This window comes from Martes martes (assembly GCF_963455335.1).
Source record: "Martes martes genome assembly, chromosome: 10".
Taxonomy (NCBI): Eukaryota; Metazoa; Chordata; class Mammalia; order Carnivora; family Mustelidae; genus Martes; species Martes martes.
The window spans coordinates 4,287,738-4,404,051 of record NC_137898.1 but is presented as its reverse complement, the minus strand read 5'-3'; the positions used below and the strand labels follow the sequence as shown (position 1 = coordinate 4,404,051).

At 53.1% G+C, this 116,314-nt stretch overlaps 2 protein-coding genes across 5 annotated transcripts; both read right to left on the bottom strand.

The window, feature by feature from the left end:
• Window positions 1-593: 593 nt before the first annotated feature.
• On the bottom strand, window positions 594-41,155 carry TESMIN (testis expressed metallothionein like protein; the record flags this gene model as incomplete). Its single annotated transcript, XM_080816415.1, has 9 exons — window positions 594-786; window positions 2,303-2,478; window positions 4,197-4,334; window positions 5,085-5,187; window positions 24,671-24,762; window positions 33,172-33,248; window positions 35,318-35,438; window positions 37,437-37,595; window positions 40,676-41,155. The coding sequence occupies 9 exons, from the start codon at window positions 41,153-41,155 to the stop codon at window positions 594-596; spliced, it is 1,539 nt and encodes a 512-aa protein (XP_080672541.1).
• Window positions 41,156-43,155: 2,000 nt separating this feature from the next.
• Window positions 43,156-92,511, bottom strand: CPT1A (carnitine palmitoyltransferase 1A). 4 transcript variants are annotated; one of them, XM_080816463.1, is made up of 20 exons: window positions 88,057-88,092; window positions 87,516-87,579; window positions 76,709-76,862; window positions 73,978-74,117; window positions 70,497-70,668; window positions 69,492-69,593; window positions 66,898-67,035; window positions 66,438-66,515; window positions 65,650-65,757; window positions 64,830-64,917; window positions 62,027-62,222; window positions 60,358-60,546; window positions 59,596-59,701; window positions 56,047-56,163; window positions 54,475-54,639; window positions 48,389-48,523; window positions 47,729-47,881; window positions 46,960-47,073; window positions 46,616-46,708; window positions 43,156-45,431 (listed from the first exon to the last, which is right to left on the bottom strand). In XM_080816463.1, exons 3-20 carry the CDS (start codon window positions 76,847-76,849, stop codon window positions 45,345-45,347), a joined length of 2,322 nt encoding a protein of 773 aa, XP_080672589.1. In that variant the 5' UTR covers window positions 76,850-76,862; window positions 87,516-87,579; window positions 88,057-88,092; the 3' UTR covers window positions 43,156-45,344. The 4 variants fall into 4 exon arrangements, with proteins under 4 accessions (XP_080672589.1, XP_080672588.1, XP_080672591.1 ...); XM_080816462.1 differs by lacking the exons at window positions 87,516-87,579; window positions 88,057-88,092 and adding an exon at window positions 92,388-92,511; XM_080816465.1 differs by lacking the exons at window positions 87,516-87,579; window positions 88,057-88,092 and adding an exon at window positions 92,388-92,499 and having other exon boundaries at window positions 70,497-70,665.
• Between the last annotated feature and the right edge of the window lie 23,803 nt (window positions 92,512-116,314).

Genomic DNA, 116,314 nt, shown 5'->3' with positions numbered 1-116,314 from the left:
CAAGCATGAGCCCGCTGCCTGGGTTTCAGGGTGGCCCGAGGGGAGTGGAGAATTTGTGGGACTCTGGGAAAACGTCCGCACTTGGGAATTCCTCAAGGTTTTCTGTACTTTTCTGGAGATTTTAAGTTGTATCTTAGCAGCCCATCTGGAGAATTTATTTCAAAATACTTTTAGTGAAAAATCATTACGGGTTTTTAGGTGGAGAAGCCTCCAGAGGAAAATTTGCAAGACAGGGTGAAGGCATGGGGACAGGCCGTGGCTTCCCCAGAGCCTGCCGGCACCCCCACTGCGGTGCGCGCGGACGGGGCTCCCAGAGTCGCGGGGAGCCACTCTGTCCCCGGGGCCAGATGGCCACCGTGAGCTGCGTCCCGCACTTCCTCCAAAAGGGGGTCTGTGATCACTGAGACCCTCACCGAGACCCTCACCAAGAACTCTGAGTAGATTCCCCCGGCCCCCGGATGCAGAGGGAAAGCCTGACCTTAGTGACACGGCCGCTGACCGGGCCCGGCCTCGTGTCCCTCCAACAACCTTTCTAAACTACGCATTCGTTTTGAAACAAAACCTACGCGCATTCCGCCGTCACCACACTAACTCTACTCGAGCTTCAGGCCTTTGGACTTGAACTCAATGCGGAGAATCTGCGACAGGCACCTCCCGAACTCCTCCAGGATCATCTGCTCCGCCAGGCCGTCGGGGCAGCGCGCCTTCTCGGCCTCTTCGCCCTGGGCCAGCAGGCAGGCGCACGCCGCCTCCACCACCTCCCAGGAGATGCACGAGGGCGAGCGCCTGGCGGAAACAGAGCGGTTACAGGCCCGTCCCCCGCGCCACGCTTTAAGTTCCTTATGGGTAAGGGGACATCCTGGTCACGGGATTTAAAGCGGGGCACCGGTAGAGTCTAACGCTAGCCTCCTCGTACCGGAAACCGTGACGGGACGCAGCATTTTGCTTTTAGGGGTAACCCGTCCACTTCTCGACTCCTCTGTCACGGCGGGGTCTAAGGACGGTCCGGAGGAGATCCCCTGCGACGTGCAGGGGCTCTGGGGTGACAGCATCCAGCCCGGGGCCCGGGCAGGGGTAGAGGCAGGCCTCTCGGGTAAGACAAGGCCCTAGAGAAGCGCCGGGCAGCCTGCTCCCAGCTCCGGACCCGGGGGGCACCTGAGCTCCCGCCCTGAGGACTCGCCCCCGTGGAGGGGCGCTGTCGGCGCAGCCCCCCCCCAATGGCCCCCCGGGAGCCCTGAACAGCAGGAGTCTGTCGTGCAGGACCGGCCAAGCCCCCTCTGAGCTCGAGGGGCAACTGTGGCTTCGCTCCACGGCTGCCCACGTCGCGCTCAGACTGCAGGAACTCAGGAAAACTTCCCGAAGTGCTGGCAAGTGTTGGAGGACGAGAACAGACACAGGGGGGTGGGATGGGTTAGAAGCTCTCGGTGCAGACAACACGCAATGACTTGTTCAAGATGAATGACCAGGCCGACCGGGAAGAGCCCTAACGCCTAGAAGCCAGACTCCGACCTCCGGAGCCTTCATCACATTGGGTGGGACACACAGGGTCCCGAGCCACGAGAGAACGTCTCCGCTCCCCCGTTCACAGACAATGAGGCCGTGTTCGGTGGATTTTTACTGGTGAAGACCCCTGCATGCCCAGGGACGAGGACCTCTGGTGTCTCTGACCAAATAAGCACGAATTCGGCTTTGCAAAATGATATGAATTCGTGACATCTGGTACTTTATCATGATAGCACTCAAGGCATTGAATTGAAAGGTACTTTTTTAAGTGGATAAACCTAGTCTAATACATAGTAAAATTATCACCCAACCTTTGAGATCTGCTGGGGTTATAATATGGCCTCAGCCCAGCTCAGTGGGGCGCTACCCATCTAGTGTGAGGTGCTTCACCGCCCCCGGAGGAAGGAGCGCGGCCGACAGGCTGTCTCCCCACACGGCCAGCAGCCGGTCAGGTGCCTGCGGTCCGGAGATCGTGCCCTCGCTGCCCGGGAGCGCTGGCCCATCGGCGATCCCCACGGGGCCCCTCTGCTTGTCCACAACGTGGGTAGCTCCGTCCGTGAGGACAGACAGCACAGAGTGGTCTCGGTGGTGGGGGCCCCCGCAGAAGCAGCGGGTGGGATCTCAGGCTGGTCCAGCAGGGGAGCTGTCACCTCGTGCCCACCCCTCCCCCCCTCACAGACACACACACACACACACACACACACACACACACACACACACACTCTTTCCAGTATATAGACTGACTTCCTCAAATTAACCTCTGTTTCCGCTCTTTGGAGGGCGGGTTCACAGTACCTACCTATCTTGTCTGAATTTTGGTGGTCCTGAGAATTTAGTTGGTGACAACTGATGGCTGCCTTCAAACCCTCCAATTTCCATATAGTTGGGCATGTTCATTAGGGTTTTCCTTTCTGGGCTTTCTTCATAATTTTTGCAACCAATGCATTTGCAAATAGAAGAACACATAATTTTGGCCTGGTAACACAAAATGCTTCAATAAAATTAGACTGCCCTATAATTCACCAAAAAACAACATATTCTATTTGGACCTTAAATAACTCTGTGTGTGTGTGTGTGTGTGTGTGTGTGTGTGTTTAATCTGCAGTTTTCATACAGACACAGGGAGGGGTTTGGAAGGCTGGCGTGTGAGTGCGGGCATGAGTCCCGAGCAGAGAGAGGGGGTCGGAGCGCTGCCTGGACTAGAACACGGGTCCTAGGATCCCAGGCCACAGCTTTCAGCTCACCCCCCTTTGCTGCGCTTCGCAGATACTGCGTTTTCACACATGGGGGGTTTGTGGCTTCCCCCGCGTCCAATAAGCCTGTCGGCACAGGTTTCCCAATGGTCTTTGCTCACTTCGTGTCTCTGTCTCATTTTGGTAATGCTCTCAATATTTCAAACTTTTCATTACTCTTACGTTTGTTCTGCTGATCTGCGCCCAGCGATGGCTCATCAGAGGGGCTCAGTATTTCTAGCGAAGGTGTGTGCCTTGTCTTTTAGACGTCGTGCCACTGCACACCTAGCGGAATCCAGAGTCCGCACACCTTCCCTGGACCGGCTTGAATGCAGTGTTTGTTTTCTTGCGGTGCCCTGGAGCCGAGCCCATGGCATGTCCCAGGGGGGCCTGTGTCCTGCCGGCTCCGCTGTTGCAGGGAACGTGGAGCTGGGGAGAGTCTGAGACCCACCGAGGGCCGGCCTTGCGTGGCTGTCCTAAGGGAGGCCCTGGCCACTTGCTTGTGGGGGGAACTTGGCTTCTGGGCACAAGGCAGCGTGCCTGGCAAGCCAGGGACTCCCCCTGGCTCAGGCTCGCCTCCCTCTTTGTCTCAGCTGCTGGGGGGGGGGGTCCCTCAGAGATGCACATCAAAGGGTATCTCTTGTGTTTTACTCTGCCCCCCTGGATGTTTTGAGCAAAAGGCCCTTTGAGGATTTCTAGTCTACTCTCGAGAGCACAGGACACCCGCCCCTCATGTGGGCTGCGGCCTGGCAGAGGCTCAGCCTCCGGAAAGTGGGTGAGGATCAGGCAGAGGTGCTGTAAGACCATCCGAAACCTGCTCTGCGGTAGGGGGTGTGTGTGTGGCGCTCACAGCTTGAATCCCGTATCTCGGCATGACTTATGACTGCATAAGGGGGGTGGCTGGGCCTGCTCGCTCAGAGCTTCCGGCACATGTCCCCAGAATCACGAGGACTCTTCTCAAGCCCGACCGTCTGGGACAACATTGTCCAAATAAAATTCACAGATCCCCTCGAAGACCGCAAGCGCACCAAGGAAGAGCCTTTCCAGGAAGGGCCCTCCCGGCTCCTTCCCTGCTGGGGCCCGCGGGCTCCTTCCTCTGTCCCTCCCTTTCCTCCAACACCAGGAACGGAGGGGGAAGCTGAAGGGAGAGAGCGAGCCCCTCCACGGCCAGTGAGTCCCCAAGGAACTCCGGCCCGGGAACCGCTCCGCCCCGCTGTGTGCTCAGCCCGGCAGCCCCGCGGTCCGCTGTGGCCTCCGAGCTCCGGCCTGGGGACGAGACTCCACACGGAGGAGGCAAGACCCACCTCCGGGAGCCCCCGACCTGCTGCCACGGAGCAAGTCGGGCCGCGCGGCAGGAGCCTCTGCTGGGCGCCCACGGTGGGCTCGAGGCAGGCGACGGGCTCCCGGAGGGGCCCTGGGGTCATCAGCGGGTCCCCCTGCACCCGGGCCAGGGCGGCTCACCTCGTAGCACTCGCAGTAGTTCTTGAGGCAGCCGGAGCGCCGGCAGTTACAGCCCTTGTTGTGCCGAGGCTTCACGTCTCCCAACCTCCCTTTCCCGATTTTTGGTTGGAAAGCTTCTGGATTCCTATCAAGACATGCCTACAAGACAGAAAACACAAAACTCCATCAAAATGTACTTTATTATGTAAAACTCATGTTCAGCGAAAGGTATCTCGGTTGTCCGCTACGTTCATCCATCTGTTGCTTTAGGACAAGTCACAGGACACGCAGGACTATTACGCAGCCATCAAAAAGGATGACATCATTTGCAACCATTTGGATGGAACTAGAGGGTGTTATGCTAAGTGAAATAAGTCAAAGGCAATGATCATATGATCTCACTCTTATGTGGAATTTAAGAAACAGAACAGAGGAGCATAGGGGAAGAGAGGGAAAAATAAAATGAAATAAAATCAGAGGAGGAGGCAAACCGTAAGAGACACTGAGCCCTAGGAGAGAGACCGAGCGCTGCTGGAGGGGAGGCGGGTGGGGGCTGGGCTCACTGGGTGACAGGCATGAGGGAGGGCAGGAGACGTGATGAGCGTCAGCTACTATATGCAACTGGCGAATCCCTGACCTCCACCTCTGAAACTAGTAATACGTTATTTGTTAATTAAAATAACAGAGGGAAAGCAAAGAGAGAGAGAGAAAGCATGAGCGGGGAGAACCTCTAGCAGACTCCCCACTGAGCACAGAGCCTGATGCAGGGCTCGATCTCACGACCCTCAGATTGTGACCTGAGCCAAAACCAAGAGTTGGACGCTTAGCTAACTGAGCCCCCCAGGCACCCCATATCTCAAGCACTTTTAGACACTTTTAGAATGCATGTATTTGGTGGAAAAATATTACCTTAATGGCCTTGAACCGCTGGATTTCGTGACGTAGGTTGTTGCAACAATTGTTGCAGTTGCAGTTGTTGCAGAAGTCCCCGCTGGCGAAGCAGTCGCAGTACCTGGGAAGCAAAAGCACAGCGCGTCAGAGGCGCGGCACACGGGGACAGCAGCGCGCGTGGGGACTCAGCTGGCCGGCGCGCTGGAGGCCACCGCAACTCTTATTTAGAGACTCTGACTCCTTGTGTGTGAAAACTAGAGCACCTGGGAGGATGCTGTCCTGGGACTGACCGGGAGAACGAGAAACCAGTTCAAGTCCCGGCTGCGGCTGTCCACCGTCCCCTGCGCCTCGTGCCCCCGCTGGCCCCGGCCACCCACACGTGCCAAGCCGAGCCCTCTTCTTGGCCAGACCGTGACTGTGAGTGGAAACGAATGCGGCCTGGAGGCTGAGCCTGGCTTGGGTTTGATCTTCCTTTCACTCCCTGGCAGTGTGTGGAGGAGGAGACGAATGGGGGAAGAAACCCGCGTGTGAGGCCACCACTATCAGACTCTCTTATCGTGAAAGGGTTGTTTGTGAATTCGGAGTCTACAGAACAGCTTTTAGCCCAATCTCTCCCCAGACGTGTCCACTGTGCCCTGGGATTCCGGAGGTCCTAAAGGCACAGAATGGGTTTTCCTGAAAGACCTGTCAGAGTTTATGGCTACGACACCTGCCCTCGGCCTGTCCAGGAGGGGTGCGCAGAGGCCTGTGGCTTACGCGGGTTCAGCATGGGGGAGGATAAGACACTTTCCTCAACTCACGTGAAACGTCAACGTTGAGACAAGGACTCCCAGTTTCTTCCCTATAACCTGCACCCCAGAGAGGTTTCGGGAGTTCATCGGCCACTCCGCACTCCCGCTTGTGACTGGACAAGACCCACGCCGCTCTCTTGTGAGAGGACGAGTCACTGAAGAGAGCTTCAAACCAGGCCCCCTTGTTACCTGACAGAGGTGATGTGTCAGCGTCCTGAGCTGTAACATGGAAGTCGTGGCATCTAACCTGCCCATCTCAAGGGGCCATCCAGGGGAGCTCGGGACATCACATGGATGTATCTCCTATACAAGTGTCGTGTGACGCCAGGAGGGCTCATGGCTGGCAACACGGTAGACTGGATGTTTGTAGAAACCTCACTGTTACAGAATTCCTGAACACTTTTCTTTTAACATTTATTCTTTGAATTCTTTTAAATAATATAGTAAAATACACGTCAAGCCAAGAGGAAAGCAAAGGAGATTATCAGAGATGAAATAAAGAAGAAACTGTGAATCCAAAGGGGAGAGTTCTGCAGCTGCCAAACGTCATCCTGGGGCGTCCGCCGGTCCTGGTGACCCAGAGTCTGCTCCTGCGGGAGCCAGAAGACAAAGTCTGGGCTACCAAAGGTGGGGGTCGCACCATATAAAGCAAGGATCCTTGAAAGGCAACTTCCCCACAAATCCCCTTTGTAGAAGCAGTGGGGATACATGCCCCTCCCAGGCACAGGGGGAAATAGGAGAGCATCTTCTAGGGCTTCGGAGCACTGGGATGGACAGTGGGATGGGCAGGAGCGGGAAGAGACGACAGAGGTTTGGAGGCTGGAAAGCAGAGGGAGGGTCATGGACACCAGACTGAAGGACCCTGAGCCCTGGGCCAGCGGGAGAGCAAGGAGGCGGCTCGGAAGGCTCTGGACTCGGTGGTTCCAGGCTGCTCTGGAGTGGGGTGGGGGAGGGTGGGATGAGAAGAGAATTGGTTGAAATTCTAATGAGGCGGGAGTAAGCCCCCAGGTCCTCCCCTTTCCAGCACCCTCCTCCTCTCCACCAGCCGCTGTGGCAAGAGACTGAAATGACTCTCTGGGGCAAAATGATTGAGGGCGGGACTATCACAACGCACCAAAGGCAGAAAGGTGACTGTTGAGACCCACAGCTTTCTTCCACTTGGCGCCTGGAATCCTAACACCACATTGCAAAAGGCTTCTCTGGGGATGCCGACCAGCCCAGGAGCAAATACAGAGAGTCCCACAGTGAGGCTTCCCAGTAGATGGCTCAGTCTTACCACCAAGAGTCTGTAGGAAGCTCAAGTCTCATTCTTAAACGTGAGCGGAGCGACAGCCAGAGATCCGCAGACATTTCGGGAAACCTGACATGAAAGACAGAGGCCTGAAGAAACAGCCTGTCCAGAGAAAGGAAACTGCTGGACAGATTAAGAAATGAGAAAATGATACTTTACAAAACAGAGTATAAAAATGATGTTCTGGAAAATAAAGTAATCACAGATAGGATTATCTTAACAGAGGATGTGAAAACGAGGAGAAGAGAAGGAGGTCCAGAAAGATAGAATTTTGAGAAGGAAGGGCAGAAGATGATTTAAGAACATTTCTCAGAACTAAAGGGCATGAGTTTGCAGAGAAAAAGGACGGCCAAGCGGTGAGAGAGTCCCAAAGCAAGACTTCACCATCCAGTTTCAGAGCGCGGGGAGCCAAGAGAGGTTCCCACGAGGCTCCAGATAGGGTAAAACAGGCTTCGCACAAGGAGCAAGAACAAGAATTATGTCAAATTTTCCACAGCAGCACTGGAAACGAGAAGGAAATGCGGCAAAACCTTCAAATTTCTGAAGAAAAATTCAGCATTCGAAGCTGAACTGAAATTGGAAATCCAACTATGTGACCCAAAATAAATGGGATCCAGGCACCAGGCACTCGGACTTGGGAAGGAAGCAAAGGGCGCCCTTGGTGTGGGGGCAGAGGGAGAGTCCGCGGTCGCGGCTGGTGCGACACCGTCTAGACGGGGACAGGCGTGCGGCTCTGAGAAAGGCTTCCTCCATCAGTACAACCGAGCATGCAGCAGGTCTGAGCGTGATGGGAAGACAGCTGTCCAGAGGGCAGTTTAGGGTTAAATTAGTGTTGTGCACGTAGGAAGCGCAGTATCAACTATGACCTCCAGGGAAACGATGAAGAAGTGCAGGAAAGGAAATTAATCTCGGTCCAGCAGGGATGGTCCAGCAGGGAGTAGCGTTTTCCCAGTTGTGAAACAGAAGCACTTACTAGTGATCTAACCACATGCGTCTGATGTCTGGGGTGGGAGATGTGTGGGGAACAGACAGCAAAGCCCACATCGCCCATGGTACGAAAACAAGAGCAGATGCCCCAACTGAAAAGCCAAGAAGATAGCAAAGCAGGCATGTTATTTACATATGTGGAGACAAATATTAAAAGAGTCTGTTTAAAGAGTTGAAAATTCCTGGAGATCAGAAAATAATGGACAGTTGTCAGGGAGCTACCATTCTTTGTGACAAGTCTTATATAATTCCTTGGCTTTTAAAACTGTGTGAGAAGGTGTGTGGCTGGCTCGGTTGGTGACACATGTGACTCTTGACCTTGGGATTGAAATTTGAGCCCCACGTTGGGTGTAGAGATTATTTAAAACTAAATTCTTTAAAAAAGATTTAAAAAAACCTCTTTGGGTGTATTATCTGGATAAGAATAACTAAATTAAAAGTGAGAAAGGGTAAACTGAAAGATAAAGAAATCAGATCAAGGCACATCATAAAAATATGAAGAGATTAAAAACACAGAAAAGAGGTTAAGAGGAGCAGTGCACAGTTAGAGGGGTTAGCACATGGCAGATCGGCATTACAGGACAGAAGAGAGACAAGGGAAGAGGCTATGGAATGAAGATACCTCTGAGTGTTGAAAGTCGTGTGGACCCTCTGACTTCAGAAACATAATGAACCCCCCAAAAGGTAAATACAAGGAAAAAAGACAGAAGGAAAATCTTAAAAGCCCCAGAGAGGAAAGACAGCTTATCTAGACTGACAGCTTACTTCTTGCTAGAAATAATGGGAGGGATGTCTGGTTGGCTCAGTTGTTAAGTGTCTGCTTTCGGCTTGTATCATGATCCCAGAGTCCTGGGATCGAGCCCCGCATCGGACTACTTGTTCAGTGGGGAGTCTGCTTTTAACCCTGCCTGCCTCTCTTTCTGCTTGTGCTCTTTCTCTCCCTCTCTCTCTGACAAATAAATAAATAAGATCTTTAAAAAAAAAAAAAAAGAAAGGAAGAAAGGAAAAAAGAAAGAAAGAAAAAGAGAAAGAAAGAAAGGGAAATAGTAAAAACAGAATCTTCAAAGCTCTGAGAGGAAAACCAACAATCTAGAATTTTATACCCAAACTATGCTTATTTACCGAGGTCCAGTTCAGGCACATCTCTTCTCTTGTTCTACATACTTTGGTGATTGGTTTGATTGATTCACACTTGCCCCTCTGATTTTTTAAATTTTATGTTGAGGGGTGCCTGGGTGGCTCAGTGGGTTAAGCCTCTGCCTTTGGCTCAGGTCATGATCTCAGGGTCCTGGGATTGAGCCCCGCATCGGGCTCTCTGCTCAGCGGGGAGCCTGCTTCCCCCCGTCTCTCTCTGCCTGCCTCTCTGCCTACTTGTGATTTCTGTCTGTCAAATAAATAAATAAAATCTTTAAAAAATAATAATAAATTTTACGTTGAAAATTTTTAAAATCTTGATTGCCAAACCTAGTCTGTCTTCTACCTTAAAATGCTTGTTTTCTTCTTCCACCAATACCGGGAAAGGATGATCTACATTGGCTGCTTATCCTTCCTCGTCACTCGTCACCCTTCGTCCTACGGCACCCCGACCTTCTTCTCTGCCCTACTGGCTCTCAGAGGCAACCAACGACCTCCTTGCTGGAGGTGCAAGGGCCTCTTCACTGCACATTTGTCTCAGTAGCTGTGACTCTTCTGTTCCAGAACCACATTCCCAGCTTCCTGTCGGACATTTCTACCTCCGACTCAGTGTGTCTGGCCTTAACTTGCGATCTTCTCCCACTCCACTCTGCTCAAGCCGTGCTCTCTCTCTGCATCCGTGGTGCCGTCCACCGCTAACAGAATCCCAAGTCCCTTCTGACCGTTACCGTTCTCTCTTCCCCCACACCTGAGGAGTTATCAAGTTTACCAATTCTGGCTCAGAAATATCTTTTTTTTTTTTCAATTTTAGCTTTATACAAGTAAATCACATTTGTTGAATAAAAGTTTTAGATATAAATTAGCAAAAAGAAAAAAAAATTACAATCACTCAGAATTCCACTCTCTGGAAATGATCATTTGGTGAACAGATTTCAGATTTTTTCTCTAAAACTATACATACTGAAATAAACATGTTGTTTGATTATATATTATATACAAACAAAAACAAGATCCTATTCTAAACATTGTTTCAACGTGTTTTTATTACTTATCAGTATCAGTAATCACTCTAACAACTGGTTTTTATTACTTATTGCTATTATGAGCGTTTCCCATGTACACAGATTTAGACAGTTTCAGTGACTGCACAGTGTCCCCTTTTACAGAAGCAGCGCAATTGAGTTAATAATTCTCTTCACACTGAACATTTAGATTATTTTATATTTTTTGGAATGTAAACAATATTACACCAGTGACACTGGCCTCCTTTCTGTTCCTAGAAGCCTGTTCCTTCCCTCTCTTGCCACAGGGCCTTTTCATGGGCTGTTTCCTCTGCCTAGAACGTTGCAGCCACCCACTGTCAACCCAGCTCCACCTGATGAACTCTCCTCATGCAAACACCCTCCTCAGGGAAGTCTTCCCTGGCTTTCACACTTGGTCATCTACCCCCCCCCCAACACCCGCTATCACTCCTTTGCCACATTTTCCACATCTCCACTCTGACCTTTACCTATACGATTATTTTATTCATGCCCATCTCCCACTTAGACTGTGACTGCCAAGAAGGCAGAGACCGTGACTATCTTGTTCATCTCAGTCTTTCCCATTCCTGAAATCTCAGAAATTAAAAAATATTTGTGGCATGAATGAGTAAATGTATATCTGAAATATCTCTTAAGTCTCCGTTTTGTTCTACCATCCCTGCCTCAGTTCAGGTCTTTCTCGCCTCTTCTATACTCTCGTGATAGCCTCCTAGCTCATCTCACTTTCAGCTTCCTCTACCTTGCCACCATTGCGGAAACATATACTAGGCAAAAAGAAGCAAAGAAAAAACTAGAAACAGAAAACACAAAATAGCGGTTCCTGGGTGGCTCAGTGGGTTAAGCCTCTGCCTTCGGCTCAGGTCATGGTCTCAGGGTCCTGGGATCGAGCCCCGCATCGGGCTCTCTGCTCAGCAGGGAGCCTGCTTCCCCTTTTCTCTCTCTGCCTGCCTCTCTGCCTACTTGTGATCTCTGTCAAATAAATAAATAAATAAATCTTAAAAAAAAAAAGGGGGCGCCTGGGTGGCTCAGTGGGTTGAAGCCTCTGCCTTCGGCTCAGGTCATGATCTCAGGGTCCTGGGATCGAGCCCCGTATCGGGTCTCTGCTCAGCGGGGAGCCTGCTTCCCACTCCTCCCCCCACCTGCCTCTCTGTCTACTTGTGATCTCTTTCTCTGTCAAATAAATAAATAAATAATCTTTCAAAAATAAAAAAAAAACAAATACAAAATAAGGTGGTATGGTGCATTCCCGGTGAGAATGTAAGATGGTGTAGCTGCTGTGGGAAGCAGAATGGCAGTTCCTCTAAAAGTTAAAACACGGACTTACTGTATGACCAGGGGTTCCATTTCTGGGCGTCTCTCCCCTAAAGGATTGAAAGCAGGGACTCAAAGAGGTGCTCGTCCACCAGTGCTCACAGCAGCATTATTCATGGGAGCCAAAAGGTGGAAGCAACCCATATGTCCATTACCAGAGAAAGGGCTAAACGAAATGTGGCCTACATGTACAACGGCGTATCTCCAGCCTTGAAAAGGGATGAAATTTTGACACATTTTGCTACAGCACGGAGAAACCGGGAAACGGCGGATGCTGGGTGAAAGATGCCAGACAGGAAAGGACACATAGTGTATGGTTTTTCTTACATCAGGTCCCTAGAGTAGGTAAATTCAGAGACACAAAGTAGGACAGAGGTTGCCAGGGATTGGAGAGAGGGGACAAGAGCTACTTTCCGGGTATAGAGTTTCCAACTGGGATGATGAGGAAGTCCTGGAAATGGATGGTGGTGGTGGCTGTGCAGCCTGGTGGGTGTAATTAATGCCACTGAATTGTACATAAAAACAGTTACAATGGTAAATTTTTTGTTAGGTACAAAAAAAAAAAACAAAACCAAAAAAAACAAAAACCAAAAAAAAAAAAACAAAACCAACCAAACACGAGGTATACAAAGTGTGTATGGAATGCCACCATTTGACTGAAAAAAAAAAGAACTTAAATAAATAAATTTAATATAATAAAATAATAAATAAATAAATAAATAATATATTATATATAATATTTAATCTATTATATATGATATATGTAATACATTTAATATAATAAAAATTTATTTTTAAGTAGATTTTAAAACCTCAAAAAAATAAGGTGGTACAAATAAGTCCACATATATCAATAATAACAAAAGGAATGCAAATGGATAGAAGCCTATTAAAAGACTTGGATTATTAGATTTGCTTTTATAAAATCCACCCACAGTCAGCTTACAGAGGACACACTGGAACTAAAAGCACCACCCACAACGTGTGTGCAGAAAGGGGCGAGAGGGAGCGCGCCCGCTAACACCAACCTGAGAAAACACGGCGGCAACGTGAGTATCAGCAAGGGAAGAACTCAAGGCCAAAAGCAACGGGAGACACAGGTGTACGTCACGGCTGATGGAAGTGTTCACCACCAAGACACAACAAGCGTGGGTTTGCGCGCCCTGCACCACAGACCCGATACATGTGAACCAAAATGGAAGTATAGGAAGACACAGGCAAATCCCAGCGAGTGGGCGGTCTTAACATACTTTTATCAAAAACAGGTAAATCACACAACATCTAAAGAGCATTTACGAGATTTAAGAAACAAAATGAACAAATCTGACCTAATACACAGTAAATACATCCAACACATAGAGAATATACATGCTTAAGTTAATATATCTTAAAAATCAATTGAACATTAAGTCATAAAAAAGAAGTCTTCATTAATTTCAAAGCATCAATATCCTATAGACCATATTGTCTAATCACGGTGTACTCAAAGTAAAAAATTAACCATTAAAATGTCGTTTCAAACACATATCTACATACATAGCTGATACTGGGAAGTGTGACCTGAGCAACCCATGGGTGAAGAGAACATTATGATGGCGATTTAAAAAGCTTTCAAGTGAGTGACAGCAAAAGCGTCTCATACCAACTCTTGTAGGTACATTAAAGCAGTGCAGGGGGCTAATCTAAACCTTTACAGGCATTTCCTAAAAAATAAAAAAGATAGAGAATAAATAAGCATTAGCACAAAAAGCTAGCAAGACAAGAGAGTAAAATAAAACAGGTGTGCTGGGGAAATAATAAAGGGCGAAACTTACTGTACCTCTGAAATAGGAACCAGAAATCTTAAGCAAGAAATCCAGAAAACCAAAAGCCTTGAAAAGGCTGGCAAAATAGACAGATCAAGAAAGAGAAAAGAAACAAGCAATGACAGCAGAAACTTAGAAAATGTACAAGGCCGTAACCACTGATACAGAGACAATTTTTAAAAACAACATAAGACTATATAAATAGGAATATACAAGTAGATTTAAAAGCTTAAGAGAATTCAGCAATTTTCAAGAGAAATGCAAAATATCAACATGGGGGGCACCTGGGTGGCTTAGCCAGTTAAGCGTGTGCCTTTGGCTCACGTCATGATCTCAGGGTCCCAGGATCGAGCCCTGCATTGGGCTCCCTGCTCAGCGGTTCGTTTCTCCCTCTCCCTTTGCCTCTCACCCTGCTCAAGTCTGCTTCTCCCTCTGCCCCTAACCCTGCTTGTGCTCTCTCTCTCAAATAAATAAGGAAAATCTAAAAAAAAATACCAACATGGACTCCAGAATAAATAAAAACCTAGAAAAAGCAGTAGCAAAGAGAGAAAGTGATTGGGTAGCCCATCCCCTTCTCCAGCCCACCAAGACACCCAGCCCTGATGGTTTTACGGGCAGTGGGCGCTCACCCTTCAAGGAACAAACACGGGCCACCCTACCCAGACTTTCTCGGAAGCGTCGCAGAAGAGGCTGGGGTGGGAGGAGGGAAGCCTGACAGCGCACTGGATTAGGCAACACAAAATGCTGGTTTCGATACCACAACCACATTCCAGACACGTGAGAAAGGGAAATCTTAGCTCTACCCCACTCCAGAAAGGACGCAAAGTCCTAGGTGGAATATTAGAAAACCAGAACCAGATCTTGCAGTGTTTACAACAAGGTAAATAGGTACATCATGATCAATTTGGGTTCAATCCCTAGCCTACGGGGTGGATTAACATTAGAAAATTTATTGTACTAGAACATATTATAGGATTAAAAGGAAAAAAAAAACAGTGATCATTTCCATAAATGCAGGACAAAGACTTTGATAAAATTCACCACTCATTTATAATACAAATAAAGCAGAACGCCTGTGTAGGAAGAGAAGGACGTGGAAGGAAGCCTCCTTAGCGGGCCCCGGTGTGCGGGGGAGAAGCAGCCCTTCGGCAGGAGCCACTCTCCCCAGATTCCGGCCGCAGCAATTTCAGCTGAGCACGTGGGAGGCTCCACTTGGGAGACATTTCCCAGCCTCCCACCCAGCCTGGTCTGAGCACAGGATGAGGCACTGGCCCGGGCAGTGTGAGTGGAAGTGATTTGGGCAATTTCTGGTTATGCCAGAAAGGAAGGGGAGACGTGGGCCTGCCTCCTCTTTTCTCTTCCTCAGTGGATGGAACGAAGGCGAGGGCGGGAACTGGGGGAGCATCCGTCTCCCCGGCGGGGGAGGGGGATGGCAGAGCAGCTGACGGGACCGACACACTAAGGAGATGACTGTAGGTCACGGTCTTGGTCCAACAGCTTCTAACAGCATTACGCACGGAGGGTCTCTCAAAAACCTACCGCGAAGATCTCACTTCGGGCAGGGCAAGGGAGGGTTAGAAGTATTACCAGGAAACCCAGGAGCAGACTAGCGAGTGCCCAGCACGGCGGAGGCTACGGGAGGGGCCCTCACTAACACGACCTGGAAAAGAGGACGGAGATGCGGAAAGAAGTCGCGGTCCCACTCGCAGTCAGGTCGTTAAATACGGTGGTGAAGGACGTCCCCAGACGAACCACTGAGCGGTGGGATCCACCGTGGAACAGCGTCAAGAACCCAGGACCAGACCCACGCACAGACGTCAAACCCTGGCAGCCGACAGGAGACGCGCTGCACATCGCTGGGACGATACTGGCGTTCTGCGATAAACGGTGCCGGACAATTAGTTGTGTGTACGGGGGAAAAAATGAAATTAGATCCCTACCTAACGCGATTCATAGAAATCAATCCCAGGTGCATTGATGCCGCAAAGGACAAAAGCAAACTCTAAGACTTCAGAACAAACTCGAACAGCACGACCATTTGGACTTGGGCGAAGGCTGGATTTCCCCAACAAGAAGGCAGTAATAGTAAAGACGAGTGACCATTCTGACGGCATTACATTTAAAACTTCTGTCCACCAAGAGTCATGCTTCCCGTCAGCCGTGTGCACCGGGTGCCCGGCAGACATCAGAACTTGGGCGCGGTCCTCAGCTTCGTGACAGTTCCAGCCGTCCGTGCCCTTTCCTCGGGGGCAGAGCGCTGTCTGGGTTGAAAACCCCTGTGTCGGGGCAGGACATACACCTTGGTCCCTGAGCGAACTCCCACTCCCTTTCTTACCACTTAGGTGGACTTGCCCCTCTCTGTAAAATTGCCTTCCTCTCCGATAAGGCCTGAACTGCTCTGTTCATGTTGGCAGCAGTAAGAGAGCTCGCAGAGCACCGTCCTCTGTGGTCTCGGGCTCCCATACTCCACGGACTCGGTGGACACAGACCTCAGGGTTCCAGGTCTCTCGTGGCAGAGAGTCTGACTGCCGGCGGGCTGAGGGATCGGCGTGGACGGTGACGTCTGGGAGTGTCCACAGTCCACGCTTTGTTAGCTCCACTGTACGCAGTCTATGTGTTCTTGCTCTGGGGACGTGCACTGTCCCCTTCCACAGTCCACTCCCACCGTTGCCTAGGAAACCCCTGCCACTGCCACCGTGGGAGGTCCGGTGGCCCCTCTTTTGTCTGGGAAACGCACTGAAGGAGCATCACTCTGTTAAAGGCGCTGGCCTCGAGGTAGAGAGTGTGTCAGGGCTGGCAAACTAGCGGCATTTCAACACTTCTGGGTAATCCTACTCTGGGGCTCAGCAAGAAGGTGGACATACTGTCCACTGTCCACGCATACACCTTGGACCCAGGCACGCTGTGTCCTACGATTTTTAGAGTCTCAATGTGTTTGAAAAGACCTACGATGACGTGTGTTCTAATCTCAGTCTTAACTCATTGGCCATCCTGACAAATTCTTTAAAACATGGCTATTAAATATTTAAAACCTTTCCAGATGCATATTTGAGCCTGTAAAATATTTAAGGAAATCCCTTCAAGGCCAAGAAATAAAAGAGAAACAGAAGTGAGCCATATCAACGCTGAGGCCGACAGCCCTCTTCGGCATCTACTGACCCCAGCGACCGACGGCTTTGATTTTAATGGCTGCGCGGGGGGCGGCGGAGGGAGCGACGCCCACAGGGATGGCAAACCCTTCTAACAACAAGTAGATATGCCGGCCATTGCTCTAAGAGCTTTCCGTGTATCCACCCGAAACCTGGGGCCCACCCAGGCAAGGGCTCGACTCCAAGAGCTGTACATCAGGCAGAACAGTGGAAGGTCCCCACCCGATGGCAAGCGCTCTCGGAAAACCCGTCCGAGGCAAGCAAATGCATCCGTCTGGGCACTGGCTGGGGAGGAGGGGGCCCATTTGGGTTTGAGAGGTCTGAATTCACGCTGTGGGTCCTAAAAAAATACCTTAGGAAAACTTTTGAGTTGTCTAGATTGGAAGTGTCATCAAGGCCAAGCATCGGCAAACACAGTTTCTCTGCAGGAACGCGCCCTCCGGTCAGCCTTGGAATTCCCGCATAGCAAGTCCCAGGGACTATAACTTAAAATTTTTAAAGATTCACAAACTACATGAGGTAACAAACAAACATAATGATTGAAAAATCAAGAGAAGAAAACACCAGAATCAGACAAGAAAGACTTTAAATATTAGAATTATATGCTACTGGGTATGAATTAAATATTTAATATTTTTAAATATCAAAGAAGGAATCGAAAGCAGAAGTAAGAAACAAGAGACTAGACAAAATGATCACCCAGCTTTGACCTTCTAGCCCCAGGATTCTGGTTAATTAATTATAACTAATTAACCTGTCTAATCAGAGACTAAAGGCCATTTGAAAAACCAATATTAGAGCCTGCCCGGTCTATGATTAAAATCTTGATTTAGATTTGATTCGGGTAAAAACACTGTGGGTAATATAACGCTCCCGACAAGTCCCACCCAGTATCTCAGCAAAAATGGAATTGGAATGGATACTTAAAGAACTTTGCTTGGATTTGCTAACATATTTCAGAACTAATTAAAACTGTCCTGGAAAATATCCCACTCGTAGAGCTGGTGCCTCCTCCCAGAGTGTGCTCATGGCACGGGAAGAGACCTCCCTCTGGCCCCGAGAGCACTCCTCCGCACTCGGCACAGTTATGCCCAGAGGTCTGGCATACCATACCTATGTCACCGCCTATACAAAAAAATCCTGTTACGAAAGTGGCTTTCACAATCAGAGCTTTTATAAACTAATTATGAAGCAAATCCATGTTTAAAATGCATAAAAAATGTTAAGAAAGTCCTATGTAGTGGCAGCAGAAAAATAGAAGAGAACTGCTTGAAAAATCTTTAAAAACTTAAATACTAAGTTTTCAATAAACTAATAACTAATGCTTATCTACTTTTTTTTAAGTTTACATCAATACCTTTTTCATTATACAGACTAATTTCATCACTTCAAAATAATACCCAGCTTTTGCTGGCTCATGACACCACCAGAAAATGCTGAAGTCCATTATCTGATGCTTTAAGTGGGACTGGGAGAGGAACTAGCAAGGGTGGCTCCAGCCCTGTCTGGAGAGGGAGGGAGGGACGCCGGTCAGAGTGAGCACTCTCTCTACGGCAGTGACAAGGTGTAGATGATCCCCCGAAAGCCTGAAGACAGAAGTCATGAAAACAGTCGCTTTGAGGGAGGAGTCCAGAGAATGGGAGGCAGGGGCCAGCGCTAGGACTTCCCACTCAATGTGGCTACAGTCATTGGTGTTACCCGTGTGCACGTGTCACAATAATGTGTTTCTCTCTTCGTCGATGGTCAATGAATAGTCATCCCCCTTGACCTTAATCCTATAGATACTCTCAATAAAGCAGGACAATTGACCCAAAGAAAACTATATTCCATCACTTCAAGAACACAGCTTAGTTGTGCGGAGAAGAAGAGTAAAGAAACCCGAAGGCTCTTCCTGGTCATCACGGCACGTGCTCACGGAGCAAGCGATGGACAGTCCACTCCCGACACCTGCTCCCTGCCGAAGCTCCCCGCACTCACGCACAGACGGCTGTGTCGTCGCCAGCACGCTCTGCACCGAGAGGCCTCGCGGCCGGCTCTGCGTGGGCGGGGGTGGGGTGGGGTGAAATCACCCACTCCTTAGCTTTCCCGCAAACAACTTTCCGGAGATCATTGGTTTCTCAGTGGTTGGCTGATGCCAACAAACCATGATAGGCTGATCGGGATGCCACGGGTGACTTTCCGGTGGCACTCACATCCTTCCAGTGCCCACAGTGCCCCAGGCCCCTGGCTTCCCAGCACGGAGCCACCGAGGAAGCTAGAGTTCTGGCCCGATGCTGCCGTGTTGAGCGTGCAATCGGAGGTGCGGCTCCCCAGGTACGCCGTGAGGGCACGAAGCCTCTATGGACGGCGCACACGCTTCTCTTGAGGAGGCGGAGCCCGTGGCCCACAGAGACGGCGCCTCCTTCCTCTGGACAGCACGGGACACACTCTGCACCTCTTTTCCTTTGTTCCGATGCTGACCAAGCCCCCCTGGGACGACTGAGGAGTGCATCGGGCACCTGTTCATCTGGAAAATGGCTTCTAGGCAAGTAGCTATCTCCGTGGCCTTCCATTGCGGGGTCATCAATAAGTGAGACCCTTCTTGGAACCCCACCTTACTCCTGAGTCCATGGGGTACCTCCCTCCACCCCCAGTGATTGTCTCTACCCTGCTCTCGGCCTCACGGGTCTTCTGGTCTCCCCAGTCCCGAAACACAGCTGCAGCTTGGCAGCCCCGTTGGACAGGACCTGCTCCCCTCCTGACTCCGTCCTCCCTACACGCTACCACCTTGTCCTCTGCCGCATTGGTCGTCTTCACCTGGGTGGGCCACTCTGGCTCGGCAAGGTCATGCGGTCCAGGCTTCACCCTCTGCCCTCCTTCCTCCTCACCCAGAGCCGCGTGTTAGTGGTCTCAGGCGTGCCCGGCGTTCAGAGGGGCGTACGGCTCGCACTCACAGACTAAGCCAGCGACCGCTCAAATGCTTTCACGTAGCCAACCCTAGTTTTCAGCATTGCTTTTTAAAAAATGAACGTGTCTTTACAGTGAACCAAGTTTCTCAGACTTCTGGATTTGGGCCCACTTGTGCACCCCCAAGTCCCTGTCCCATCAGTGGAGCCCTCAGTGACTTCAGCAGGAGCTCTGCAAGGGAAAAACCACGTGGAGACAGTGTGAGCCATCAGGACGAGGATGTGTGCCCCCTCCAACTGGTCACTCTAAAGCTAGGCAGGCCTTTGGGGCAGACACCTGGCAGAGCCGAGAGCTGGGCAGACGACATGAACAGCGTCCCCGTGTGGCAGGCCCGGAGGGGATGCTGGGGCCACCTCCTGCGTCAGCCACACCACCCACACCCCCGCCCACAGCTCTGCTGCACGGCCAGCCCCACCATCCCCCCACCGAGCCTCCTGCGAGCTGGCATCCCCGGGGGAGGATTTTTCTGAGAAAATTCACTACTGAGTGAACCAGTCTACCGAACCAGTAAAAACTAGGATGCGGCAATGTCCCAGTGAACGCCCCGGAAGGGTGCCACGGTTAGCACCCATCCCAGGGGCGGAGATGCAAACCCAAACCCAAGAAAGTCACACCACGCAAGGGGCAGGCGGGGTCCTTTGCTAAGTTAGTCGGTCAAGAGAATCCCAGGAGACCCGAACCAGGCTTGGGCAGAGGGTGCGGCGACTCGCTGCTCTGGCCGGCGGGTCTCAGCTGCGGCCACGCGCTGCTAGTCGCTGACGCTCGTCTGGACTGTGCGCCACTACTGACTTCTAAACAACCTTATTTCTATTTAATAATGAAGGATTTGTGATTACTTACAATTTCAGACACTGGGATTTGGTACAGTTACATGGCTTTTTAGACTTTGTGTCCCATGAACTAAGAGTTACTCTATAAAGATTAAAAAAGAAAATATTCAGATCGTTACTCTTTAAAAGGAGAATTAGCTAAGCATCTGGTGTTTTGAACAAATACTGAAAATCTCAGCACCAGGCGCTCATAGGTACTATTTATCGGCGCCCGATCATGAAACGGAGTTGCTGTGCGTATTACCACACGATGGGAGGAGCCTAGCCGATCCCAGCTTGCACGCCCACAGTCCCCACGGGGTGCACAACAGGACCTAACTGCTGTCCCCTTCCCAGGAAGCCTTCTGGACGCTCTTCCCTTGATCTGTTTAAACCCCTATTACATGGGGACCCTCACGCCAAATAGCTCCTTTAGTTCAACCTTTTTGCGTTTTCCCCAATCTGAACACTAACGGATAATATAACTTAAATCGGCCAATCATCGTCTTAAATCGTTCGGGCACTGGCAGAGCTGTCCACGCTGCAGAGCTACCAGCAATGTCAAAGCAAGTTTCCAGTGGAGACCTAACTGCTCTTGGGATTAGCCCAGGAGCCATCATGGGGGCATCAGAGGGGGACAGACGAGCGAGTCGTGGAGGCTAACCATGAGGGGCAGCGGGGGATTAAAATCGGGGAAGGCTCCCAAGCGCTGCTTTCCAGTACCGCTCGCGGAGGGAACTCCGCGTCCTCGTTTTGTGAGACGTCTACTACGCTAAGGTGAAAGGAGGGGCAAGTGCCCAAAGACAATGACGGGATGGTGACAGGACTCTGCTGGGTCACAGGGATGCCGCTTGGCCTGGGGGTCCCTACAGAAACCGCAGGGGAACTTGGCACACAGGTAACACTTGCCAACAGTCTCCTGCCACCGCACAGAGCGCGGAAGCACTGCGTGCCACCTGTCCCGTGGTTCTGATACAAATGCCCCGAAGACGGTGTGCCAGGCGAGCCCCTTTGCCTGTGCGCTGCACACTCACACACTCAGCTCCCTGGAGTCTGGACTGGGGGCACCTAAGTCCCAGCTCAGCCCGCCATTCTCTGTGCCCTGCGGTGGATTCCTCCTGCGTGGGCGCGCTTGCCTTAGCAGCCTCCAGCACAGCCCCACTGTCTGGGCTTCTGTTTAGCGACATCCCCACCCCCTCAAACACACTTGGCACCTGACCCCTGGACGAGCTGCTGACTCTTCCTTTTGGAGATTCTCCCATTTTAAGATAATGTCCCCAAACTATGTCACTGAATGCTATATTAACTTATTATTTGTCTAGTCTACTTTTCCCCTTTGTACCTAGCAGAGTGACAGCTTTTTTGTCCCCACAGGTGCCCAGAGGTGCGCCTTGGAGCAGACGTGGGCTTTCAGAGGAGGGCGCGTGCACACCTACTTCACTGCTCTCTCTTGTTCTCGGCCTCTCAGACCTCCCCCTACAGTGGGACACAGGGTGGCCTGGCACTGACTATCCACAGGAACCAAAATTCTTTCCTCTAAAAAGGGGTGGGGTGCATGGAGACATTCCAGGCGTGACCTGCCACGACTGGGGGAGGACAGAGCACAGTTCAACGAATGTCCTGTATCAGGAAGATACCAACAGGCATTTCCCGAGAGATCAGCAAGTGGTCAGCATGGTGATAAGAGCTTCAGGGGCAAATAAAAAAATATACGTGTAAAAATTTATAGTCAGTCCAGGAGGAATCCCGCAAAGAACTTGGGAATGAGATATATACGTATATATAAATATATAAATATAAATGAGATTGTAAAATTGGAGGACAAAAGATATAGTAAAATCAGATTATTTGATACTGATTGGCAATGATATAAAATCCAGAAATGGTAGTTTAATCTGGATGGAAGAAGTTAAACTACTTTCGAAGGAGCTAGAACTCGCCACCACCGGTTAGGGCTGTGAGACTCGCTATCCACCCCAAGGGGGTTCCAGCTGAGGTAGCAGCATGAGCAAAGGCGCCGTAGGGGCGAGCACAGGGCACCAGGGCGGGAAGGGACGGGAACCGAACCGGGGAAAGTTCCACGGCTCTGTGGACACTGTCCACCCTCTCATGCCAGTCTGAATACTAAGGAGTCGGGAGCGATCCTCACAATTCTGCCTCAGGAAAGCACGAGAAATAAACTCCACCGCACGAGATATGACCTCATCTTTATGAAAAAAAATTTTCAGAGAAGGAGACTCGTGACTGTTCTTTATTATGACATTCATTACGTTACCAAAAGTAATAGCATCAACGAAGTGTCAGAATTCACATTAACATCCGACTGATGACAAGATGACAAAAGCCATACGGAGTGACAGGACATGAATTTTTACTGAAAGGGCATCTTCATGAATCTGATAAGCTAGTTAATAAGTTAGCCAGTTCCCCACCCAGCTCTGAAGAGCGATGACAGGGTGGGTGACACCTGAGGACCACGCCCCGAGGCTCCACCGACGGTCACTCGGCGTCTATGTCACCCCCGCGGTTAGAAACCTCTGAGCCATCCTGGGCCGACAGAGCTTCCTTTCTGAGGTCATCAGACCTAGTCTGACCTTGTTATCTTGTGGCAGTCAACAAGACGGGGCGGAGCACCCAGAGAGGCGAGGGGGTACGGCAAATCAGTCGCAGTGGGAAGTCACACAGGACGACGCACGAGGGAACGGGCTTCTGCGTGCGCCCTTACCACGAGTCACACGCTGCTAGATTCAGTTCACCATCTGTGCTGCGGGGGCTGAGATCAAAGTCATGCGGCTGATTCAAGGGAGTGACATCGACTCAAGTAATTCTTTGGAGCAAAACCCCACAAACACAAGGCTCATGTTGTTCCTGGCACTTCACTTATAAGAGAAAAATGTTTTACGACCCGCGTAATTATGCCAAAATAAAGAAAACTATGTGACCGAGAAAACCGAGGAGAGCCTGGGGACAAGGCGGAGTGACACCGCATGGCAGCTCCCTCCTACTGCTCGCCCGCGAGAACGTGGGTCAGCCGTGCCACAGAGAAGCCGCAGGTCGCGCCGGGGCTCGAGAGCGCACGCTTGGAATGAAGCATTCGAAGTGCCAGATTCCCTCGGATGCTCCGGACACTAACACACACGGCGATCCTGCACTGCTCGCCGATGCGCCCAGATTCCACGGGAGAAAAAGGGGTGTCTTCTGGATGGTGACATCGTAGGTCACGCAGTGTAACCAAAGATGGGGGGGGGGACCTGCCAGCAGGATCTAGCAGTGACTTATGGGGCTTCTGTTTGGTCCAGAAGCGGGAAAAGCCATGATGGTAGGACTGAGTACAATACCAGCAACGACACACCCTCCCTGATGCGCGCCCAAGAGAGTGGGCAAGGAGGATGCCCGATCCCATTAAATGAACCGAAAGTCACCTGCCGAGGCTCCGGGCGACAACCACCGAAAGACGGACTGCTAAAACCGCAGCAGCCGCGACCCACGCGAGCCCCCGACACACTCCCGCGGCAACACAGGGGGGAAGGCATCGATACCCGCCAAGTGGTTCGCGGGGCCTTTCCCGCGGGCCCCGGCCAGCCCTCCTCCCCCTCACTGATGCCACAACCAGCACCGCAGGGGCCCGGAGAGCCCCAGAGCCCGCAGTGGACGCTTCACAGACTGCTTGACCCGAGGGGGACGTCGGACCACTGCGCGCCGCAAACGCACGGAGGCGGGAGCGGACCGATCTCCATAACCACAAGGATCCACGAGCGGAAGGGGCTGCCCCGTCCACCGTTCGCACGTGAAGGTTAACTCAACAAGGAGTTCCAACCAGCTTGGTTAGTTTAATTAGTTACATTTATAGATATGGACTTTCAAATGGCAAGACAAGGCCCCAGCTAAGGGCAGCCCATGTCCTCGTGGAGACCGTGAGCCTCAGCACCTGCCTCTGAATGCGGGCTGACCCAGCAGGGGTGCAGCGGCCGGTAAAGGCACACTCAGACCACGGTCAAGGTTAAGTGGTTGCCACACCACGACTCATGTTACGATTGCGAGAAAGACACAGAGCATCTGTTTAAACTGATGTGAGACCAAGACAGAGCTCCGGATGGCAGTGGGCCCTGAAACACCGGCGCGGACAGCGGACAGCGTGGAAGCCCTTCCAGCAACAAACCAGACACACACGGCGACACGGTGGGTACCACGACTTCATATAAAATACAGTTTTTAGAGGTCACGAAGGTTTACTGGTAAAGCTGACTTTAGAAGTTAGAAAAAAACCACCACAGCACCCAAAAACCTCTTAAACTCTTCTATTAAAGTAAGTGACAACTGATTGTTGTTAATCCTTACCCAGCCAAGGTTAGTTTTGGTGGTCCCGGAAGAGCAGATCCCGAAGGGAAAGCAGACCCGTTGACGAGGGATGGTAGGGCTCCGTTTTCAAGCTGTAGAAAGTCAAAGACAAACATATTTCTAATTAGAACATGTTTTGTAAGTTCTATCCAGTCCACATCTAGGTCCAGACAAAAATGACTCATTTTCTCCTGGAGGTTTATATCACAATGGCCTGACGTCAGGCTCTGCCACCATGACGGTTCCCCTCACCCTGGAGTGGGCTCCGGCCCAGGCTTCTCTGCAGCAGTGGGCGAGCCCAGCCCAGTGTGTCCCAGAACCACCTGGCCACTCCGGCCCGGGGAGGGGAGAGCCCTGCCTGTGTGGACCGGGGGTAAGGGGGTAAGGACGCGGGGCCCAGCCAGCCACACACAGCTGTTGGGCACTGGCCGTGGACACTGGAATGGACAGTTTTTTTTTTTTCATTTTTATGACTACAAATTGTGAGTTAAATTAAATCACAAACTTCTGTACACTGAAACTGTCCTTTAATTATAATGACATTCCTGGTATAATGTAAGAGCCCTGACATCTAAGGTCTTGTCAACCACTAGTGTCTCATCTAGTCAAAAAAAAAAGAAAAAAATGTGTAGCCGGTTCCAACAAATCCAAAAGCCGTGTCACAACCTCTGTCCCTTCTGTGTCCTTTGCTTTCCCGGCTCTCATTTATCTTTCTTTCTGTTACTCGTTAGCATGGCTCACAGATGATCGTCCCGAGGAAAGGAAAGTGTAGCAAAGTCATCAGTGACCCACTGCTCTTCCTATGGGAAGGCTGAAGACATGTAAAGAATTGCATAAATTCAGGTTTTGAGATGACTTGCATATATCACACTTCAATACCCTATCCTTGTCCCTTCATCCCCCGAACACTTGAAATTTCAAAGTCAGTTTTATATAAAAAGTATAGTCTTAACCAGCGTTCATGTACTAGAGGCAGAACGGTCTCCCCCCAAGATTATAGATTCTAAAAAAACATCAAGGCACCTGATAGTAAAATTGAGAAATCATAATTGGAGATACAATCTCTTGAAAGCCGCTAAGACAAAGAGGCTCCTTATGTACAGAGGAAAGCCCATCAGAATAACGTCAGACCTGTCCACAGAGACCTGGCAAGCCAGAAAGGGCTGGCAAGATATATTCAGGGTACTAAGTGAGAACAACATGCAGCCAAGAATACTTTATCCAGCAAGACTGACATTCAAAATGGATGGAGAGATAAAGAGTTTCCAAGACCGGCAAGGCTTAAAAGACTATGCGACCACCAAGCCGACACTGCAGGAAATATTAAGGGGGGTTCTATAAAAGAGGGAAAATCCTAAGAATAGCATTGAACAGAAATAGAGAGACAATCGACAGAAAGAAAGACTTCAAAGGTAACACGATGTCAACAAAAACGTATCTCTCAATAATCACTCTCAATGTGAATGGCCTAAATGTGCCCATCAAATGACACAGGGTTGCAGATTGGATAAAAGGACAGGACCCATCCGTATGTTGTCTACAAGAGACCCATTTCGAACCTAAGGATACACCCAAACTGAAAGTGAAGGGATGGAGAAGCATCTTTCATGCCAATGGGCCTCAAAAGAAGGCCGGGGTAGTGATTCTCATATCAGATAAATTAGATTTTAAACTAAAGACTGTAGTCAGAGATACAGAAGGATACTACATAATTCTTAAAGGGACTATCCACCAAGATGATCTAACAATTGTAAATATCTATGCCCCCAATATGGGAGCAGCCAATTACATAAGAAAACTATTCATCAAGATAAAGAGTCATTTTGATATGAATACATTAATAGTAGGAGATCTTAACACACCTCTCTCAGTAATAGACAGATCACCCAAGCAGAAAATCAATAAAGAAACAAGAGAATTGAATGACACATTGGACCAGATGGGCCTCATAGATATATACAGGACATTCCACCCTAAAACAACAGAATACTCACTCTTCTCAAGTGCACATGTAACCTTCTCCAGAATAGACCACATACTGGGTCACACATCAGGGCTCCACCAATACCAAAAGACTGAGATTATTCCCTGCATATTCTCAGATCACAATGCTTCGAAACTGGAGCTCAATCACAAGGAAAAGTTTGGAAGGAACTCAAACACCTGGAAGCTAAAGAGCACCTTGCTTAAGAATGCTTGGATCAACCAGGAGATCAAAGAACTTAAACAATTCATGGAAACCAATGAGAATGAAGACACTTCGGTCCAAAACCTATGGGATACAGCAAAAGCGGTCCTAAGGGGGAAATACATAGCCATCCAAGCCTCCCTCAAAAAAATTGAAAAATCCAGAATACACCAGCTGTCTCTACACCTTAAAGAACTGGACAATCAACAACAAATGAAACCAACTCCACGCGTAAGAAGGGAAATAATCAAGATTAGAGCAGAGATCAATGAGGTAGAAACTAGAGATACAGTAGAACGTATCAATGAAACTAGAAGCTGGTTTTTTGAAAGAATCAATAAGATCGATAAACCATTGGCCACACTAATCCAAAAGAAAAGAGAGAAAGTTCAAATTCATAAAATTATGAATGAAAAGGGAGAGATCACAACTAACACCAAGGAAGTAGAAACAATCATCAGAAGTTATTATCAACAGTTATATGCCAATAAGCTAAGCAACCTAGATGAAATGGATGCATTCCTAGAAAACTATAAACTCCCAAAATTGAACCAGGAAGAAATTGACAACCTGAATAGACCGATATCTAGTAACGAGATTGAAGCAGTGATCAAAAACCTCCCGAAAAACAAGAGCCCAGGACCTGACGGATTCCCTGGGGAATTCTACCAAACTTTCAAAGAAGAAATAACACCTATTCTCCTGAAGCTGTTTCAAAAAATTGAAGCAGAAGGAAAACTTCCAGACTCTTTTTATGAAGCCAGCATTACCCTGATCCCCAAACCAGGCAAAGAGAATTTCAGACCAATATCACTGATGAATATGGATGCCAAGATTCTCAACAAGATCCTAGCAAGCAGGATCCAACAGCACATTAAAAAGATTATCCACCATGACCAGGTGGGATTCATCCCTGGGTTACAAGGATGGTTCAACATTCGCAAATCAATCAATGTGATAGAACAAATCAATAAGAGAAGAGAGAAGAATCACATGGTCCTCTCAATTGATGCAGAAAAAGCATTTGACAAAATCCAGCATCCGTTCCTGATTAAAACGCTTCAAAGTATAGGGATAGAGGGAACATTGCTGAACTTCATAAAATCTATCTATGAAAGACCCACAGCAAATATCATCCTCAATGGGAAAAAGCTCACAGCCTTCCCGTTGAGATCAGGAACACGGCAAGGATGCCCACTCTCACCACTCTTGTTCAACATTGTATTAGAAGTCCTAGCAACAGCAATCAGACAACAAAGAGAAATAAAAGGTATCCAAATTGGCAATGAAGAAGTCAAACTCTCTCTCTTCGCAGATGACATGATTCTTTATATGGAAAACCCAAAAGACTCCACCCCCAAACTACTAGAACTCATACAGCAATTCAGTAACGTAGCAGGATACAAAGTCAATGTACAGAAATCAGTGGCTTTCTTATACACTAACAATGAAAATACAGAAAGGCAAATTAGAGAATCTATTCCATTTACTATAGCACCAAGAACCATAAGATACCTAGGAATAAACCTAACCAAAGAGGTAAAGGATCTGTACTCGAGGAACTACAGAACACTCATGAAAGAAATTGAAGAAGACACAAAAAGATGGAAGACCACTCCATGCTCTTGGATCGGAAGAATAAACATCGTTAAAATGTCTATACTGCCTAGAGCAATCTATACTTTTAATGCCATTCTGATCAAAATTCCACCGGTATTTTTCAAAGAGCTGGAGCAAATAATCCTAAAATTTGTATGGAATCAGAAGAGACCCCAAATTGCTAAGGAAATGCTGAAAAACAAAAATAAAACTGGTGGCATCACGTTACCTGATTTCAAGCTTTACTACAAAGCTGTGATCACCAAGACAGCATGGTACCGGCATAAAAACAGACACATAGACCAGTGGAACAGAGTAGAGAGCCCAGATATGGACCCTCAACTCTATGGTCAAATAATCTTCGACAAAGCAGGAAGAAATATACAGTGGAAAAAAGACAGTCTCTTCAATAAATGGTGCTGGGAAAATTGGACAGCTATATGTAGAAGAATGAAGCTCGACCACTCTCTTACACTGTCCACAAAGATAAAATCGAAATGGATAAAAGACCTCAACATGAGACAGGAATCCATCAGAATCCTCGAGGAGAACATAGGCAGTAACTTCTTCGATATCAGCCACAGCAACTTCTTTCAAGATATGTCTCCAAAGACAAAGGAAACAAAAGCAAAAATGAACTTTTGGGACTTCATCAAGATCAAAAGCTTCTGCACAGCAAAGGAAACAGTCAACGAAACAAAGAGGCAACCCACGGAATGGGAGAAGATATTTGCAAATGACAGTACGGACAAAAGATTGATATCCAGGATCTATAAAGAACTTCTCAAACTCAACACACACAAAACAGTTAACCATGTCAAAAAATGGGCAGAAGACATGAACATTCACTTCTCCAATGAAGACACACAAATGGCTATCAGACACATGAAAAAATGTTCATCATCACTAGCCATCAGGGAGATTCAAATTAAAACCACATTGAGATACCACCTTACACCAGTTAGAATGGCCAAAATTAGCAAGACAGGAAACAACGTGTGTTGGAGAGGATGTGGAGAAAGGGGAACCCTCTTACACTGTTGGTGGGAATGCAAGGTGGTGCAGCCACTTTGGAGAACAGTGTGGAGATTCCTTAAGAAATTAAAAATAGAGCTTCCCTATGGCCCTGTAATTGCACTACTGGGTATTCACCTCAAAAATACAGATGTAGTGAAAAGAAGGGCCATCTGTACCCCAATATTCATAGCAGTAATGGCCACGGTTGCCAAACTATGGAGAGAACCAAGATGCCCTTCAATGGACGAACGGATAAGGAAGACGTGGTCCATATATACTATGGAGTATGATGCCTCCATCAGAAAGGATGAACACCCAACTTTTGTAGCAACACGGATGGGACTAGAGGAGATTATGCTGAGTGAAATAAGTCAAGCAGAGAGAGTCAATTATCATATGGTTTCACTTATTTGTGGAGCATAAGGAATAACATGGAGGACATGGGGAGATGGAGAGGAGAAGTGAGTTGAGGGAAATTGGAAGGGGAGGAGAACCATGAGAGACTGGGGACTCTGAAAAACAACCTGAGGGTTTTGAAGGGGTGGGGGGTGGGAGGTTGGGGGAACCAGGTGGTGGGTATTATGGAGGGCACGTATTGCATGGAGCACTGGGTATGGTGCATAAACAATGAATTCTGTTATGCTGAAAAGAAATAACAAAAAAATCACACACACACAAAAATCTCCATTTGTTTAAAAAAAAAAAGTATAGTCTTGGGGGATGCCTGGCCTGCTGAGCTAGAAGGGCACGTAACTCTTGATCTCAGGGTCATGAGTTTGAGCCCCACGTTGGGTGTAGAGATTACTTAAATAAGTAAAACTTAAAAAAAAAAACACCACAGTTTTGGGGAAACAAACATTTTATTCATTCTATTTCTTTTCTCTCTTCTGCCTCTTATTGTGCATCATCACCGCCTGTGGGACTTGAAGACCCTGAGTAGCCACCCCGGGTCCACGTCCTTGAGCACAAAGCCCCACCCCTCTGGGGAGCCTCACCCAGGAGCCCCTTTCTCCTGCTGGGGGCTCTGTCCTCCCCACACAATTGACAGGAGGGCAGCGTCCACAAGTTACTTGAAACCATCTCTTTCCCGTCACCCAGACTCCGGTGGGGCCCATGTCCCCAGAGGTGGTCGGAAGTTTGGGATTCCTTTTGAGAAAGGATTTCACAGTTCTCAGGTTTGAGTTAATCCTTCGCTAAACCAGGGTACAATTTCTCCTTTTCCTTTTGCTTATTTAGTCCCAAAGAAAAGCAGAGAAAAAGGGGTGACTTCAGGACGGCATAGGTAGTTAATCTAGAGTGACTTTATGCTGGAACCCATGACCCTCTTCAGCAAGGCTGGCCACCTAGGAGCAGAGGCTGAAACTCTCGGGCAGTCTTCCCAGTCACATCACCTGGGCTCTTGCTAAAACTCAGGTTCTGGGTCAGCGAGTCTGGGGCAGGGCCTGAGATCCTGCATTTCTGTCAAGTTCCCAGATAATGCCCAGGCCCCTAGTCCATGCACCACACTGTGAGTAGCAAAGTGCTTAAAAACTATACAGAATTTGGGGGAGCGTGCGACTCTTGATCTCATGGCTGTGAGTTCAAGCCCCACGTTGGGCGTAAGAGATTACTTAAAAATAAAATCTTTAAAAATATACAGAATTGGGAGTTTGGCAAGGAAGCAGCAAACGCATGGCTAAAGGGATTGCCTCAAGGTTGCACCGGGCAGAGGTCAGAGGCAGCCAACACCGGGATAAGAATAACACAGCCAAGAAAAGATGGGGAGGAGGTGGAAAGCAAGGAGGCTGCGGTCCGAGGGAGCACGTCTACGGCACAACCTTCGCGGTAGAGCAAGTCCGGTGAGAGCCTGCCCGGTTGGGGCTGACACAGTGGGGAAAGGAGGGCGGGAGGAGTGGAGGCGGCCAGGAGGCCGGAGGCTTGTGTGCAGGAACCCCAAGAGTCTGCCTCGGGCGCTCCCGGGGTCACAGCTCGGGATCTCCTGCACTGACAATACAATATTGAGAAATACTTATTTACCCACTCGACAGACATCCAACTCTGCTTATACCCGCTGCCTCACGGGTCTCCTCTGGTCTCAAGGCCTTAAATGCCATCTACGCCCTGGTGACTTCTACCCTGCAGCCCAGACCTTCCTCACACTGATCTCCAGGCCCACGTGTCCCACTCCTGCCCGCCACTGTCACTCAGATGTCTCAAACGTAACACATCAAGGCCAGGGAACTGCTAGTCTCCCTCATAAGACGTGCACTACCCCCAGCTCTCCTGATGAAACACCATCTTTCTGTTTGTTCGGGCTGAAACCGTGGGGGCATCCGTGCTTCCTCTCTCTCTCTCGCATCCCACATCCAGCCCATCATAAGCCCTGCCAGCCTGCAGGGGACCCGGACAAGCCGCTTCTGCTCCACTGGCCCCACCTGGTCTGAGCTGCTGTCATCTCTGCCCCGCCCCCCACCCCCCCCCCCACTATGGGACTCTCCCAGTGGCAGGTTCCCCTACACCCACTGGCCCCCACCCTTCCCCCAGCCCTATGCTTCCTCCTCCTCCTCTTCCTCCTCTTCCCTCTACCTTCCTCCTGCCCACTCCATTCCCTCCCCGCCGGCCGCCTCCTCACTGTCTCTACAGCAGGTCGGCCCTGTGTTGGGCTCTTCTGCTTGCCTGGAATGTTCTCCCACATAATGGTCACGCAGCTCACCCTCTCCTCTCACGATTTTCCTCAACTGTCACCTTCTCGATGGCGCCACCCGTGGCGGGCATCCTGCCTTGCCCCCGAGGAAGCTCTGTATCCGATGCCTGTCCTCTGCTCTCCTGGCACACAACATAGTTTACTACATTTGCTCATCTTGTCTGTCTCCCGCACTAAAATGTAGGCTGCAGGGGGCAGAGTCACATGTTTTTTTTGTTTGTTTGTTTTGTTTGGGGACATCACTTAGCATTGGCTTGCTGATGTGGTCCGAGTGCTCAGATCAGCACCGGCCCTGCTGAAAGTCACTCTATGGGACCGCCCTGTATGTGCCAGTCTTCGTTCCAGGTCTCAGTTTACAGAGACAAACTAGGCTCACAAGATCTCTACTCCTGCGGACCCGGCATACCCATGGGGAGATGCAGACAAACAGACAAACCGGAAAAACACAAGACCGTGACAGTGCTGGGCAGAGAAGCAGACAGGTGCAGTGACAGTGACTGGTTGTCGACACTGGGGAGTCACGAAAGGCTCTTCTGGGGTGGTGACATTTTATATCAAGACTTAGGGAAGAGACCACATTTGTCTTATATTTAGTATATGCATATTGTGGTACAATCATAAAAGCATTTTAAACTCTAAAAAAGCATTTCCATTCTACCGAGGAAGGGGAGGAATGTTCTACACCAAATGGGCGGTGTGTCCTGGTGGATGGACAGCAGCACTGCAAAAAAATGAGTTCAACAAATAGGGTGGAAGGTTGGTCTGACGGCTGTAGGAAAGTGCAAGAAAGCCCACAGGGTTGGCCCAGAATTGCCTTGAACCTGTGCCATTGCCTCCCAACCCCCAGTGTCTGACCCAGCAGCGAGGGTATTGGAACACTTGGTAAAGGTTTCACTGTCGATTTTAAAGACAGAGTTTAAATTATATTTCCTGACTAATTCCAACTTCAACAATTGAAATTTTAAGAGAAAATAGTGCCCAATTGTATTTTTTTTTATTAAAACAATGACTCACTTGTTGTGTAATGAGATTTAATTTTGCTGGTACTGGCAAAAATCTTCCTACTAAAGTAGTCATTGGTTTAGGGACATCTGTAAGGAAGACAATTAAAATTAATCGATAACATATATTGTTCCTTTTCTACCTGCACATGGAAGAAAGTACAAAAATGATCATGTATCATGGATTTATCATGTGCAAAACCATTTAAACTTATCTTGATCCTATTTGTTTTTGTATTCTGTAAAAACTTTTGAGTCAATATTATTATTTTTACGTATCACACCTTTTTCTTGGTCCTAAAGCTGCTTAACTTAGGCTTCCAGGGAGAGTCTACTACGCTAAAAACAAAACGAACAAAACAAAACTGTGGCTAGTGCCCAGGTTCCCACGCCGTGGCTCTGGCCAGGGGCCCTCGGGAGCGGCCGCAAACTGGCCAGGGAGGCCCTGGATCCGTCCCACTTTCAAGGACGGCACAGCGACATCTGTTGGACGTCGCGTGAACTACTTTCAATTTGTGTGCATTCTTTTTTTCAAATGGTTACTAACTTGCTAGGATGTAAATACTTATTAGGCTCTTTGGACCAAACTATTTAACTAATGGAACGGATTCGTGTATCTTTGGTGTACATGTGCCGTGGGAAACACTCCCGACACACCGAAGGCCCTGCAAACCTCAGTGCTTGCTCGTGAGCAGAGGCGGAGGGAGAAACGTGTCAGCGCCTTCAGTCACTGGCCAGCTGCACACGTTCCCTGCTCCGGGCTCACGCATCCCTTGAGTGATGCTACCTTGACACTTCGGTAACCGGGGTGCGTTTATCTTATGCTGGTATTTCATATGTCCATGGTGACATATGAAATGATTCTATGACAAGGAAGTAGGTTTGGAGAACACCATGTAAAGCCTTTCCTTTTGTGGATCTAAAGGCATTAGGATTGGGTCACGTTCCAGAAGGAGGGGAATTAGGAAAGAAGCCTTCCCTGCCGGTGCAGAGGATCAGAGGTCGCTCTGACCCACAGGAGATGAAGCCAGAAGGCCGTGGTGGGCGTGGACAAAGGGCTTCTGGAAGACTAAACTCCACCCCTGATTCCGTATCACAGGAAAGCAAATGTCTTGAAGGCATTTTATCTGTCCCTAAATAAAGAGACTATCAGGATGGAACAGGAGTTACAGTATTTCTTCTAGCCCTGAACTCTGTAGTGCCACTGAAATGACATCTGTATTTAATATTGATTTAAATTACCAGCAAGTACGACATGGGGGACCCAGTCAGTAATATCGCATCAACTTGGTGTAGCAGCAGACGGTAACTAGACTTACTGTGCTGATCGGCTCCCGTGTACATAAACTTCAGATCACTATGTTGTACAAACGAAACTAATATAATGTGGTAGGTTGATTATACTTCAACAACAACAACAACAAAAACAAAAATAAATAAACCATTGGCTAGATCAGCAAAACATCTGATAATTAAAATATTCTGATTAACTCAAGATTTAGACTAACATGATTATGTATACAATCCACACAGAGATACCTAGTTTTCAAGCATTAGGGTCTAACTTTTGTAAATACAATCCTAAGACTCTGTTATTTATTCTTTCTTTAATCACTTAAAAGTAATTTGAGGATAATTAAGGACTTCTAGGTCGTATATTATTATTACATCAGTTTAAAGATGTTTCTGAGAGAATGGCAGAGAAAAATCAGCATTTGATATATTTTAAAACTCAGTGGTGATTAAAGCGTAGTCACAGTTCTCACTGATTACACGAAAATGTTTCCATTAAACTGTATACAGTGTAACCACACCTGAACCGTCAACCGCCTGCCCAACCTAGGAAAGGCTGACATCCCAACCCAGTCCCTTCTCGACACACGTACATGTCGTAACAGCAGTCACCTGTTAGGGTCAAACGCTCTCTGCAGCTAGCCGAGTGGAGGATAACTATCCAACAACACAATGTGCATAAATGAGTCTATAAAGATTTTAGTTTCTATTCTTAGTTCACTCATAAGGGCAGATAGATTCGCCAAGTTGCCTAGTTAACCACCTAAGCGCCTACTTTACTTTTACTCTATATACAAAGCCAAACATTATCACTTATCAACTTACATATGATATGCGACGTAAGTTTTTATTAAAGTACTCTGTACCTGACTGTAGATAATTACTTTGGTCTTGATACTGAGGAACCAAATGAAGTGCTTTTAGTTCTCTTGTGCCAGAATTGTCTATACACAGCATTTGTGTACCCCCTTTCAACTGACATATCACCTAAAATGAAAAATAATGATCAGGTTTCATTTTTAAAAGATATCCAGGAATATGCATCTAAATGAACTTAAATCTGAGAAAATAACTTTAATCCAGAATTTCGGTTTTAATGGAAAACGGCAAGCTATATAATCTGTTCTTGATTTCTTACTCTACAGTAATACGTTCTCTGGAGGAACCACAGAGCAAACCTCCCCCCTCCGGAATTGTTTTGTGAGACGTGTTCTGTGTGTGCATGCAAGTTCCTGCTCATGCCTTCCTCTACAGGTGTCTGCCCGTGGAGGTTTAGGTCTCGGTGACTATGCACCGAGCTGCCTTCCCCATCCTTACACTCCACTGTCTGCCTCAGCGAAGACTGTGGTGATCTGCCCCACCCCAGCCCCATTAGATCCAGTGAACTGGAGGAAAAGACTTTGTCCCCGACTCCAGCTCTGGAGCTGGTCACATCCTTAGAATAATCTTATATTTTATGAGGTATCTTTCCTGCTACACACACACATTATTATTTGACACATGGGGTTTTTATTAAACGTCCATTTATTATATTTCCTACAAGTACAGGTTCTAAGGAGCCTAGTCTTCCTGGGCCTGACCGGCACTCTCAGATCCCCTCGTTGGATTCTGACCATAAATGATTCCTCAGTGAGCCAGGTGGGTCCATGAGTCAAAGAAACAAGTCAAGCAACGCACGGATGGAACTTTCCCTGGGTGCAGTCCCGTCCCAGGCAACACAGCATGCATGTGAAGGCAAGAGAAATCAGAGTTTCTGCCCAGACAGCTTCTAATTCTGACGGTAAAGCCACGGATACCCAGAGAAACTGCGGTTTCCAACTCTAAGTTGCCTTTGGGTTTCCCAGACAGGAAACCCCAAGTAAGCACCCAGGATCGATGTTAGCAGAATGACACCTGTAGAACCTGTGTTAACAAAGGGCTGGTCAGTGGCTCAAACCTTCGCATCACCCTGATGTTGGATAAGAGGCTAGGATTCATGTTTGGTTGGCATTTTATTTGTAGTCAGAGGATAAAGTTATAGCCACACACACACAGAGGTACACAAAACTGGGAGAAAGAATGGGTTCTCCTGGGCTCGGCCATGCCCTCCCCAACCAGGAGCGTGTGCACGCTACCCAGTAGCCTGATGTAACTAGAAGAATTATCCTGCTCACTTGGTCCAGGCGTCACAGACAAGCTCTGCTCTCAGAACCCACAAGCCCGAGCAGAAGCACAGACAGACAGGCGGTACTGGTACATGCCACCGCTAAGCCAAAGTTGGTGATGAGCTCATTTTCAAGTTAACTCCTAGTTAAAGGATGTGCCTTAGAGATTAGGTCTCCCTTCTTGGGATAAAGAGCTGACAGGGAAAAGGCGGCCTCTGGTTCTTTGGACTGTTCGCTAGAGGAAGAGTCAGGGCCTGATTCTCTGGCTCTCCTCCTTCCTAGTCCTCACTCACCACACTCAGACCTGGGGTCCCAGATGCACCACCTACAAGCAGACCATGTAACATCTCTCTCTTCTTATCCATGAAATGTAGACAAAAATAATGGCTAGCCTACAGCATTGACAGGAGGATTAAATGAACCACACAGGTTACGGACTATGTCATGCGAGTGTCACTTGGTATTATTAGGAATTTGGAGGCAGGCAGGAAGGGAAACAGCCACAGAACCCCAGTTCCCTCTACCCGCACCCCTGCCAAACCACGCAGTTCTAAAGGCAGCCCGATTTGGGGCTACCCTCCTTAGCAAGGACCGCAATGTCCTAATCTTTGTTTGGTTTGCGAAGACCCAGGAACTGGGAATTCCAGAGGTGAACGGAGCATTACATGTTTTTAATTATGTTCCTCTTTTGATAGATGAGGCGATCAGAACTGCGGACTCAACAAGGAAACGGAATGGAAAACCAGTGACTGAAATCAACGATTCCTATTGAATAAGCAATGATCAGAATCAAACATTTAAGATAATGTCAGTTAAGACACATTTTCTTTGGCATCATTACCATTGGGTTAGAGTCTTTCTTGTGAGAGCAGCCAGAGGCGTCCTCGGCTTCTTGCGACGGGGGGAACTTGCAACAGGATTCTGGACCAAGAGGGTTCTGAAAAGTTGCTTCCTCGGGATTGTTACTTATAATTGTACCACCTGCTTCCTTTATTTCCACCTAAAAAAAAAGCAATTGTTATTTTAGAAACCACACTGTGGACACCGGTTTTCACGGTTGCATACTGTTTGTAAAGGAAAGAGCACCCTTAGCTTTACTTCTCTCCCTGTCATTCTCCCTATGGGGGGGCGGGCAGCGAGGAGGAGTGATAAGTTATCTGATCAGCCTCACAGGGGAGGAAGGACCCTGAGGACCAAACCATCTGCCCACGAAATATGTGGGTGAACTTTCAACGCGGTGCTCATACTGCTTCCAGCCCACGGCATAAGGAACTGAGAAGATGCCCCAGCTGGCCGCGCACCCCTCGAGGGGCCCAACAGCCCTCCCTTCTCTAGGACCTGGCAGACTCGAGGGACCTTCCTTAACCTGGCCTCCAAGCTGGCCCTTTCTCACCGTTCTTAGAGTGTGCTCATTAAGTTGTATGAAATGCTCCAGTTGATTTGTTTTCTTCTCAAGAAGCCTCCGATCCTTGCCGACATATCAGATTTAACATTGATCGTGTATTTACAGCAGAGCTCACAATTACATAACCGCGGTGTCCCGACTGGGCGGCAGGACTGTAACGAATGCTAAGGGCACGGGGAACAGCCTGCTTTGTCTCTAAGCCGTCTTCTGCAACTCACCGACACACGGCAAGGTCACCAGCAAGAGGGCAAAATGCCAGTGATACTGCCGAGAACTGGTGAAATTTAAAAACTAAAGACTCAATGGTTAAAAAAATACCATCAGATTTGAGGGTTCCAAAATTGTGAGGATTCTTTCAAAATTTGCTAAGAATGCAAGGAGGATTGGGATGGCATTGGCCAACCCCTCCTGAACCTCCATTGGCCCAAGAGTGCCCATTGCAGAGTGCAGGGGAGCTCCCCAGAGGCCAGGAGGCAGGTCCTTCCAAGAAGACGGTGATTCCAGGGTAACATTCTGAAGACCTCATTTAAAATCACAGCACGGGGGCGCCTGGGTGGCTCAGTGGGTTAAGCCTCTGCCTTCAGCTCTGGTCATGATCTCAGGGTCCTGGGATCGAGCCCCGAGTCGGGCTCTCTGCTCAGTGGGGGTCCTGCTTCCTCCCCTCTCTCTCTGCCTGCCTCTCTGCCTACTTGTGATCTCTGTCAAATCAATAAATAAAATCTTCAAAAAATAATAAAAACAATAAAATCACAGCACAGATCATGATCTTTCTAGGTGTGGCTGTGGACACAAATGTGGAGACGTCCAACAAATAGTGAAATCAGCGACCCACACAGATAATAATTACTGGCAGTTTCCTTAGCACAGCAGACTGGCATGAAGGTATAAATCTTTAAAAAGAAGAAGGTTTAGCTGTGTTTCAAGTTATGGCTTTATTTTGATAATTCACATTTTATAGAAAGAGAAAATTTTAAATTTTCTTCTGCTTTCTGCTTTGAGGAACTTGCCAGGCAGGTGCCCTCAGAGTTTAGATTTAATTTACCACCCTATAATTAACAAGTACTTGTACAGCAAATGTATCAGCTCCTCTGCTGCAGGCGACTATGATCTGAACTACTTATACTCCGCGAAGTCCCATTTTTACAGAAGAGATGTGAACAAAGGTCAATGTGGGAATGAATTTCTAGAAAAAGGAAATTAGCAATTCATCCTCAATATTTACTTTAAAACAATCCCATTCTGTTTAAACGATAAACATGTCCATGCTGTATCTTTTTCATTTTACTAGTTAACTAGGAAATAGGCAATATCATTTTCTAAAAGCAAAGAAATATCATCCAAATAGCCTCTCCTTTATTTTGTCCAACCTACATTTTGTTAAAATTGGATTACATTAGAAGAGAATGTTGGGCGCCTGGGTGGCTCAGTCGGTTAAGTGACTGCCTTCAGCTCAGGTCATGATCCCGGAGTCCTGGGATCGAGCCCCCGCATCAGGCTCTCTGCTCAGTGGGGAGTCTGCTCCTCCCTCTGACCTCCTACCTTCTCATGTTCTTACTTGCTCTCTCAAATAAATAAATAAAATCTTAAAAAAAAAAAAAAGGAGAGAATGTTATGATTTTTGAGATGAGCCAGTTCTGTTCCTGTTCTGGTGAATTCTCACCGAGTCCACTTTGTAAAGTAGTCGTCCTAGACGCCCAAAGGGCAAAAGGTGCCAGGAACCCCAGTCTGGCCCGGAAGCCAAATGGAGTGGCTGACACTGCAAACCATCCGAAGAAGAGTCAAGGAAGACCTCTACGGTGGGTGATGGCTGGTAGGACCGGGGGAGCTCTAGGGCTCCCGTGTGTAAGCCGAGAGGGTGGTGGAGCCCCAGCCTCTCCTCCCCATCTTTCCTTTACACTAAGGAGCAGCAGCTGCACCAAAGGGAAACCAGAAAGGCAGAAATCCAAGCTCTGGAGCTATGACTCCTGATACATGAAGTCAGGCCACCCTCATCCCAACACCAGCTCCAAAGTGCGCCTCCGACGCTTAACAACTTACTACAGTGATTTAAGGGCTGAGTGATCTAGCTTTTCAAACTCGATCCTCTTAGGGGGCCAGTACCCATTTCCTTGGGATCCTGTTTCCTTTAAAAACTGATGTGTTTCATTCCGGCAAGAACAAAGCAGAAAAATCACCAGTGGTGACAGCAGAAGAGGGCCGTTAGCCCAGAATTAGCAGGAATTTATGTAGACTCTGATTTATGTTACTTATGCTTGAGGAACACGCCCTTACTAGCAGAGAGAAGCTCTGATGTCTTGATTTTAGGACTACGTGAAAACAATCACACTGCATTTCCCCAGACATTAGCGACTCTAACATAAAGTGGGGGGGGGGGGACTCTCCTAAAGCCAGTGATAGCAACAGGCGAGGGCCACACACTTCCTCTATGTTTCCCTCTTCCGCTGTCAGCACCCCCAGGACCTAATTCTCCTGCAGGGAGAACGGCCTGGCTGGGTCCGCTCGGTCGGGGCCTTACAAAGGGAGGTGCTCAGTTGGAATGAGTGACTCCAGCTCAGGATGCTACTGACCCCGGGAAAAGCCTTGTGAGGGAAATCTTGGCCCGGGCCAGCGGTCTCACTTCTCTGTTCCAGACCGGGTGACCGGGGTCCGGCGCCCGTCTCCCACATGGATCTTATTGGAATCACCCGGACCCCAGGGTGGGCACCTCCTTCCCTGGCCCAGGCGCCCAGGGGCACGACAGCAGGGCTCCTGTTCGGGGCCAGCAGGGAGGACAGGAAGTGCACGTTGTAGGCCTGCGGCTGCGGGGCCACCACCGGCAGCGCGGCGTCCTCCAGGGGGCTGAGCTCCGGGAGACTCGGGTACTCCGGGATCATCTCCTCGTCGTCGCCGCCGTCCACCGCGAGCTCCACTTTGACTTGGCTGTCACAGTCCACGTGAAGCGGGGGGTTGAGCGCGTGCAGGAGGGGCTCCTTGGGGTCCGCGGAGCTCAGATACGCGTCTTTAAACACGTGGAACTCGTCCTCCTCGTGCTTCACCACCACCGGGGTTTTCAGGGTGAGGTTCTCCGAAACGAACGGACTCTCTGCCCTGAAAAGGTCGGTCACGATCTCCTCCTCGGGACCCGACATCCCTCCGAGCAGAGGGGCCTCTTCCATGTCCACTGAGGGGACCTCGGGCCGGGCATCGCCAGGCACCCCTCGCCACGCGGATTCCGGCCCAGAGCCGAGCACCTGCAAGGACGCGGCCAGGTGAGGCGGGCACGGCCCCGCCCCGGCCCCGCCCCGGCCCCGCCCCGCGCTCCCCGGGGGATCCCCCCGCGCCCGAGGAGGCTGGAGGCTGGCTGGGGGCGGGGGGAGGGGGTCCCTCCACTCCGGAGGGTCTTCCCGGGGCCGGGGTCCCTCCATTCCCGAGGGGCTGACCGGGGCCGTGGTCCCTCCACTCCCAAGGGGCTGACCGCGGAGGGACGGGGGGTCCCGCTGTCCCCGAGGGGCTGACCGGGGCCGGGGTCCCTCCATTCCCGAGGGGCTGACCGCGGAGGGACGGGGGGTCCCGCTGTCCCCGAGGGGCTGACCGGGGCCGGGGTCCCTCCATTCCCGAGGGGCTGACCGGGGAGGGACGGGGGGTCCCGCTGTCCCCGAGGGCCTGACCGGGGCGGAGGTCCCTCCACTCCCGAGGGTCCGACCGGGGGACCCACTGTCCCCCTCCCCGCCTGCAGATCCCTAGGCCGCGCCCGGGAACCGCGGGCAGACCCGACGGGGGCCGGACGGGCGCGGGGTCAGGCCTCCTCAGGGGCACACACCTGGGGCCGCCGCGGCTGCCGGAGCGCAGAGCGAGGATGCGGGGCAGGGGGCGGAGCGAGCCGGCCCCTCACGTGCCCGCGGCCGTTGGCGGTTAGGGGCGGAGCCCGCGGGGGCGGGGCGGGGTCGGGGCGGGGCCGAGGGGGGCGGGCGGGGGCGGGGCTGGCGGGGAGCCAGGTGACCCGGGCGGGGGCGGGACGGGCTGCTGCGGGGAGAAGGGCCGGCGAGGGCGCTCGCAGCGTCTTCAGCTCCAGCCTCACATGTGGCAACTGGGGCCCCCAGACCGGCCTGACTTCTTCAGATCAAAACTAGAGCAGATTTTTTTCTCTCACTGGGTCATAAACTCTACCGAAATATGTAAACATTACAGATAGAGCCAAAGTTCCCTTAAGAAACGGGCCGTCCCCCGTCGCGCTGCGGCCGAGGGGACACTGCAGTCCGCTGTGTGTCCTTCCAGCCCTCGCAGGGCCCCACGGACGGATGCGTGCACGGACGGCCTTTAGGTTTAGGGCGGAAACAATCTCATCACGGTTGAAGTCCGTTGAGTTCGGGGCAGGGCTGAGCGAGCAGTGTGGGCTTCCCAAACTGTAGGGACGGTGCGGGCAGCGGACACACGCTGAAGGGCCCTCGTGAACAAAGTCTGGCCAGCTTGAGCGGCCGGAGCAAGAGCACCAACCCGCAAGGCTCCTACCATTCCCACATTTTCACAGAGCAGCTCCCATGCCATCGGACACGCACAGCCACCTGGGCGAGTCACAACCTAGCCAGACTCGAAGGCTCAGGACCTCCGGGACACTCCGAAATGCTCTTCCAGCCGGGATCAGCCGAAGCCAGCGGTGTCACGACTCAGGCCTCCCTCAAATCAGCCGCCTCTCGCCGCCAGCTCCCTCTGCCCACACGTGATCCTCTCATCTGCCTTGGGACACCGGAGAGCCTTGGAACGGCTGTCTTGGTTCTGTCCTCCTCCCGCCAGATTTGAGCTCCACCACAGCCGGAACCTTGTGGGGTCCCCGCTGTACCTAGCAGAGCTTAGCACACAGTAGGTGCTCGAGAAAGACTACCAAGAAAACTGAATTCACGCACCCACTTAGCAGATACTTGAGAACCTACTACGTGTCAGACACTGTTCCGGGCGTGGGAGCAGGGAGAGAAGGCATAAACACAGAGTGGAAACCCACAGCCCATCCCGGCAGCTGCCCTTCTCAGCCAGGTCAGTGAGTCTTGTGAGGTCCGCCCTGCCCAGGCTGGGCCTCCTGCAAGCCGCCTGCGGTCTCTCTCCAAAGGTCTCCAGCTCCTGGGCTTCCGTCCCTGACTTATAACCTCCTTGTTCATATCACAAAAGAGCCAGGAACAAAGGCTGGGATTAATGTTTTATTAATGATAACATTCATACTGCAGTTCTCAGATTTACATCCAAAAGAGCATCTGTATTTACATGCAATGGACAGTCCGAGATAACAAATTCAAACCACAGCTCCTTTAAGACTATGGCTTACTCCAAATTAAATTAAATACATAATACTCTTCCCTCCTCCTTTCAACATGTACAATAAAAACCACTCTTCCTTCTTTTAGGAAATATAAAATTGCATTGATAACTGCACTGGTTAACAACAATTAATTACATTTGAAATAGTTAAACCTGAGAGACGAGCCCAAATGTGTTTGAGTGCTACACGGCGACACTGGAATTCACATGAGAACGCTAAGGTCAGTGGTCAGTATTGCAGGGTTGGGGTGGCTCTGATGGCGACTGATGCCAGCTTTGACTGGAGCCACGCCTGCCTACCCTGCGGGGCAGAGTGGGCGAGTCCCCCCAACACCTCCTTCACTATGAACCATGAAGGGGGGGGGTAGGGCTTGTAACTGTAGATGTTGGTTTTCATTTTAACTTTTTGTGTGTGTGTTTTCATTTTTGCTTTTAAGAGGAAAAAAAAAATCTTTGGCCCATTTAGGTGGGACTCTGACATTATCACATGTACATAAACAAAACATGCATACGCCCTGTAGCGAGCGCCCGTCTCCTCCGACAGTCCGGCCTGGTCATCGTATCCCGGCAGTGCCCCGCTCTTACAGAGGCGAGCCCCACCAGAACAAAGTGGTCAGAACAATAAATACAGTTTTAAAAATGGACAGCTAAGCTGGTCGTTATGGCCGTGGAGGCCGTGGGGCTTTCCCATTCCGTGATCCTTTATTTTTTACATTAAATCCTGGAGACGACTCAGTGCATAATTGCTTTTTGGTCCATCGGACGCTTCCAGATGAAGGCACGCCGCCCTGAGGGCAGGCTGTGTCACACCTAGCACCTGTGACACTTGGGTCCGTCACTGAGATGACGTGGCCTACGGTCTCTGTCGCCCTCCCATCTCCTCTGGAAAGGACAGTGGTTCTGTCTCTTGCCAGCTGGAACTGGAAAGCACTCCCGGGGCCTACTGGCCCTGCGCTCTCCTGACCATTTTGGGGTTATTCTTCCCGTTTCTCAAGCTTTGTTCCTTTGTCAGTGGTAAATGTCACGCCCCGCCTTTGCTGTCAGCGGGGGTGAGCAGCTACCCGGACGCCCAGCTCATGCTTTCTTCTCCAGACACATCACACTTGACTGTGACATCTCTTGCTCCCCATTTCTCTCTCCCTCTCTCTCTCTCACACACACACACACACACCCCCTTTCTTTCATTGCTTAATGATGTAAGGAGGGCCGTCTGACGCAGGGGCATCCAGCCCAGCTGCCCTCAGGAGGGAACTGGTCTTTCTAGGGGCAGGGAAACTGCAGGAAACACTTACTTAGGGTTTAAGTTGAGGAGAGAGTAAGACACGATTCCACCTGAAGACCCGACCCAGGAAACCTCTCCCACGGTCTCCCTCTCGAGAGGCTCTGGGTTTCCACGTTTAAGGCACTGGGTATTGAAGACTTGCACGGTCAGTAAAAGTAGAGATGAGGCGGACGGCACGCTTCCAACACGGAGAGGCAAATACGGGCTACCAGATGACGGACGGTGACAGAGCGACCCACAGTGACAAGAACTGTTTCCAGAAGCACAGTGTTTCCGTTAGTGCGTTACACGCGCGTCAGCTACGGACGGTGAACGTCTCCAAAACTCGAACGCGTTCCTCTCTGAACAAAACGAGCTCCGGTAGGAGTAAACGCCCGTGAGTACCAGGTGTCCGGTCGCCCCCCCTCCCCCCGAGGAAACGTGCCACTTGCGCTCCCAATGCGTGAAGTCACAACCCCACCAGTCCCTTCGATAGCTCAACCACAGTCTCGTCCCTCAGTCAGCACAGGCAGATGCAAACACTTTTGGGGGCGGGCGGGGGGGGCACTTGATGAAAAGATTCCCGAAGTCGGGACCTGCCAGGAAGTAGTGGAGTCGGACTTCACGTGGTGGAGACCTGCTGTTCTCGAAAAAGGAAAACACCAAACCCTTGACGGAAGGAAAACTGAGTTTCGTGGGGCAATTCTGCATCCTGACCTACACTCGGGATCGGACAGCTACTCTTCATTTGGTTTTGGCAGATGAGCTCGTTCTGCTTCGCGGCGGCTCTAGTGGAGTTACTTTTTGGAGTTGGCGCCGAACCCAAACAAACCGATGATGTCCGTCATCGCCCGTCGCAGGTGCTTCCCAAAGCGATGCGAGTCCTTCCGCGCAAAGACAAAAAACAAAAACGCACGTTACAACGTCAAAATCCCTACGCTGGAGCCTTGAACCTGACTCAGAGGACAAACGTTCCTTTTGGCCAGTTCTCTGGGCTTTGGGTGAGTGGCTGAATCAGGAAGTGACATGTTCCGGAGAAACGCCGCAGGTTCAAAGAGGTAACTGTTTCTAGGTTCTCGCGGACGCGGCCCTGATGTAAGGCTTCCCCGAATATCAACGCGTTACACAAAGCGCGATAAATAAACGAATTCCAATCCTCTCTGCTAACGGCGAACTTGGCCGTGCTTTCAGGTGATACACAATGTGGAAAGGCAGAAAAGAAACCAGGATTCAGTGTGCCACACTTGGAAGGAGGCCACACGTCCCACTCCCACAGAACACCGCAGACACTGCATCATCTCATTATTATTATTATTTTTTAAAGATTTCATTTATTTATTTGAGAGAGAGAGACAGCAAGTGAGAGCGAGCTCAAGCAGGGGGATGGACAGAGGGAGAAACAGGTTCCGCATGGAGCAGGGAGCCCGGTGTGGGACCCGATCCCGGGACCCCAGCATCATGACCTGAGCTGAAGGCAGCCGCTTCACCAACTGAGCCGCCCAGGTGCCCCCCATCATCTTGTGCTCGTCCTCCCTCACACATGCACGCTGACCTCCATCTACCCTCTGATATTAGGGTCTGAGAGTTACACGAGCACTCCCACATTAGGATTTAAAGCCAGCGCTATAGGCCAAGACAAATATTTGCAACCAAAGATCATTTCTTTAAAATTACTTTAAAGAGGGGCGCCTGGGTGTCTCGGTGGTTAAGTGCCAGCCTTCAGCTCAGGTCATGATCTCAGGGTCCTGGGATCAAGCCCCATGTCTGGCTCTCTGCTCAGTGGGGAGCCTGCTTCTCCCTCTCCCTCTGTCTGTCCACTGCTTCCATTCATGCATGCACATGGCCTCGCTCGTTCTCTCTCAAATAAAATCTTGAAAAATAATAACAATAAAATAAAATTAGGTAAGAGAGTTCAAAAATTCTTTTATCTCAAAATGTCCAAACCGAGTAAAAAAGCATGTCGTTAAACTGCTACTTCCTGTCAAATTAAGGAAGAACATGTCTGTCAAGTTAAAAAGAAAACGGCAAAAATATGCCTTTAGGAAAGGCGACTTGGTTTTGTACTTACGGTCTCGGGGCTGGAGAACTTGGAAGATATGTGGAAATTGATGAGGTTCTCTCCCACGAGGATGTAGGACACGCCATAACCATCGTCCGCAACCTACAGAACCAGGTAAGCCGACGTTTAACCTCGGGGAAGGAGACGACGGGGAAACGGGACTGTCTCACATTCTACATACAAGACAGCATCAGCGCCTGCACTAATCATCTGCAGAATTTCTGGTGGGGCGGGGAGGGACCCGCAAGGTACCAAGGAGTGCTCAGGGTCCAGGAAGACCCCAAGCGGAGGCAGGCGGGCACAGCCGGTCCCTGGGCACGCAGCTCCGTGCCCACCTACCCTCGGACACTTACCGGCCCGAAGCCCCCTCCGCTGGACACGTACTCCGGGTTCCTCTCCAAATCAAACAGCTCTACCTGCTGCTGCGGAGTCTGGCTGGTCGATAACCTCCACGGCTCAGATAAGACCTGCGGCGTCGAACAAGGACGTTCTCTAACGACACCTTTCCCAGTGCCGTCCTCCTCTGTCCCTGCGCAGCAGCCCCGGCGGGAGACGGGAAAAGGCTCGCTGGGACCCCGGGCGGTCTCAGACACGGGAGGTCTGCGCCCCGGCAGGCCTCTTGCTGGCTCGGGCCACTCCATGTGCAGAGAGGGCGTCTGGACCAGGGGGGCCGACACCCCCAAAAAAGGGGGCGGACAAACGAACTAAGACTCGGGAAGGGGGACGTGCTGGGCTGAAGCTAATTTTCAGGAATTTTTTCAAGCTGCCTGTTCAACACAGCTTATTACAAGTTAAATTTCACACCTTTAAAAGTAAACGGTATTCAAAGCAAGACTGATAAATACTCGGCTCCTCACGTCCTAGCCACCTGTGTGCACCTTACTATGGTCCGAGCTCAAGGTCGCTGGCATCGAGGAGGTCGGGAGGGCATGTGTGACGCACGGTGTTCCGGGGGGCTGAAGGGACACAGCACTAAAATCACAGCTCGGATGGGACACTGTGATGACAGCGGAGCCCCAGGACCCATTTGGGGGAGGCCACTTCTCACTGGCGAGGTGGCCCTGACTTCGTCCCAGCTTAGCCAGTGAGCCGGGAGAGCTACCGCTGGCCGTGGCAACTGACCTCCTTCAGGAAAGGGGACTCCACGGCCAGGTATTTGGACACCACGTAAAGACAGAAGAGGTGGCGGTCGATCCCGGAGCCGGTCATCGCCAGGCGGTACAGGTGCTGGTGCTTCTCGGAGGCGATCTTGAACAACTTGAGCCTCTGCTCAACCTGAGCATCAAGGGGCGGGACAGTCACACCGTGTGGGATGGACCCCACAAGCTCCGAGACACACGTGAGGGGCCCTATGGCACCATTAAAGCAGGCGAGAGAGACGTGCCAGAGCGGAAGCCCCCCTGAGGGGCTGCCCCCTCCTCAGATTCATGCTGCTGATGGGGCCACCCTAGGGAAAGCCGGAGCCCCGAGCCTGTGCGGGGATCTTGGGTATGGGCAGCGGGCTCCGCTGACCCCAAGTAGAAGGTTCTATGGCACGGTTCCAGGCTTCTCACCCACACCCCAGCTCCTTGGATTGTCCCACTGCACCAACTCCCGTGCCTCCCCGTGCTCTGTGAGGTTCTAGACTCCTAGGGAGTCCAAGCGCCAAGCGGATTAACGTTAACCTCTCTGTGCGTGTCCCGACCACGTTCAGCTCCCCTGAAAGGTAGCGGGGAGAGAAGCTGAATACGACACCCCAGGAGAAGGCGTGCACGGGGTCTCCGCGGCCTGGCGCCACCTTACCGTCTGGGTGGGGTCCACCATGGCTAGCACGAAGTCGCATGACTCCATGGTACAGGAACGCACGGTCTCCGTCCTCCCCTCTCGGAAGAGCCGGGTCATGGAGGCCTCGTACGTGAGGCAGAATTTGCCCATGTCCTGGGAGAGGAAAAGTATTTTAATACAAGGCAGAGCCCGCTGATGGACTCTAACGCACAAGAAGGGATGGGTTACGGTCAGCTTGAGCTTTTAGTCATTATCAGTCTTCACACGGGGTTGTGCAACAGGCAGATGGAGACGTCATTAGCTTTGGAAAGGCCCGGGGGTGGGGGGTCAGTTTCTGGGTAGCCCAGGGTCCGTTTCCAGGTGCAACAGATGCCACGGCACAATTTCCTGAGCTTCACACACCTATCCGAGTGCAGACACACTTATGGAAGGAAGACATGACAAGGAGACGGCCATGCAACAGTTGGAAATTATTAAAAGACACAAGGTGTTGGCAGGGAATGTTCCACCGTGTTTGGATGACAATGAGGATGACCCGGGAGAGAAGAGACAGGTCAGGAGCCGTGTCCCCCAGCAGGAGGGCAGGTGGCCAGCTGCCCCACTGGACAGGAAGGGAAATGAAACAGAAGGGGTAGCCGTCGGGGGAGCCATCAGGAGGTCTCTTTGGAATGCTCTCGTGTTCCTGCTGAACCAAGAAGGCAGCTCGGCCTGCTGAGGCTGGAGAAGCAGGGAGGGGCCGGGAGCCGGAGAGAAGGCGTGGGGAACAGGCACGGAGGGGCACAGAGGGGGCTGCCCAGGGGGCTGCCCGAGCCAGAACTCGGGATTTTGAAGTGGAGAAATCAGTCTGAATCCAGCCACACCAGCGTCTTGGGTGCGAGGCAGAGCAGTCCATGCCCAGTGAGGGGTGGGGAACCAGGCAGGCAGAGGCCCCGTAGGGTCTAGGGACTAGAAGGGGGACAGGAGGACAGAAGAGGCAGCACCTGAAGCTGAGACCCTGCAGGTGACGGGAGGACAAGTCAGCGGGGGCTCCAGGGAGAAGCAGCAGGAGGGGCAGGACAGGGTCCGAGAAGCACACAGCGCCCTGTGCATGCGCTGCGGGAGGGAAACACCTGCAGACGCCCCTGGCCGCCGGGCCCGCCCCGAGACGCCAGGTTCCCCGTCTGGACGGGCAAGTGGCCACGGCAGTCTGTGGACCCCAGTCGTTCCTGCGGACAACGCCTCTCGGCGTCTGGGCCCCACTGACCCCAAGGAGACAGAGGACACCCTGCCACCAGCGGACACCGTGAAGCAAAACCCAGTGCCAGAGTCAAGGCTGAAGTCCCTGGCGAGCGGGCCATGCCTGTGAGTGGCCTTCGGGGCTCTGTCCCTCCCCCAGTCCTGCCTGTGAAGTGACGAGGCGAGCAGGCCACGGGGTGAGGAACACAGGCCAGGAGGTCTGCGACCAGCCACCGCTCACTGCCGTCCACCTGCGGCGCCCCCCACGGGAGCCTCCGCGCTGCCCCCGACGCCCGGCGCGGGAGCCGCCGACTCATCACACTTCTTCCACACACCAGTCGTTACTTTTGCCTGGGGTGGGCTCCGAGAGGGGCTCCACCTCATTCTACTCTGAGCAGAGTAAGAATAAGAACAGAGCAGGTAAGCAGGGGGCCCAGGTCGTTCATCAAATATGCCTGGGAGGATTCAAAGGGGCACGTGACAAAGCGGGAGGGAAGGGAGAGGAGGAGGTTGAGGAAAAAGGACGAATCTGGCATTTAGGCATTCAGTAAACGTTAGCTGGGGATCTCGGGTGCACTGGTTTATGCGAGGTCCACTCTCCAACACCAAACTTTAACTGTGTCAGCGGTCAGCACGGTCATGCAGGATACCCACGGTTTTGTAAACGATCGTCTGGAAACCTCTCGGCAAACGCACTGGATGTTAGTGTGCTCGGGCCCCCCGAGAGCCAAGCAGCCCCACTCCACCTGCCGCAACCAGCCACCATCCGGAGATCACCTCCAGTTTCTAACGAGCTGGATCAAAAGACATGGTCGGTGGGGATACGGACATGCACGGTGTGAGAACACAAACCTGTCGCACCCTGGGATGGCTGCCCCGGGGCTCAGGGTTCAGGCTGGTGGCACCTGGGGGAATTTTTCACCTCTAGGTTCTAAATGAAAAAAAACATGACCCAAAAGCAGGAAGCGAATGGCTGTGGACTAAAATTAAGATCTCCGCGAAGTGTCTTCACTCAATCGGTCGTGACTTATTTACCGATGCCTATCTACTCCTCTGTGGCTAGCACATTCCTGGCACTGGGGACCAATCATGTTTCTGCCCTCAAGGGGCAAAGGTTCTAACAGAAGAAGTGGGGATACAGGATATTACACAGTGACAGGGCATCAAACAGGAACGAGGCAGGGTGACAGAAGAGCGAGGGGTCAGGAGCCATCTTAAATAGGAGACGGGGGACTTGAGCAGAGACCTAACCAACCACACCTCAATCTGAGACACAGCAACCACTGATGGAGAGCAAGTGCAAAGGCCCTGAGGTAGAAAAGAGCTGGACATATCTGAGCACAGCAAAAAGGCCAGTGCGGTGAGCGAATGACACCAGGTGTGTTATGAGAGGAGGTTGGAAGGGCAGACAGGGATCAGACCAATGGTCACTAACCTTTGGAACATGTTAACTCGGAAGGGAAAAATAGACACATTTTAATTTCTACTAACCTCAAACTGAAATACAGCACGTAGAAGCACAGCCAACAAACCACAGTAATTACCAACAGCGCGGTGACTTTGAAGAGAAAATCATAGCTATTTGCACAACAAATTATGGTTGCTGCAGATGTCCCAAAATACCATCTATGCTTATCACAACTTCAAAATTACAGTAGTCATTAGCTCTGCCACCCCAAATTTAGTGCATAATTACACTCACTGTGCTACAAATTTACATTTAATATTTTGATGTGCATTTTTATTAACTGATTATCTCCGTAACCCTACGTAGTTCCTTTCATGCTTTATACACATTATGCTGAGATGGGATCCCCAAGGCTTCCCCAAACTTCCTGCAGGGTCCAGGGCACAGAGAAGGGTCAGAAGCCTGGAACAGAGACCCCCCAGGACACACAGGACATCTGCATTTACACAGAGCCAAGGGAAGGCCCTGCAGCTCTGAGCTGAGCCAGGAAGGGTCAGAACCACAGCTCCACAGAGTCATGTCCCTAACACAGCTGGTCCTCAACTGGGCCTGCACATGAGAACTTCTGCATGGAAAGATCTGCCTTATATTTTTCATGGGTCGTACGTGGCACCTGCTCAGTCCACTCGAAACCCCCGTAGACCATTCGTCCGACTGAACGCTAAGCAAACGTCCTCTGTGAACGCAGAAATGACATGTGATATACAGTCGTCCGAGACAGCATTCTTCTGTTTTTTGGTTTTTGGTTTTTTTTTTTCAATTATTAACAATACAACACCATCCTTAACTCAAGGGCCATGTGAAAACAGGTGAAGGGCGGGAAGTGGGCCGTGGGCCAGAGTTTGCAGATCACCATAGTAAAGAAATAAAACTTTCACATGGTGCCGATGGCCAAGTGTGTTCACAGAACACACCACAGACACATTTAACGGACACACAATTGTCCGTTGTACAAAAATACGATAATCTAACATTTCACACTGATAATCTTCTTGACGGATTCAAACTTTTACTGAGAGGCCTGTTTCAGCTCATCTTTGCGATCCGGGCCTAGAGAGTACAGTTCTCGAGGAAGAATTTGCCAGGTTAGGGTCACGCACATTTCCCACTGGAAGAGCCTCGCTGCCGCACGCGCGCTTCCCTCTCTAAACTGCCCCTGTACAAGCACGGACTTGAAAGGCCTTTGCAAATCGCAGAGGCAAACATGCAGTCTTACTTACGCTGCATTCATGGGCTTCCTAGCAAGATTAAATTTTCCACGCACATTCCCTGACAATGTGTAGTTTTCTGCTCTCATGAACTACCACCCTCTGCTGTCTCCGTTTGCCTACCGGGCTGTGTATTTGCTTCCCAAAAGGAACCACTTGGCCCATTTTTCCAAGCCCATTCACTCACCAACTCATGCCCTCCCCATGATGTTAAATCCTGCCTTTATCCCAGAAGTGCCCAGGACTGCACCTTGCTCATTACTAAACTCTTCTAATTCCTACATTTTAGGCTTTGAAAGAAACGATGTCCACCTTGTTACTTTTATTTTTCAGAATGTTACTGGTTATTCTCAGACGTCACATCTTCTAAATGAACTCGAAAATCAATCGCTTGAGCTCCCTTTGGAAAATCACCTCCAGACCTCGGACTGTGTCCACACTGGACGTGTGAACTGGGCACACTCGCCTCTGTGGGGTCGAGATTTTCCAGCCAAAACCACAGCCTCGTCTTCCTTTTGGAGACTGTCTCTGCCTTCCTCCCCAAAAGTCCCAGCTGCTTTACCAACGTGTGCCTGGACCCCAGACTCCTGTCCCTGGTTCCCATTCCCCTTGCCTGTTGTACTTTCTACTTGGCCAAGTGCTGGACAAGGGAGATTCCGGTCTTCATAGAATTCTGCGCCGGGCTCCTTCCTGAGCACACTCCTTCATCACGAAAGCTTTTCTGTCGCCTCCATTCCCATCAGAAGACGTACTGATCGCCCTCCTGCCCAGTTATCCCATCAGCTGTGCTCACTGTACTTACGGAAAGGCCTTCGAGAGTGCTGGACCTGCTGGGGTGGAGGTAGCCTCATCCTTTCCTTAACAGGGCTACTCATCCGTTCACCCTTCAAACCACACGCTGGCTACGGATCCGTGACGCTACTTATCATGTTAGGGAAACAGCTTCCGTTACTTAGAGCCGTTATCGGGAATGCACGCCAAGTTTTTTAATGTCTTCCCAGCATTTGTCGAGAGGACTGTCCTTTTTCTTCTCTGATCGAAATAATAATTTAATCTGTCTCTGGGTTTATTAATACCAAACCATGCCCCTGGCCACGGGCCCCATAAGCTGCTGCTTTTACACGTTGCCTACACTGCTGGATTCTCGTTGCTAATATCTTATTTAGGTTTTCTGCACGTTCGTTCATGAGCAAAACTGGTCTATGGCCCTTTCTCGCCATCCCTCCAATTAAGACACGAGCTCCAGAAGCAGCCTGCTTGGATCCAAGTCCAGCCATGCCACTGCGAGCGGCGGGTCTCGGGCAAGGAGTTCTCCTGCTCGTGCGAGAGGCAGAGATCAGCAAGGCCTTCCCCAGCGGCTCTGAGGACTAACGAGCCCCCGCGAGGCACTCCGCACCCGCTGGGCCGCTCTATCCAGCTCCGGATCACGCCCAGGGTGAAGCTGGTTCTGGACATCACGCGGGCGGCCCCTCACTTTCAGGAGCCTCTGGAACCCTACGCTCGTCCAAGCAACGAAGCCACTTCTGAGCAGGGTCCCGCTGCCGGGCAGGCCTCCGACTTCTGACTTTCATCGTGGGGACTGACCTCCTCCTGGCTTTTTACCTCGTCTCGGGCCAGCTTCACTAACTTCTATCGCTGCAGAAAATCATTTCGAGATCCGCAAACGTATTACCGTGGAGCCTGGCATCCCCTTATGAAACTCTGTGTCTGAAGTAGCGCCTCCTTTTATGGCCCGAACGCGGTGCATCTCCGTGCTCAGCAGTCTTTAAGGTCAAACTTGCTAATTGCAAGATCCAACTCCTCTATCTAGCTACTGGGTCTGTAAGTCCCTCGCTCCTTCGGACAAAGCGCCCCTTCGACGATGGCCCTTTCTGCTAATGGCTCCGCATGCACACACTTCAGTGAGTATGTTCCTCGGGGAAAGGAAGCTTCGTGACTTGATTGTCTCTGTGAACAACTACCGCAGAGTCAGCTGGAAGTCTGACTCTGGCCTAACTTCTCCCGGTGTCTCTGATTTCGAGACCTGATTTCTAGACCTGCCCCACACCCACCGAGAGGGTTTCCGCTCACCGCATCCCACCCCGCCTGTGGCAGACGGCCTGAGCCAGTGGCCGGCCCCCGGGACAGGCGTCCGGCCTTCCCCACGCCCGGGGCATGCGGCTCCCGGCAGGTGCTCAGACCCTGAGTGCTCGCCACAGAGCCCCAGCTCGTACCTTGTAGTGAGCCAGCTGGAGGGCGAGCTGGACGAAGGCATCTGGGCTGGTCTTGCATTTCTTGATCAGCCCTTTACCAAAGGTGTGGAACGGGAACGAGTGGAAATCTACGTCATTTGCCAGAATGCTGGCGCTGTTCAGGGAAGTCTCTATCACCTCTTGACACTAGAGGAAAAAGGAGAAAGAGATGTGAGCCTGGGCTGCGGACATACCTCGCAGAGACGAGATGTTCGTGCGGCCAACAGGGCTGTTGCTTGAACAGACACACGTCCCATCTTCTTCCCGGTCCTCCCCGGAAGCGTCATCCTGGAGCAGCAGTCCGGGAGGGACAGGCCCCCCGCTCACCCAGATGTGCCGGGGGGACCCTAGCAGGAGGAACGCCCGTGGGGGACTGCGGCTTCCTGGTCCACGTGTGACCCCACAGGGCATTCCGCACAGTCCAGAGTTTAGTTTTGTGAAATCCACTGTGGCGACCCAGCTCCCAATTTTAAAAAACGAATGGGCCGTGGCACGCCACGGCATGGAGATGAGCTCCCAAGCCACGGAAGGACGTGAGAGGAGCCCTAAATGCACGAGACTAAGGCAAAGCAGCCGGTCTGCAGAGGCCAAGTTCGACAGGATTCCACGAACGGGACACTGTGGACGAGGCCCACTGTGGCAACTGTGACAAGACCTCTGGGTGCCAAGGGCATGGGGGCGGGGGACAGGGAGGAACCGGCAGCGCCCACATGTGGGGCCGTGAAACTGCTGTGTGAGGCTGTGCGTGGACACAGGTCGTTGCACATCTGTGCAAAGGCCAAGAATGCACTAGGCTGACACTGACCCCGCGTCGGGGATGGACGCGTGTGTGCTGGGTCGGGGGAGGCAGGCGGGAGGGATTTCTCTGGACTTCCTGATCCATTGCGCTGGGAAAACTAAAACTGCTCAAGAAAGTTAAACCTACAGAAATATTTTAAATACACGGGGACCGACTTGGTCAGGTACAAGGACCCCGAGCCCATGCACCTCGGCAGCGGTGACACTGCTCTGAGGAGCTCACGCTGGCCCCTGGGGACGCAGGCGGAAGGCCTGGCTGAGACGGCAGCCCCACGCGTGGCATTTTCCACTACGAGAAGTGTTTCTCGGGCCCCCGAAATGCCTGCTTGGATCGGATGGGCAGAAATGTGGTATTTCCGCCCCTAAACTTCCTTCCCCAAAATGCTTCCTTGTATCGAGTGGCCTCTGTATGAGAATCTTGGAGAGAAACAGAAATAATACGTTAGTGATCGCAGAGTATTTCTACCCCAAAGGAAGTGACTTTGCTTTTCTCTTGTTCACTGCGCTGTCCGGCCAAACGTGAGCTGAAAATCTCGCCGACAACCTTTGCCAGAATGTGAAACAGAACCACCTCCTGGGGCCGGAGGCGGTGGGAGCTGCGGCAAGCAGCCCTGCGGCCCATGTGTGGACACAAGTCTGTGTGCGGCCTCCAGCTGAGCCGGTGCCCACTCAGCAAGGATGCGGCAGGGGGGCGGAGGGGGAGGCCCAGGCTCTGACCGGTTCCGTTCATCCCCACCCCAGGTCGCTGGGACTCACTTCCTCCGGGATGTCCCACTGCAGCCGGGTGGGGTACGGAATGTTCGGGTTGGTGTCGCCCTTGCAGTGCCCATCCTCTGCGTAGCCCAGCTGAAAGCAGTCCGTGGCCAGGACATACTGTCGCAAATGAAAAGATACATGCGTCCGTCAGGGAAGAAGAGCACGGTGAACCGTGTTACCTAGAGCATCTTGGAGATGACCCCCAGGGGAGACAGACCCTCGTTCTTCACAGAGATGTAATGAAGACAGCAGGACTGCCTCCCGGGGTGTGCCGGCAGGACGCCCGTTCGCACCTCACCCCCTCCGCACAGCCACCCGATGGGAAAGTTATTTCCATTCCAGAGGGGAGAGAAATGGACGTGAGGCGGCTCCCCGGCTTGCGGGCTGGCAAGCAGCTCGAGCCAGGACTCCAGCACATGCCGAGCCCATTTCTAGGTCCCGGGTGCCCGCTGGGGGCCACCCCTCCCATTCCCCGAATCTTTACAGCAAGCCTGGAAGGCAGGCCCCATTATCCTCACTGCGTAAAAACGAGGAGGCTGAGCCACCCAGGGAGGAAGCCGTGTGCCCCAGTCCACACTCCCCGTGAGCCAGGCTCCAGGCGTAGCTGGGGCGTTCTCTTGCCCCGGCGAGGACACCCACACGGATGAATTCAGTTGTATTTACGGAGCAGCTACTATGAGCCAGCAACCCTCTGCGCACCAGTGAGAGAATGGGGAACAAAACAGACCAGAATTTCTGCTTTTCCTCAAGACGTTAAACCTGACCATCTGACCTCCCCAGGTCCCCAGCCTCCTCCAGGGTGCACGCACGACAAATGGAAACACGTGTTTGCCTAAGATGTGTACACGAACGTTTCCCAGGGGCAGTGTTTACAGTCGTTGGAGTGTGGAAACAACCCATGCAACGGCCAGAACAGACAGTCCGAGATAGAAAGTAGACCTGGGGTTGCCTGGCGGGGGTGGGGGAGAGGAGCAGGAGTTCCCTTCGGGGGGAACATCCTAAAAGTAGATGCTGGTGTTGGTGGTACACCACCTTGTAAATACCCAAAACCCAGCAAATTGTGTACTTTAAGATGAATGTTATGGTATGTCAATTTTGTCTCCATAAATAATAAGAAGATTTTTTAAAAAAAGAAATCCCCAGGGGCACCTGGGTGGCTCAGTGGATTAAGCCTCTGCCTTCGGCTCAGGTCATGATCTCGGGGTCCTGGGATCGAGCCCCGCATCGGGCTCTCTGCTCCGCGGGGAGCCTGCTTCCTCCTCTCTCTCTGCCTGCCTCTCTGCCTATTTGTGATTTCTCTCTGTCAAATAAATAAAATATTTAAAAAAAAAAAAAAAAAAAAAAGAAATCCCTGTACTCAGGGAGCTTACATCCTAGTGGGGGAGGCGAACACACACACACACACCCCCCAAAACCCCACCCCAAGTCCGGCTGGGGGCGCCGTTGGGTGCGAGGGGTCGGGGCTCCAGCACAGGGGTGGTACATGGAGGCGGCCACGCGTGCACGTGTGGTTGGTGTCCACGCAGATCCGAGCAAGCGAAGGAGCCAGCCTACTTGTGTCTGAGCCGCTCCACATCAGAGACCCCAGAGGGCCCGACACATGGAAGCTTTAGAAACATGTGGGCGGCACATGTGGGCGGCAAGCAGGACCCAGCTCCGACCAGATCTGCTCCTGACCGCCTCACCATGGGCAGACAGGCTCCCGGGCCTCCGGGACAAGAGAGTGCGCCGGTTCCCATCCCTGCGGGGAGCTCCTGGGACCCACGTCCGGTCCCTGGAGCCCCAGGCCATGCCGTCTGCTGGTAGGAACCCGAGTGACCGCCTTGGGCTGTCCATGCAATCTCTTTACCCTTCTCTCCTCCAACAGCACTTAAAATAGAAGATGGCCTTGTCCACACGCAGGTTTCTCCACCTGGCTAAGTCACCCTGTGCCGTCCAGACTGCCCGTGGCTCGAGTGCTGTCTCCTTCACGGAGACCAGCTGTCATGCGCTCACGACTCAGGGTGTCCTTGGAACAGGTGCCGCAGGTCTGGACGAGTCCGCTGTGTCGACGGACCCCTCCGGACTCCAGCTGCTTCGTCCAGGGACCGAAGATAGCTGAGTCCTCGTGCAGTTTCAGCTGAACGGATCGCTCAGTTTTTGTTAGCATCGGCAGACGGGCGGCGGCGAAGACCCTTCTCAGACTTGACTGCTTTTATCGTATGCTCGAGTCTTGGGACCAGACCGCTGTCTTAGACTGTTCAGGAACACTGTTTTCCCACACAGAGAACCTCACTTGGCTGAAGGAAGGGCAGGTTAGGTTTTGCACGGACCCCAGCCAGGGGTAAGACGGTCAGGAGAAGTCTTGGAGGGGGCATCCAGGGCTCCTAACCCAGGACGGGGAGAAGGCAGAGGGGCCTGGAGGGACTGCGGTGAAGCGGAGACCCGCCGGGGCCAGTGGCCAGGGAAAGAGTGTTCTGGGCAGAGGAGGGAGCGCGTGCATAGGCCTTGTAAGAGATAGCAGGACATGGCCTAGGATTGGTGACTCTAGGGAAAATACGGACAGATAAAATATTTTAAAAATAAAGATTGAGATTCAAAGCCTTCAGAGGAATTTAAAAAAAAGAAAAGAAAAGAAAAGAACACGGTCATGCATTAAGATATCTTCACAAGTTCATGACAATTTCATCACGTCCGGTCCTCGAGTGAGCGCCACGGCCCGTGAAGGACGGTGGGGGCCTACGGTCCCGTCGTCCAGCTCCACCTGTTAGAGCAGCAGACTGCAAAGCACAGGCTGGGCTTTCAGGGTGATGTCAAAGGGCCTTGTTGCTTTAACAAAGTTACCTTGAGCTTCATCAAACCAGGATAATACGGAAATTTCTGGATCAGGTCCACTGTTGACAATCCCGGAGTTCAGAAATTTCTCCAAACGAGAACCGGGGAGGGTAAGTTAAGAAAGCAAAACCTTCCTCAACAGTTCGTGCCAAACGCAAAGAAGGTTCCGGCGCTTCAGGGAGAAATGAACTTTTTAAAGTTTAAAGCAGTGGCAGGGCCAATCCAACACCACATTTTAACGAGCTGGGCAGAGGGACCGGGTGGCCGGGGCTTGGCAGTTTTTAAATAACTTGGTAATTTTAAGAATGAAATGACGCGGCTGCATTTTTATCAACCAGGATTTAATGCACTTGCTTCTAGTCGGCCTAACACCTGGCACGTGGGAAACGTCTCGAGAACACAGCAAAGAAGGGATGGTTCCGCTTTAGCTCTGCCCTGGAGTCCCTGCACGAGAGCCAGCCGCCGTTCCGTCACTTTGGTCCCACCGGAGACGGCATTAAATGTGTTTCTATTTAAGGAAACTTAGTTGTAGGAAGTGCAGACACGAAGGCCTTTTGTTTAGCTAACCCATGTTACGCGAAGCGCCGATGTGTGTCACGAAGCCTTCTGTAATCAGATGGGTACTGCACGATGAAACGCCGTCTGGGGTCGGGACTGGCAACAGTAAGCGCCACGCTCACGTCACAGCTGCGCCCACTCACCTCCCACAGGTGCGCGACAGCTGCGCTCACTCACCTCCCACAGGTGCGCGATGATGGGCGCGTCGGCCCAGGAGTGCTCTGCGTTCATGCCCATCTTCCCGTTCTTGAAGACAATGAACGTGAAAGACTTATCGAACCACCTATGGGGGAAAGAAACATTCACGGGACTTAACTGTTTCAAAAAGACAAGAGCAAACGAAAGTCACGTACTTGTTTTGTTCGGGAAGGGCTCCTCTGCCCCCAGCCCCCCAAAGGCTGGCCCACACTCTTAAATCTCTGCAGAGCGCTGGTAGGAGCACACAGAGAACTTAGATGAGTCACTTCTCTGTTATCAGAGACAAAGATAAGCCGTTGTGAGCTGCGGACCAGCAGAATGCAATTATGTTATTCTAACGTGAAGGGACCCATGAGGCAAGGGCAGGGAGCAGGGGGGCCATGCCCCTGCACACACCCTCCCCCACGCACGCTGGGACGAGCCTCACCCCCACCTGCAGGGCAGGCGGGACGGCTCCGCAGACAGGGAAAAGGAGGCCACAGGAGTCATGAGCTCAGGGAGCAGGCCAGAGCCGATACCCAGCTCAGCCCCGTCCACCACCTTCTGCCTGGTTCCAGGCGCCCGAAGCCACCCCTCTCGCCAGTACCTCCAGTCAGAGGTGGGTGGGAACAGAGAGGGAAAAAAGTCTGCCACTGTGTGCGTGCGCGTGTGTGCGCGTGCAGAGAAGAGAACCAAAGCTGTGTTCTTGTGCGAGCCTCATTCCTTCAGGGCAGACACACCTGAGGCTGGCAGCCACGTTACCTGTCAGAGCACTTGCCGTGGAGGAGAGACTTGGCGTAGCTGTCCATGGACGCATCTGGGTCTTCCTTCCTGTACCCCTGCTCGCTTTCGTCGAGCGTCACGAAGAACGCTGCCTTCTCCACGGCATCGAGGGCCTGTTTGTTCTTCCCACGTCCAAAATAGGCCTGGCGACACTTGGCCCAGGGTACTCTGAAACAAGACTTAGAGTCAAACCTACAGGAACGTGGGGACGTCTCACATGCGATGTTCAAAATGGCATTTTTCAGTTTTGTAGGAATTTAAGGGAAACTACGCGTGTATGACCCTGTCTGCAGCGGACAGCACCATCGGTCGGCAGACCCTCCAGAGCAGGGCACAAGCACGGCGCGTACCTCCGCTCACTGAATGCTGGGTGGGCCACGAGAATACAAGCCCTGAGCTTCGTGACCGAGACAGGGCTCCCCGCGCCCGTGCCAGCGACCATCCTGACGACGTCGTGGCAGGTGCTGTGAGCCCGTCCCTCCGGCCCGGCTCCCCTCCAGCCCTTGTCCACGTACGAGCTCACTGACCAGCACTACCATTCCCATCTTTTGGGGGCGGGGGGGGGGGACAGGCACACAGACGTGATCACAGCTATTTTGTGGCAGGGAGAGCTTCCAACCCAAGTCCATGCTACTAACAGCCACAGGACACCCTGGGGGTAAGCGGCACCCCTGGGAGTCCAAGGAATGGGATTCTCTTCATCCTACCTTTCCTGGGATACAAGGAGCGGACACGACACCCTCGTCCTGAGAGTCGCCCCAGCCACGGCTCCTTCGATGGCCGCTAGGACCCTCACTCGGCCCTCCTCTGGTCCTTCACCCACCCACCACTCCAGATCAGGGTCATCTGGCCTGTCTCCTGCCCTCTTCTCTCCCGAGTGCTCGCTGAGGTGGCCTAAGGTACCAACACCATTGTCGTCACTGTCTGCCAGGGGCCACAGTGACAGCAAGGATGGTTACCAGTGCTGTGTGAAGGGACAAGAAGGTGACGGGCCAGCACATACACTCAGGGAGCCTCAGGGCCGGCCGCCCACGGAGCCCCTCGGGGCAGGGGGTCCCAGGCAAGCCCACTCCTCAGCTGCGATTTGTGCCCACCTGCCACCTGGGCCACAGATGCTCGTGAGCCCACGGGGAGGGAGCTCGTCCCCCGAACACACTGCCCTCCGCGGCTCCTTCCAGCCCCGGGGAAGCCGCGGTGACGCCCTAACACCCCCGGGCTTCCGGGACAGGGCCTCCCCTCCAGCTCCCGCTGCCCGCTCCAGCCTTCACTGCTCGAGGAGCCCCCGGACCAGAAGAATCTCCTACACCCGCTCGGGGCCCTCGGGGGGGGGGCCTTTTAAATGGCCGAGTCTCGCCCCAATGTAGGCGGGCCCACGGGACCCTCTCTGCCGCTCCCAGCACCCGCACCCCCGCGGCAGAGCCTGTGTCCCGAGTTCAACAGGCCCGCAGCCCCGCCGCAGAGCCTCACTCCTGAGTGTCTGGAGCCCTGGCACCCCGGGCACCTGGATGGGCCGCCGGCCAGCAGGGGCGGGACTCGGACTCTGCGCTCCAGCCCCGCCCCTCAGCGCCGCTGCCCCGCCCCCACGCACCCCTCCCTCCGGCCGTCCCAAGTCCACCGGCCAGACCCCTGTCACCGAGGAGCCACACACCTTTCTCCAGCCGTGAGGGCCGCCAGCTTGGCCTCCCCAGGCTGAGGCTCGGAGGGGTCGTCCAAGATCCGCTGCATCTGCTGCTCGATCTCCCGGGGCTTCAGCAGCCTGCCGTCGTGGTACAGCCAGACCTTGAAGTAGCGCCCTTTGTGGAACACCACGATGTGCTTGCTGTCCCGGACGTGCTGGATGGTGTCTGCGGCGGGACACGGAACCCAGAGGCAGCGGTTAGGGAGAGCTGAGCACGGCCCTGGCCCCCCCGACCGTCCTGCGGCCCCAACCCTGCCCCCGCCGTGTCCCTCGGCGGGCCCCATCCGTCCATTCCTCAAGAGTCTGTAGACAGTTCGGTACAGATCAAAGCTGAGAGATTTGACTCCGTCTCAGCTCCGCTCAGCCACTCACTGCCCGTATGATCTCGAGCCAATGACTTTGGCCCGTTCAAGGGTTACTACAGAAAACTACAGCAAACACGCCCTTCGAGCCTTCAATCAAAGTCAGATATAAGAAGCGGCACACTAGGATCACTTCCGCTCAGATGCTACACCAGGTCCTGGCCAGTGCACGGTAAACTAAGAAAGGAGAATCAGGCCTCTTGCAGCCACGATGAACCCCAGAAAACCCAACCGGCTGTTGAAATTACTGAGAACACAGCTGGGTAGCCGCTCAGGGTCCACATTTGCATTCCTCTCCCCTAGAGTTCTGGCCCGACTGAGCCCCTTCCACTCACATGCTTGGATGCCCCCCTCGGATGCGACTGTATTTGGAAGCAGGGCCTTTAAAGAGGTAATTCTATTAACACATTGTGATTAAGATGGACCTTAATCCCACACGACCAGGGTACTTGTAGGAAACGATCAGGACACAGAGAGGCACGGAGGGATGACCCCGTGAGGACACAGGGAGCGGACGGCCGTCCGCACGGGAGGTGAGAGGCCCCGGGGGGCTCCCTGCCTGCACCTGCGTCTCGGGCTTCGGCCTCCAGGATGTGGGGACAGTGAATGTCTCTCAGCCCCGCAGCCTGCGAGGTTTTGTTACAATGGCCCCCAAAACTAATATATTCAGGAGCCAACAACTCAAAAAGACACTTAAAACAACAAAAATGGAAAAGGAGTTAGGAGTAACTAACAGTTGAGGCACAACTGGGCAGAGAAAAGTACAGAAGCACCCCGTGATCCGAGGGGAGGTGTTCTGAGACCCCACAGGTGCCGGAAGCCGGGGAGCACATCAAACCCCAGCCGCACGCCTGCTTTCCCCAGCCTACGGGCCTGTGATCACGTCTGACTTACAAACGAGGTGTAGTACGACGTTAACAACAGCAAACCCGGAGCGATTACATCCTGTGCTAACAGAGCTTATGTGGACGCGGTCTCTCTCTCAAAACACCTTTCCTGGCCCTTCTTCTTGTGATGACGGGACACAAGTCACACGGGTATGACACAGGGTTAGGCGGAGGTCGCGGGGAATCACCAGCTCCCACGCCGTGGCTGGTCGTGGGTAACCGAGACCATGGAACATGAAACCACGCATAAAAGGAACAACTGTATGGCACTTCATTAAAATCATTTTTTAAAACGCTATTACGGGGGCCCCTGGGTGGCTCAATCGGTTAAGTGTCTGCCTTCAGCTCAGGTCATGATCCCAGGGTCCTGGGGTTGAGCCCCACACTGGGTTCCCTTCTCTCTCTCTCTGACAAATAAAGTTAAATTAAAAAAAAAAAAATCTGCTTGAGATTCTCACCCCTTCTGGTCCTCTGCTCTCTCTCTCTCTCTAAAAGAAATAAGAACCTTTAAAAATTTAAAAAAAAAAAAATGTAAGCATGCTATTATGGTCCCAACTGTCCCCAAACTGTTTTTTTGCCAACTCATCTGCTTTTCACAAAAATCTGGCCACGGATCACTAGACTCCAGACTGAGAGAGACAAAGGTTGACTTTTGAGCCAGAAACACGCAGGCTGGAGTGAGTTTTCAGAAAGCCTCTGGGTCCCGGATCCCAGGAGAGCTGAATCCGCTTCCAGAAGCTCAGCCAGAGGCCGGTTTCGGTGTCTGAGGACCCCCACGCCTACCATCATGGGACAAGTTCCCACCTGGGGCTCATAGTCCGGAGGTACCTGCTGTAACGACACCCCTCAAAAGCCAGATCAGCTCAGGACTCTGTAAACAATCAGCTTCGAAAGTGGCAGTGGGTTAAAAGGAACAAAAAAATAAAAAGCAGCTGTGGGTTCATTTTAACGCCCACCATAAGGGCTCAGACGGGGCCTGGTTTGTCTCTTGGCGAGTGACCAGTGTTTGCCACCTGCAGGGCCACCCGGAGGCTCACAGGTGGCACAGCCTGAGCCCTGGCTGGCCCGGAACAGTCCCAGGTGGTGCCATGTCTCTCCCTCTTGTTCTTGAGGGCGTCCTGGCTCAGATTACGTGGCCTCCTGGCGTTCTGCGACGGCCGGGGGTGGGGATCAGCTGTCCCAGGTCAGGCCCGGCCTCCTGAGCACACGCCAGCGTGTGTTACACCAGAACCGTGAGTGTGGGCCAGAGCTGCACTCCCGAGGGAGCCAGACGAAGAAAAGAATGTTCCTAGCCAGACCTGGGAGAAACAGCCCAGGAGACAGCCTTCGGCCAAAGAGAAACTGAGTCTGAAGGTAAGTCACTTGTCCGGGCCTAAGAAAGACCGAGGAAACGTTCAGGAACGTTCCTGAGCCTAAAACCTCACACTGTTAGGAAGGGTCAGTGTGAACCCGTGTGCTGCCCGTCTGTGACCCCGTATGCAGCGAGCACGGAGTGAACGGGCTTCCCCAAGGGGCCCCACTCACCCGTCTCCTCGCCTGGGATCCGCGAAGTGTTAAACATTCGCTCCCACTGAGCAGAGCAGAGCGGAACCGTGGATCCCAACAGAAGAATCTACAACAAAAATGCATTTCAAACAAACAAACATTCCTTGGGGGGGCGGTGGGAGGAAGGGGGAAAGGAGCAAAGGAAACACTCATCTGTCCTCCGCGCACACAGGGCCTGACTCTCTCTTCCAAACGGCGAGGGCAGCTCTTGGCTGGGCCATGACCTCGACCTCTAAGACCCGCCGGGCGCGGCCAGGGCTTGGGGCCCCGCACCCCTCCTGCCCAGAGGTCACGCCTTCTAAGGGATCATTTGTCACCTGACACTTACACCACAGACCTTTTCCAAACTGGCGCTTCAACCAAGGGCTACCTAAAGAAAGAAATGTCTTGTTCTCCCGGACTAATTCACCAGCTCAATTGTTTTCTTCCAAAGGTAAACAAGAGCTTCTTCCGGCTGAGATCACGGGGTGACGTACAGTAGGAATTTAGAACACACCAGGAGCATTAAATCTCACGGTAATTACGGAGAGTGAAAGAGGCAAGACCAGAGACAAAGAGAGAGCGAGCATACTGCACGGTTTCATTCGCATCAAGCTTTGAACGGTACAAGTGACCCAGAGACAGAAGGCACAAGCGAACTTTTGGGGGTGACGGATATGTTCACGCCCTGGACCGTGGAGACAATGTCAGGGGTATGTTATATAGATACAACAGGACCTAGCGAAGGAGGCCTCGAGTATGTGCACGAGATCAACAAAGCCGTCAGAAAAGAAGTTTCTAGAGCAGTGAGCCTGCGTACCGGCTTGATCTCCTCCCGGTCCAGCCGTCGTCTGTAGAGCAGGATGGCGTGGATGGCGTTGCCCGCTCTCGCTGCCTGGATCTGGGTCGGCAGGATGTACAGCAAGTCCTGAGAAGGCAAACCCGTGTCGGCACAGAGGACGTCCGTGGGCAAAGCCACGCTCACTTAAATACACGGGAGGGCACTTCCGCACTGCTAAAATGTTTCCATCGGTGTGAGATCACCCCCGCTCTGATAGAAAAAAAATTGGAACTGCATTTCCTACGCTTGGACAGTTTTGTACTTTACAAGCAAATAAAAGTGACGAACAGGAAGAAAAAGAACAAAGAACGAAGCTGCCCGGTTATTAAGGCTATTAAATGCCGGTTCCCGAACCCCAGCTATGAGGCTTCCAACGAGACAACGGGAAGAGCCCTCCCAGGCCTCGAAGCCGCCGAAGACAAGAACCTCCTGGCGTCCCAGGGCTGGGGGAGCCGTGGCCACCTGTCGCCACGCTCGGTGGAGTGGCACAGACACAGCCCACACGTCACCGCGGCATCACAACGCAGCGCCCAGCTGAGATGACAGGCAGAGGGGCCACCGATGGCCTTGGGAGTATTTCTGCGGCCCTAATCTCTCGGCAGTGGCTCGGGGCCAACACAAAAGGACGGCCACGCGCAGCTCTCAGGCGTAGCAGGCAGGGGCTGGGCCCCGGCAGAAAGCCTGGGTCCGCGGGAACAGGGGCAGGAGCTTCCGGGGCGGCCTGCGGGCCTGTGGGGACGCCCGCTACGCCCGCCGGGGGCACTCACCATGGCATAGTAGTTGCTGTTCACCATCAGCGGCCCCCGTCCTCGCAGGTAGATGTACTCCTCCCACCAGTCGCTCACCTGCGGGGGGCCAAGGGGACAGAGCACCGACGAGCTGAGCGGGAGCCACACGGGCTGGCGGGGCCCCCGGGGTGCAGGACGGCTCGCGGGCGCGAGTGTGTATGTGGGACACACGCCACGGCCCGTGTGGGAGCCTAAGCCCAAGTGCGAGCTCAGCACACCCCTGCCGCCGGCGCCTGATTTAAACAGCACGTGCGCCAGCCCGCCTCCGGCCCCGGCCTCTGGCTCCCTCCGGTCACAGTGAATACCTCCTCCTGCGCACCCCACCTCGTACGGCCCGCCAAGCGGCTCCTCTCGCCCGCCCCACGCGGGGAGGCCCGGCTGATTCGCGGCACGAACTGGCACACGAACGCATCGACGGATGGCGAGCACGTGCACTTACATAGTTGGTGGCCCACCAGGATTTTAACTTCAGGTACCACTGCAGTTTGGGCCCAAGGGTGACTGCAAAATCTTCTGCCAGAACCGTCATCCGTTTGAAGTCGGACTCCTTCATCAGAGGCTTCACGGACTCTAGGTACTAGGGTTGACACAGGGCACACCCGCCAAGTTCACACACAGGCCCCCCATCTGTGTCTTAGGAAGAACGTAAACGTATTTACAAGATTTAAAAATCTTCCCCAAGGAGGGATGCCTGGCCGGCTCAGTCGGAGGAACGCACAACTCTTGATCTCGGGGTTGAGAGTTCAAGTCCCACGTTGGGAAAAGGAGATTAATCAAAAATAATTAAAAAAAATTTTTTTAAATTTATTTGACAGAGAGAGAGACAGCAGGAAAGGGAACACAAGCAGGGGGAGTGGGAGAGGGAGAAGCGGCTTCCCACCAAGCAGGGAGCCTGATGCGGGGCTCGATCCCAGGACCTGGAATCCTGATCTGAGCCAAAGGCAGCCGCTTAACGACTGAGCCACCCAGGCACCCCTAAAAATAATTTTTTTTATTTTAAAGATTTATTTTAGAGAGAGCGGATGAACAATTGCGGGGGGGGGGGATAGAGGGAGAGAGAGAATCCCAAGCAGGCTCCACGCTCAGGGGAGCATGATACGGGGCTTGATCTCACAATCCTGAGCCAAAACCGAGAGTCAGTCATTTAACAGACTGAGCCACTCAGGCTCCCCTTAAAAATAAAATCTTTAAAAAAAAAAAAAAAAAAAAGGAACAACTCCACCAAGCTGGTTTTGCGGGTCCTTGAACAAGTTAACCAGACGGCTTTACGTCAGCAACAAAGACACAAACACACTCCTTCGTCCCTTAATGTCCTTCCGGCTCTCCAGACAAGCATCACCGAGATCACCAGAGTGACAAGATCACGGCTCGCCCAGCAAGGACGTCTCACTTGTCTTTACCCATCATTTGGCCCTTAATGAAAGCCCTATTCCCACCCACTCAACAGTGACTCAGGACAGTGCTGGGAAGGTGTGTGGGATGAGGCCTGGATACCAGGGCACGAATGAGGAGCCAGAACAATGAGATGGGGAGGGCCCAGCCCCGGGTCAAGGGCAGGTCTCCAGGGACAGGGCTGTGGGGGCCGGATTTTGACCAGCCCCGCCCTGAAGTCAGAGAGCCCAGGTGGCAGGTCACAGATAGAGCGGTGGGCTTCTGAGACCATCGTCAACAGCTGCTGCCACGTACACAAGCGATCTAGAAAGTAAGGCCATCATCTTATCAGGAAATGCATCCACCTGCCAAGTTTTGTCTGCCGTGAACACAGCTTTAGGGTGGCAGAGAGATCTCCAGGACCCCTCCTTAAATATTTAAAAGTAGCCACCACTCCTAAAACAGAGCAACTGCTCAGGTTTTCAAGTTTACTCAAAGTGAGACGCGCAGGAGTGGGACTGAAAATTACATTCCGAAGCACGTCAAGCCGGGCGCTGGGTTCCGGCAGGCGGCGCGGCAGGTGGCTTGGCTGCCCTCCTGCGGGATGGGGCTCCTGGCCGTGGGGCCACAGGTCAGGGCACAGGAGAGCAGATATGAGAGGGAACTTGAAAAGGCCAAGAGGGACGAAATAAGGAGGCTGGGATTCAAAAGCCAAGACATGTCCCACTTAGGTTTTAAAATGAGGCCACGGGACAGGCAGAAACAGCCGCCCTCGCCGGCTGCAGTGGGAACGTGTGTGCTGTGGGATTCAGCCTGGCGGGGCCTCCCACGTGCGAAGCACAGGTCCCATCAGACCCCAGGGCCCCGGTTCCAGGCTCACACCCAGCAGAACGGCAAGCAGGTCCTCGAACAAAACCATTCACAACGGCCAGAAGGTGGAAACAACTCCAATGTCCAGCAACAGGTGACTGCATGAATGCGGTGGGGTCCAACCGTCCAGTTGGATATCACTCAGTCATTAAAAGGCAAGATACAGGGACAGACACTACAGCAGAGACACAGCCTCAAAACAGTCTAAAAGCCACATGTCGTGGGATTCCATGTACCGGAAACATCCAGGAGAGGCGAACCCCCAGAGACAGAGAGCAGGCTGTGGGTACTGGGGCTGAGCCGGGGGAAATGGGGGTGTGATGCTGACGGGGGTGGGGATTGGGTGATGGAAAGTTCTAGAACTAGACCGTGGTGGAGACGGCACTATGAGACTGAATTCAGTGCCACACAACGGCACGGTTTAAAGTGGTTAAAACGGTCATATTCGTGTTATATACGTATACACTGCAATTTAAAACCAGTCACATAACATACCAAAGACCGTTGAATCGGATGCTTCCAGGAACTGTATGATATGTGAATTATATCACAATAAAGCTGTGTAAAAAAAATTGTGCAAAACTATCAAATGTGATGCTTTTAAAAATAAAAAACAGCTCACGTGTGCCGATACGTCAGAAAGGAAGAGATCTCCGACAACGGCCGGATGAGTCCACTGCTGAGACCTAACACGGCCAACTGACAACCGGCCGCCATCGGGTCATCAGCCCTAAACCCCGGACGCCCGGCGGCTCGGAGGGGGCGTCCCAGGGAGCTCAAGGCCACACCTACCCTGCTCACGGTGTCCTTGACGGCCGGGACCGGCAGGCGTGGCAGCGACGTCTGGAAGCTGTACAACATGGGTTTTCGGCCCGAAAAGATCTTGACCATACTCTTAAAAAAAAGCGCATTTGAAAATGAGAGACCGTGTTGAAGAGGTAGAGCCCGTTCTCAACCTGCTGACTCTTTCCTGATTATCTGCGCTTCGTGTCTCCATCTCCGGTCCGTTTTCCACCCCGTACCTCACAGGCCTTTGCCAACAACCAGGTGACCCCACCCAAAAACCACCCCAAGTCTGGCGGAGGCGTCGAGATGCCCCGGCCAGGGTGGGCCCCCGGAGGTTGCCGGCCGACTGCGCTCCCGCCCGCGGGCAGAACAGCGAGGGACACCACGGAACCCCCGCCTTGGAGCTAGTCAGAGAAGCTGCAGTGCGGGCGGGCGCCACCCTCCTTGGATGGAGAACCTGGACGGCAAACCCAGCTGGCTCCGGTACACCGTGTTCAAAACTCCCCAGCGCCGTGAATCGGCCTGTAGTCACGGTGACTCAACCCCCTGCGGCTCTCAGGTCAACCAACCCCACGTGGAAGGGCAGAAAAGTCCCCGAGGATCCCCCTTTCAAAGTAAAAGCCACCTGCATAAGAGCGGGTGCTGAGTGAGACGAGCCAGACCTGGAAGGGCGAATACGGTGGCGAGGGAGGTGGCAGCTGTCGGGGGCACGGGGCTGTCCCGGTGCACTTAAGCCTCCGCTAAGACGGCACATTTACCTACGAGCTCTCACCGCAAAGGAAAGGCGGGGTGGGACATAAGGAAGCCCGGGGGGGGGGGGGCGGCGCGGAGCTAAGTGTGCAACACCGATAATGGCCGTGGTTCCACACATGCGTACTGACTTCCAGGCCCAACCAGCCGCGCACACCGCGACCAGCTGGGCGGCCTGGCGCGCACCAGGCGTACCCCAAGAAAGTGCTCAGAAACCATCCACAGCGGCTGGGTGCCACGAGCACAGTGGGGATCCCTTACCATCCAGATCTTGGTGGCGCGGCTCATCTTGCCGTGCTGGGCGAACATCCAGCCGTGGTAGGACAGCAGCACCTTGAGGGAGTAGCGCATGGTGACGATGAGGGCCACCCACAGGCCCGTGCCGAAGAGGAGGCCGCTCACCACGTTCTTCGTCTGGCTGGACATGCAGCTGCTGGGGAGACAACACGAGCCGAGTGCACGCTAGTGGGGACACCACATGCCACCAGCCGGAGCGGCCTTCCCTCCACAGGAGGGGGACCGCAGACCCCGAGTCCAAGACAGGATGCCACATCCCCTGAGCGCCAACCCGGCTCTCAAAGGCTCAGGCATCGCTCTCCCGTCCTCGGGACAAACCAAGCCTCCTGCGTCCTAGGGGGGAAACGCACAACTTCCTCCAGGGTCTGGGGACGGGGATGGGGACAGGGGACGTGTGAGGTGGCGGGCTGTCCACGGAGAAACCCACGGCCCGGGTCCACCGGCACACCACCATAGCCGGGCGCCCACCACGCCTCTGGGCCGTTCCCTTCCTGCCCCCTCTCCTTCCTCCGGCATCGCTTCGGATATCGCCAGGACTCACAGACGCTCAGGTCACTCGGGGAAACTGGTGTGGCTGCTTCTACCAAAAGAGCCTGGTTTGGATCCAGGCAGGAAAGAAACTGATGCTACAAAATGACCATTTATTTTTTTTAAAGATTTTATTGATTTATTGAGAGAGAGAGCGTGAGCAGAGGTCGGGGGAGAGGGAGAGAGGAAATCTCAAGCAGACCCCCTGCTCAACGCAGAGCCCACTTGGGGCTCGATCCCAGGACCCTGAGATCACGACCTGAGCTGAAATCGAGAGTCGGACACCAACCGTAAAACGGTCATGTAAGTGATAAACTTCAAGAGAGACAATTAATTCCTCACTTGCTAAGGAAAGAGACACCCTGTATGGGAAAGATGGAACCGTACAAAACCTCTGCAGTCTTGTTTTCCGTTTCAGTTGTTTTGGAAACCACAAGCTAGTTATAAAATAAAAGGGATTTAAACACCAAACGTTGGCAAGGACATAGAAAATAGGGAACCTTCGGGCACTGTTGGGGCAGCCGCTGTGGAGACCAGGATAGAGCTTCCTCAAAAAAACTAAAAACAGAACTGCCCTATGATCCAGCAACTCTACTTCTGAGTATTTATCGGAAATCAGTCTCTCTCTCTCTTTTTTTAAAGATTTATTTATTTATTTGACAGAGAGAGAGAGAGAGATCACAGGTAGGCAGAGAGGCAGGCAGGAGTGGGGGGAAGCAGGCTCCCCGCTGAGCAGAGAGCCCAATGCGGGGCTCGATCCCAGGACCCTGAGATCATGACCCGAGCTGAAGGCAGAGGCTTTAACCCACTGAGCCACCCAGGTGCCCCAGGAAATCAGTCTCTTGAAAACACACCCGCATCCCCAAGTCCATCTGGCAACATCCACGACAGCCGAGATATGAAAACCACCTACGTGCTCACTGACGGGCGCATGGACAAAAGTGCGCCACATACATGGGATGGAAAGTTATTCAGCCGTAAAAAGGAAGGAAATCCTGCATTTGGGACAACCATGGACCTCGAGGGCATTATGCCAAGCAAAGTGGGTCCGACAGAGACAGACGGATCCCGTAGGATCTCACTTATATGTTGAATCTGAAACAAAAATCTAAATTCCTAGATCCAGAGAGCTGGGGGATGGGCAAAACGGGGGCGGGTAGTCCAAAGGCACAGACTTCCAGGCCCGCTGGCTGGCTCCATTAGGAGGGTGCGTGACACTTGATCTCAGGGCTGTGAGTTCAAGCCCCATGGTGGGTGTGGAGATTACTGAAAACAAAATCTTGAGGGAAAAAAAAGGGTATGAACTTCCCATTGTAAGGCCAAAAAAAAAAAAAAAAAAGTTTAGGGATCACAGTAACTATAGTTAGCAATACCATAGTGTATATTTAAAACTGCTAGGAGAGGAAATCCTAAAAGTTCTCATCACAAGAAAAATAAATCTGTACCTACATGTGGTGACGTCACTTAATTACTTGTGGTAATCAGTGTGAGCTCCATACATCTACCAGATCATTATGTTATACGCCTAAAACTAATATAACGTGGTATGTCAATTATAGCTCTTTTTTTTTAATTATAGCTCATTTTTTAAAATTATTCTGGCATGCTTCAAATTATAAAAATGACCAACAGACGTAACCTAGAGATACCTCCCATATTTAAAAACCACCAAATTAATACCTTCTGATAGTTAAGTAACACTGAAAACAAATGGTCTTCAAAGTAAAATACTTTTGCTCCAGAACTTACTTATCAAATCTCGTGTTGTGACTTTTCTCTGTAATAGACACATGGGCGTGCCAATGAACAGCATTAGCAAAAAAAAAAAAAAAAAAAGAACGAGTTCCTTCCGAGGCGGCAGAGGCCAGACGGATGCAGAGCAAACCCAGCCAAGTACGTCTGCGTTTGTGAAAACAGCCACCTGGGACGGTCAGAAGGTGCTCTCCGGAGAGCCGCTTCCAGAACGACCCTCGAGCCTGGGAAGACGCTGACCCCTAACCTGGTCTTTCTAAATTTGGGCCAGGCATGGCCCAGTTCACCGCAGTTGGTTTAGAGGGACAAAGAAACAAATCGTATAAAGACCCAGATTATAAAGGGCTTTAAATAGCCAATACTTCTAAGCCTAATCCAGTGCTAAGAGCCCACAGTGGAGAGTAAATTAAAACTGTGTTAGACCCACCAGAGTCCGAAAAGCACGCACAAACACCACGACCCAACGCACAGCCGCCCAGCTATCTGCAGGGGTCACAAGGACAGGAGGAGCAAGGTTTCCCCAGAGTGTCAGGGAGTGTCGGGGTCCCTGCCTCGGCCTCCCCGGCCTCCAGGCAGGGCAGGGAATCTGGCAGGGGTCCAGCCCAGACACGCTTCCCCTGCAATGATGGAATTTTTATTCGAGGACTTGCAGACGCTTATAAAGGCACAAGCCAGTGCTCTCGAGGCAGCGTGGAGGCCACGAGCGACTCAGCCGGATGGGAAATACTCAGAAGCGTGGGGGTTCCCACTGGGTTTCTAAGCCACTCTGACAGGGAGCTAAGGGGCTGAGGTCCCCCCAGAGCAGTCAGTTCTCAGGGTCACAGACGCCAGTGCAAAGAGCTGACCATGTCCAGGACCAGCACCTAGAGCAGAAATTCCTTTTGAGCATTCCCCAGCCAGGCAAAGTGCACTGACCACAACCGTGGGCCCCGACGCGACGTCCCACAGCAACCCAGGACCAAGGCCATCTTCGGAGAAAGGGCCAGGAGGGACCCCAAACTCCCTGAGGGCCTTATTCACAGAAGAAAGCCTACAGGAGAACAGCCAAGCAAGCTTCAAATGGAATCAGCACAGTAACGGTCCTTATATTTGAAAAGACATAAAAATACCAGCAGCAAAAATCGCTAACTTCCTAGACAATTGGAGATTTGAAAAGAGTACTTACGTCGTGTCCAGGGTCCGATTGATTTTTGCAATTATCCCCAGCGAGGGGTCGATCTTGGCATACATGGTTGACATCACACCCACCACCACGATAAGCCAACTGGAGGGGCTCGCCGGGTACACACCAGTGATGATGCCATTCTAGAAACAGAACATGGACCATGAGTACTGTCCCACCCACTAAGTCCTCGGGCCCTGGTGATGGGGGCAGTGGGATGACAGCAGTGGGTGGGGGGCCTTTGTAGCTCATGGTGGCTAAGTGACCACTGTAGAAAGTCTTCCCCACAGCCTCCAGCCCTTTCTCTTCCTCTACTTCTGAGCCAAATCCCTCCCTGAAGCAGATACCCTGAGAGTGACCCCAGGACATTTGAATCACCCGAGGCATGAGTTTAACATTGATTCCTGAGCTCCACCCAGACTAATTTACGACACCTTTGAGTTAAGGAAGTCACTAAGCCAACCATGAAGTCCTCCCCCCAGTCCGCTACACTTGGGATGCCCCAAGACCCCCAGCCCCAAAACCACCCCTCCTGCCACTCCTGAATCAAGAGGCTTCTCAACCTCCAAGTATTTTCAGGAGACCTCTCTCCACATTAAGAATTTGCTGTATGGGGGTGCTTGGATGCCTCAGTGGGTTAAGCTTCTGCCTTCAGCTCAGGTCATGGTCTCAGGGTCCTGGGATTGAGTCCCGCATCGGGCTCTCTGCTGAGCGGGGAGCCTGTTTCCCTCCCCCCCGCCTCCTGCTCTGCCTACTTGTGATCTCTGTCAAATAAATAAATAAAATCTTAAAAAAAAAAAAAAAGAATTTGCTGTACAATCCCTCAGCCAAACCCCCCTACTTCCCAAACCTAAAAACCACAAAGAAGTGGCAGGAGCAGAAGGCGGATATGAAACAAAATTCTGGAGCCCAGGTGAGCCTTGTGGTTCCTTATTCTCTTTATTTCTGTGTTTTAAAACTTCTAATTAAAAAAAAAAATCCTTTCTTAAAGAAGATTTTTATTTATTTGAAAGAGAAAGAATGAGACAGAGAGAGCATGAGAAGGGGGAGGGTCCGAGGCAGAAGCAGGCTCCCTGCTGAGTGGGGAACCCAATGAGGGACTCGATCCCAGGACTCCAGGACCATGATCTGAGCCAAAGGCAGTCGCTTAATCGACTGAGCCACCCAGGCGCTCCCAAAAAATATATCTTACTAAAGCCATCTTAACAAGCGATTTGACCAAGACAACGGATTTAAAAACTCTCAAATCTTATCTGAATTCTTTTAGGAGCTACGTGGACCCTCACATGTCATTCCCCTGGATTTCCTATTGTCTAAAAGTGTAAGAAAGACATCTTCTAAAAAGTAGGGGTTCTCCTGGTGTTCTCTGATAGACACATACACCTACTACGTGACGTTACATTAAAGTGGAGGCAGGAAGGGCCCAGATAAAAGGTCTCCCGCTCACCCCAGCCCTCCCCCTGCAGCCGCTCTAAGCTACGAGCCATGCAGCGCTCTGTAACCACGCGGTCAGGCGTGGCTGTGAACCGTTTATCTTCTCTCCTCCAGCCTACTGGTCCTGCCCCCTCAGCACACCAACGGATTATTTTTCTTTTTAAAGGAAAGTTGCTAAGAGTGTAGATTTTTTTTAAATTTTTAAATTTTTTTAAAGATTTTATTTATCTATTTGTCAGACAGAGATCACAAGCAGGCAGAGAGGCAGGCAGAGAGAGAGAGGAAGCAGGCTCCCTGCCAAGCAGAGAGCCCGATATGGGGCTCGATCCCAGGACCCTGAGATCATGACCTGAGCCGAAGGCAGAGGCTTAACCCACTGAGCCACCCAGGCGCCCCACAACGACAACATCTTTAAACGAGCATTTCCACTGGCTTCCAGGGACTGACGCCACAGCTCTGCCCCCAAGTCTCCCTTTTCCGGGCTCTGAGGGTGAAAAGGATTTGCTCTGGGCAAGGTCAGGTGGCAATGCGGGCTTCCTCCTGTAGGTGGCGACTCCTCCACCGCGGGGGCCGCCGTGGGGGCCGCTGGCGCCGGCTGTGCGGGCAGCGCCTGTCCGGCCTGGCCTGTTACCCGCCCGGGGCGTCCCCCTTCTCTGACTCACTGCTCCCTCCGATTCTGGCTCCTCCTCGTAGCCACGAGGAAACTGGAGAACAAATGCAGTTCGCAGTTTTCCTCATTCCCCGGGCAGGTAACGCTGAACTCTCTCCCCGCCCGAATTTCTAAACGCGCCTCTTCCTCCTTCTGCGACTTTCAAAGTCGATTAAACCACGAACAAGTGAAAAACAAGACTCGTGCTGGACTAAAAACCGTGAATACCCTTCCAGTCTTTCAGGGAAACAGAACTGAGAACAGGGGAAGTTGCCTCTGCTTGGATGGACGCCGGATTTCGCCACCCGGCCGTGTTATCAGCGAGGCACCTGTTAGATAAGGTCGCCGCCTTCCCCCGGCTGGGAGACCGTCCTCTTTCCAGAAGGCGTCAAGAGTTCTGGACTCAGAGACGTGGGTTCTAGTCCTTCCTCCGCTTCTCTGAGCAGGTCACTCGCCCTCTCTGCGCCCCACTCACCCCCAGAGCGAGCCGACGCCCCGGCCCGCCTCCCAGAACGTCTTCCAGAACTCGGGCCGCGGGTGTGTAAGCGGACGCGTGTCCTAAGTGCGGCGGGAGTACCGACCGCGCCCCCGGCTCTCCGAACGCGCCCGCCCCCCTGAGCCCCGCACAGACTGAGACAAGCGCTGGCCCACCTTGAACCTGATGAACTTCTTCTTCCAGGAATGCAGTCCGGACAGGTAGATCTGCTTGAGGGCTTCGTGGCTCAGCCGCAGGTCGATCCCGTCCGGGGTGACCGTGAACTGGAAGGCCACGGCTTGGTGGGCTTCCGCCATCTTCAGCAGCGTCCTGGGAGGGGGAAGGGGGGGGTGACGCGGCCGGCACGTCACCGGACATTAGGAAACCCCTCACCGGGACACGGGGTTCGTGCCGCATGAAGTCTTTCCCAGCCTTTCCCAAACTTAACGTTCCACTCACAGACCCAGGTCCGCACGACGGGCCCCGCCGCCCCCTCCGGTCCAGCGCTGCACAGCCCACTGTCGCCTCTGCTGGGAGGCCCGGGGTGGCCAGCGGAGTCCAGGAGTGGAACCCCCCCCACCACAGGGCTCCGGGCCCCAGGCCCATGCAAACCCCTATCCCTGCCCCCGCCACCCCACTGAACCACCCCTCCAGGCCCGCAGCCCCCGCCACACCCAGCCGACGCTGGAAGCTGGTGGCCATTTCACCGCCTGCCAATGTCATCCCCACCCGCCAGCCCCCTGGAGGCTGGCACAGAAGAAACCCAGAGGGTCCCCAGATGAGTCCACGATGGCCCTAAACCCCTTATCTCCAGGCAGGAGCACTGGACTCTGGGGTGCGTGGGGGGCTCTCTGGAAACCATCTCAGGCGCCACAAGACTCCATGGAAAGGAGACGCACGGAATCTTCAGGAATAGGTGTTTGTGGGCATCTACGGACAGAGCCAAGCCCCCTTCCTCCTCCTCCTCCTCGGAGGCTGTGACTGACGTGGGTCAACAACCCAAGGGGTGGAACCTTAACTAGGGGGGCATTTACCCCCTGCAGGCAGGCCCGCTGGGGCTACCCGCCCCACCCCAACGACTAGAAACGCGTTTCCTTTCAACAGCTTCAGAGCCGGGTCTACCCCCGCTCCCCTCCTCCTGGCTCCCATCTTCTTCCTTGGGGACTCCCGAGCACCTCACGGCCTCCCTCCCGCGAAGCCGGCCCCTCTGCCACCTTCTGGAGCCGTGGGACCGAGCCGTCTCTTCCCAAACTGTCCCGGAGCGACCCGCCCTCCAAAGGAAGCGAACAGAGTGGGGGGAAGCCTCCAAGAACCATAACAAAGATCCACAATCATGTCTGTGTTTTCTTATCACCGACTATGTCTCCCATTCTCACCTGCTGACGCCTGCTGAGCGCCACCGACATCAGCAGGTGCCGCGCGTTCAGACCTGCCCAGCAAAAAAGTGAGACCTGCTTCGCTTCGGCTGATTGGAACAAACGCCCCATCAGAAGCCCCGAGGGGCACAGCCTGCGTTCATTTGCTCCTCCTGCAAGCGTGTGTCGAGTGCCTCCCACGTGCCAACATTGCGATGTTGGCAGAAGAGTCATCCTGCCCCCAACAGCGCAGACAGGGAGGCCGAAGGAAGAGGGGGTGTCGGATGGGACCTCCGGGGTGACACAGAAGCCCAGGAGAGGATCGGCCACAGGGCAAGCCTTTCCGGCCCAGAGGTAGAACACGACTCTAGTAGAGGTCAAGGGCAGGTCAAGGGCAGGCAGCCGTGTAGGAAGGAAAGCTCGGAGACAGCCAGGGGAGGCAGCTGGGTTTTACACGAAGGGTAAAGGAAAAACGTCCACGGGCTTTAAGTGACTGTTTCTGTTCTCATGAAGACCTCTCTGGGGGCGCCCGGGTGGCTCCGGCGGTGAAGCGTCCCGCCCGTGGTTGCTGGGTTGTGAGATCAGGCTCCACGCCGGGCTCCGAGCTCAGCGGGGAGGCTGCTTGGACTCTCTCTCTCCCTCTGCCCCTCCTGCCCGTGCTCGCTCACTCTCTCTCTCTCAAATAGATAAATCTTTAAGAAGAAAAGAGCTCTCTGGCTGCAGTATGGCTGGTGGCAGGGCAGGGAAGCAGAGGCCGCCGGTCCTTTAGGAGACGATGGCCCAGAGGGGCATGAGTGGGGACGGGGAGGACAGCCCACCCCAGACAGGCTTCAGCGGCACCCTGGGGCTTCTGGCGTGAACTGTCCGCTCAGGGGAGCCCCTCCCCGACACAGGAGAGTCGCTGCGTGGGGAGGACAGGTGGGGGGTGGGAGGGGAGAAGTGGCATGTGGACCCACCACATCTGATGTCGTTGGGGGCGGAGGGAAAGGCTGGGGTGGGCAGCCCTGGGCAGTGTCCGCACACAAACCTATGAATCTACTTGGATCATTATGAAGGGAAGGAGCAAGTCAGCCAAACCGCAATCCCCTGGGAATAACCTCAGCTGAACGGGACCCGCAGTGTGTCCCTGGTGACCCAGGTGTGACTCAGCAGACACAGGGCCCGCCACTGTAGCCTGGCCAACGTCGCGGAAACAGATCCTGAGCCCGAAAGCAGCAAGACCTCCAAGCAAATGCCTCCTGCAGATAGTTCAGGATGTGAAGAGGGCGCCCGAACAGCTCTGAATCCTTTTCTCGAAAAGCTACCCAAGTGGCTCGAGGATCCTGCCGGAGCCTCAAGGTCAACCCTGGACCCCTCTCCACGTGCCATGGGAGGTGGGCATCACAGAGATGATTCTGCTGAGCGGGAAGCAGAGCAAAGTTACAGACTGGCCACCCTTTCGATGACCTGTAAGATCTTTCAAGGGCTTTATATGGACGCGCGGGATTATTAACGGCAGCAGACAGAACCTAAACAGAGCGTCTGCAGTGATTCGATCCGAAGGCGGGTCTGGTGCTCGCTCACGGATCTACGCTCTGCTGGGGACCACGGGCAAGGCGGGGGATGTGTAGTGGCCTTGTCAGAACCCTGACTTTACTAAGGATTTGCTCTTTGGATTGGTTCACAGTAAAAACCAAAGATAAGAGTCCTAAATGGACAATCTTCCTCTAGTTCTGCAGTAGGCAAACCGCTGCCCTGCACCGGCCTCCTGCTTCAAGCCATCGCAGTCATTAGTGAACCGGCCGACAAAGGTTTGAAAAACTCCCCCTGCAAATCTAGCAGAGGGAAAATCCCGCTCCCTTTCCCAGCATCCACAGCCCCCGTTTAAAAACGTTAACGGTTACAGGGGCACCTGGATGGCTCAGCCGGTTAAGTTTCTGACTCTTGATCTCAGCGGGGGTCTTGATCTCAGGGCCACGCGTTCACGCCCCACGCCAGGCTCCGTGCTGGGCATGGAGCCTACTTTGAAAAAAAAAGAAAAAAAAAGAAACAATCTATGCTTATGATGCCCCCTCCTGTAGCCGTTGGAGAAATGCAAATCAAAACCAAGGCCAAATGCCACCACCCGTCCACCAGCACGGCCAGAACCCACGAGACCGAGGGTAACAGGTGCTGGCGAGGCCGCGGAGAACCCGGAACCCCCACGCACCATGGGTGGGGATGTGCGATGGGCCGGCCACGCTGGAGACCGGTCTGGCAGTTTCTCAAAAGGTTCTGTTAGCACTCGGCCCCGCGCTTCCACTCCCGGCTGCCCAACACGTGTCTGCTCAGAATCCCACACGCGGAGGTCCATGAGACGCCATGACGCACAATTGCCAGAACACAGAAACAGCCCAAACGTCCTTCCCCTGACGAGCAGCGCATAAAACGTACCCATCCACCCCACAGAGCAACAGAGCGTTCTTTGTAACTAAGGAACGAAGCACTGTCACGGGAGACCAGAGCCTCGAGAACCTTCTAGTACGGACAGGCCACCTGCTGCACGCGTCCATGTACGCGGAGTGTCCAGAACAGGGGGGCTGGGGCCCACGGGGGAGGGGCACCACGAGGGGCAGATGGCTGAAGGGAGAGATGGCTTCTTTCTGGGGTGATGGAAATGTTCAAAAGAAACCCGACCACAGTCCTGGGTGCCCGTCTGGGAACAGACTCACAAGCACGCACGCGTGCACTTCGGATGGGCGTCGGACGGCCCGGTAAGTCACCTCGCCATAAAACCTGTTACTAAAAAAGAAAGCCACCTCCTGAAACTGAAGTATTGTCTATTCAACATTAATGCACCTAAACCTTCTCTCCTCAAATATATAACGCAGGTGGGCGGGGCCGCCGGTGTCCCACTCAGTGAGGACTCACTCCTCCCAACCACCGTCAGCTCACGGCATCCGAGGAAGACCGTTAAATATTTTTAGGGGGCATAGGATATGGCGGTTATTTGTTAAAAGACCGGCACATAAAGGGGCGGGCAGCTGGGTGGCTCAGTCAGTTGGGTGTCTGCCTTCAGCTCAGGTCATGACCTCAGGGTCCTGGGATCGAGCCCCGTGTCGGGCTCCCTGCTCAGCAGGAGTCTGCTTCTCCCTCTCCCTCTGCCCGCGCCCTGCTCGTGCTCTCTCTCACTCACTCGCTCTGTCTCCCTCGCTCAGTCTCTCTCAAATAAGTAAATAAAATCTTTAATAAAATAAAAGAGCCACTATCTTTTAGCAATGCACACCGAAATATGTATCAACACAAGTTCATCCTTCATCACGTGTAGGGTCTGCTTCCAAACCCCTGGGCGTGGAGGGACAGAGGGACGGACGGGCCATGCGTGGGAACTGGTGAAGTCGGGCAGTGGCCATATGGGGGGGGGTGGTCTGTTATGCTGGTCTCTTTTCTTCTGTAGGTTTGTGATCCTCTCATAATCATTTCTTTTTAAGATTTTTGTTTATTCATTTGACAGACAGAGATCACAAGTAGACAGAGAGGCAGGCAGAGAGAGAGAGGAAGCAGGCTCCCTGCCGAGCAGAGAGCCCGACACGGGGCTCGATCCCAGGACCCTGAGATCATGACCTGAGCCAAGGCCAGAGGCTTGACCCACTGAGCCACCCAGGCGCCCCCCTCATAATCATTTCTTAAAATATGTTGAACGAAATAAAACAGCTGTCCGCTGTAGCTCAGTGCTCCGCCCGACACTCGGAGACTCACTTCCAGACCCTTCCAGGGTTTGGCAATAGCCGCCTTTCTGGGCACATCTCCCCCCGGTGAGCCCCACGAGCCACAAGCCAGCCCCCGCAGAGCAAGGGGAGGCCCCAGGCCCCATGCCCGGAAACCAAGTGAAATCGGGAGAGGGGTCTGTTTCCAGGGCCGCTGCCTGCCCACTAGCCTGCCCTTGCATTCTTCGGCATCCACAACATGGGGGCATCTACCCGACCCACCCCACGACACCCAGAAAAGCAACAGCAAAGCTTCTCTGTAGGATCACAGCACCCCTGACCTACCGCACCCTGGCGGGACTGGCAGCCTCAGCCCTGGACGCGGGGCACGCCCTCACCTTTCACCCAGGAGGGTGTGGGTGAAGCCACCTAGGCCACCTCCCCCACCCCCGAGTCTCCCCAAAAGTCCAGCCAGAGGAACTGATGAAGACACAGCGACCGTCGCTGCCCATAGGCTGACCGCACGGAGGCTGGGGGAGGAGAGAAGCCACCTGCCTTGGGGGGAGGGAGGGAAGCCATTCATTCATGCTGGACAACCGGACAACCGGGAATGAGGACGACCTCAAAAGAGCCCCAGGGAACCTTACTGTACTACAGAGCAGGGCTGTTTTCTGTCCTTCAAGTTCTAAATCCTAAGACGGTGGCGCGCACAGCTAAGTACAGAACAGCAGCTGTGGACAGCCCACGAGGACTGGACGCTGCCTGGTCTCCAGCTCTCTGTTCCCGGGTGGAGTCCCTGGCCAGGCCTGGCTGTCCTGTCATTCTGTCAGCACCGCTGGGAAGCCCAGCACCCTGAGGAGGAAGAGGGAGGGCCCGGGGCCAGCTGGCAGACCAGGCCTGCGTCTGGATGCAGGCCACTTACACGGGACGGCCTCTTCTCTGTGACCCTTCAACCTTCCAGGACACAGCGAAGGCCACGGCACAGCAGCGCCCTGGGGGGGCCTGGCGAGCAGGCAGCATCCCCTCCCTGCCTCCTGGGGCTGTCAGGGGGCTCTGTCATGTCCCACCTGCGGGGCACGGCCGAACCGTTAGTCTCCGAGTGCTGACCTCCCTTCACTGTCCTCTTCCTCCCGGATAAGGTGACCCCTCACGTAGAGTCTCATAGTTTCCCAGCTCCGGCCACTCCCCCTGCGCCAGGATTCTCGGGATTCTGAGCAGGGGGCCGCCAGCTCCTCTTCCAGCCCCTCTGCACCCCAGGAGTCAGCCCCCCCCCGCCCCCGCCAGAGCCCCTGCTGGGGCTTTAAATTCCACCGGCACACACGGCTCCGCGTTTCACGCGCGTCTCCACTGACACCAAAGCGAATGGACGGCACGTGAATCCCGTCCTTCATACCCCGCCCCCGCCCCGCGGCTTCTGCTGTGACGCCACCACCGGCTGCCAGGCCCGGACACACACAGGCTGGAATGTCCTCGCTCCACGCCTCTCCCCTGTGCTGGGTGCAAGCAGCAGAACCCGGTCATCTGGAAAGGTCCGCTGTGCCCGCCCACCCCACCCCTGCAGAGCACCCAGCGGACAGAAGCGGCTTCTCCTGGGACCAAGTCTACACGGCATGCCCGCTGGGAGCCACCTGCGCCCCGAGTTCTCAGATGGCTGAAGAGAATGTGGGTAAGAGAAGCAGAGAAGACAAGGGGGAGGCAGAGGTGGCAAAGAAAACATCTGCGAGGGGAGCTTAACCCCCCCTTCAGTCACTCATTTCTTCCCTCGAATCATCACCGAGGAGCAACTATCGATGCATCAGAGGCTTTTGGACAAGAAATCTGAGTGGGAGGGAACAGACTGCCGGCAGAAGCACGTTCCGGGAGCGCAGGCTGGCTGCTGGGCCACGGGGAGGGCCCCTGGGGGACGGTTCTGGATGGAAGGCCACCGCTTACTCTGCACCTGCCAGACCCGCTCACGGGTAAACCGGAAGCGGCAGCAACCGCCAGCAGCCGGGACGCGGGGAAAAAGACAGAAAACCCCGTCTGCACGGTCTGGCAGGATGTGGACCTGCTGATTTTCCAGCGCCCTGCAGACATCCCCTCGGGCCGCGTCGGGTGCTGCGCGCCCACCTGGAGTCCCAGCCGATGGGAGCTTGCAGGGACCTCCTTGCCGGCAACACCCCTGGGCGCCCCACCCCCAGGCTCAGCACAGCGACCTGTGATCTTGCGACTCTAGGAGTCACGAAGGCCACTACAGGGGAGAGGTTCCCCAAGGTCTGCCCCAGAAGGTTTAAGCACCTTATCCTAATCCGCTCTCGGACAGACACCAAGATCCAGCGCAAGGCGCTCTGGTTCAGAGCAGCGACCTATTTATCGCAAGCTTCATTAATTCACACGGCTGGTCTATTACGTGGCTGTTCCTAGGGCTTCCCAAGCCCATTGCCCCCTTGGGCCAGCCCCACACCCCACCCCCTCCCCCGCCCTGCCCATGACCAAGGGGCCTGCTAACTCCAACCCAGAGCAGGGATGCCTTCTGCTCTTTTCCCATTTCCATCCCCTGGCTTCACACCTAGCTTCAAACTCCTCCTGTTGGAGCCCATGTGCCCGGAGAACGGCTTTCCACCAGCTGCATCGGGTTATTCTCCCAGCCCTGGCTGGCCGGTGACTTTCAACCCATCTTTCATTGAATCTCCCAACGGAAGTGGGGGGCGTCTCCGGGACGCGACTTCTCCCACCCTGAATCCAGTGAGGAGCACCGACACTCAGCCTCCAACACCAAATGCCGTGTGAACGATCTGGAAGGGGCGACGTTACACCACCTTGTTCCATTTCAGTACGATGAGTTTTGATAACTCCAACCAATGCCACTCACTGAATCTCTGGCCAATAAATTGGTCTATTTTCCAGAAGAGCCTGCTTTGTCCTCCCATCCTCCTCCTCAAACAACTCTTTTTCGCCATAACTCTTTGCCGACAAGGTCAGTGGCCCGCCAGTCGTAACACCAGCCATCCCCGAGCCGGGTCCCCTGCCCCTCCAGGAGAAGACTGGCCCGGCGCCACCCCCACCCCTCGGATCCTGCAACAGGCAGCTGGCTGAGGAATGGGGTAAAAGGTCGGCATGACGCAAAGTGCTTAGACAGCTTCTAGAACAGGCCCGGGGAAAATTCAGATGTGGAAATCACCCCCGTAATAAACAAACAATAAAACCCGCATGGGACACCCAACTGAAATATGTAATTACCGGCCGTCCCAGGTCTTTCAACCCCGCCTTAAAACCAACAGATAAGGAGAGAGGAAGGTAGGGAGGCAGATGGACAGATAACGGCATACAGGTGGTGTTCTGTGCTTTCAACAACGAAGGTGAAAAATGTTCCTCCGACCAAACTGTTTGGCACAGGCTGGACAAGGTGACAGGCATCTCACCCACATGACCCATGTCACGCCCACTAGAAGCCAGGGAACGCGCACTCGTTTACCAAGGAGCGGACCAGCGTGAGGGTGTCAAGACACCTGCCCAAGGTCACAGCCGGCAAGCCGCCCAGCTGGGGATGGGACCCGCGTCCAGCTCCAAACCCCACGTGCTCAACCCGCCGAGTTCAAGGGTAGGGACTCCGAGAAAAATTCCACGCGAGAGTCCGAAAGCTGCACACATACAAAATTAGGTCACTCTCTTGTAACCGACACGATGTGATTGCAGTCAGCAATAAAACTACAGTAACTACAAACACGACGGGTGCCAACGCTAAAATTATTCACAGGCACCCGCCTCGCCACGAGAATTGCACAATTTACTCGCACAGGGGAGCGGGCCCTGCCTGCTACCAGAATCCGGGGAAGAGCGGCGCATCTCCTCTAGCGGTCGGCAGCGGCCGCGTGGGGACTGCTCTGAGGAAAGGTTCCCCACAGGAAGCAACGGCTTAGCACAGCATCAACACCAGCCAGGGTCTCCAGGAGCAAAGCCTAGATCCCTCAACCAGGGAGGAAGCTGGGGCTGGAGGACACTGAGGCCACCGCCCCCCCGAAAAACTCTCAGGAGGAGACACCGCGGGCAGAGCCTGCAGCCTGGTCCTTCCTGGAGGACAGAGCCGGTGTCATCGACGCCCTAGTCTTCTGCGTCCAGCAACCGGGGCCTGGGAGGGTTCTGCCCAGCTGCACAAAGCTGCTTCTGCCTCCAGGATGGCTAATGTTCCTGCCAAGTAGGGCTATGAGGTGGCACCCAGGCCAACCTCAGTGTTGTTCCCCACGGCACTTCAAGGGAAATACCTGGAAGGTTCTAGAAGCTTATTGCAGCGCCCAGGAGTCTCCCCAGACCTGCATGTGGAGCAGGGCTCATGACTTTGCTCAGGTTCCTTCTTGCTCCTTCGGCATTCAGCATTCCCGCTATCACGTCCACAGTTAGGGTACGAAGTTAGGTACAGGCACAAATTAGCACTAATGGAAAGATACGCAAAAAGAGGCCCTCTCCACCTATATGCAGGCACATACACGCCCTGAGCTGTGTCTACACGGGATTCTCCATAACTGTGCTCTTGTGTTTTCTCAGTAAGTGTTATACCGATACACGTCATCTCCCTAACCCGACGGACGCATCTTAGAACCAAGAATGTGAGACTCAAAACTCACTTGATGTCTCTGGGAAGGTTTCATGAACAAGAAAGGTACAGGAACAGTCGTTAAGGAAATGCTGTCTCTCTCTCTCTCTTTTAAGATTTTGCTTATTTATTTGAGAGAGAACACAAGCAGGGGGAGTGGGAGAGGGAGAAGCAGGTTTCCCGCTGAGCAGGGAGCCCGATGAGGGGGCTCGATCCCAGGACCCTGGGATCATGACCTGAGCTAAAGGCAGACGCTTAACGACGGAGCCACCAGGTGCCTGTGAAATACTGTCTCTTGAATTTGTGACAGAGCATTCAATATTTGCATTAATTAACCGGGCATACAGTTCATGTATTGCGGTGAACTTATCATAACACACCACTCACGTTTATGGGGCAAATATGCTGAGTCAAGGCAGGTTACAGAGGGAATTCTGATTCATTATACTCTGTTTTAGAGCTCCAGGTAAGACGCAGCTTCTGCCCACCGAGCTACTATAAAAATACAGCAAGTTCAAATTTTTTTTTTTTTTTAATTTATCTGACAGGCAGAGATCACAAGTAGGCAGAGAGGCAGGCAGAGAGAGAGGAAGGGAAGCAGGCTCCCCGCTGAGCAGAGAGCCCGATGCGGGGATCGATCCCAGGACCCTGGGATCATGACCTGAGCCGAAAGCAGAGGCCTTAACCCTCTGAGCCCCCAGGCGCCCCCAGCAAGTTCAAATTTTCACATGCTGTTGCCCCACTTCAGTAAGTCAGGGCTGATCAGATAAATACTGAGAAGCAGGAGATGAGCCAGAACAAAGCATTCAGGAAATGTCACTGCAGGTCACATTTTTTAAAAACATTTATTTGAGAGAGAGAGAGAGAAAACACAGACGGTGAGGGGGCAGAGGAAAAGGAGAAGCAGACTCCCCACGGAGCCCCGGTGTGGCTCAGTCCTGGGACCCTGAGATCAGGACCCGAGACAAAGGTAGATGCTCAACCAACTGAGCCACCCAGGAGTCCCGCCAAGGGTACATTTTTATAAAGAACATACAGGACGTCTCGGCAGGCCCAATTACCTGCACTACGTGCTCAGATATTTTTCTCCAGGTGCATACCCAGAAACACCTGCCTCCAGCCACACTGGCGGCCGTCGTCCCACGGCCAGGAAAGACTCCTGAACCGCAACTCACACCAGGACATCGTTCTCAAAAATGTTCCTAAAACCAGGGGCAGGGTGGATGTCCCATACGTGCCCTTCACCTCTGCACCCAGAAGTGCAGCTGAACTTGTCAAGCCCCAGGTCCAGTCCAGGGACTGCGGGCTTAGTCAGGTCCATAAAACCCGCCTGGGGCCACGGTATTATTTGCTAGAACTCACGCCCATTTTGCACCCTTGAAGCCTCTCTTACCAGATCTCCCCTCCCGTGAGACAGAACGACAGGGGTCAGAGGCACCACTCGGACAGATGAGGAACTGAAAACCGAGAAACACACATGGCTGATTCAGTGTCACATCCAGCCGGCTCGAGGGCGGGGCGGGGGGTGAGGGCTTGGCCTGCACCGGGGTCTGGGAGGAAGCCTGTTAGAGGGACGGAGCACGAGCCTGGGAGAACACAGATCTGGATTCGAATTCCAGCTCTGCCACTTACTCAGGCCTGTGTGTGTATGAGAGAGAGAGAGAGGCCTTGAGCAAATGTCATCACCTTATCGTAAGACTGTTTCCTGGCACATAAAGCATGTAGAATGTCCACCCCTCACAAAGTGATGGGCCCAACACCACATGAGGCCTTTAAGGCAGGAACACACTGTACCTTCCCAACGGCAGTCCCATGCTCCAGGAACGTGGGTTTCCGTGGGGATCTGCCTCCTCCTTTCCACCAGACAACACCCCCCCCCCCGCCGCACCCCGCTCACCCTCCTGGCTCCCCCCACGCCCTGCCGGATCTGATACCTCCTGGAGCATTTAACTTTGGCATTCAGCTTGTAGCAGTGCTCCTGGTTCATCTCTAGGACACCTTATTGTACCTCCCATGATGCAACAGGGCGCTTTTGAAAAAGCAGAAAGAAACCAAAACTCTTCATGTTAAATCTTTTTAAGGGCAGTAGAGGAGCTGACATTTAGAAAAATTAGAGACAGATGCATTATCTCATAAATGAGGAAGCCGTTCATAAAAAGTAGAGTTTGGGTTCTAGCCTAAGACAATTTCTTAAAGGCAATTCTGTGTTTGCTTTTAATATAAGCATGTGTTGCTTTTTAGTGGGGCAGTGGGAGCAGGTGGGAGGAACTTCTATATTAAAGGAATTAACCCCTAGCTTGACTCCTCAGAAACTCGACATCCCCGGTCCTCATGGGACCGATTTCCCACCGGGGCATCCTAACGGAACAGAGGTGTGTGTGCTGGAGATCAAGAACCCTGAACCCCAGAGGAAGCCAGTATACTGGTGGGGGGAGGGGGTCACTGGTCCCTTGATGTGGGAAGTAGCGAGCTTTCAGGCCTCCGCCAAGAAGCCCCCAGCCATGGTAACACCGTAGGGCAAGGGTCCCAAGTAGAAGACCCCAAAGGCTTCCTTCCTCCGCCCCTCGCTTCCCTTGCACGGCCCAAAGGACCCCACCGCTGTAGCTATCCATCCGAGAAAGGGTCTCACACCTTCTTCCATTAGATAAAATCGGAATTCCCACTTTGGCTCACAGGAATGAGGACAAAGGTGAGTTTAAGAGCCACATGGGAAGCAAAGGTAGCAGGTGGGACTTAAGGACAGTCAGAAAAAATCCAGGGTGACACTCGGGTTCCTGGGATGGGTGGGTGGACCCCCGCCCTCCGAGTGTGAAGTCCTCTCTGTTTTACCTAAGTAACCTGGTGTCTGACAACTCCTGGATAATCCCTCCCAGGGAGAGCAGGGGCCACCCTATGTCCCAGCCCCCCACGTGCAAACACCAGGAGCCCCAGGCCTATTGCAGCAGCAACATTTCTTTCAATTATTAACTTCAAAAACATTCCTCCGCAGAAAAACAACCCAGACAACATTAAAGTAAAGGTGGACATTCCGGAGAACTGAGGGTCCGAATCACTTTCACGCGAAAAGGTCAGTTGGCTTCGGCCCAGGGTCTGCTGGGAACCCAAGGTCCTCCCCGTATTTGCACGGGGTAAAAGGTGAAGTTCACAAGAGGCAACAGAATGTCAGAAATCAATAGAACATACTCTCACCTGCGTTAATTAACAGACCTTAAACAACAAGCAAACAAACAAAAAACCCGCCCTGTACAGCCTAGAGTCCTCCTGCAGGCATCAGAAGGACGGTCAGGGCGGTGGGGTAGTTTCGGGAGCGGGGACCGGGCGGGGAGGCCAACTCTGCGCCTTGACGTCACTGCGGACCCCTGCTTGTATTACTTCTCTTTAAAACAGCAAAGTCTCCGCAGCAGAAGCCCGGGGTGGCTCAGGCCATTCGGAAAAGAGGGGCCTCGCTAAAGGAGAAGACCGAGACTCCGAAACACAGCCTGACCAGGCCGATTTTCTTCGAACCTTTGAAAGCACCAGCCGCTCCGGAAGCGAAGTCGGGCTTGCACCAGCAGCCCAACTCCGGCCCGGAGCCCCAACCACGCAGAATGACGAACGCTTTTCTCCAACAAAGGAACGACTGCCCGGGATCAAAGTGCAGAAGCAGCCCCCGGCCGCGGCGCGCGCGCCTTTCCGCCTCCCACCGCCCCACCGCCCTCGGAGCTCGGGCTGCGTCTTTAACTGCTCGCCTGGAACGCGTCCTCGAGGGCACCGCCGGCAGCTGCGGCGGGCGCGCCCCGCCCCGCCCCCACCGCGGGCGTCACGTGACGGCTGCGAAAAGTAGGGGAAAGGTTACCGCGAGCCCCGCCCCCGGCCCGGCGCGTCCCAGGCGCTCAGATCCTGTTCCACCCGCCGGGCTCGGAGAGACCTTCCGGAGCGAGCTGGCGCGCGTCGCCGGCGCTGCCAGCCTCCTCCCCCGGCGACACGCAGCGCCTCTCCGTGGGAAGGCCGAGCCCCGCGTGGCCAACCCTGGGGACAGGGAAGGGCTGAGCGCGCCCGATGCCGTCCCACGGAGGCACCGCGGCACCGCGCCCCCGCGCGCCCGAAGCGTGCCCGGAAGGGACTCGCAGGGAAGCCCAAGGAAACATTAACAGTGTTTCTATGAATGGGCACGAGGGGCCGGGGTTGCATAAGCGCGGGCCCTCCCCGGGGGCTCCCCGGAGGCCCAGGCTTGACCGCCGGGTTACCACGGGTTCCAGGGTCGGGCCAAGGGCGGCCGCAGCAGGGACGCCAGGTTTATTCCCTTGGCCTCTGGGTTGGGCCACTTGTTTTCAGTACAAACTCGAAAGGTTATTTCGGCCTGTGCGTGATGCCAGTTCTGCCACTCTGACCCAAAGTGTGTGCATGCCCAGAGGTGGCCCTTTTCTGGGTTTCCAACAGATGGAGTTCAGCGCGCAAGGTCAGGTCCAACCGTGCATCACCGGAAGGAAACCGGTCGTTTCTGGGCGAAGAGGAGCCCCGAGGCGCGCGGAGGCACAACCCCCCTAAAACCCGCGGTCTGAGGGCTGCATCCAGCTCGTCTGAGACACGATGGCCCCCGATGACTTACAACCGGGCACTGCCCCGCCTCACGATCTGCATTACCGTCCTCCCCGAACGCCAGGCTTCCCGGGACGGAGTCACCTTCAGTGCTCCGGGCAGGGGGTGTGATGCTTGCTGGCACAAAAGACCGGGGAGCTCGGCCATGTTTTAGTCACTTGGTTGGAGGTTCGGAAGAGAAGAAACACGCCCGAATGTCTGGAGTGACCAGAAACCGGACGCCGGTGCCCGAGGGGGTGTAACACAATACACGTCTCACAAGGTTAAACGGATTTTCATTTTGTCCGGTAACTTACAAAGTTACCAGTTTCCCACAACAGTCTGCCCTTAAAATATGTTTCCAACACAGGGAGCACGAGAGGGACCGCGAGCCTGGTGCTGAGTCGCGAGTGGCCGATTCCTCGGGGTTCGGCCCGGCGTGGAAGGAGTAAGGCCGGCCCCCACCTGCGTTCCCGCAGCGCGATCGAACGCCAACCACCAATTTACATCACAAAGACGCTGACCCACGGCCTTTCCCAGCAAAACGAAAGGAAGTGGCCCGGCCGTAGGCTCGCCGAGGGAGCGGAGGCTAGGGGCTGCGTGCGTCGGGGCCGGGGAGCCCGGGTGGCTCCGCCGCCCTGACCGCGCCGTCCGGGCTCGCGGGCCGCGAGGGAGCCCAGGCCTGGTCACGTGACGCCCCTCCCCCAGCCCCGCGCGGCGGCTCGGGGGCCCGGCGCGACCTTGGGCGGACTGTCCGCGCCCACCTGCCCCGCACCCAGCGCCGCACCAGGGGACGGGGAGGGGGGAGGCGCTCGCAAGCGGGGACCCCGGCCGGGCGCCCCTACCTCGTTCCCGGCGGGCTCTCGGACCGCGCCGGGAGCCCCGCATCAAGGGCGTGTCCCGACGGCTGCAATGCGGGGGCAGCCCCGAGGAAGTGGGTGGACGGCGCACCGGGGAGTCCTGAGGCTCGAGAGTCCCTCTAGCTCCCGCTTGGGACCAGTCCGTGACCCCAGCACGGCCCCCCAGACCCAACCCACCCCCAGGGGGGAAGGGATGCGGAGGGATCGAAAGGGGGTTGGTGGCGCCCCGCCAAGTCTGGAAGGCCGGGCATCCCCCCCTGCAGGCTCAGCGACCCTCGGACGGACCCCCAGACACAATCCACTCCTAAGAGAGGGGTGGGCTGAGAGGAAAAGGGAGCCGGCGTCCCTAGTGGCCCCAGGCCGAAGGCATCCTGCCCAATCCAGAGACCCAAGCATCCCTCCAGCTCCCGCACTGTAGCGGCGGGCGGGCCGACCGACCCTTGGACGTACCCCAGACCCAATCCACTCCTGGGAAGTGGGAGTCCCGAACTTGGCGCGTCCTGCCAAGTCCGGAGGGCTGAGCATCCCTCCCGCTGCCGCACCAGACCCGCACGGGAGGCCCGCGAGCAGATCGGCTCCCGGGCGGACCGCTTCCCCCCGCCCCCCGACCCAATCCGCGGCGGAAGGTGGGGAGTTCCTGCCGCGCTCCCATTTTGGGCTCCGGACGAACCCAGCCGTCCGGGGGGGTGGGTATGCTGGGGGTTCCCTCTCCGCGCCGCGGCCCGCGGCCCCCGCTCCAGCCTGGGTCCGGGCCCTGGCAGTCCCCGGCCGCCCCACCCGGGAGCCCGCCGCAGGCCCGCGCCCGCTCGCCCGCCCTCCCCGCGCGCGCAGCCCCGGCCCAGCCTTACCAAGTCAGCGAGCGGAGGCGCGGCGCCGGCGGCGGAGGCTGCAGCGGACTGAGAGCGCGGCCAGCGAGAGCCGGGGGCTGGAGGGCCGCGGGCGAGGCCCAGTGCACCCGACGCCGGCCGCCGCCGATTGGCTGAGGCGTGCGGGGCCGCGGTGCGGGCGGGGCTGAGGCTCCCGGCGCTGGGCGGGCGGGGGGCGGGACCCGGGCGGGGCGGGGCCTCGGCGGCTCCTAGGGGAGCCTGTCAGGTGAGGAAACTGAGGCTGCAGAGGAGCCAGCCACCTCCGCCCCCTGCCAATACGGGGCCCCGGGTGAGATTCCTCACCCTGGAGACTCTGTTTTCTCATCTGAAAAATGGGCCAACTCGTGCGGGCCTAGCCCATAAAAGCGCTCAGCACGGTGCCTGGATCAGGCCAGCCCTTCACAGCCATTGCCGCCTGTAATCCTCAAAGCAGCCCCTATAAACAGCTGATCCCAGGCCGCGCTCGCGCACGACCACACAGCTAAGAAAATGGATCCGACGTTGGGGCCAGGTCTGACTCCAGAGCCCACGCCCCAAACCGAACCCGATCCCCGGAGTGACCGCTGAGGCGATCCCGAGGCCGCGTGGCCGGCAGAGCCAACACGCTACTGCGAATTCCGGGGACGGTTCTGGGCCTCCTCCTTATCTAACTGGGTGAAAAATACCTCCCTCCAGGGCTTTGATAAGATTTGGTAGATTAATTATTCAGGCGCCTGGAGCATTCTACCTGCCGGGCAAAGACATGCCTGAAGGTGGGGACAGAATGACCGAGAGACCCTTGTATGCGACACTGAACTCAGGAGAGGGGCCAGGAGTGGACACTGCTCACTGGCAGATCCCAGGAGTCTAGGCCTGGGGCACCCGCCGCGTGGCGCTCAGGGAAGACCGGGCAGTGTTTCCCCTCCAAGCTCACCCCAGCCCCTTCCCTCTATTTGTCTGAAATGTTCCCAGGCTCTAGCTGGTGGTCCCGCATACAGCAGGTGCTCCATAAATGCACCAGTTTTAGGAACAGAGAACCCGCTCTCCTAAAGGTCAGTGACTCCTTCTGCCTATTAAAAACCCATGCTTGCCTCCATCTTTCCGTCTGCATTATTTGGTGGCTACCACTGAAAGGTTTAGAAGAGAAAATGAAAGTTCTTTCTTGTTCCCGCCCCCCTCACTGCCACGGCCACGGTTAACTATTGGTGCACGCTCTCCGGGCTGTTTTCAATGAAGTCTCAGGATAGGTGCTGTTTCTAACACTCTTGTTTTCACTTGGCTTATGTCGTGCACAGAGTTCCCTGCGGAGACGGAGATGATTTCCCCTTTCGCAGGGTGTAGCCCGCCCCATGGACGCTTAACCCCCCTTTTCACTATAGCAGGTATAAATAAAGCAGCACCGGGTTGTCCCCGTGCCCCTCTGAGCTCTGCTTTCTTTCTGTAGGCCCCTAGAGGCGAAGCAACCGAGTCAGAGAGCAGGCTCCTGCGACATTAGGGTGACATACTGGTGTCCCCTGCTGAGCCACCCTCAGAAACGCTTACTAACTAACATCTACTCTCACCCAGGCGTGGGAATGCAGCCGTCTCCGGGAGCTCGTCAGCGCGGTCCGTCACTATCAGTTCTTTCCATCTCTGCCCATCTTTAAGGAGAGGGCGGGAGATAAGGCTCCTTATTTTAATTTGCATTTCTTTGAAGTTAGAAATTGGAGATTTCCTGCCTCTGCGGTCTGTTCCCCACCCCCCACCCCAGCGGTCCCGGGCTGCGGCGCCCTCCCCTCCTCTCCAGACTTCACCGCCCAAGAAAGCAGGCGGACTGGGCCAGGGCCCACCTGCTCAGAGCGCGCGGCAGCCGGCACCTGCGTCCTCGGCTCCACGATCATAACACTTAGGCCTTCCTGGCTTGTGCCTTGGGCTCTTACCCTCACCTCAAATGCCCTTCCCTCCTTTCCCCGGAACCCCGGCCATCAGCCTGCAGGTCCCGGCCCAAGGTCACTTTCTTCCTCACTGGAGTCTCGCCGTGCTCCCCTCTGGGATTAGTCCCTCGCCCTGTAGTTTCCCAGGGCTCTGTGGCCTTGAATGTGCACCCCTCCCCTCGCGCCGCCTCGGTGCCACCTGCAGGCCGGGTGAGGCAGGGGCACGGGCGGGACCGCGGTCCTGGGGGCCACCGGGTCGCCGGATCACCTGGCGAGCCCACCCCCGCCGGGCAGCGGCAAACATTTCCAGCCGGAGCCTAGAGGCTTCATTCGCCTGCCCGGGCTCTGCTCCCCCCGGCATGCAGCTCTCCAGGGCGGCTTAGCAGCGGCTATTAATAAAAACCCCAGGAACTAGGCCTCTGGGGAGCTCCAGGCCTGTCGGATCCTGTGTTCCTTTTGGGCCAAAAAAATCGCAGAGTTGTCCTCAGAACCTGGAGTAATCTTTCTCAAGCTCCGTTTTTGTTTGTTTGTTTGTTTGTTTCAATTCTTCCCCAGTTTGAATGGAACATCGTGTAGCCTGGCGATAGGGAAACTTTTTTTTTTTAATGTACCTACTGTCGGGGCGCCTGGGGGGCTCAGCCAGTTCAATGCCTGCCTTCAGCTCAGGTCATGATCCCCCGAGATCGGGCATGGAGCCCCACATAGGGCTCCCTGCTCAGCAGGGAGTCCACTTCTCCCTCTCCCTCTGCCTCTCCCTGCTTGTGTGCTCTCTCTCACTCACTCTCTCTCAAATAAATAAATAAAATAAAAATGCACCTACTGTCTTCATTATCATTAAGAAATCTGCTTTTTTTTAACTCTATAAATATCCTTTTATGGAAAAAAGCAAGCATATAAAAATTAACAAGATCAGTATCATGCAGTTTTGGATACTTGAACAAAACAGGTTCAACAATTACCAAGTGAGGATCAAACTTGTTTGTTTGTACCCCGGCCACTGCCTCTGGGATTTCTTTAAAGCAAATCCAGAAATCCTACTGTTCTGTCCTCACGATTTTTTTTAACTTTCTTTTTTTTTTTTTTTAAAGATTTTTTATTTATTTGACAGAGATCACAAGTAGGCAGAGAGGCAGGCAGAGAGAGAGGAGGAAGCAGGCTCCCCGCTGAGCAGAGAGCCCAATGCGGGGCTCGATTCCAGGACCCTGGGATCATGACCTGAGCTGAAGGCAGAGGCCTAACCCACTGAGCCACCCAGGCGCCCCTGTCCTCGCATTCTTGAGTAAAGATGTCTAAAAGTTAAAGGTTTCTTTTAAAAAAACATCCCCCCCCACACACAAAATATACCCTCAATGCCATTGTCCAACCTAAAATAGCAGAAGAATTCCAATACAGAACTTGTAAGGCCCTCTTGGGCTGCCAAGGGCACAGCTGAGTCCCACTCTCCCGCCAGCCCCTGTCACTGGCTGGCAGCTTCCAGCAGATTCTGATTTCAAAGCACGCAAGACCTTCTGGAACTCAGCTCTCGCTTCCCATAGGAAACAATTTTGTAATCTCAGAGTTCTGTGCTTCTCGCTCCTCTCCAGAGCTTTGAACCCCTCTGGACTTGAACCTTGAGCGGCTGTAGGTAGCGAGGGAAATAGCAGCGGTCCCGTGTCCGGCGGCGGCAATATTTGCTCAGCCGGCATCACTGGGGTTTGATGAGAACAGAATGAGGTCACGCAGATGCAAGCAGACTGGGCCAAGGTAGCTCGACCGTGCGCCAGCGATAGGAACTCCTAGCAACAGCCAAAGGGTAATCTTAATTCAATAGGCTCGTCCTATGACCCAGGAATCCTGTCCCCGAGTACCCCCTGGGAAGAAATGAGAGCATTATGTCTGTGCAAAGACCCCAGTCTAGGAATGTTTACAGAAGATTCGCTCGAAGGGACAAAAATCCAGAAACAACCCAAATGGCCATCAACATCGAACGGATAAATACTTTGCGGTTTCTCCATAGAGCGGGATAATAAGCAGCAAGAAAAAAGAGAAAGCCGCTAACAGCACGAGGGGACCGATCCTACAGATCCCAGGTTGCGGGAAAACAAGCCAAATGGACACACGACATTTACGTGCTGTCTGATTTCTATAACAAGGGGTGCCTCCTAACTGCCGTGATGGGTCCTGACTGAGAAACACAGGAAGGAGCTCACAGGGGGCCTCCGTGGGGTAATGGGAAATGTCAGGGCTCCTTGTGCCTGAGCACGTGGTCCTCCCTGCGATCGTGTGTTAGGCCTTAATTCTAAAAATTAAAAAATCTCGCGGCACCTGGGTGGCTCAGTGGGTTAAACCTCTCTCTTCGGCTCAGGTCATGATCTCAGGGTCCTGGGATCGAGCCCCGCATCAGGCTCTCTGCTCAGCCTGCTCCCCCCCGCCCCATCTCTGCCTGCCTCTCTGCCTACTTGTGATCTCTCTCTCTGTCAAATAAATAAATAAAATCATTTTTAAAAAATTAAAAATCTTGGGGCGCCTGGGTGGCTCAGTTGATTAAGCGTCTGCCTTTGGCTCAGGCCATGATCCTGGGGTCCTGAGATCGAGTCCCACGTGGGGCTGGCTCCCTGTTCAGTGGGGAGCCTCTTCTCCCTCTCCCTCTGGCCTTCCCCACCCCTGCTCATGCTCTCTCTCTCCCTCTCACTCTCTCTTTCTCAAATAAATAAATAAAATCTTTTTAAAAAATTAAAAAAGCTTTCAAGGTAGATGGGGCACTGGCCCCTGGTGGCAAGGGTGAAGCTATCCGGGGGTCATGAAATGAAGAGGACTGACGAAGTTGGATCACCTGGGGAGACGGCAGCGTTAGAGGGGAGTGGAGGAGAGGCTGGCTGCCAGCCTCTTGCTGGTGTAGGGGAGCAGTGGGGAGAGCACCAGGGACAGCATCCAGAGCCCAGGAGGCAGCAAAGCTGTAGGCGGGAGTGGCAAAGGAGGCCTGCACACCCCAGTCCCTTGCCTCCCTCCCCACTGTTCCTCCTGGTCCGGCTGCCTATGCCTCCCCTCCAAGGCCAGGACTGCATCCTGTTCCCTCTGCACCTAGAAGGAGCCAGTGCCCTGATGGGCCCGTCGGGGGCACAAGGAAGGCCGGCCAAAGTTTGCCTTCTTGGAGAGTCATCACAGTAAAGAAGAAGTGGGCACACCTGGCCACCAGCCTGGGTCTGGGCGTCAGTTCCCTCACCTACACGAGGACATGGCACTCGGGCCCTAACGCACACCCTTCTTACTACCGCTTGGAGAAGCAGTAATTCTAGCGGCTTAGGGGTGTGAAGTCCAGAACCAGACATGGCCTGGGTTCAAACCCTGACTCTGCCGCTCATCTGGCTGAGTGATCTTAAGCTCTCTGTATCCTCATCTGTAAAATGGGGAGAGTATTGATTACTCTCCTTGGAGAGTCTTAGTGAAAATGACATGTGTAACTGATGGGAGAAGGGCTTAAGCGTCCCCAGGACTTGGTAGGTGCCATGAACGTGTTAGCCACGAGTATGAGTTTCCCCCGTGGAGCCTCTGTTTTAAAAGCCTTTGTTTATAAACAGTAAAATGTGATCAATGAATAACTCATTTCCTGGTTTATTAATCAGAAATGCAGATACGATCACCAGCCAGAGCTCGCCATCAGCCTGAGGTCCGGCCACGCTTTCAACAGATGTTTATTCCAAAGTCCAGATTGCCAACACCTGACGCGTTGCCAACCATGGGCAAAAAAAAAAGGGCCTTTTGAACCACAGAGTTTCATTTCAAATAAATGAAACCTCTTTAAGGTGAAGCCATTTTATAAAGGTCAGAATAGTTCAAGGGCCACCACTTTGACTTCAGCTCCCAGTCATCTCCGAGGTCCCCGCTAGCCCAGCCCGCCCGGAGAGTGTGTGCTGGTGGAGCTGGGATCTGAGCTTCTGGGTGTGACCAGAGCAGCGTGCTGGGCACAGAGCAAGGTGAGAGCTCAGAGGGCACTCCTGGGAGTCGGCGGCTCGACGCATCCCCAGCTGGAGCGGGGCCAGCCTGGACACTGGGACTTCAAGGGTGCCGAAGCGGTGAGCGTCCCATAGCAACTGTTAACAGGTGCCTGAGCATCCGATTGGGAGCACTGGCTGAAGACTTTGGTGTCAAGAAGCAAACTCCCTTCCCCAGCATCTTGTGTCAATAGCTTTTATGCTCTGTGGGGAGGGTTCCTAATGAACATCTGCTCACAGCTGCCAACCTTTCCCCAGGAAAATGCATACAACACAAGCAGTGGGAAATAATTTCAGTCTTCGACCTTCCCAAGCCCATTGACAAACGCCCCGCTCAGATGGGTGAAGAAAAATCATCTGAAACTCAGAAATAAAGCAAAAGGATACTTGATGGTTCCTTCACGGGCTCATTATGTAACTGGGGTAGCATATCTTGACCGGGCCCCAGACTCTAAGAAGTTACATGTTAACCAGAAATGCAAAGTATTTCTGTTTGGTAGGGGGAAAAAAAGTATTCCCCCAAATTATGGTTTCATTGCCCTATAGGATGTTAAGTGGTTTGGGACCTATTTAGGAAAAACTCGGATTTGTGTCCGCCTTCCTCTGTAGGGGAAATGCAATGCTTGCTGCTGTGTGTCCCTTCCCCGTGCATCTCCTTTACCCCCCAGCAGAGCTCTTTGCTTCTGACACTTCCAGTCACCAAACCGCCACTGCCCAGAGAGCATCAGATCCCTCTGGTTAAGGGCTCGGTCCCACAAGATGCGCCCCCGTCCCCACCCCCTTCAAATGACAGGTGACAGGTCACCTGTGTTCTGACCAACCCACTATGGAGGTTCCAAAGACCTCTCCTCGGGCCCGGAGAATCTGCTGGAGTGGCTCTCAGAGCTCAGGGGAAACTCTTACTTAGCTTTACTGATGTCTTAGAGGGTGTGACAAAGATGCCGATGAGCTCTCTGAGAGCAAGACATTGAGACAGCTGCTGGGGGGTGGGGTGGGGGCACCCTTTTTGCCCATAGCATCCTTCCGCAGCAGGGCAACCCTAGGGGAGACCTTCCTGGGGAAGAGTTGGGGGCACCCACACCCATGAGCCTTCCCGAACCAGCAGAAGCCACCTGGTAAATCGTGGAACCGTGTGTACAAGACCCACACTTTGTACGGCGCCTTTCCACTCACACGTGCTGTTATCCTCCCGATTCCGATATATTCTGTATTTTTCTTTTTCCCTAAAAAAGCCGTAGGGTGCCTGGAACTTTCAGGACCTGAGGAAAAGCACGGGCTCTACCCAGCCTGGTGCTGCCTTTCTTTGGTTCTCATCCCAAGCAGGAAATAACTTGATTCTGGGTTCAGGTCAGAGCACGCATTTCTGCGTCCTGCGCTCCACAGACCAAGCTGGGCTCCGAGTACTGCCCTGGCTTCTGCCCCGGGCTAGTCCCTTCTTGTCCCTAGCAGGCCCTCCTTGTTTAGAAAAGGAGGGTCCAATAACTCATCAGTGGAGACTTCTCCGGGGGGTGGGAGAACTTTCAAGCATCTATCGAGCACCTGCTGTATGCCAGGCAACAAGCCAACAAGAGCGTGACCGCAGAATGTGAGATCCTCAGAGGCTCCTTCCGTCCTGCTTCATCTCCTCTAGAGCCTCCTCTTCCTCCTCCTCCAGCACGAGTCCTCCCGAAGCTCACCAGTGACCCCAGTGACCCACGAGCCTCCTGGGCCAGCAGAGGCCGCTTGGCAACCCACATTTGCCTCTTTCCCTAGATCCCATCCTGTTGGAACCCTGTGCTGCATTTCACAGTTGCCTCATCTTCCCCTCCCGGGGACCCTCTCCTCTTGTAACCTGAGAGTCACCCTGGCCCCAGGTTCTCCTTCTCCCCTGGGACCTGTTCTCAGACGCCTTCCCTGGCTCACTTCCTTCTTTCCTTCCCAAACCAGATGTGGCTCCAAGCTTCTTGCTTTGGCCCTGCCTCGGTCACCAGCCTCGCTCTCCTGGCAGCTCCCACGTGGCCACGCGAGCACCCCCATTCTGATCCTCCCAAATCCTCACCAGCGGGGCCTTCCCCAGGGACAATGATGGACTCACTTGCTTCCTGGGGCTGAGTGGCCCACCAGGAGGAGAATGCTGGCTTCAAGTGCCAGTGGGACAGGGCCACAGAGAAAAGTGTGTGTGTGTGTGTGTGTGTGTGTGTTATATTTTCTATGTCACAGAAAGCAGCAGATAGTCATTAAGGGGAAAATTAGAACTTTGATGGATTTTCTTATACTTATTTTAGTCCAGTACGTACTTTTAAGTTATATATGAGGAAGTCACCCTAATTCCTTTAGCAAACAGGGCTCTCAAAAGATCTGAATCTAGGGGTGGCTGGATGGCTCAGTCAGTTAAGTGGCCAACTCTTGGTTTTGGCTCCGGTGATGATCTCAGGGTCCTGGGATCAAGCCCTACGTCAGGCTCTGTGCTGGATGTGGAGTCTGCTTAAGATTCTCTCTCTCCCTCTGCCTCTCACTCTCCCTCCCCTACTTGGGCATGTGTTCTCTTTCCCTTAAAAAAAATCTGAATCCAACCCTAGTCCTACCCATATTCATTCATTTGTTCATTTATTCATTAATTGGACAAATGTGTTCTGAGCACCTCCAAAGTGCCAGGATTGTTCCAGGTCCTGGAACGCAACAGTGCTAGAGCCTCAGACCAAGCCCTGTGCTCAGAAGCCCACATTCTGGTAGGAGAGACAGGCAGGCAGCAAATACTCTTTCATGTGAAAAGAAAGGGCAAAGGAGGAAAAGCAAAATGGGGAGTGGAACTGAGGGTGTATGGCCTGACACGGGGTAGATGAGACTAGCTTATATTTTCAATAGACCATGGTGAGTGGATGGGTGGATGGATGGTTGGGTGAGTGGATGGATAGATGGATGGGTGGATGGATGGATGGATGGATGGGTGGGTGGATAGATGGACGGGTGGATGGATGGATGGATGAGTAAATAGATGAGTGGATGGGTGGGTGGGCCTGGAGGATAGGCTTCCTCTTGCCCCTCCCACCGGGCCCTTCCTTTGTAGGCCCTCAACCCATCACTAAGCCTTCTTCAGGACGCTCTAAACTTCACTCCTACCTGTTCTTCTTCACGGTGTGCCTAAGATCACCTTTTGAGTCATAATACCTTTGATACACCCTGTGGCCTCAGGCAGACCTAGCTGCATAATTTGTCAGGTTCAAGGCAAAATGAAAATGCAGAGACTCTTGTTCAAAAATTATTAAGCATTTCAAGATGGTGACAGCTGAGCATTAAACCAACCACAGGGTCCTTCTAGACATTATTGGCTCTTGTGACTGCATGGGTGACGCACCCATGAAACCGGGCCTGCCCCGAAGGTCTTCCTAAATATGCACTTGAAGGGCCACCCAGCCCGGGCTTACAAGCCTCACTGACTTCTGTGCTCCTTCCCTCAAGACTTCACCCCACTCCCTGCCTCCGGGCAACTGTTCCCACTTTTCCTGCTGCCCAGGATGCCTTCCCCACTCACCTCTTGTCTTCGTGCTCAGCCATGGGCTAGATGTTAGGAAAGGACACGGGGTAAATCAGACCTAGTCCAGACTCTCCAGAGAAAATGCTCAGAGGGCATCCGAGTTCTGGTTCGGCTGTGGCCCTGCCCACCTGTGGGGCCCCAGGTAGGTTCCCGTTCCTTTATTACAAAGTGGGGCTCTGGTCACAGCCCTCCTCCTTTTTTAAAAATCTAAGATATAGGCTGCCTGGGTGACTCAGACAGTTAAGCATCTGACTCTTGATTTGGGTTCAGGTCATGACCTCAGGGTTGTGAGATCGAGCCCCGTGTCGGGTTCTGTGCTCAGCACAGAGTCTGCTTAAGATTCTCTTTCTCCCTCTCCCTCTGCCCCTCCCAGCCCTTGTGAGTGCTCCCACTTAAAAAAACAAAAAAACCCAAGATATGACTCCCCTGTACTATAACACACATCCCTTTAAAGTGTACAGTTCAGGGGCGCCTGGGTGGCTCAGTGGGTTAAGCCTCTGCCTTCGGCTTGGGTCATGATCTCAGGGTCCTGGGATGGAGCCCCGCGTCGGGCTCTCTGCTTGACGGGGAGCCTGCTTCCCCCCCTCTCTCTGCCTGCCTCTCTGCCTACTTGTGATCTCTGTCTGTTAAATAAATAAATAGATAAATCTTTAAAAAAATAAAGTGTACAGTTCAGTGGTTTTTAATATATACACGAGGTCATGCACCCATCACCACAACGCAGTTCCAGAACATTCCCCACACATTCCTCCTTAAGGAAACCCCCTTCCCAATAGCAGTGCTCTTCCCAGACCTGCAGCCCCTGGCAAGCACCACTTTACTTCCTGTCTCTACAGATTCGTTTGTCCCGGTGATTCGCATGCGTGGCACCCAGCCCTATGTGGCCTTTGTGTCCGACGGCACACGTGTTCTCACCCCTCAGCCATGTTGTAGCAGGTCTCAGGACTCTTCTCCTTTTTGTGGCTGGATTAACAGTCCATTGTGTGTCCAGACTTCATTTTGGTGGATGCCCACAGCACCCACACATCAGCTCCCCATGCCTGGAGGCTGCAGGTGCCCCCTACTACTCTGACCTTGACCCTGAAATACAACTGGTTGTCTTCTTTCCTGCCTGGGAAATTTCCACTTTGCCTTCAAAGTCCAGTTCCGAAACCACCCGCTCCAAGATTTCCCTGCTCCAGATCTCTCCCAAAGAGACTGATAGTCCCTCCTTCTGGGTCTTCCAACAGGGTCCGGTTGCAGGACAGTCCGCCTTCCCCAAGACCGGAGGCGCCTCCCCGCCCCACGGCAGATCCCAAAGCGCAGCCCCGGGCCCTCGGCAGCTCGCCGGAGCTTTTGTGGAATGGAAAAGAGGGAAACTGGCTGGACGCTCACTGGCCGCCAGATAAACTATGTCCTTGAGATCACTCGCTTTGGATGGGAGGAGACGGGAGGAGACGGGAGCCGGGAAATTCGGGGGTGGGATGGGGTGCGGACGCGGAAATGACCGGCGCGGAGGAGACGGGGCGGGGGCCGCAGGCCGGAGGTCGCCGGCAGTTGCAGGACGCAGTTTTCGGTTACAAACGCCCAGTCGCGCTGTTCCCCGGAATTTGTGCTTTTCGCGCAGGAAGCTCGGGGGACCTACAGACGCGGTGGGCCCCGGAGGGTGCCCTGGGAGCGGCGGGGGCCGAGGGCGCGGTCAAGGTCCCTGACACCCCGCGTGGCCCGGGGAGGGGCGTGGGGAGGGTCCCGGAGGCCGCGGAGGGGCGCCCGCCCTCCCTCCCTGCCACCCGAGGCTCCCCTCGGGGCCCACCCGCAGCCCCATTCGCGCCCCAGGGCCCAGCCGGGCAGCTCCTCTGCGCGCCGGTGGGGGTGCAGCGGGCGGGAGAGGCGGCCCGGGCTGGGGGCGAGGGAAGGGGGCTGCCCGGGCCTGCGGCGCCGGCGGAGTCTGGCGGGGACCGGAGCGCGGGGACCCCACGCGCAGAGCCGCTGGCAGCGCAGCGGGCCGGTCCCGCCGGCGGGTCCGCCAGGTGGCTCGGGTGCGTCTCCACTACGCTTTCCGGTACCACAGTTACGGCGCGTTCGTCGTGGAAGCACAGGGAACGCTGAACGGTCAAATAAGAAGTTTTGCGACTTTGCTTGGAATCTCACTACGTCACGCTGGGCGGCATTTCCTTTCTGTGTGTGTATTTTGTTTTGTTTTGAAGATTTATTATTTATTTGAGAGAGAGCGCGCGCGCGCACGAGTGGGAGCGGCAGAGGGAGAGAGAAACTCAGGCTGACTCCCAGGGAGCCCAGAGGGGAGGCAGGGCTGGACCCCGGGACCCCGAGAACCATGAACCGAGAGGAAACCCAAGAGCCCAGTCGCTTAACCTGCTTAACGCACCGAGCCCCCCAGGCACCCTCCTGCCTTGCTTTCTAGGGATCTTTGTCCTGTCCTTCCCCGCTTGTCTACAAAATGCAAGTTGTAGGACACAGAAGTGCTTCTATTCTGGTTTTCTTGATTTGACGTTTTTCATCCTCCCCAATAGATGGATTCTCTTGGGGACAAATGACAGCTGTCCCGAAGCCCCCTTGTCACCTCCCTTCCTGCCCCCATCCAACTCTCCTCTGTGGAAGTAACCAAGATTGAGTGGGCTGTATCTTCTTCCAGCCCTTTTCCACGTCTTACATCACACCTTATATATGTATCTAGAAATACATGGTTTTATTTTAGGGAGATCAAATTTGGTTGTGTATATACTTCCGGAACTTGCTTCCCACTCTCCCCCTTAACAGTATGTTTTGGAAATCAGCTGGTCTGGACCTACCTCCTAGCTTAATGATATGCCACAGTCTGAACGCACCTTTATTTATTTCAAGCCTTCTCTGTGGTTCCTTGTGTTCGTTTTGTTTCCAGTCTCGCTCTGTTCCAAACGTGCTTCGTAAGCATCGCTGTGTAGTGAACAGGTGCACTGCATGTGGGTGAAGACGGGATATTTTATTTTTTTTTGAACAAGGAATATGCTCGAATCACTAATATGGTTTGAATATCAAATCAATATTTTAAAAAATATCTAGAGAAAAGCCGCACCCCTGTGCCATCTAACACACAGGTAACCACCCTTATGGCTTTCGTATTATCCTTCCTGTATTTCCTTATAACAATATAAGGGGAGGGCGCCTGGGTGGCTCGGTGGGTTAAGCCTCTGCCTTCGGCTCAGGTCATGATCTCAGGGTCCTGGGATCGAGTCCTGCGTCGGGCTCTCTGCTCAGTGGGGAGCCTGCTTCCCCCTCTCTCTCTGCCTGCTTCTCTGCCTACTTGTGATCTCTCTGTGTCAAATAAATAAATAAAATATTAAAAAAAAACAATATAAGGGGAGAAAAAAACAAGCAAAAACTAGTATGTATGTTACTTATCACCAGGGTAACGCAAATCAAAACTGTAATGAGCTATCACCTCACACCTGTCAGAACGACTCAGATCAACAACACAAGAAACAACAGGTGTGGGGGGAAAAGAAAAAGAAACAACAGGTGTTGGCGAGGATAAGGAGGAAGGGGAACCTTCTTGCACTGTTGGTGGGAATGCAAGCTGGTGCAGCCACTCTGGAGAACAGTATGGAGGTTCCTCAAGAAGTTAAAAATAGAGCTGCCCTATGATCTAGCAATCGCACTGCTGGGTATTTACCCAAAGGGCACAAAAATATAGATTCAGAGGGGTACATGTACCTCACGTTGATAGCAGCATTATCAACAACAGCCAAATTATGGCAACCGCCCAAGTGTCCATTGACTGATGAATGGATAAAGAGGATGTGGTACACACACACACACAAAATTGTGCAATGGAATATAACTCAGCCATCAAAAGGAATGAAATCTTGCCATTTGCAACAGCATGGAGGGAGCTAGAGAGTATAATAAGGCAAACCATGAAACAGACTCCGAGTTTTCGAGAACACATGGACGGTTAACAGAGGGAAGGTGGGTGAGGGAGTTGGGGGAAACAGGTGATGGGAATTAAGGAGTGCCCTTGTGATGAGTACCAGGTGATGTATGCATGTGTTAAACCACTACATTGTACACCCGAAACTATTATTACACTGTAGGTTAACTACTTGAGATTTAACTAAAAACTTTTAAAAATCATGAACAACAACAAAAAAATGAGAAAGTATGTGTATTTCCCTTCTTTCCTTAAAAGATTTTATTTGACACAGAGAGAGAGAGCACAAGCAGGGAGAGCTGCCGGCAGAGGGAGAGGGAGAAGTAGGCACCCCGCTGAGCAGGGAGCCGAATGCTGGGCTCGATCGCAGGATTCGGGGGCTCGACCCCAGTACTCTGGGATCATGACCTGAGTCAAAGACAGACACTTAATGACTGAGCCGCCCAGATGTCCCCTCTGCCTTTTAAAAAATGTCTTGGGTTATTTTCCTATAATTGCATAGAGAGCTTCCTTTAAATTTATTTATTGTTTGAAGGTACACAGTGTTCCATTGTATACTTTACTATGATTTATCTGTGCCCTGTGACATTTAGTGTTTCCTGCCGTTTGCTTTATAAACCTTGCTGCAACGAACAGCTACACAAAGGTCAGTCCTTCCACCGGCAAGTTTAACTTTTGGTTGGATCCTCAGAACTGTGACAGCCGGATCAAGGTCTTGTGTGCCGACAGTTGATGTACGTCATTGAATTGCCTTCTGTATGACTTAGGGTTCTTTGGAGACACGGAACCAACAAGATATTATACATCCGCCTTAATATGATATAGAGATTTATTGTGAGGGATCTGCTCATTCAATTAGGGAACCTGACAAGTACTAAACTGTGCAGGAAGGCCCAGATGGAAACCCGGGAGAGCTGAGGGTGTACTTCCAGAGTGGGAAGACCCCAGGCTCAAGACCTAGGAAGAGGGTCTGAAAACAGAGGGGAAAAAAAAAAAATCAATGTCCCAGTTCCAAGGCGGCTAGTTCTCTCTTAGGCAGATAGGAGTTCCCTCTTATTCAGGGGAAAGTCATCCTTTCAAGCTTTAACTGATTGGGTGAGGCCCACCCCCAGTAGGGAGGGCAATCTGCTTTGTTAATCCACTGACTCAAATGCTAATTCAGAAGCAGCCTCACAGACACACCCAGAATCATGTTTGATAAAATACCTGGGCCCTTCCTTGGCCTAGTGAAGTTGACAGATAAAATTAGCCCTCGTACCCTCCTTGGAGTTCTCCTGGTTTGCCTTCCCCTCGGCTCGGGATGAGAGCAGTGTTTCTCCAGGTCTCCCCAAATGTTGGATGTCAAAATGTTGGACGTTCCCCAGTGTGAGAAGTGGAAATGGTCTCTTCATGCAGTTTTAATTTCCATTTTTTTCCCATTATGAGTAAGGCTGAGGAACTTGGGGGAATATTTGTATTTCCTTTCCGTGTACTGCTCATATGTTTTGCCTATTTTTTCTGCTAGGTCGTTGACCTTTTCATAGGTTGAGCTGAAAAAAATAACTTTTTAACCAGCATGTCTTTTTATAATGAGCATTATCAATAAAATTCTGTATGATAGAATTCAGCCAGCTAATGTATACATTGAAAAAAAATAAGAAAGTGTATATTTCAGTGGTTTTTAGTATATTTACAGAATTGCGCAACAATCACCACAATCAATTTCAGAAACATTTCATTACCCCAAATGTCACTTGTCACTTCCCTCCAACATTCCCAGACTTAAGCAACCACAAACGTCCTTTTGGTCTGTGTGGATTTGCCAGCCCAGGACATTTCGTACAAATGGGATCTGATACTATGTGACCTTGTATGTCCGCCTCATTCCACTTAACGTGTTTTAGAAGTTCATCCATGCTGTAACATGTCAGTTCTTAGTATCTTTTATATGACAATGTCCCGTTGTATGAATAGACCACATTTTGTTTTTGCATTCGTCTATTGAGAAATATTTAGCTTCTTTCCTCTTTTTGGCTAAGCCCCATTTTACATTCCCAACAGTGATGCACGAGGGTTCCCCTTTCTCCACATCCTCACAAACACTTGTTATGACCTATAACTTTGATTATAACCGTTGTTAAAAAAGGCATGACAAGGCCCCAGGGGACCCCTGGGTAGCACAGCCCGTTGAGTGTCCGACTCGCAGTTCTGGCTTAGGTCATGATCTCAGGGTTGTGAGATCGAGCCCTGCATGGGGCTCCAGGCTCAGCGAGGAGTTTCCCCCTCTTTCTCCCTCTGCCCCTCCCTGCTCCCACTCTCTCTCTCTCTAAAGTGAATAAATACATTAAAAAAAAGGGGGGGCACCTGGGTGGCTCAGTGGGTTAAAGCCTCTGCCTTCAGCTCAGGTCATGATCCCAGGGTCCTGGGATCAAGCCCCGCATTGGGCTCTCTGCTCAGCGGGGAGTTGCTTCCCCCTCTCTCTCTGCCTGCTTCTCTGCCTACTTGTGATCTCTGTCTGTCAAATAAATAAATAAAATCTTTAAAAAAAAAAAAAAAGACATGACAGTTCCCAAAATGGAGTCACCTGTGCTAAGCCCCACATCAACCAACTAAGACTTAACTCCTAACACCAGTTTCAGCCCCTCCCAGAAGGGGAATTTTGAACAAACCCATCTAGACTTTCCTGATCACTACTAGAGAGGTCATCTGCTTGTTAGGCCCCTGCCTTCTCCCAAAGGAAGGTAACCTTGCCCGAGGCAATCCACTCTTTGCTAGAAACTTCTTTTTTTTGCCCCCTTCTGCCTGCAAAAGCCTTCCATGGGTACAGCTTTCCAGAACTCCTTTCTATTTGCTTGGTGGGATGCTGCCTAATTCCGGAATCATTTAACAAAGCCAATTAGATCTTCAAATCTACTCTGTTGAATTTTGCTTTCTTTCTCTTATTTTTTATTAAAGATTTTATTTTTTTGTTTGACAGAGACACAGCGAGAGAGGGAACAGAAGCCAGGGGAGCGGGAGAGGGAGAAGCAGGCTCCCCACCAAGCAGGGAGCCTGATGCGGGGCCGGATCCCAGGAGCCTGGGATCAAGACCTGGGCGGAGGGCAGACGCTTAACGACGGAGCCACCCAGGCGCCCCTAAATCTATTTCTTTTATGGCTTCTGCATATCGACTCATGGAGAAAATTGTCCCCACACTAGGATTATGCAAAGAAATTTTCCTACACTCTCTTCTGGCACTTGTACACTTCCAGATTTTGCATTTGAAACTTGGCTTGGGGCACTTGGGTGGCTCAGCTGGCTGGGCGTCTGCCTTTGGCTCAGGTCATGATCCCAGGGTCCCGGGATCAAGTCCTGCAACGGGCTCTCCGCTCAGCCGGGAGTCTGGTTCTCCCTCTGCCTTCCGCTCCCCTGCTCATGTGCGCGCTCTCTCTCTAACAAATAAATACATAAAATCTTTAAAAATAAATAAATAAAACTTGGGTCCATTTGGATCTTATTCTGGTAAATGATGCAAAACATACATCAGCTTCTTTTTTCCAGAAGCACGCTGTGTCCTGGCACCCCGGTGGGGAGGCGTTTTGAGCAGGAAGCCCAGCGCGAGGAGGACATTTGCACGGAGACCCCCGGATGGTGTGAGGAAGCGGGTCACCCTCCAGAGCGTGCCAGCGTCGCAGACAAAGACAGCTGCAGAGGCCGAGGTCTGAGGGTGGAAGGGGCTAGGCCGGTTCTGAGAACGGCAAGACCCGGGCGGCTGCAGGTGGCGGCTGTTCAAGTCGTAGAGGGCCTTGTAGGTAACCGGGAAGTGAGATTTTGTTTTGGGTGTAACGGCACTGGACTGCTGCAGGGGCGATCGTTCCAGCCATTTGGTAAGATAATGCCAGGAAAGGAAACTGTCTAGGTTAGGGCACTCCACATGTTCCAGCAAATCACCACATGGCGGGGCGCCTGGGTGGCTCAGTGGGTTAGGCCGCTGCCTTCGGCTCAGGTCATGATCTCAGGGTCCTGGGATCGAGTCCCGCATCGGGCTCTCTGCTCAGCAGGGGGCCTGCTTCCTCCTCTCTCTCTCTGCCTGCCTCTCTGCCTACTTGTGATCTCTGCCTGTCAAATAAATAAATAAAATCTTTAAAAAAAAAAAAAAATCACCACATGGCTCTGCAAAAAGTCTGTACGGAATCATTTCCCCACCGCCTTCATCTTGTTATTCCAATCCCATGTGCCGTTTCACTAAATATTTTTGAAACCTATTTTGATGAATGCATGTTTCTTTTTTTAATGGTTCTTTTATATAAATTTATTATTTTTTTAAAAATTTTATTTATTTTTTTGACAGAGACACAGCAAGAGAGGGAACACGAGCAGAGGGGGTGGGAGAGGGAGAAGCAGGCTTCCCGTGGAGCGGGGAGCCCGATGCGGGGCTCAATCCCAGGACTCTGGGATCATGACCTGAGCCGAAGGCAGCGGCTTTAACTCACTGAGCCACCCAGGCGCCCCAGATCAAAGTTTGTGAATGCTAATACTTTCGAAGCAATTTGCCAAATCTGCTCCATAAGGCTTGGGAAGTATGACATTCACTCTGCATTTGATTTTCTTTTCAAAAAGTTGAATGTTTTTAACACACACACACACACACGCGCGCACGCACACACACACACGCCCCTACTTCTCCAAGCGCGGTTGCACTGTTTCTGCTTGCAGTGAGGACTGGCTGTTTTTGGAGAGGTTTTGTGGCTGGAAAGGAAACAAACATTAACCTCTGATGGGATTGCCTTTTTCCTGGACCCCTAAGGCACCCTGTGCTTTGGGGGGATCCAGCCCAGAGCAGGCTGCAGTGGCCCCAACAGCCGTCCCTCAGCCATGCAAGACCCTACACAATTCGGGACACCGTACATCAAGGATAGTGAGATCAATACCTTGGGTCAACTTCTGTAGGCCCAGGGTCCTTGGAGCACAGTCCTGGGAGCAGTTCTCAGGATGCTGGAGGTTGGGGGGGGTGGGCAGCAGGGTTGGGGCCCCAGCGCAAGCCACCCCCAAATAGGCCTCTTTGGCCTTTGGGTTATTTTGAGTCAGATTAGCTCAAAATCGCCATTGAAACCAGCGGACTCACAGAAAGCTCTAAAAATAGGGCACGAGGGGGTTTCTGTACAGGAAATTTACATGTATAAAGGTAATTTCCATTTGTAAAGAGTCTCCTGCTCTCCCACAGGAAGGGGAAGGTTCTCTGGGCAAATCAGTGGGAGGCTGGGACTCTGATCTGCACAAAAACCTCGGAGCTTGAACCTCGATTACCATTCTCCACCCCACCCCCCACCATGTCCCCCCTCCCCCCTGCACCCGGTCCCCCACCTTGCAGCCCAAATCCCCTTCCTCTTAGTTTTAACCTAGGTGGTTCTTATGGTTATGATAAGGTGGTATATTTCAGCCCAAATTCCAACCACTACACTGGCTGATCTGCCATACGTCCGCACTCGATGTGCATGTTAGCAAACTTGTTTGATTTTCTTGCCTTCATCTGTCTTTGCCAGTCTCATTCCCAGGGCCCCAGTTGCACAACCTACAATGGGTGGAGGAGAAGACTTTTTTCCTCCCCTACAGGCATTGTGAAAAAAAAAAAAAATGTGGGGCGCCTGGGTGGCTCAGTTTGTTGACTGTTTGACTCTTGATTTTGGCTCAGGTCATGATCTCAAGGGTGGAGAGATCGAGCCCTGGTCAGGCTGGGTTTGGAACCTGCTTAAGGTTCTTTCTTGCCCTCTGCCCCGCCCCCCCCATGCTCTCTCTCTAAAATAAATATAAATAAATAAAATATTTTTTAAAATGCGTATTATATTATATTACACTTAGTAGGCATAAATGGGTTGAAATAAGTCTGGAAGATTTTGCCATCAGCTATTACCTCTTGAGAAGGATTTAGCGTTTGGGTAATGGGAATAAAAGGGATTTTTCTTTTTCTTTTTCTTTTTCTTTTTCTTTTTCTTTTCTTTCTTTCCTTTTTAAAAAAAGGGGGCACCTGGATGGCTCATTGAGTTAAGAGTCTGACTTTGGCTCAGGTTGTGATCTCGGAGTCCTGGGATCGAGCCCCATGTTGGGGAGTCTGCTTCTTCCTCTGCTCCCCGCCCCCCTTTCATGTTCTTTCTCTCTCAAATAAATAAAATCTTTTTAAAAAGATTTTTTATTTTTTATAAAATATAAGATTTTTTATTTTTTATTTGACAGAGAGAGAGATCACAAGTAGGCAGAGACAGACAGAGAGAGAGGGGGAAGCAGGCTCCCCGCCGAGCAGAGAGCCTGATGCGGGGCTCCATCCCAGGACCCTGAGATCATGACCTGAGCCGAAGGCAGAGGCTTAACCCACTGAGCCACCCAGGCGCCTCTAAATAAAATCTTATAAAAAAGAAAAGAAAAGAAAAGAAACAACAGAGACAAAACGGAGTCACTTCCACTCATTGTCGCGACACCCCGCCAAGACTTCACACCTACCCTAACCCTAGTTGCAGCCCCTCCCAGGCCTAGTGAGGTCATCCTTGATAGACCCTCCCCTCACCCTACCCTCAAAGGGAGGTGACCCTGCCTAAAACAATCCTTTCTTTTCTTTTGCTAATAACCTCTTTGTCTGTTCCGTTTCCACCTACAAAATCAATCCTTCGTTTTGTACAGGTCCCTGGAGTCCCCTCTACCTGCTACAGGGGCTGCTGCCCAATTCACGAATCACTGAATAAAGCCGATTAGGTAGGTGGTTTGCTCTGCTGCGTGTTGTTACCTCCCCGGTGGGCCTCAGATCCAGGTGCCTCCACTCTGGGCAGTGTGTGTGCGTAACTTCTCCCGGTTTCAGGCCTGTCGCCGGGGAGACAGGGATCCTGGAACCTGCCTTGCAGGACGATTGTGGGAAATTCACGGATGTGATGGTTGATTTTACATCAGCCTGACTGGACTGAGGGGTATACGGAGAGCTGGGAAAACATCATTTCTGGGTGTCTTTGAGGGCATTTCCAGAAGAGATTAGCCTTTGATGGGAGGGGCTGAGGGAAAAGGGTCGCCCTGGTCCCCAGCGATGCGGGCTGGTGCCGTCCCATCCTTGGGGGGCTGGATGGAGCACACCAGCAGAGGGAGGGTGGGTTTGTCCTCTCTGCTGGGCTGGGGCCGCCATCTTCTGCCCTGGACTCGGCCTCGGGCCTCAGGCTTGCCTGGAATCACACTTTCCTGGGTCTTCAGCTGGCGCGTGGCAGATGGTGGGACATCTCAGCCTCGGTACCTGTGTGAGCCGGTCTCTGACAATACATCTCTGTCCGTGTACCTCTGTATATCCTGTTGGTGCTGTTTCGCTGGAGACCTACACTCGTATGGTGCGATCCTTTGGGGATGGAGTGGTAACTCACGGAAGGGCTGCGGGACGTTCCGGATGCGAGGCGGTGAGAGTTTGCTCTTGATTCTTCCCCGCATGTGCACAGAACCTCCTTGCGCCTCTGCACAGAGAGGCTACGAGTGCCGCGTCGTGAAGCTGGAGTCACATGATGGCTGTTCTGAATGAGTTCAACGTATTCTGTTGCACAGGTAATAATAGTTGCCCATGGCTCAAACCCCAAAGGTGCAAAACGTACATGAAAAGCACGCGTCCCCGTCCTCTGGCCTCCCAGCTCCCCACTCTGAAGAGACGCGCTCGTGTCTTCTGGAGACGGTCCATGGTTGGACAAACATATACTTTTCTGCAATTTTTGCCCAAGTGAAATGGTATCTTAAGATAGCTCATTCGTCGTGAACAAACATTTCCTGATAATTAGACGAGACACGGGCCAGACCGGATTGGGAGACCCTCAAGGAAGAAGTGTCCTGTTGCAATTTGAAGACCCTTAACCCTGAATGAAGTGTGGACACGGCCGCTTCCCCTGCCGGGAATTGGGTAAGTGTGTGTTGGAACCCGTCACAGACACGGTCCTCGGTGATGAGAGACATCAAGACAGGCCCTCTCTGCAAGCTTGGCTTTGTCCCCAAATATCCCATGTCTGTCTGTGGCAATGAAAACAACCAGAACGAGGGCCCCGGGGGGGTTTCCGTTGGTCCAGCGTCCGACTCTTGATTTTGGCTCAGGTCATGACTGCAGGGTGGTGAGATTGAGCCCTGTGTTGGGGTCCTTGCTCAGTGGGGAGTCTGCTTGGGATTCTCTCTCTCCCTCTCTGACGGCCCCTGTCTGCCCGCCACCTCCCCCCCACCCAGCCCGTGCATAGGTGCGCTCTTTCTTTCTCTCCGTCTCTCTAAAATAAATAAATAAAATGTTAAAACAAGAAACAAAATGAACAACCAGCACGATTGTCTTTGTTCTCAGAAGGCATCCCCGCCCCGCCTCCCTGCACCTCCACGGTTGCACGGCGGGGACCCTACCCAGGAATTTGGTTGCGTCTGTGTGCGAGTATTTTCCACAAGCGTAACTGGACTGAGAAATCAGCTGGCCAGGACTCTCTCTTCCAGCATGACGTATCCGTTGTTTAGTCGCTCATTCTGCCATTTATTTACACAGACTTCACAGGGATATATTTTTAACTTTTTATTTTAAGTAGTCTCCATACCCAATGTGGGGCTTGAACTCAGGACCCTGAGATTAAGAGTTGGATGTTCTGGAGCACCTGGGTGGCTCAGTGGGTTAAAGCCTCTGCCTTCGGCTCAGGTCATGATCTTGGGGTCCTGGGATCGAGCCCCGCATCGGGCTCTCTGCTCGGCAAAGAGCCTGCTTCTCCCTCCGTCTGCTGCTCTGCCTGCTTGTGATCTCTCACTCTGTCAAATAAGTAAATAAAATCTTCAAAAAAAAAAAAAAAAGAGCATGAGACTCTGATCTTAGGGACAAAGGTTCCAGCCCCATATTGCACGTGGAGCCTACTTAAAAAAATATATGTGTGTGTGTGTGTGTGTGTGTGCGTATATAATGCTTTACCCACAGTTATTTTGCCCATTTTGCAGACAAAAATCTAGCCAGAGACAGGTTAAGCCCCTTTGTCCCAGCTCCTACAACTTACGAGGGCAGAGCTGGGGTGCTGACCTTGCAGGTAGGCTCCGTGGCCGGTGGCGACAGACAGCAGTGGGCTCCACCAGCCCGGGTTGGCCAACAGCTTGTCACCGGGGTGGGGCGCCCGGCCAGGCTTTCCGAAGGACGCCGAAGCTATGATTATGTTGTCCTCGTCTGCTGGTGGCTCAGCCTCCCCGGGGGATAAAGAACAAGGCTTGGAGAGACCGAGTGCGTGGGCTGGGGCTGCTCCTGCCGAGGACAAACACTGGAGGCAGGAAGACTGGGCCGGAGGCTCTCGCAGTGCTCAGGCACCAGCTCGCCGTTGTGCTGCCAAAGGAAACAGGTCCGGGAGGAACCATCCAAGCACCGCTGGGAAGGGTCGAGTGAGTGGCAGAGCACATGCCAGTTGGTCCAAGCAGGAGGAGGAGGGGCGTGCCGGGCCCTGGCCGGGTTGCTGGAAAAGTACATGGCTGGGGGCCCGGGGCCATGGTCCTAGAATGATTTCCGAAAGAGCTCCTGATCCCCTGGGGCCCCTGACCCCCTGGCCTCGGGTCCCTACGTTTGCAAGGTGACCTTTCATTACCAAGGGTGGACTAGAGTGCATTCAAGCACGCGCAGCCTGGGCTCCGTTCGGGACACCCCTGCGGTCCGTGGCTGCCGTCGGGGTTAAGGGATCAGCAGGGATGGGAGTCAGAAGGAAGGAAAAGCGGCTGGGACTGGAGTCTTTGCTCTTAGTGGCCTCTAGGAGGTCTGACGCGAGGTGATTTGGGTTACGTCTTAGTGGCTTGGGCTGGTCGGGGCCACACCCTGTTGAGGTGAAGAGCCGACAAGCGGGCAGGTGTGTCTTTGCGACTGATGGGTTTGCTCGTCCGTGACTCTAGCCAGCTCACGCAGGGCAGTCCCTGGAGGGGCACAGGCCACCAGAGCGAGGAAGAACCAGGTCTCTGCGAGCCGGCATGGCTTTTGAAGGAAAACGAAGAACACGTGTGGCTCAAGTCCACGGCTAGACGCGGGGAGCCAGGTGGGACATCAGACGGTGGGAATCGGAGTTCCGGGCTCAAGGATGTGTTCACCCCCTCCCCCCGATCTTCACCACTGTCTTCGTTTCCTGGGGTTGCTGGATGAAGGTCCCGCAGACCCAGGGGCTCAGCCGAGGGCGTCTGTGGTAGCATTGGGGAAGGAGGCCGGGAGATGGTGCAGGAGGCCGGGAGTCTAGGATCACTGGGTGGGCAGGGCTGGGCTCCGCGGCAGGCACCAGGAGGGGCAGTCCCAGACCTCTCCCCCGACACGGCTTGTGGCTGTGTCGCTCCTGACGTCACAGGGTGTCCTCCTAGTGTGCGTGTCCACATTTCCCCTTTTCCTAAGGACACCCGGGCTCGAGGGATCAGGACCCACCCTAGTCCAGTGCGACCTCATCTGAATGGGTCACATCTGCAATGACACTGTGTCTAAATAAGGCCACATTCTGCCGTGCCGGGGGTAAGGGATCGAACATAAGAATTTTGAGGGGACACAGTTCAACCCAGCACGACCCCTGGTGGGCCTGCCTCCCTACTCCGTGTCGGCCCTGGCGGTGGTATGCACCTGTGCGTGGTCAGGGCCGGGCTGAGACATGTCTTGCTGCCCCGAGGCCGCCTGAGCTTGGACTTGGGCTTCC

Coding starts and splice junctions, on each gene's coding strand:
- CPT1A (XM_080816462.1), bottom strand. CDS start 76,849: ATGGCGGAAGCCCACCAAGCCGTGGCCTTCCAGTTCACGGTCACCCCG. Junction 74,118..76,708: donor AGAAGTTCATCAGGTTCAAG/GTGGGCCAGCGC, acceptor TTCTGTTTCTAG/AATGGCATCATCACTGGTGT. Junction 59,702..60,357: donor CACGGCAAGTGCTCTGACAG/GTAACGTGGCTG, acceptor TTTCCCCCATAG/GTGGTTCGATAAGTCTTTCA.